This window comes from Camelus bactrianus, chromosome 18 (genome assembly GCF_048773025.1).
Source record: "Camelus bactrianus isolate YW-2024 breed Bactrian camel chromosome 18, ASM4877302v1, whole genome shotgun sequence".
NCBI lineage: Eukaryota > Metazoa > Chordata > Mammalia > Artiodactyla > Camelidae > Camelus > Camelus bactrianus.
Window position 1 is genome coordinate 44,113,405 of NC_133556.1, and position 144,179 is coordinate 44,257,583.

A 144,179-nucleotide genomic window follows, 5' to 3' on the forward strand; every position below is an offset into this window, starting at 1 on the left:
TTGTCGAATCCGAGATACATGAAGCGTGTTCCGAACACAAAATTTCACGGTGAGCAAATCTATGTAAAATACATGTCTCTTGGGTAGAAATCGCTCCAAGAGCTTTTTCTGCGAATTCTGCCTCAATTTCAAAACTGGCATTAAGAAAACTTTTCGAAATATGTGAAAATGGTTCAAAGTGTCAATATGGCTTTTATGGTTGATGAAAGTGCGGTAATCCTTATGCTAAAGACTCTGTAGTGAATATTTGTCGAATCCGTGATGCATGTAGCTTTTTCGGAACACGGAATTTCACGATGACGGGTTCTATGTAAATTGCATGTCTATTGTGTAGAACTCGCTCCAAGAGGATTTTTCTGCGAAAACTGCATGATTTAAAAACTGACATTAGGAGAAATCTACTAAATCAGAAAAAACTTTCTATGTATAAATATGCATTGTAAGGTGGATGAAAGTTCAGTAATACACATGTTCACAACTCATTAAAGAATGTTTGTCAAATCCTTGATACATGTAACGTGTTCAGAACATGGAATGTCACGGTGAGTGAAACTTGGTAAATTACATATCTTTTGGGTAGAACTCGCTCCAAGAGCATTTTCCTGCCAAATCTGCCTCATTTTCAAACCTGGCATTAAAACTAAACTGTGAAATCTGAGAAAATTCTTCAAAGTGTCAGTAAGCAATATATGGTGGATGAAAGTTCTGTAATCCACTTGCTAACAACTCTGTAGTGAATATTTGTCGAATCCGAGATGCATGTAGCGAGTTTGGAACACAGGATTTCACGGTGAGTGAATCCATTTAAATTACATGTCTATTGTTTTGAACCCCCTTCAAGAGGTTTTTGCCGTGAAATCTGCCTCAGTTTCGACACTGGCGTTTGGAAAGCTCTGTGAAATCAGAGAAAATGCTTCTAAGCATCAATATGCCTTTATTGTGATGAAAGTCCTGTAATCCACATGCAAACATCTCTGTAGTGTATTTTTGTCGAAACCTATCTGCATGAAGCATGTTCAAAATATGGAATTTCACAGCGGGAAAATCTATGTAATTTACATATCTTTTGGGTAGAAAACGTTCCAAAAGATTTTTTCCTTAGGAAACTGCCTGATTTTTGAAACTGCTATTAGGAAAATGCTGCAAACCCAGAGTTGATATTTCTAGGTGTAAATATGCCTTGTATGGTGGATGAAAGTTCTGTAATACACATGTACACAACTCATTGAAAATGTTACTCAAATCCGTGATGTATGTAGTGTGTTCGGAACACGGAATGTCACGTTGAAGGAAACTATGTAAATTACATATCAATTGGTGAGAACCCACTCCAGGAGCATTTTACTGTAAAATCTACCTCTGTTTGGAATCTGGTGTTATGAAAACGCTGCAAAATCTGAGCAAATGCTTTAAAGTGACATTATGTCTTCAATGGTTTACTAAAGATGTGTAATTCACATTCTAAAAACTCAGCTGTGAGCATTTGTTGAATCCAATGTGCACATACCTTTTTTGGAACACGGAATGTTACGGTAACGTTATCTATGAAAATGGTATATCTATTGTTTCGCACATGCAGCAAGAGAATTTTTCTGTGAAAACTGCCAGATTTTCGTAACTGACGTTAGGAAATGTCTGTGAAATCTAAGTAAATATTTCTAGGGGTAAATATGCCTTGAATTGTGGTTGAAATTTCGGTTATCCACATGCTCACGGTCATTAAATAATGTTTGTTGAAGCCGTGATTAATGTAACGTTTTCGGAACACGGAATGTCTCGGTGAGTGAACCTCGGAAAATAACAATTCTACTGGATAGAACTCGCTTGAATTGAAATTTTCAGCGAAAATTTCATGATTTTCGAAACTGGGTGTTAGGAAAAAAATGCAAAATCAGATTAAACACTTCTAGTTGTAAATATGCCTTGTATGGTGGATGAAAGTTCGGTAATCCTCATGCTCACACTCATTAAAGAATGTTTGTCGAATTCGTGATGCATGTAACGTGCTCGGATTACGGAATGTCATATTGAAGGAAACAATGTAAATTACATGTCTATAGGGTAGAACTCGCTTGAAGAGAATTTTTCTGCGAAACGTGCCTCATTTTCCTAACTGCCATTAGGAGAACCCTGTGACATCTGAGAAAATGCTTCTAAGGGTCAATATGCCTTGAATGGTGAATGAAAGTCCGGTAATCCACATGTTAATAACAGTGTAGTAATTATTTTTCAAACCGTGATTCATGGAGCGCTTTTGGTAAACGGAATTTCAGCATAATGAAACTATTTAAATTACAATTCTATTGGGTAGAACTAGATAGAATAGGATTTTTCTGCGAAAATTGCATGATTATTGAATCTGAAGTTTGGAGAAAGCTTCAAAATGAGAGTAAATATTTCTAGGTGCAAATAAGCCTTTATGTTGGAAGAAAGTACGGTAATCCACATTTTCACAACATATTAAAGAATCTTTTTCTAATCCGTGATGCATATAACTTGTTCGGAACGTGGACTTTCACGGTGATTGAAATAATGTAAATTACTTCTCTATTGGGTAGAAGTTGCACCAAGAGAATTTTTCTGCGAAAACTGCTTCTTTTTTGAAACTGGGGTTTGGAAAACCCTGCAAAATTTGAAAAAAATAGTTCTAAGTATCAATATTCAATCTATTGTGATGAAAGTTCGGAAATCCACATGCTAACAAATCTGTAGTGAATAATTGTTGAATCCATTATGCATGTAGCATGTTCGGAACACAGGATTTCACGGCCAGGGAGTTTATGTAAATTATATTTCTCTTGGTTAGAAATCACTCCAAGAGTTTTTTCCTGAGAAATCTGCCTGATTTTCAAAACTGGCATTAGGAAAACACTGCGAACTCAGATGAATAGATTCTCGGTGTAAATATGCCTTGTAGGGTGGATGAAAGTTCGGTAATTCGCATGCTAACAACTCTGTAGTGAATATTTTTCAAATCCGAGATACATGAAGCCTGTTCCGAACACAAAATATCACGGTGAGTGAATCTATGTAAAATACATGTCTCTTGGGTAGAAATCGCTCCAAGAGTTTTTTCTGCGAATTCTGCCTCAATTTCAAAACTGGCATTAAGAAAACTTTTCTAAATATGTGAAAATGGTTCAAAGTGTTAATATGGCTTTTATGGTTGATGAAAGTGCGGTAATCCCTATGCTAAAGACTCTGTAGTGAATATTTGTCGAATCCGTGATGCATGTAGCTTTTTCGGAACACGGAATTTCACGATGACGGGTTCTATGTAAATTGCATGTCTATTGTGTAGAACTCGCTCCAAGGGGATTTTTCTGCGAAAACTGCATGATTTAAAAACTGACATTAGGAGAAATCTACTAAATCAGAAAAAACTTTCTATGTATAAATATGCATTGTAAGGTGGATGAAAGTTCAGTAATACACATGTTCACCACTCATTAAAGAATGTTTGTCGTGTCCGTGATACATGTAACGTGTTCAGAACATGGAATGTCACGGTGAGTGAAACTCGGTAAATTACATATCTTTTGGGTAGAACTCGCTCCAAGAGCATTTTCCTGCCAAATCTGCCTCATTTTCAAACCTGGCATTAAAACTAAGCTGTGAAATCTCAGAAAATTCTTCAGTGTCATTAAGCCATGTATGGTGGATGAAAGTTCTGTAATCCACTTGCTAACAAATATGTAGTGAATATATGTCGAATCCGAGATGCATGTAGCGAGTTTGGAACACAGAATTTCACTGTGAGTGAATCCATGTAAATTACGTGTCTATTGTTTGAACCCACTCGAAGAGGTTTTTGCCGTGAAATCTGCCTCAGTTTCGACACTGGCTTTTGGAAAGCTCTGTGAAATCAGAGAAAATGCTTCTAAGCATCAATAAGCTTTTATTGTGATGAAAGTCCTGTAATCCACATGCAAACATCTCTGTAGTGTATTTTTGTCGAATCCTATCTGCATGAAGCATGTTCAAAATATGGAATTTCACAGCGGGAGAATCTATTTAATTTACATATCTTTTGGGTAGAACACACTCCAACAGTTTTTCCTTAGGAAACTGCCTGATTTCTGAAACTGCTATTAGGAAAATGCTGCAAACCGAGAGTTGATATTTCTAGGTTTAAATATGCCTTGTATGGTGGATGAAAGTTCTGTAATACACATGTACACAACTCATTGAAAATGTTACTCAAATCCGTGATGTATGTAGTGTGTTCGGAACACGGAATGTCACGTTGAAGGAAACTATGTAAATTACATATCTATTGGTGAGTACCCGCTCCAGGAGCATTTTACTGTAAAATCTACATCTGTTTGGAAACTGGTGTTATGAAAACGCTGCAAAATCTGAGCAAAGGCTTTAAAGTGACATTATGTCTTCAATGGTTTATTAAAGATGTGTAATTCACATTCTAACAACTCAGCTGTGAGCATTTGTTGAATCCATTGTGCACGTACCTTTTTCGGAACACGGAATGTTACGGTGACGGTATCTATGAAAATGGGATGTCTATTGGATCGAACATGCAGCAAGAGAATTTTTCTGCGAAAACTGCCTGATTTTCGTAACTGACGTTAGGAAAAATCTGCGAAATCTAAGTAAATATTTCTAGGTGTAAATAGGCCTTGTATTGTGGTTGAAACATCGGTAGTCCACATGCTCACGGTCATTAAATAATGTTTGTTGAAGCCGTGATTAATGTAACGTTTCCGGAACACTGATTGTCTCGGTGAGTGAAACTCGGAAAATAAAATTTCTACTGGATAGAACTCGCTTCAATTGAAATTTTCAGCGAAAATTTCATGATTTTTGAAACTGGATGTTAGGGAAAACCTGCGAAATCAGAATAAACACTTCTAGGTGTAAATATGCCTTGTATGATGGATGAAAGTTCAGTAATCCACATGCTCACACTAATTAAAGAATGTTTGTCGAATTCGTGATGCATGTAACATGTTCAGAATACGGAATATCATATTGAAAGAAACAATGTAAATTACATGTCTATTGGGTAGAACTCACTTGAAGAGAATTTTTCTGTGAAACGTGCCTCATTTTCCAAACTGCCATTAGGAGAACACTGTGAAATCTGAGAAAATGCTTCTATGGTCAATATGCCTTGAATGGTGAATGAAATTCCGGTAATCAACATGTTATAACAGTTTAGTAATTATTTTTCAAACCGTGATTCATGGAGCGCTTTTGGAAAACGGAATTTCAGCGTAATGAAACAATTTAAATTACAATTCTATTTGATAGAAATGGCTAGAATAGAATTTTTCTGCAAAAATTGCATGATTATCGAATCTGAAGTTTGGAGAAAGCTTCAAAATGAGAGTAAATATTTCTAGGTGTAAATATGCCTTTATGTTGGAAGAAAGTTCGGTAATCCACATTTTAACAAAATATTAAAGAATGTTTTTCTAATCCGTGATGCATATACTGTGTTCGGAACGTGGAATTTCACGGTTATTGAAACAATGTAAATTACTTCTCTATTGGGTAGAACTGGCTCCAAGAGAATTTTTCTGCCAAAACTGCTTCATTTTTGAAACTGGGGTTTGGAAAACGCTGCAAAATTTGAGAAAATATTTCTAAGTATCAATATTCAATCTATTGTGATGAAAGTTCGTTAATCCACATGCTAACAAATCTGTAGTGAATAATTGTTGAATGAATTATACATGTAGCATGTTTGAAACACGGGATTTCACGGCCAGGGAGTTTATGTAAATTACATTTCTCTTGGTTAGAAATCACTCCAAGAGTTTTTTCCTGAGAAATCTGCTTGATTTTCAAAACTGGAATTAGGAAAACACTGCGAACTCAGATGAATAGATTCTCGGTGTAAATATGCCTTGTAGGGTGGATGAAAGTTCGGTAATCCGCATGCTAACAACTCTGTACTGATTATTTGTCGAATCCGAGATACATGAAGCGTGTTCCGAACACAAAATATCACGGTGAGCAAATCTATGTAAAATACATGTCTCTTGGGTAGAAATCGCTCCAAGAGCTTTTTCTGCGAATTCTGCTCATTTTCAAAACTGGCATTAAGAAAACTTTTCGAAATATGTGAAAATGGTTCAAAGTGTCAATATGGCTTTTATGGTTGATGAAAGTGCGGTAATCCCTATGCTAAAGACTCTGTAGTGAATATTTGTCGAATCCGTGATGCATGTAGCTTTTTCGGAACACGGAATTTCACGATGACGGGTTCTATGTAAATTGCATGTCTATTGTGTAGAACTCGCTCCAAGGTGATTTTTCTGCGAAAACTGCATGATTTAAAAACTGACATTAGGAGAAATCTACTAAATCAGAAAAAACTTTCTATGTATAAATATGCATTGTAAGGTGGATGAAAGTTCAGTAATACACATGTTCACAACTCATTAAAGAATGTTTGTCAAATCCTTGATACATGTAACGTGTTCAGAACATGGAATGTCACGGTGAGTGAAACTCGGTAAATTACATATCTTTTGGGTAGAACTCTCTCCAAGAGCATTTTCCTGCCAAATCTGCCTCATTTTGAAACCTGGCATTAAACTAAACTGTGAAATCTGAGAAAATTCTTCAAAGTGTCAGTAAGCAATGTATGGTGGATGAAAGTTCTGTAATCCACTTGCTAACAACTCTGTAGTGAAAATTTGTCGAATCAGAGATGCATGTAGCGAGTTTGGAACACAGAATTTCACGGTGAGTGAATCCATTTAAATTACATGTCTATTGTTTTCAACCCCCTTCAAGAGGTTATTGCCGTGAAATCTGCCTCAGTTTCGACACTGGCGTTTGGAAAGCTCTGTGAAATCAGAGAAAATGCTTCTAAGCATCAATATGCCTTTATTGTGATGAAAGTCCTGTAATCCACATGCAAACATCTCTGTAGTGTATTTTTGTCGAAACCTATCTGCATGAAGCATGTTCAAAATATGGAATTTCACAGCGGGAGAATCTATGTAATTTACATATCTTTTGGGTAGAACACGCTCCAACAGTTTTTCCTTAGGAAACTGCCTGATTTTTGAAACTGCTATTAGGAAAATGCTGCAAACTCAGAGTTGATATTTCTAGGTGTAAATATGCCTTGTATGTGGATGAAATTCTGTAATACACATGTACACAACTCATTGAAAATGTTACTCAAATCCGTGATGTATGTAGTGTGTTCGGAACACGGAATGTCACGTTCAAGGAAACTATGTAAATTACATATCTATTGGTGAGAAACCGCTCCAGGAGCATTTTACTGTAAAATCTACCTCTGTTTGGAAACTGGTGTTCTGAAAACGCTGCAAAATCTGAGCAAATGCTTTAAAGTGACATTATGTCTTCAATGGTTTATTAAAGAAGTGTAATTCACATTCTAACAACTCAGCTGTGAGCATTTGTTGAATCCAATGTGCACGTACCTTTTTCGGAACACGGAATGTTACGGTGACGGTATCTATGAAAATGGGATGTCTATTGGATCGAACATGCAGCAAGAGGATTTTTCTGCGAAATCTGCCTGATTTTCGTAACTGACGTTAGGAAAAATCTGCGAAATCTAAGTAAATATTTCTAAGTGTAAATATGCCTTGTATTGTGGTTGAAACATCGGTAATCCACATGCTCACGGTCATTAAATAACGTTAGTTGAAGCCGTGATTAATGTAACGTTTTCGGAACACGGAATGTCTCGGTGAGTGAAACTCGGAAAATAAAATTTCTACTGGATAGAACTCGCTTGAATTGAAATTTTCAGCAAAAATTTCATGATTTTTGAAACTGGATGTAAGGAAAAAGCTGTGAAATCTGAATAAAGTCTTCTAGTGTAAATATGCCTTGTATGGTGGATGAAAGTTTGGTAATCCACATGCTCACATAATTAAAGTATGTTTGTCGAATTCGTGATGCATGTAACGTGTTCGGAATACGGAATGTCATATTGAAGGGATCAATGTAAATTACATGTCTATAGGGTAGAACTCGCTTGAAGAGAATTTTTCTGCGAAACGTGCCTCATTTTCCAAACTGCCATTAGGAGAACCCTGTGAAATCTGAGAAAATGCTTCTTAGGGTCAATATGCCTTGAATGGTGAATGAAAGTCCGGTAATCCACATGTTAATAACAGTTTAGTAATTATTTTTCAAAACGTGATTCATGGAGCTCTTTTGGAAAACGGAATTTCAGCGTAATGGAACAATGTAAATTACAATTTTATTGGGTAGAACTAGGTAGAATAGAATTTTTCTGCGAAAATTGCATGATTATCGAATCTGAAGTTTGGAGAAAGCTTCAAAATGAGAGTAAATATTTCTAGGTGTAAATATGCCTTATGTTGGAAGAAAGTTCGGTAATCCACATTTTCAAAACATATTAAAGAATGTTTTTCTAATCCGTGATGCATATACCGTGTTCGGAACGTGGAAATTCACGAAGATTGAAACAATATAAATTACTTCTCTATTGGGTAGAACTTGCTCCAAGAGAATTTTTCTGCGAAAACTGCTTCTTTTTTGAAACTGGGGTTTGGAAATCCCTGCAAAATTTGAAAAAATAGTTCTAAGTATCAATATTCAATCTATTGTGATGAAAGTTCGGAAATCCACATGCTAACAAATCTGTAGTGAATAATTGTTGAATCCATTATGCATGTAGCATGTTAGGAACACAGGATTTCACGGCCAGGGAGTTTATGTAAATTATATTTCTCTTGGTTAGAAATCACTCCAAGAGTTTTTTCCTGAGAAATCTGCCTGATTTTCAAACCTGGCATTAGGAAAACACTGCGAACTCAGATGAATAGATTCTCGGTGTAAATATGCCTTGTAGGGTGGATGAAAGTTCGGTAATTCGCATGCTAACAACTCTGTAGTGAATATTTTTCAAATCCGAGATACATGAAGCCTGTTCCGAACACAAAATATCACGGTGAGTGAATCTATGTAAAATACATGTCTCTTGGGTAGAAATCGCTCCAAGAGATTTTTCTGCGAATTCTGCCTCAATTTCAAAACTGGCATTAAGAAAACTTTTCGAAATATGTGAAAATGGTTCAAAGTGTCAATATGGCTTTTATGGTTGATGAAAGTGCGGTAATCCTTATGCTAAAGACTCTGTAGTGAATATTTGTCGAATCCGTGATGCATGTAGCTTTTTCGGAACACGGAATTTCACGATGACGGGTTCTATGTAAATTGCATGTCTATTGTGTAGAACTCGCTCCAAGAGGATTTTTCTGCGAAAACTGCATGATTTAAAAACTGACATTAGGAGAAATCTACTAAATCAGAAAAAACTTTCTATGTATAAATATGCATTGTAAGGTGGATGAAAGTTCAGTAATACACATGTTCACAACTCATTAAAGAATGTTTGTCGTGTCCGTGATACATGTAACGTGTTCAGAACATGGAATGTCACGGTGAGTGAAACTCGTTAAATTACATATCTTTTGGGTAGAACTCGCTCCAAGAGCATTTTCCTGCCAAATCTGCCTCATTTTCAAACCTGGCATTAAAACTAAGCTGTGAAATCTCAGAAAATTCTTCAGTGTCATTAAGCCATGTATGGTGGATGAAAGTTCTGTAATCCACTTGCTAACAAATATGTAGTGAATATATATCGAATCCGAGATGCATGAAGCATGTTCAAAATATGGAATTTCACAGCGGGAGAATCTATTTAATTTACATATCTTTTGGGTAGAACACGCTCCAACAGTTTTTCCTTAGGAAACTGCCTGAATTTTGAAACTGCTATTAGGAAAATGCTGCAAACCGAGAGTTGATATTTCTAGGTGTAAATATGCCTTGTATGGCGGATGAAAGTTCTGTAATACACATGTACACAACTCATTGAAAATGTTACTCAAATCCGTGATGTATGTAGTGTGTTCGGAACACGGAATGTCACGTTGAAGGAAACTATGTAAATTACATATCTATTGGTGAGTACCCGCTCCAGGAGCATTTTACTGTAAAATCTACCTCTGTTTGGAAACTGGTGTTCTGAAAACGCTGCAAAATCTGAGCAAAGGCTTTAAAGTGACATTATGTCTTCAATGGTTTATTAAAGATGTGTAATTCACATTCTAACAACTCAGCTGGGAGCATTTGTTGAATCCAATGTGCACGTACCTTTTTCGGAACACGGAATGTTACGGTGACGGTATCTATGAAAATGGGATGTCTATTGGATCGAACATGCAGCAAGAGAATTTTTCTGCGAAAACTGCCTGATTTTCGTAACTGACGTTAGGAAAAATCTGCGAAATCTAAGTAAATATTTCTAGGTGTAAATAGGCCTTGTATTGTGGTTGAAACATCGGTAGTCCACATGCTCACGGTCATTAAATAATGTTTGTTGAAGCCGTGATTAATGTAACGTTTCCGGAACACGGATTGTCTCGGTGAGTGAAACTCGGAAAATAACAATTCTACTGGATAGAACTCGCTTGAATTGAATTTTTCAGCGAAAATTTCATGATTTTCGAAACTGGATGTTAGGGAAAACCTGCGAAATCAGAATAAACACTTCTAGGTGTAAATATGCCTTGTATGATGGATGAAAGTTCGGTAATCCACATGCTCACACTAATTAAAGAATGTTTGTCGAATTCGTGGTGCATGTAACGTGCTCGGATTACGGAATGTCATATTGAAGGAAACAATGTAAATTACATGTCTATAGGGTAGAACTCGCTTGAAGAGAATTTTTCTGCGAAACGTGCCTCATTTTCCTAACTGCCATTAGGAGAACCCTGTGACATCTGAGAAAATGCTTCTATGGTCAATATGCCTTGAATGGTGAATGAAAGTCCGGTAATCCACATGTTAATAACAGTGTAGTAATTATTTTTCAAACCGTGATTCATGGAGCGCTTTTGGTAAACGGAATTTCAGCATAATGAAACTATTTAAATTACAATTCTATTGGGTAGAACTAGATAGAATAGGATTTTTCTGCGAAAATTGCATGATTATTGAATCTGAAGTTTGGAGAAAGCTTCAAAATGAGAGTAAATATTTCTAGGTGCAAATAAGCCTTTATGTTGGAAGAAAGTACGGTAATCCACATTTTCACAACATATTAAAGAATCTTTTTCTAATCCGTGATGCATATAACTTGTTCGGAACGTGGACTTTCACGGTGATTGAAACAATGTAAATTACTTCTCTATTGGGTAGAAGTTGCACCAAGAGAATTTTTCTGCGAAAACTGCTTCTTTTTTGAAACTGGGGTTTGGAAAACCCTGCAAAATTTGAAAAAATAGTTCTAAGTATCAATATTCAATCTATTGTGATGAAAGTTCGGAAATCCACATGCTAACAAATCTGTAGTGAATAATTGTTGAATCCATTATGCATGTAGCATGTTCGGAACACAGGATTTCACGGCCAGGGAGTTTATGTAAATTATATTTCTCTTGGTTAGAAATCACTCCAAGAGTTTTTTCCTGAGAAATCTGCCTGATTTTCAAAACTGGCATTAGGAAAACACTGCGAACTCAGATGAATAGATTCTCGGTGTAAATATGCCTTGTAGGGTGGATGAAAGTTCGGTAATTCGCATGCTAACAACTCTGTAGTGAATATTTTTCAAATCCGAGATACATGAAGCCTGTTCCGAACACAAAATATCACGGTGAGTGAATCTATGTAAAATACATGTCTCTTGGGTAGAAATCGCTCCAAGAGATTTTTCTGCGAATTCTGCCTCAATTTCAAAACTGGCATTAAGAAAACTTTTCTAAATATGTGAAAATGGTTCAAAGTGTTAATATGGCTTTTATGGTTGATGAAAGTGCGGTAATCCCTATGCTAAAGACTCTGTAGTGAATATTTGTCGAATCCGTGATGCATGTAGCTTTTTCGGAACACGGAATTTCACGATGACGGGTTCTATGTAAATTGCATGTCTATTGTGTAGAACTCGCTCCAAGGGGATTTTTCTGCGAAAACTGCATGATTTAAAAACTGACATTAGGAGAAATCTACTAAATCAGAAAAAACTTTCTATGTATAAATATGCATTGTAAGGTGGATGAAAGTTCAGTAATACACATGTTCACCACTCATTAAAGAATGTTTGTCGTGTCCGTGATACATGTAACGTGTTCAGAACATGGAATGTCACGGTGACTGAAACTCGGTAAATTACATATCTTTTGGGTAGAACTCGCTCCAAGAGCATTTTCCTGCCAAATCTGCCTCATTTTCAAACCTGGCATTAAAACTAAGCTGTGAAATCTCAGAAAATTCTTCAGTGTCATTAAGCCATGTATGGTGGATGAAAGTTCTGTAATCCACTTGCTAACAAATATGTAGTGAATATATGTCGAATCCGAGATGCATGTAGCGAGTTTGGAACACAGAATTTCACTGTGAGTGAATCCATGTAAATTACGTGTCTATTGTTTGAACCCACTCGAAGAGGTTTTTGCCGTGAAATCTGCCTCAGTTTCGACACTGGCTTTTGGAAAGCTCTGTGAAATCAGAGAAATGCTTCTAAGCATCAATAAGCCTTTATTGTGATGAAAGTCCTGTAATCCACATGCAAACATCTCTGTAGTGTATTTTTGTCGAATCCTATCTGCATGAAGCATGTTCAAAATATGGAATTTCACAGCGGGAGAATCTATTTAATTTACATATCTTTTGGGTAGAACACGCTCCAACAGTTTTTCCTTAGGAAACTGCCTGAATTTTGAAACTGCTATTAGGAAAATGCTGCAAACCGAGAGTTGATATTTCTAGGTGTAAATATGCCTTGTATGGTGGATGAAAGTTCTGTAATACACATGTACACAACTCATTGAAAATGTTACTCAAATCCGTGATGTATGTAGTGTGTTCGGAACACGGAATGTCACGTTGAAGGAAACTATGTAAATTACATATCTATTGGTGAGTACCCGCTCCAGGAGCATTTTACTGTAAAATCTACCTCTGTTTGGAAACTGGTGTTCTGAAAACGCTGCAAAATCTGAGCAAAGGCTTTAAAGTGACATTATGTCTTCAATGGTTTATTAAAGATGTGTAATTCACATTCTAACAACTCAGCTGGGAGCATTTGTTGAATCCAATGTGCACGTACCTTTTTCGGAACACGGAATGTTACGGTGACGGTATCTATGAAAATGGGATGTCTATTGGATCGAACATGCAGCAAGAGAATTTTTCTGCGAAAACTGCCTGATTTTCGTAACTGACGTTAGGAAAAATCTGCGAAATCTAAGTAAATATTTCTAGGTGTAAATAGGCCTTGTATTGTGGTTGAAACATCGGTAGTCCACATGCTCACGGTCATTAAATAATGTTTGTTGAAGCCGTGATTAATGTAACGTTTCCGGAACACGGATTGTCTCGGTGAGTGAAACTCGGAAAATAACAATTCTACTGGATAGAACTCGCTTGAATTGAATTTTTCAGCGAAAATTTCATGATTTTCGAAACTGGATGTTAGGGAAAACCTGCGAAATCAGAATAAACACTTCTAGGTGTAAATATGCCTTGTATGATGGATGAAAGTTCGGTAATCCACATGCTCACACTAATTAAAGAATGTTTGTCGAATTCGTGGTGCATGTAACGTGCTCGGATTACGGAATGTCATATTGAAGGAAACAATGTAAATTACATGTCTATAGGGTAGAACTCGCTTGAAGAGAATTTTTCTGCGAAACGTGCCTCATTTTCCTAACTGCCATTAGGAGAACCCTGTGACATCTGAGAAAATGCTTCTATGGTCAATATGCCTTGAATGGTGAATGAAAGTCCGGTAATCCACATGTTAATAACAGTGTAGTAATTATTTTTCAAACCGTGATTCATGGAGCGCTTTTGGTAAACGGAATTTCAGCATAATGAAACTATTTAAATTACAATTCTATTGGGTAGAACTAGATAGAATAGGATTTTTCTGCGAAAATTGCATGATTATTGAATCTGAAGTTTGGAGAAAGCTTCAAAATGAGAGTAAATATTTCTAGGTGCAAATAAGCCTTTATGTTGGAAGAAAGTACGGTAATCCACATTTTCACAACATATTAAAGAATCTTTTTCTAATCCGTGATGCATATAACTTGTTCGGAACGTGGACTTTCACGGTGATTGAAACAATGTAAATTACTTCTCTATTGGGTAGAAGTTGCACCAAGAGAATTTTTCTGCGAAAACTGCTTCTTTTTTGAAACTGGGGTTTGGAAAACCCTGCAAAATTTGAAAAAATAGTTCTAAGTATCAATATTCAATCTATTGTGATGAAAGTTCGGAAATCCACATGCTAACAAATCTGTAGTGAATAATTGTTGAATCCATTATGCATGTAGCATGTTCGGAACACAGGATTTCACGGCCAGGGAGTTTATGTAAATTATATTTCTCTTGGTTAGAAATCACTCCAAGAGTTTTTTCCTGAGAAATCTGCCTGATTTTCAAAACTGGCATTAGGAAAACACTGCGAACTCAGATGAATAGATTCTCGGTGTAAATATGCCTTGTAGGGTGGATGAAAGTTCGGTAATTCGCATGCTAACAACTCTGTAGTGAATATTTTTCAAATCCGAGATACATGAAGCCTGTTCCGAACACAAAATATCACGGTGAGTGAATCTATGTAAAATACATGTCTCTTGGGTAGAAATCGCTCCAAGAGATTTTTCTGCGAATTCTGCCTCAATTTCAAAACTGGCATTAAGAAAACTTTTCTAAATATGTGAAAATGGTTCAAAGTGTTAATATGGCTTTTATGGTTGATGAAAGTGCGGTAATCCCTATGCTAAAGACTCTGTAGTGAATATTTGTCGAATCCGTGATGCATGTAGCTTTTTCGGAACACGGAATTTCACGATGACGGGTTCTATGTAAATTGCATGTCTATTGTGTAGAACTCGCTCCAAGGGGATTTTTCTGCGAAAACTGCATGATTTAAAAACTGACATTAGGAGAAATCTACTAAATCAGAAAAAACTTTCTATGTATAAATATGCATTGTAAGGTGGATGAAAGTTCAGTAATACACATGTTCACCACTCATTAAAGAATGTTTGTCGTGTCCGTGATACATGTAACGTGTTCAGAACATGGAATGTCACGGTGACTGAAACTCGGTAAATTACATATCTTTTGGGTAGAACTCGCTCCAAGAGCATTTTCCTGCCAAATCTGCCTCATTTTCAAACCTGGCATTAAAACTAAGCTGTGAAATCTCAGAAAATTCTTCAGTGTCATTAAGCCATGTATGGTGGATGAAAGTTCTGTAATCCACTTGCTAACAAATATGTAGTGAATATATGTCGAATCCGAGATGCATGTAGCGAGTTTGGAACACAGAATTTCACTGTGAGTGAATCCATGTAAATTACGTGTCTATTGTTTGAACCCACTCCAAGAGGTTTTTGCCGTGAAATCTGCCTCAGTTTCGACACTGGCTTTTGGAAAGCTCTGTGAAATCAGAGAAATGCTTCTAAGCATCAATAAGCCTTTATTGTGATGAAAGTCCTGTAATCCACATGCAAACATCTCTGTAGTGTATTTTTGTCGAATCCTATCTGCATGAAGCATGTTCAAAATATGGAATTTCACAGCGGGAGAATCTATTTAATTTACATATCTTTTGGGTAGAACACGCTCCAACAGTTTTTCCTTAGGAAACTGCCTGAATTTTGAAACTGCTATTAGGAAAATGCTGCAAACCGAGAGTTGATATTTCTAGGTGTAAATATGCCTTGTATGGTGGATGAAAGTTCTGTAATACACATGTACACAACTCATTGAAAATGTTACTCAAATCCGTGATGTATGTAGTGTGTTCGGAACACGGAATGTCACGTTGAAGGAAACTATGTAAATTACATATCTATTGGTGAGTACCCGCTCCAGGAGCATTTTACTGTAAAATCTACCTCTGTTTGGAAACTGGTGTTATGAAAACGCTGCAAAATCTGAGCAAAGGCTTTAAAGTGACATTATGTCTTCAATGGTTTATTAAAGATGTGTAATTCACATTCTAACAACTCAGCTGTGAGCATTTGTTGAATCCATTGTGCACGTACCTTTTTCGGAACACGGAATGTTACGGTGACGGTATCTATGAAAATGGGATGTCTATTGGATCGAACATGCAGCAAGAGAATTTTTCTGCGAAAACTGCCTGATTTTCGTAACTGACGTTAGGAAAAATCTGCGAAATCTAAGTAAATATTTCTAGGTGTAAATAGGCCTTGTATTGTGGTTGAAACATCGGTAGTCCACATGCTCACGGTCATTAAATAATGTTTGTTGAAGCCGTGATTAATGTAACGTTTCCGGAACACGGATTGTCTCGGTGAGTGAAACTCGGAAAATAACAATTCTACTGGATAGAACTAGCTTGAATTGAAATTTTCAGCGAAAATTCCATGATTTTTGAAACTGGATGTTAGGGAAAACCTGCGAAATCAGAATAAATACTTCTAGGTGTAAATATGCCTTGTATGATGGATGAAAGTTCGGTAATCCACATGCTCACACTAATTAAAGAATGTTTGTCGAATTCGTGATGCATGTAACGTTCTCGGATTACGGAATGTCATATTGAAGGAAACAATGTAAATTACATGTCTATAGGGTAGAACTCGCTTGAAGAGAATTTTTCTGCGAAACGTGCCTCATTTTCCTAACTGCCATTAGGAGAACCCTGTGAAATCTGAGAAAATGCTTCTATGGTCAATATGCCTTGAATGGTGAATGAAATTCCGGTAATCCACATGTTAATAACAGTGTAGTAATTATTTTTCAAACCGTGATTCATGGAGCGCTTTTGGAAAACGGAATTTCAGCGTAATGAAACAATTTAAATTACAATTCTATTTGGTAGAAATGGCTAGAATAGAATTTTTCTGCCAAAATTGCATGATTATCGAATCTGAAGTTTGGGGAAAGCTTCAAAATGAGAGTAAATATTTCTAGGTGTAAATATGCCTTTATGTTGGAAGAAAGTTCGGTAATCCACATTTTAACAAAATATTAAAGAATGTTTTTCTAATCCGTGATGCATATACCGTGTTCGGAACGTGGAATTTCACGGTGATTGAAACAATGTAAATTACTTCTCTATTGGGTAGAACTGGCTCCAAGAGAATTTTTCTGCCAAAAGTGCTTCATTTTTAAAACTGGGGTTTGGAAAACGCTGCAAAATTTGAGAAAATATTTCTAAGTATCAATATTCAATCTATTGTGATGAAAGTTCGTTAATCCACATGCTAACAAATCTGTAGTGAATAATTGTTGAATGAATTATACATGTAGCATGTTTGAAACACGGGATTTCACGGTCAGGGAGTTTATGTAAATTACATTTCTCTTGGTTAGAAATCACTCCAAGAGGTTTTTCCTGAGAAATCTGCCTGATTTTCAAAACTGGAATTAGGAAAACACTGCGAACTCAGATGAATAGATTCTCGGTGTAAATATGCCTTGTAGGGTGGATGAAAGTTCGGTAATCCGCATGCTAACAACTCTGTACTGATTATTTGTCGAATCCGAGATACATGAAGCGTGTTCGGAACACAAAATATCACGGTGAGCAAATCTATGTAAAATACATGTCTCTTGGGTAGAAATCGCTCCAAGAGCTTTTTCTGCGAATTCTGCTCATTTTCAAAACTGGCATTAAGAAAACCTTTCGAAATATGTGAAAATGGTTCAAAGTGTCAATATGGCTTTTATGGTTGATGAAAGTGCGGTAATCCTTATGCTAAAGACTCTGTAGTGAATATTTGTCGAATCCGTGATGCATGTAGCTTTTTCGGAACACGGAATTTCACGATGACGGGTTCTATGTAAATTGCATGTCTATTGTGTAGAACTCGCTCCAAGAGGATTTTTCTGCGAAAACTGCATGATTTAAAAACTGACATTAGGAGAAATCTACTAAATCAGAAAAAACTTTCTATGTATAAATATGCATTGTAAGGTGGATGCAAGTTCAGTAATACACATGTTCACAACTCATTAAAGAATGTTTCTCAAATCCTTGATACATGTAACGTGTTCAGAACATGGAATGTCACGGTGAGTGAAACTCGGTAAATTACATATCTTTTGGGTAGAACTCACTCCAAGAGCATTTTCCTGCCAAATCTGCCTCATTTTGAAACCTGGCATTAAACTAAACTGTGAAATCTGAGAAAATTCTTCAAAGTGTCAGTAAGCAATGTATGGTGGATGAAAGTTCTGTAATCCACTTGCTAACAACTCTGTAGTGAAAATTTGTCGAATCAGAGATGCATGTAGCGAGTTTGGAACACAGAATTTCACGGTGAGTGAATCCATTTAAATTACATGTCTATTGTTTTCAACCCCCTTCAAGAGGTTATTGCCGTGAAATCTGCCTCAGTTTCGACACTGGCGTTTGGAAAGCTCTGTGAAATCAGAGAAAATGCTTCTAAGCATCAATATGCCTTTATTGTGATGAAAGTCCTGTAATCCACATGCAAACATCTCTGTAGTGTATTTTTGTCGAAACTTATCTGCATGAAGCATGTTCAAAATATGGAATTTCACAGCGGGAGAATCTATGTAATTTATATATCTTTTGGGTAGAACACGCTCCAACAGTTTTTCCTTAGGAAACTGCCTGATTTTTGAAACTGCTATTAGGAAAATGCTGCAAACCCAGTGTTGATATTTCTAGGTGTAAATATGCCTTGTATGGTGGATGAAATTCTGTAATACACATGTAGACAACTCATTGAAAATGTTACTCAAATCCGTGATGTATGTAGTGTGTTCGGAACACGGAATGTCACGTTGAAGGAAACTATGTAAATTACATATCTATTGGTGAGAACCCACTCCAGGAGCATTTTACTGTAAAATCTACCTCTGTTTTTAAACTGGTGTTATGAAAACGCTGCAAAATCTGAGCAAATGTTTTAAAGTGACATTATGTCTTCAATGGTTTGTTAAAGAAGTGTAATTCACATTCTAACAACTCAGCGGTGAGCATTTGTTGAATCCAATGTGCACATACCTTTTTAGAAACACAGAATTTTACGGTAACGTTATCTATGAAAATGGGATGTCTATTGGATCGAACATGCAGCAAGAGAATTTTTCTGCGAAAACTGCCTGATTTTCGTAACTGACGTTAGGAAAAGTCTGTGAAATCTAAGTAAATATTTCTATGTGTAAATATGCCTTGAATTGTGGTTGAAATTTCGGGTATCCTCATGCTCACGGTCATTAAATAATGTTTGTTGAAGCCGTGATTAATGTAACGTTTTCGGAACACGGAAAGTCTCGGTGAGTGAAACTCGGAAAATAACATTTCTACTGGATAGAACTCGCTTGAATTGAAATTTTCAGCGAAAATTTCATGATTTTTGAAACTGGATGTAAGGAAAAAGCTGTGAAATCTGAATAAAGTCTTCTAGTGTAAATATGCCTTGTACGGTGGATGAAAGTTTGGTAATCCACATGCTCACACTAATTAAAGTATGTTTGTCGAATTCGTGATGCATGTAACGTGTTCGGAATACGGAATGTCATATTGAAGGGATCAATGTAAATTACATGTCTATAGGGTAGAACTCGCTTGAAGAGAATTTTTCTGCGAAACGTGCCTCATTTTCCAAACTGCCATTAGGAGAACCCTGTGAAATCTGAGAAAATGCTTCTTAGGGTCAATATGCCTTGAATGGTGAATGAAAGTCCGGTAATCCACATGTTAATAACAGTTTAGTAATTATTTTTCAAAACGTGATTCATGAAACTCTTTTGGAAAACGGAATTTCAGCATACTGGAACAATGTAAATTACAATTTTATTGGGTAGAACTAGGTAGAATAGAATTTTTCTGTGAAAATTGCATGATTATCGAATCTGAAGTTTGGAGAAAGCTTCAAAATGAGAGTAAATATTTCTAGGTGTAAATATGCCTTATTTTGGAAGAAAGTTCGGTAATCCACATTTTCAAAACATATTAAAGAATCTTTTTCTAATCCGTGATGCATATAACTTGTTCGGAAGATGGAAATTCACGATGATTGAAACAATATAAATTACTTCTCTATTGGGTAGAACTTGCTCGAAGAGAATTTTTCTGAGAAAACTGCTTCATTTTTGAAACTGGGGTTTGGAAAACGCTTCAAAATTTGAGAAAATACTTTTAAGTATCAATATTCAATCTATTGTGATAAAAGTTCGGTAATCCACATGCTAACAAATCTGTAGTGAATAATTGTTGAATGCATTATGCATGTAGCATGTTCGGAACATGGGATTTCATGGCCAGGGAGTTTATGTAAATTACATTTCTCTTGGTTAGAAATCACTCCAAGAGGTTTTTCCTGAGAAATCTGCCTGATTTTCAAAACTGGCATTAGGAAAACACTGCGAACTCAGATGAATAGATTCTCGGTGTAAATATGCCTTGTAGGGTGGATGAAAGTTCGGTAATCTGCATGCTAACAACTCTGTACTGATTATTTGTCGAATCCGAGATACATGAAGCGTGTTCCGAACACAAAATTTCACGGTGAGCAAATCTATGTAAAATACATGTCTCTTGGGTAGAAATCGCTCCAAGAGCTTTTTCTGCGAATTCTGCTAATTTTCAAAACTGGCATTAAGAAAACTTTTCGAAATATGTGAAAATGGTTCAAAGTGTCAATATGGCTTTTATGGTTGATGAAAGTGCGGTAATCCTTATGCTAAAGACTCTGTAGTGAATATTTGTCGAATCCGTGATGCATGTAGCTTTTTCGGAACACGGAATTTCACGATGACGGGTTCTATGTAAATTGCATGTCTATTGTGTAGAACTCGCTCCAAGAGGATTTTTCTGCGAAAACTGCATGATTTAAAAACTGACATTAGGAGAAATCTACTAAATCAGAAAAAACTTTCTATGTATAAATATGCATTGTAAGGTGGATGAAAGTTCAGTAATACACATGTTCACCACTCATTAAAGAATGTTTGTCGTGTCCGTGATACATGTAACGTGTTCAGAACATGGAATGTCACGGTGAGTGAAACTCGGTAAATTACATATCTTTTGGGTAGAACTCGCTCCAAGAGCATTTTCCTGCCAAATCTGCCTCATTTTCAAACCTGGCATTAAAACTAAGCTGTGAAATCTCAGAAAATTCTTCAGTGTCATTAAGCCATGTATGGTGGATGAAAGTTCTGTAATCCACTTGCTAACAAATATATAGTGAATATATGTCGAATCCGAGATGCATGTAGCGAGTTTGGAACACAGAATTTCACTGTGAGTGAATTCATGTAAATTACGTGTCTATTGTTTGAACCCACTCGAAGAGGTTTTTGCCGTGAAATCTGCCTCAGTTTCGACACTGGCTTTTGGAAAGCTCTGTGAAATCAGAGAAAATGCTTCTAAGCATCAATAAGCTTTTATTGTGATGAAAGTCCTGTAATCCACATGCAAACATCTCTGTAGTGTATTTTTGTCGAATCCTATCTGCATGAAGCATGTTCAAAATATGGAATTTCACAGCGGGAGAATCTATTTAATTTACATATCTTTTGGGTAGAACACGCTCCAACAGTTTTTCCTTAGGAAACTGCCTGAATTTTGAAACTGCTATTAGGAAAATGCTGCAAACTCAGAGTTGATATTTCTAGGTGTAAATATGCCTTGTATGGTGGATGAAAGTTCTGTAATACACATGTACACAACTCATTGAAAATGTTACTCAAATCCGTGATGTATGTAGTGTGTTCGGAACACGGAATGTCACGTTGAAGGAAACTATGTAAATTACATATCTATTGGTGAGAACCCACTCCAGGAGCATTTTACTGTAAAATCTACCTCTGTTTTTAAACTGGTGTTATGAAAACGCTGCAAAATCTGAGCAAATGTTTTAAAGTGACATTATGTCTTCAATGGTTTGTTAAAGAAGTGTAATTCACATTCTAACAACTCAGCGGTGAGCATTTGTTGAATCCAATGTGCACATACCTTTTTAGAAACACAGAATTTTACGGTAACGTTATCTATGAAAATGGGATGTCTATTGGATCGAACATGCAGCAAGAGAATTTTTCTGCGAAAACTGCCTGATTTTCGTAACTGACGTTAGGAAAAGTCTGTGAAATCTAAGTAAATATTTCTATGTGTAAATATGCCTTGAATTGTGGTTGAAATTTCGGGTATCCTCATGCTCACGGTCATTAAATAATGTTTGTTGAAGCCGTGATTAATGTAACGTTTTCGGAACACGGAAAGTCTCGGTGAGTGAAACTCGGAAAATAACATTTCTACTGGATAGAACTCGCTTGAATTGAAATTTTCAGCGAAAATTTCATGATTTTTGAAACTGGATGTAAGGAAAAAGCTGTGAAATCTGAATAAAGTCTTCTAGTGTAAATATGCCTTGTACGGTGGATGAAAGTTTGGTAATCCACATGCTCACACTAATTAAAGTATGTTTGTCGAATTCGTGATGCATGTAACGTGTTCGGAATACGGAATGTCATATTGAAGGGATCAATGTAAATTACATGTCTATAGGGTAGAACTCGCTTGAAGAGAATTTTTCTGCGAAACGTGCCTCATTTTCCAAACTGCCATTAGGAGAACCCTGTGAAATCTGAGAAAATGCTTCTTAGGGTCAATATGCCTTGAATGGTGAATGAAAGTCCGGTAATCCACATGTTAATAACAGTTTAGTAATTATTTTTCAAAACGTGATTCATGAAACTCTTTTGGAAAACGGAATTTCAGCATACTGGAACAATGTAAATTACAATTTTATTGGGTAGAACTAGGTAGAATAGAATTTTTCTGTGAAAATTGCATGATTATCGAATCTGAAGTTTGGAGAAAGCTTCAAAATGAGAGTAAATATTTCTAGGTGTAAATATGCCTTATTTTGGAAGAAAGTTCGGTAATCCACATTTTCAAAACATATTAAAGAATCTTTTTCTAATCCGTGATGCATATAACTTGTTCGGAAGATGGAAATTCACGATGATTGAAACAATATAAATTACTTCTCTATTGGGTAGAACTTGCTCGAAGAGAATTTTTCTGAGAAAACTGCTTCATTTTTGAAACTGGGGTTTGGAAAACGCTTCAAAATTTGAGAAAATACTTTTAAGTATCAATATTCAATCTATTGTGATAAAAGTTCGGTAATCCACATGCTAACAAATCTGTAGTGAATAATTGTTGAATGCATTATGCATGTAGCATGTTCGGAACATGGGATTTCATGGCCAGGGAGTTTATGTAAATTACATTTCTCTTGGTTAGAAATCACTCCAAGAGGTTTTTCCTGAGAAATCTGCCTGATTTTCAAAACTGGCATTAGGAAAACACTGCGAACTCAGATGAATAGATTCTCGGTGTAAATATGCCTTGTAGGGTGGATGAAAGTTCGGTAATCTGCATGCTAACAACTCTGTACTGATTATTTGTCGAATCCGAGATACATGAAGCGTGTTCCGAACACAAAATTTCACGGTGAGCAAATCTATGTAAAATACATGTCTCTTGGGTAGAAATCGCTCCAAGAGCTTTTTCTGCGAATTCTGCTAATTTTCAAAACTGGCATTAAGAAAACTTTTCGAAATATGTGAAAATGGTTCAAAGTGTCAATATGGCTTTTATGGTTGATGAAAGTGCGGTAATCCTTATGCTAAAGACTCTGTAGTGAATATTTGTCGAATCCGTGATGCATGTAGCTTTTTCGGAACACGGAATTTCACGATGACGGGTTCTATGTAAATTGCATGTCTATTGTGTAGAACTCGCTCCAAGAGGATTTTTCTGCGAAAACTGCATGATTTAAAAACTGACATTAGGAGAAATCTACTAAATCAGAAAAAACTTTCTATGTATAAATATGCATTGTAAGGTGGATGAAAGTTCAGTAATACACATGTTCACCACTCATTAAAGAATGTTTGTCGTGTCCGTGATACATGTAACGTGTTCAGAACATGGAATGTCACGGTGAGTGAAACTCGGTAAATTACATATCTTTTGGGTAGAACTCGCTCCAAGAGCATTTTCCTGCCAAATCTGCCTCATTTTCAAACCTGGCATTAAAACTAAGCTGTGAAATCTCAGAAAATTCTTCAGTGTCATTAAGCCATGTATGGTGGATGAAAGTTCTGTAATCCACTTGCTAACAAATATATAGTGAATATATGTCGAATCCGAGATGCATGTAGCGAGTTTGGAACACAGAATTTCACTGTGAGTGAATTCATGTAAATTACGTGTCTATTGTTTGAACCCACTCGAAGAGGTTTTTGCCGTGAAATCTGCCTCAGTTTCGACACTGGCTTTTGGAAAGCTCTGTGAAATCAGAGAAAATGCTTCTAAGCATCAATAAGCTTTTATTGTGATGAAAGTCCTGTAATCCACATGCAAACATCTCTGTAGTGTATTTTTGTCGAATCCTATCTGCATGAAGCATGTTCAAAATATGGAATTTCACAGCGGGAGAATCTATTTAATTTACATATCTTTTGGGTAGAACACGCTCCAACAGTTTTTCCTTAGGAAACTGCCTGAATTTTGAAACTGCTATTAGGAAAATGCTGCAAACTCAGAGTTGATATTTCTAGGTGTAAATATGCCTTGTATGGTGGATGAAAGTTCTGTAATACACATGTACACAACTCATTGAAAATGTTACTCAAATCCGTGATGTATGTAGTGTGTTCGGAACACGGAATGTCACGTTGAAGGAAACTATGTAAATTACATATCTATTGGTGAGAACCCACTCCAGGAGCATTTTACTGTAAAATCTACCTCTGTTTTTAAACTGGTGTTATGAAAACGCTGCAAAATCTGAGCAAATGTTTTAAAGTGACATTATGTCTTCAATGGTTTGTTAAAGAAGTGTAATTCACATTCTAACAACTCAGCGGTGAGCATTTGTTGAATCCAATGTGCACATACCTTTTTAGAAACACAGAATTTTACGGTAACGTTATCTATGAAAATGGGATGTCTATTGGATCGAACATGCAGCAAGAGAATTTTTCTGCGAAAACTGCCTGATTTTCGTAACTGACGTTAGGAAAAGTCTGTGAAATCTAAGTAAATATTTCTATGTGTAAATATGCCTTGAATTGTGGTTGAAATTTCGGGTATCCTCATGCTCACGGTCATTAAATAATGTTTGTTGAAGCCGTGATTAATGTAACGTTTTCGGAACACGGAAAGTCTCGGTGAGTGAAACTCGGAAAATAACATTTCTACTGGATAGAACTCGCTTGAATTGAAATTTTCAGCGAAAATTTCATGATTTTTGAAACTGGATGTAAGGAAAAAGCTGTGAAATCTGAATAAAGTCTTCTAGTGTAAATATGCCTTGTACGGTGGATGAAAGTTTGGTAATCCACATGCTCACACTAATTAAAGTATGTTTGTCGAATTCGTGATGCATGTAACGTGTTCGGAATACGGAATGTCATATTGAAGGGATCAATGTAAATTACATGTCTATAGGGTAGAACTCGCTTGAAGAGAATTTTTCTGCGAAACGTGCCTCATTTTCCAAACTGCCATTAGGAGAACCCTGTGAAATCTGAGAAAATGCTTCTTAGGGTCAATATGCCTTGAATGGTGAATGAAAGTCCGGTAATCCACATGTTAATAACAGTTTAGTAATTATTTTTCAAAACGTGATTCATGAAACTCTTTTGGAAAACGGAATTTCAGCATACTGGAACAATGTAAATTACAATTTTATTGGGTAGAACTAGGTAGAATAGAATTTTTCTGTGAAAATTGCATGATTATCGAATCTGAAGTTTGGAGAAAGCTTCAAAATGAGAGTAAATATTTCTAGGTGTAAATATGCCTTATTTTGGAAGAAAGTTCGGTAATCCACATTTTCAAAACATATTAAAGAATCTTTTTCTAATCCGTGATGCATATAACTTGTTCGGAAGATGGAAATTCACGATGATTGAAACAATATAAATTACTTCTCTATTGGGTAGAACTTGCTCGAAGAGAATTTTTCTGAGAAAACTGCTTCATTTTTGAAACTGGGGTTTGGAAAACGCTTCAAAATTTGAGAAAATACTTTTAAGTATCAATATTCAATCTATTGTGATAAAAGTTCGGTAATCCACATGCTAACAAATCTGTAGTGAATAATTGTTGAATGCATTATGCATGTAGCATGTTCGGAACATGGGATTTCATGGCCAGGGAGTTTATGTAAATTACATTTCTCTTGGTTAGAAATCACTCCAAGAGGTTTTTCCTGAGAAATCTGCCTGATTTTCAAAACTGGCATTAGGAAAACACTGCGAACTCAGATGAATAGATTCTCGGTGTAAATATGCCTTGTAGGGTGGATGAAAGTTCGGTAATCTGCATGCTAACAACTCTGTACTGATTATTTGTCGAATCCGAGATACATGAAGCGTGTTCCGAACACAAAATTTCACGGTGAGCAAATCTATGTAAAATACATGTCTCTTGGGTAGAAATCGCTCCAAGAGCTTTTTCTGCGAATTCTGCTAATTTTCAAAACTGGCATTAAGAAAACTTTTCGAAATATGTGAAAATGGTTCAAAGTGTCAATATGGCTTTTATGGTTGATGAAAGTGCGGTAATCCTTATGCTAAAGACTCTGTAGTGAATATTTGTCGAATCCGTGATGCATGTAGCTTTTTCGGAACACGGAATTTCACGATGACGGGTTCTATGTAAATTGCATGTCTATTGTGTAGAACTCGCTCCAAGAGGATTTTTCTGCGAAAACTGCATGATTTAAAAACTGACATTAGGAGAAATCTACTAAATCAGAAAAAACTTTCTATGTATAAATATGCATTGTAAGGTGGATGAAAGTTCAGTAATACACATGTTCACCACTCATTAAAGAATGTTTGTCGTGTCCGTGATACATGTAACGTGTTCAGAACATGGAATGTCACGGTGAGTGAAACTCGGTAAATTACATATCTTTTGGGTAGAACTCGCTCCAAGAGCATTTTCCTGCCAAATCTGCCTCATTTTCAAACCTGGCATTAAAACTAAGCTGTGAAATCTCAGAAAATTCTTCAGTGTCATTAAGCCATGTATGGTGGATGAAAGTTCTGTAATCCACTTGCTAACAAATATATAGTGAATATATGTCGAATCCGAGATGCATGTAGCGAGTTTGGAACACAGAATTTCACTGTGAGTGAAATCATGTAAATTACGTGTCTATTGTTTGAACCCACTCGAAGAGGTTTTTGCCGTGAAATCTGCCTCAGTTTCGACACTGGCTTTTGGAAAGCTCTGTGAAATCAGAGAAAATGCTTCTAAGCATCAATAAGCTTTTATTGTGATGAAAGTCCTGTAATCCACATGCAAACATCTCTGTAGTGTATTTTTGTCGAATCCTATCTGCATGAAGCATGTACAAAATATGGAATTTCACAGCGGGAGAATCTATTTAATTTACATATCTTTTGGGTAGAACACGCTCCAACAGTTTTTCCTTAGGAAACTGCCTGAATTTTGAAACTGCTATTAGGAAAATGCTGCAAACAGAGAGTTGATATTTCTAGGTGTAAATATGCCTTGTATGGTGGATGAAAGTTCTGTAATACACATGTACACAACTCATTGAAAATGTTACTCAAATCCGTGATGTATGTAGTGTGTTCGGAACACGGAATGTCACGTTGAAGGAAACTATGTAAATTACATATCTATTGGTGAGAACCCGCTCCAGGAGCATTTTACTGTAAAATCTACCTCTGTTTGGAAACTGGTGTTATGAAAACGCTGCAAAATCTGAGCAAAGGATTTAAAGTGACATTATGTCTTCAATGGTTTATTAAAGATGTGTAATTCACATTCTAACAACTCAGCTGTGAGCATTTGTTGAATCCATTGTGCACGTACCTTTTTCGGAACACGGAATGTTACGGTGACGGTATCTATGAAAATGGGATGTCTATTGGATCGAACATGCAGCAAGAGAATTTTTCTGCGAAAACTGCCTGATTTTCGTAACTGACGTTAGGAAAAATCTGCGAAATCTAAGTAAATATTTCTAGGTGTAAATAGGCCTTGTATTGTGGTTGAAACATCGGTAGTCCACATGCTCACGGTCATTAAATAATGTTTGTTGAAGCCGTGATTAATGTAACGTTTCCGGAACACGGATTGTCTCGGTGAGTGAAACTCGGAAAATAACAATTCTACTGGATAGAACTAGCTTGAATTGAAATTTTCAGCGAAAATTCCATGATTTTTGAAACTGGATGTTAGGGAAAACCTGCGAAATCAGAATAAATACTTCTAGGTGTAAATATGCCTTGTATGATGGATGAAAGTTCGGTAATCCACATGCTCACACTAATTAAAGAATGTTTGTCGAATTCGTGATGCATGTAACGTTCTCGGATTACGGAATGTCATATTGAAGGAAACAATGTAAATTACATGTCTATAGGGTAGAACTCGCTTGAAGAGAATTTTTCTGCGAAACGTGCCTCATTTTCCTAACTGCCATTAGGAGAACCCTGTGAAATCTGAGAAAATGCTTCTATGGTCAATATGCCTTGAATGGTGAATGAAATTCCGGTAATCCACATGTTAATAACAGTGTAGTAATTATTTTTCAAACCGTGATTCATGGAACGCTTTTGGAAAACGGAATTTCAGCGTAATGAAACAATTTAAATTACAATTCTATTTGGTAGAAATGGCTAGAATAGAATTTTTCTGCCAAAATTGCATGATTATCGAATCTGAAGTTTGGGGAAAGCTTCAAAATGAGAGTAAATATTTCTAGGTGTAAATATGCCTTTATGTTGGAAGAAAGTTCGGTAATCCACATTTTAACAAAATATTAAAGAATGTTTTTCTAATCCGTGATGCATATACCGTGTTCGGAACGTGGAATTTCACGGTGATTGAAACAATGTAAATTACTTCTCTATTGGGTAGAACTGGCTCCAAGAGAATTTTTCTGCCAAAAGTGCTTCATTTTTAAAACTGGGGTTTGGAAAACGCTGCAAAATTTGAGAAAATATTTCTAAGTATCAATATTCAATCTATTGTGATGAAAGTTCGTTAATCCACATGCTAACAAATCTGTAGTGAATAATTGTTGAATGAATTATACATGTAGCATGTTTGAAACACGGGATTTCACGGCCAGGGAGTTTATGTAAATTACATTTCTCTTGGTTAGAAATCACTCCAAGAGGTTTTTCCTGAGAAATCTGCCTGATTTTCAAAACTGGAATTAGGAAAACACTGCGAACTCAGATGAATAGATTCTCGGTGTAAATATGCCTTGTAGGGTGGATGAAAGTTCGGTAATCCGCATGCTAACAACTCTGTACTGATTATTTGTCGAATCCGAGATACATGAAGCGTGTTCGGAACACAAAATATCACGGTGAGCAAATCTATGTAAAATACATGTCTCTTGGGTAGAAATCGCTCCAAGAGCTTTTTCTGCGAATTCTGCTCATTTTCAAAACTGGCATTAAGAAAACCTTTCGAAATATGTGAAAATGGTTCAAAGTGTCAATATGGCTTTTATGGTTGATGAAAGTGCGGTAATCCTTATGCTAAAGACTCTGTAGTGAATATTTGTCGAATCCGTGATGCATGTAGCTTTTTCGGAACACGGAATTTCACGATGACGGGTTCTATGTAAATTGCATGTCTATTGTGTAGAACTCGCTCCAAGAGGATTTTTCTGCGAAAACTGCATGATTTAAAAACTGACATTAGGAGAAATCTACTAAATCAGAAAAAACTTTCTATGTATAAATATGCATTGTAAGGTGGATGCAAGTTCAGTAATACACATGTTCACAACTCATTAAAGAATGTTTCTCAAATCCTTGATACATGTAACGTGTTCAGAACATGGAATGTCACGGTGAGTGAAACTCGGTAAATTACATATCTTTTGGGTAGAACTCACTCCAAGAGCATTTTCCTGCCAAATCTGCCTCATTTTGAAACCTGGCATTAAACTAAACTGTGAAATCTGAGAAAATTCTTCAAAGTGTCAGTAAGCAATGTATGGTGGATGAAAGTTCTGTAATCCACTTGCTAACAACTCTGTAGTGAAAATTTGTCGAATCAGAGATGCATGTAGCGAGTTTGGAACACAGAATTTCACGGTGAGTGAATCCATTTAAATTACATGTCTATTGTTTTAAACCCCCTTCAAGAGGTTATTGCCGTGAAATCTGCCTCAGTTTCGACACTGGCGTTTGGAAAGCTCTGTGAAATAAGAGAAAATGCTTCTAAGCATCAATATGCCTTTATTGTGATGAAAGTCCTGTAATCCACATGCAAACATCTCTGTAGTGTATTTTTGTCGAAACTTATCTGCATGAAGCATGTTCAAAATATGGAATTTCACAGCGGGAGAATCTATGTAATTTATATATCTTTTGGGTAGAACACGCTCCAACAGTTTTTCCTTAGGAAACTGCCTGATTTTTGAAACTGCTATTAGGAAAATGCTGCAAACTCAGAGTTGATATTTCTAGGTGTAAATATGCCTTGTATGGTGGATGAAATTCTGTAATACACATGTACACAACTCATTGAAAATGTTACTCAAATCCGTGATGTATGTAGTGTGTTCGGAACACGGAATGTCACGTTGAAGGAAACTATGTAAATTACATATCTATTGGTGAGAACCCGCTCCAGGAGCATTGTACTGTAAAATCTACCTCTGTTTGGAAACTGGTGTTATGAAAACGCTGCAAAATCTGAGCAAATGTTTTAAAGTGACATTATGTCTTCAATGGTTTGTTAAAGAAGTGTAATTCACATTCTAACAACTCAGCGGTGAGCATTTGTTGAATCCAATGTGCACATACCTTTTTAGAAACACAGAATTTTACGGTAACGTTATCTATGAAAATGGGATGTCTATTGGATCGAACATGCAGCAAGAGAATTTTTCTGCGAAAACTGCCTGATTTTCGTAACTGACGTTAGGAAAAGTCTGTGAAATCTAAGTAAATATTTCTATGTGTAAATATGCCTTGAATTGTGGTTGAAATTTCGGGTATCCTCATGCTCACGGTCATTAAATAATGTTTGTTGAAGCCGTGATTAATGTAATGTTTTCGGAACACGGAAAGTCTCGGTGAGTGAAACTCGGAAAATAACATTTCTACTGGATAGAACTCGCTTGAATTGAAATTTTCAGCGAAAATTTCATGATTTTTGAAACTGGATGTAAGGAAAAAGCTGTGAAATCTGAATAAAGTCTTCTAGTGTAAATATGCCTTGTACGGTGGATGAAAGTTTGGTAATCCACATGCTCACACTAATTAAAGTATGTTTGTCGAATTCGTGATGCATGTAACGTGTTCGGAATACGGAATGTCATATTGAAGGGATCAATGTAAATTACATGTCTATAGGGTAGAACTCGCTTGAAGAGAATTTTTCTGCGAAACGTGCCTCATTTTCCAAACTGCCATTAGGAGAACCCTGTGAAATCTGAGAAAATGCTTCTTAGGGTCAATATGCCTTGAATGGTGAATGAAAGTCCGGTAATCCACATGTTAATAACAGTTTAGTAATTATTTTTCAAAACGTGATTCATGAAACTCTTTTGGAAAACGGAATTTCAGCATACTGGAACAATGTAAATTACAATTTTATTGGGTAGAACTAGGTAGAATAGAATTTTTCTGTGAAAATTGCATGATTATCGAATCTGAAGTTTGGAGAAAGCTTCAAAATGAGAGTAAATATTTCTAGGTGTAAATATGCCTTATTTTGGAAGAAAGTTCGGTAATCCACATTTTCAAAACATATTAAAGAATCTTTTTCTAATCCGTGATGCATATAACTTGTTCGGAAGATGGAAATTCACGATGATTGAAACAATATAAATTACTTCTCTATTGGGTAGAACTTGCTCGAAGAGAATTTTTCTGAGAAAACTGCTTCATTTTTGAAACTGGGGTTTGGAAAACGCTTCAAAATTTGAGAAAATACTTTTAAGTATCAATATTCAATCTATTGTGATAAAAGTTCGGTAATCCACATGCTAACAAATCTGTAGTGAATAATTGTTGAATGCATTATGCATGTAGCATGTTCGGAACATGGGATTTCATGGCCAGGGAGTTTATGTAAATTACATTTCTCTTGGTTAGAAATCACTCCAAGAGGTTTTTCCTGAGAAATCTGCCTGATTTTCAAAACTGGCATTAGGAAAACACTGCGAACTCAGATGAATAGATTCTCGGTGTAAATATGCCTTGTAGGGTGGATGAAAGTTCGGTAATCTGCATGCTAACAACTCTGTACTGATTATTTGTCGAATCCGAGATACATGAAGCGTGTTCCGAACACAAAATTTCACGGTGAGCAAATCTATGTAAAATACATGTCTCTTGGGTAGAAATCGCTCCAAGAGCTTTTTCTGCGAATTCTGCTAATTTTCAAAACTGGCATTAAGAAAACTTTTCGAAATATGTGAAAATGGTTCAAAGTGTCAATATGGCTTTTATGGTTGATGAAAGTGCGGTAATCCTTATGCTAAAGACTCTGTAGTGAATATTTGTCGAATCCGTGATGCATGTAGCTTTTTCGGAACACGGAATTTCACGATGACGGGTTCTATGTAAATTGCATGTCTATTGTGTAGAACTCGCTCCAAGAGGATTTTTCTGCGAAAACTGCATGATTTAAAAACTGACATTAGGAGAAATCTACTAAATCAGAAAAAACTTTCTATGTATAAATATGCATTGTAAGGTGGATGAAAGTTCGGTAATACACATGTTCACAACTCATTAAAGAATGTTTGTCAAATCCTTGATACATGTAACGTGTTCAGAACATGGAATGTCACGGTGAGTGAAACTTGGTAAATTACATATCTTTTGGGTAGAACTCGCTCCAAGAGCATTTTCCTGCCAAATCTGCCTCATTTTCAAACCTGGCATTAAAACTAAACTGTGAAATCTGAGAAAATTCTTCAAAGTGTCAGTAAGCAATATATGGTGGATGAAAGTTCTGTAATCCACTTGCTAACAACTCTGTAGTGAATATTTGTCGAATCCGAGATGCATGTAGCGAGTTTGGAACACAGGATTTCACGGTGAGTGAATCCATTTAAATTACATGTCTATTGTTTTGAACCCCCTTCAAGAGGTTTTTGCCGTGAAATCTGCCTCAGTTTCGACACTGGCGTTTGGAAAGCTCTGTGAAATCAGAGAAAATGCTTCTAAGCATCAATATGCCTTTATTGTGATGAAAGTCCTGTAATCCACATGCAAACATCTCTGTAGTGTATTTTTGTCGAAACCTATCTGCATGAAGCATGTTCAAAATATGGAATTTCACAGCGGGAAAATCTATGTAATTTACATATCTTTTGGGTAGAAAACGTTCCAAAAGATTTTTTCCTTAGGAAACTGCCTGATTTTTGAAACTGCTATTAGGAAAATGCTGCAAACCCAGAGTTGATATTTCTAGGTGTAAATATGCCTTGTATGGTGGATGAAAGTTCTGTAATACACATGTACACAACTCATTGAAAATGTTACTCAAATCCGTGATGTATGTAGTGTGTTCGGAACACGGAATGTCACGTTGAAGGAAACTATGTAAATTACATATCAATTGGTGAGAACCCACTCCAGGAGCATTTTACTGTAAAATCTACCTCTGTTTGGAATCTGGTGTTATGAAAACGCTGCAAAATCTGAGCAAATGCTTTAAAGTGACATTATGTCTTCAATGGTTTACTAAAGATGTGTAATTCACATTCTAAAAACTCAGCTGTGAGCATTTGTTGAATCCAATGTGCACATACCTTTTTTGGAACACGGAATGTTACGGTAACGTTATCTATGAAAATGGTATATCTATTGTTTCGCACATGCAGCAAGAGAAGTTTTCTGTGAAAACTGCCAGATTTTCGTAACTGACGTTAGGAAATGTCTGTGAAATCTAAGTAAATATTTCTAGGGGTAAATATGCCTTGAATTGTGGTTGAAATTTCGGTTATCCACATGCTCACGGTCATTAAATAATGTTTGTTGAAGCCGTGATTAATGTAACGTTTTCGGAACACGGAATGTCTCGGTGAGTGAACCTCGGAAAATAACAATTCTACTGGATAGAACTCGCTTGAATTGAAATTTTCAGCGAAAATTTCATGATTTTCGAAACTGGGTGTTAGGAAAAAACTGCAAAATCAGATTAAACACTTCTAGTTGTAAATATGCCTTGTATGGTGGATGAAAGTTCGGTAATCCTCATGCTCACACTCATTAAAGAATGTTTGTCGAATTCGTGATGCATGTAACGTGCTCGGATTACGGAATGTCATATTGAAGGAAAGAATGTAAATTACATGTCTATAGGGTAGAACTCGCTTGAAGAGAATTTTTCTGCGAAACGTGCCTCATTTTCCTAACTGCCATTAGGAGAACCCTGTGACATCTGAGAAAATGCTTCTAAGGGTCAATATGCCTTGAATGGTGAATGAAAGTCCGGTAATCCACATGTTAATAACAGTGTAGTAATTATTTTTCAAACCGTGATTCATGGAGCGCTTTTGGTAAACGGAATTTCAGCATAATGAAACTATTTAAATTACAATTCTATTGGGTAGAACTAGATAGAATAGGATTTTTCTGCGAAAATTGCATGATTATTGAATCTGAAGTTTGGAGAAAGCTTCAAAATGAGAGTAAATATTTCTAGGTGCAAATAAGCCTTTATGTTGGAAGAAAGTACGGTAATCCACATTTTCACAACATATTAAAGAATCTTTTTCTAATCCGTGATGCATATAACTTGTTCGGAACGTGGACTTTCACGGTGATTGAAACAATGTAAATTACTTCTCTATTGGGTAGAAGTTGCACCAAGAGAATTTTTCTGCGAAAACTGCTTCTTTTTTGAAACTGGGGTTTGGAAAACCCTGCAAAATTTGAAAAAATAGTTCTAAGTATCAATATTCAATCTATTGTGATGAAAGTTCGGAAATCCACATGCTAACAAATCTGTAGTGAATAATTGTTGAATCCATTATGCATGTAGCATGTTCGGAACACAGGATTTCACGGCCAGGGAGTTTATGTAAATTATATTTCTCTTGGTTAGAAATCACTCCAAGAGTTTTTTCCTGAGAAATCTGCCTGATTTTCAAAACTGGCATTAGGAAAACACTGCGAACTCAGATGAATAGATTCTCGGTGTAAATATGCCTTGTAGGGTGGATGAAAGTTCGGTAATCTGCATGCTAACAACTCTGTAGTGAATATTTTTCAAATCCGAGATACATGAAGCCTGTTCCGAACACAAAATATCACGGTGAGTGAATCTATGTAAAATACATGTCTCTTGGGTAGAAATCGCTCCAAGAGATTTTTCTGCGAATTCTGCCTCAATTTCAAAACTGGCATTAAGAAAACTTTTCTAAATATGTGAAAATGGTTCAAAGTGTTAATATGGCTTTTATGGTTGATGAAAGTGCGGTAATCCCTATGCTAAAGACTCTGTAGTGAATATTTGTCGAATCCGTGATGCATGTAGCTTTTTCGGAACACGGAATTTCACGATGACGGGTTCTATGTAAATTGCATGTCTATTGTGTAGAACTCGCTCCAAGAGGATTTTTCTGCGAAAACTGCATGATTTAAAAACTGACATTAGGAGAAATCTACTAAATCAGAAAAAACTTTCTATGTATAAATATGCATTGTAAGGTGGATGAAAGTTCAGTAATACACATGTTCACCACTCATTAAAGAATGTTTGTCGTGTCCGTGATACATGTAACATGTTCAGAACATGGAATGTCACGGTGAGTGAAACTCGGTAAATTACATATCTTTTGGGTAGAACTCGCTCCAAGAGCATTTTCCTGCCAAATCTGCCTCATTTTCAAACCTGGCATTAAAACTAAGCTGTGAAATCTCAGAAAATTCTTCAGTGTCATTAAGCCATGTATGGTGGATGAAAGTTCTGTAATCCACTTGCTAACAAATATGTAGTGAATATATGTCGAATCCGAGATGCATGTAGCGAGTTTGGAACACAGAATTTCACTGTGAGTGAATCCATGTAAATTACGTGTCTATTGTTTGAACCCACTCCAAGAGGTTTTTGCCGTGAAATCTGCCTCAGTTTCGACACTGGCTTTTGGAAAGCTCTGTGAAATCAGAGAAAATGCTTCTAAGCATCAATAAGCTTTTATTGTGATGAAAGTCCTGTAATCCACATGCAAACATCTCTGTAGTGTACTTTTGTCGAATCCTATCTGCATGAAGCATGTTCAAAATATGGAATTTCACAGCGGGAGAATCTATTTAATTTACATATCTTTTGGGTAGAACACGCTCCAACAGTTTTTCCTTAGGAAACTGCCTGATTTCTGAAACTGCTATTAGGAAAATGCTGCAAACCGAGAGTTGATATTTCTAGGTTTAAATATGCCTTGTATGGTGGATGAAAGTTCTGTAATACACATGTACACAACTCATTGAAAATGTTACTCAAATCCGTGATGTATGTAGTGTGTTCGGAACACGGAATGTCACGTTGAAGGAAACTATGTAAATTACATATCTATTGGTGAGTACCCGCTCCAGGAGCATTTTACTGTAAAATCTACATCTGTTTGTGAACTGGTGTTATGAAAACGCTGCAAAATCTGAGCAAAGGCTTTAAAGTGACATTATGTATTCAATGGTTTATTAAAGATGTGTAATTCACATTCTAACAACTCAGCTGTGAGCATTTGTTGAATCCATTGTGCACGTACCTTTTTCGGAACACGGAATGTTACGGTGACGGTATCTATGAAAATGGGATGTCTATTGGATCGAACATGCAGCAAGAGAATTTTTCTGCGAAAACTGCCTGATTTTCGTAACTGACGTTAGGAAAAATCTGCGAAATCTAAGTAAATATTTCTAGGTGTAAATAGGCCTTGTATTGTGGTTGAAATATCGGTAGTCCACATGCTCACGGTCATTAAATAATGTTTGTTGAAGCCGTGATTAATGTAACGTTTCCGGAACACTGATTGTCTCGGTGAGTGAAACTCGGAAAATAAAATTTCTACTGGATAGAACTCGCTTGAATTGAAATTTTCAGCGAAAATTTCATGATTTTTGAAACTGGATGTTAGGGAAAACCTGCGAAATCAGAATAAACACTTCTAGGTGTAAATATGCCTTGTATGATGGATGAAAGTTCAGTAATCCACATGCTCACACTAATTAAAGAATGTTTGTCGAATTCGTGATGCATGTAACATGTTCAGAATACGGAATATCATATTGAAAGAAACAATGTAAATTACATGTCTATTGGGTAGAACTCACTTGAAGAGAATTTTTCTGTGAAACGTGCCTCATTTTCCAAACTGCCATTAGGAGAACACTGTGAAATCTGAGAAAATGCTTCTATGGTCAATATGCCTTGAATGGTGAATGAAATTCCGGTAATCAACATGTTATAACAGTTTAGTAATTATTTTTCAAACCGTGATTCATGGAGCGCTTTTGGAAAACGGAATTTCAGCGTAATGAAACAATTTAAATTACAATTCTATTTGGTAGAAATGGCTAGAATAGAATTTTTCTGCAAAAATTGCATGATTATCGAATCTGAAGTTTGGAGAAAGCTTCAAAATGAGAGTAAATATTTCTAGGTGTAAATATGCCTTTATGTTGGAAGAAAGTTCGGTAATCCACATTTTAACAAAATATTAAAGAATGTTTTTCTAATCCGTGATGCATATACTGTGTTCGGAACGTGGAATTTCACGGTGATTGAAACAATGTAAATTACTTCTCTATTGGGTAGAACTGGCTCCAAGAGAATTTTTCTGCCAAAACTGCTTCATTTTTGAAACTGGGGTTTGGAAAACGCTTCAAAATTTGAGAAAATACTTTTAAGTATCAATATTCAATCTATTGTGATGAAAGTTCGGTAATCCACATGCTAACAAATCTGTAGTGAATAATTGTTGAATGAATTATACATGTAGCATGTTCGGAACACGGGATTTCACGGCCAGGGAGTTTATGTAAATTACATTTCTCTTGGTTAGAAATCACTCCAAGAGGTTTTTCCTGAGAAATCTGCCTGATTTTCAAAACTGGCATTAGGAAAACACTGCGAACTCAGATGAATAGATTCTCGGTGTAAATATGCCTTGTAGGGTGGATGAAAGTTCGGTAATCCGCATGCTAACAACTCTGTACTGATTATTTGTCGAATCCGAGATACATGAAGCGTGTTCCGAACACAAAATATCACGGTGAGCAAATCTATGTAAAATACATGTCTCTTGGGTAGAAATCGCTCCAAGAGCTTTTTCTGCGAATTCTGCTCATTTTCAAAACTGGCATTAAGAAAACCTTTCGAAATATGTGAAAATGGTTCAAAGTGTCAATATGGCTTTTATGGTTGATGAAAGTGCGGTAATCCCTATGCTAAAGACTCTGTAGTGAATATTTGTCGAATCCGTGATGCATGTAGCTTTTTCGGAACACGGAATTTCACGATGACGGGTTCTATGTAAATTGCATGTCTATTGTGTAGAACTCGCTCCAAGGTGATTTTTCTGCGAAAACTGCATGATTTAAAAACTGACATTAGGAGAAATCTACTAAATCAGAAAAAACTTTCTATGTATAAATATGCATTGTAAGGTGGATGAAAGTTCAGTAATACACATGTTCACAACTCATTAAAGAATGTTTGTCAAATCCTTGATACATGTAACGTGTTCAGAACATGGAATGTCACGGTGAGTGAAACTCGGTAAATTACATATCTTTTGGGTAGAACTCTCTCCAAGAGCATTTTCCTGCCAAATCTGCCTCATTTTCAAACCTGGCATTAAACTAAACTGTGAAATCTGAGAAAATTCTTCAAAGTGTCAGTAAGCAATGTATGGTGGATGAAAGTTCTGTAATCCACTTGCTAACAACTCTGTAGTGAAAATTTGTCGAATCAGAGATGCATGTAGCGAGTTTGGAACACAGAATTTCACGGTGAGTGAATCCATTTAAATTACATGTCTATTGTTTTCAACCCCCTTCAAGAGGTTATTGCCGTGAAATCTGCCTCAGTTTCGACACTGGCGTTTGGAAAGCTCTGTGAAATCAGAGAAAATGCTTCTAAGCATCAATATGCCTTTATTGTGATGAAAGTCCTGTAATCCACATGCAAACATCTCTGTAGTGTATTTTTGTCGAAACCTATCTGCATGAAGCATGTTCAAAATATGGAATTTCACAGCGGGAGAATCTATGTAATTTACATATCTTTTGGGTAGAACACGCTCCAACAGTTTTTCCTTAGGAAACTGCCTGATTTTTGAAACTGCTATTAGGAAAATGCTGCAAACTCAGAGTTGATATTTCTAGGTGTAAATATGCCTTGTATGGTGGATGAAATTCTGTAATACACATGTACACAACTCATTGAAAATGTTACTCAAATCCGTGATGTATGTAGTGTGTTCGGAACACGGAATGTCACGTTCAAGGAAACTATGTAAATTACATATCTATTGGTGAGAACCCGCTCCAGGAGAATTTTACTGTAAAATCTACCTCTGTTTGTAAACTGGTGTTCTGAAAACGCTGCAAAATCTGAGCAAATGCTTTAAAGTGACATTATGTCTTCAATGGTTTATTAAAGAAGTGTAATTCACATTCTAACAACTCAGCTGTGAGCATTTGTTGAATCCAATGTGCACGTACCTTTTTCGGAACACGGAATGTTACGGTGACGGTATCTATGAAAATGGGATGTCTATTGGATCGAACATGCAGCAAGAGGATTTTTCTGCGAAATCTGCCTGATTTTCGTAACTGACGTTAGCAAAAATCTGCGAAATCTAAGTAAATATTTCTAGGTGTAAATATGCCTTGTATTGTGGTTGAAACATCGGTAATCCACATGCTCACGTTCATTAAATAACGTTAGTTGAAGCCGTGATTAATGTAACGTTTTCGGAACACGGAATGTCTCGGTGAGTGAAACTCGGAAAATAAAATTTCTACTGGATAGAACTCGCTTGAATTGAAATTTTCAGCGAAAATTTCATGATTTTTGAAACTGGATGTAAGGAAAAAGCTGTGAAATCTGAATAAAGTCTTCTAGTGTAAATATGCCTTGTATGGTGGATGAAAGTTTGGTAATCCACATGCTCACATAATTAAAGTATGTTTGTCGAATTCGTGATGCATGTAACGTGTTCGGAATACGGAATGTCATATTGAAGGGATCAATGTAAATTACATGTCTATTGGGTAGAACTCGCTTGAAGAGAATTTTTCTGCGAAACGTGCCTCATTTTCCAAACTGCCATTAGGAGAACCCTGTGAAATCTGAGAAAATGCTTCTTAGGGTCAATATGCCTTGAATGGTGAATGAAAGTCCGGTAATCCACATGTTAATAACAGTTTAGTAATTATTTTTCAAAACGTGATTCATGGAGCTCTTTTGGAAAATGGAATTTCAGCGTAATGGAACAATGTAAATTACAATTTTATTGGGTAGAACTAGGTAGAATAGAATTTTTCTGCGAAAATTGCATGATTATCGAATCTGAAGTTTGGAGAAAGCTTCAAAATGAGAGTAAATATTTCTAGGTGTAAATATGCCTTATGTTGGAAGAAAGTTCGGTAATCCACATTTTCAAAACATATTAAATAATCTTTTTCTAATCCGTGATGCATATACCGTGTTCGGAACGTGGAAATTCACGAAGATTGAAACAATATAAATTACTTCTCTATTGGGTAGAACTTGCTCCAAGAGAATTTTTCTGCGAAAACTGCTTCATTTTTGAAACTGGGGTTTGGAAAACCCTGCAAAATTTGAAAAAATAGTTCTAAGTATCAATATTCAATCTATTGTGATGAAAGTTCGGAAATCCACATGCTAACAAATCTGTAGTGAATAATTGTTGAATCCATTATGCATGTAGCATGTTCGGAACACAGGATTTCACGGCCAGGGAGTTTATGTAAATTATATTTCTCTTGGTTAGAAATCACTCCAAGAGTTTTTTCCTGAGAAATCTGCCTGATTTTCAAACCTGGCATTAGGAAAACACTGCGAAATCAGATGAATAGATTCTCGGTGTAAATATGCCTTGTAGGGTGGATGAAAGTTCGGTAATTCGCATGCTAACAACTCTGTAGTGAATATTTTTCAAATCCGAGATACATGAAGCCTGTTCCGAACACAAAATATCACGGTGAGTGAATCTATGTAAAATACATGTCTCTTGGGTAGAAATCGCTCCAAGAGATTTTTCTGCGAATTCTGCCTCAATTTCAAAACTGGCATTAAGAAAACTTTTCGAAATATGTGAAAATGGTTCAAAGTGTCAATATGGCTTTTATGGTTGATGAAAGTGCGGTAATCCTTATGCTAAAGACTCTGTAGAGAATATTTGTCGAATCCGTGATGCATGTAGCTTTTTCGGAACACGGAATTTCACGATGACGGGTTCTATGTAAATTGCATGTCTATTGTGTAGAACTCGCTCCAAGAGGATTTTTCTGCGAAAACTGCATGATTTAAAAACTGACATTAGGAGAAATCTACTAAATCAGAAAAAACTTTCTATGTATAAATATGCATTGTAAGGTGGATGAAAGTTCAGTAATACACATGTTCACAACTCATTAAAGAATGTTTGTCGTGTCCGTGATACATGTAACGTGTTCAGAACATGGAATGTCACGGTGAGTGAAACTCGGTAAATTACATATCTTTTGGGTAGAACTCGCTCCAAGAGCATTTTCCTGCCAAATCTGCCTCATTTTCAAACCTGGCATTAAAACTAAGCTGTGAAATCTCAGAAAATTCTTCAGTGTCATTAAGCCATGTATGGTGGATGAAAGTTCTGTAATCCACTTGCTAACAAATATGTAGTGAATATATGTCGAATCCGAGATGCATGAAGCATGTTCAAAATATGGAATTTCACAGCGGGAGAATCTATTTAATTTACATATCTTTTGGGTAGAACACGCTCCAACAGTTTTTCCTTAGGAAACTGCCTGATTTCTGAAACTGCTATTAGGAAAATGCTGCAAACCGAGAGTTGATATTTCTAGGTGTAAATATGCCTTGTATGGCGGATGAAAGTTCTGTAATACACATGTACACAACTCATTGAAAATGTTACTCAAATCCGTGATGTATGTAGTGTGTTCGGAACACGGAATGTCACGTTGAAGGAAACTATGTAAATTACATATCTATTGGTGATTACCCGCTCCAGGAGCATTTTACTGTAAAATCTAACTCTGTTTGGAAACTGGTGTTATGAAAACGCTGCAAAATCTGAGCAAAGGCTTTAAAGTGACATTATGTATTCAATGGTTTATTAAAGATGTGTAATTCACATTCTAACAACTCAGCTGGGAGCATTTGTTGAATCCAATGTGCACGTACCTTTTTCGGAACACGGAATGTTACGGTGACGGTATCTATGAAAATGGGATGTCTATTGGATCGAACATGCAGCAAGAGAATTTTTCTGCGAAAACTGCCTGATTTTCGTAACTGACGTTAGGAAAAATCTGCGAAATCTAAGTAAATATTTCTAGGTGTAAATAGGCCTTGTATTGTGGTTGAAACATCGGTAGTCCACATGCTCACGGTCATTAAATAATGTTTGTTGAAGCCGTGATTAATGTAACGTTTCCGGAACACGGATTGTCTCGGTGAGTGAAACTCGGAAAATAACAATTCTACTGGATAGAACTCGCTTGAATTGAATTTTTCAGCGAAAATTTCATGATTTTCGAAACTGGATGTTAGGGAAAACCTGCGAAATCAGAATAAACACTTCTAGGTGTAAATATGCCTTGTATGATGGATGAAAGTTCGGTAATCCACATGCTCACACTAATTAAAGAATGTTTGTCGAATTCGTGATGCATGTAACGTGCTCGGATTACGGAATGTCATATTGAAGGAAACAATGTAAATTACATGTCTATAGGGTAGAACTCGCTTGAAGAGAATTTTTCTGCGAAACGTGCCTCATTTTCCTAACTGCCATTAGGAGAACCCTGTGAAATCTGAGAAAATGCTTCTATGGTCAATATGCCTTGAATGGTGAATGAAAGTCCGGTAATCCACATGTTAATAACAGTGTAGTAATTATTTTTCAAACCGTGATTCATGGAGCGCTTTTGGTAAACGGAATTTCAGCATAATGAAACTATTTAAATTACAATTCTATTGGGTAGAACTAGATAGAATAGGATTTTTCTGCGAAAATTGCATGATTATTGAATCTGAAGTTTGGAGAAAGCTTCAAAATGAGAGTAAATATTTCTAGGTGCAAATAAGCCTTTATGTTGGAAGAAAGTACGGTAATCCACATTTTCACAACATATTAAAGAATCTTTTTCTAATCCGTGATGCATATAACTTGTTCGGAACGTGGACTTTCACGGTGATTGAAACAATGTAAATTACTTCTCTATTGGGTAGAAGTTGCACCAAGAGAATTTTTCTGCGAAAACTGCTTCATTTTTGAAACTGGGGTTTGGAAAACCCTGCAAAATTTGAAAAAATAGTTCTAAGTATCAATATTCAATCTATTGTGATGAAAGTTCGGAAATCCACATGCTAACAAATCTGTAGTGAATAATTGTTGAATCCATTATGCATGTAGCATGTTCGGAACACAGGATTTCACGGCCAGGGAGTTTATGTAAATTATATTTCTCTTGGTTAGAAATCACTCCAAGAGTTTTTTCCTGAGAAATCTGCCTGATTTTCAAAACTGGCATTAGGAAAACACTGCGAACTCAGATGAATAGATTCTCGGTGTAAATATGCCTTGTAGGGTGGATGAAAGTTCGGTAATTCGCATGCTAACAACTCTGTAGTGAATATTTTTCAAATCCGAGATACATGAAGCCTGTTCCGAACACAAAATATCACGGTGAGTGAATCTATGTAAAATACATGTCTCTTGGGTAGAAATCGCTCCAAGAGATTTTTCTGCGAATTCTGCCTCAATTTCAAAACTGGCATTGAGAAAACTTTTCTAAATATGTGAAAATGGTTCAAAGTGTTAATATGGCTTTTATGGTTGATGAAAGTGCGGTAATCCCTATGCTAAAGACTCTGTAGTGAATATTTGTCGAATCCGTGATGCATGTAGCTTTTTCGGAACACGGAATTTCACGATGACGGGTTCTATGTAAATTGCATGTCTATTGTGTAGAACTCGCTCCAAGGGGATTTTTCTGCGAAAACTGCATGATTTAAAAACTGACATTAGGAGAAATCTACTAAATCAGAAAAAACTTTCTATGTATAAATATGCATTGTAAGGTGGATGAAAGTTCAGTAATACACATGTTCACCACTCATTAAAGAATGTTTGTCGTGTCCGTGATACATGTAACGTGTTCAGAACATGGAATGTCACGGTGACTGAAACTCGGTAAATTACATATCTTTTGGGTAGAACTCGCTCCAAGAGCATTTTCCTGCCAAATCTGCCTCATTTTCAAACCTGGCATTAAAACTAAGCTGTGAAATCTCAGAAAATTCTTCAGTGTCATTAAGCCATGTATGGTGGATGAAAGTTCTGTAATCCACTTGCTAACAAATATGTAGTGAATATATGTCGAATCCGAGATGCATGTAGCGAGTTTGGAACACAGAATTTCACTGTGAGTGAATCCATGTAAATTACGTGTCTATTGTTTGAACCCACTCCAAGAGGTTTTTGCCGTGAAATCTGCCTCAGTTTCGACACTGGCTTTTGGAAAGCTCTGTGAAATCAGAGAAAATGCTTCTAAGCATCAATAAGCTTTTATTGTGGTGAAAGTCCTGTAATCCACATGCAAACATCTCTGTAGTGTATTTTTGTCGAATCCTATCTGCATGAAGCATGTTCAAAATATGGAATTTCACAGCGGGAGAATCTATGTAATTTACATATCTTTTGGGTAGAACACGCTCCAACAGTTTTTCCTTAGGAAACTGCCTGATTTCTGAAACTGCTATTAGGAAAATGCTGCAAACCGAGAGTTGATATTTCTAGGTGTAAATATGCCTTGTATGGTGGATGAAAGTTCTGTAATACACATGTACACAACTCATTGAAAATGTTACTCAAATCCGTGATGTATGTAGTGTGTTCGGAACACGGAATGTCACGTTGAAGGAAACTATGTAAATTACATATCTATTGGTGAGTACCCGCTCCAGGAGCATTTTACTGTAAAATCTACATCTGTTTGGAAACTGGTGTTATGAAAACGCTGCAAAATCTGAGCAAAGGCTTTAAAGTGACATTATGTATTCAATGGTTTATTAAAGATGTGTAATTCACATTCTAACAACTCAGCTGTGAGCATTTGTTGAATCCATTGTGCACGTACCTTTTTCGGAACACGGAATGTTACGGTGACGGTATCTATGAAAATGGGATGTCTATTGGATCGAACATGCAGCAAGAGAATTTTTCTGCGAAAACTGCCTGATTTTCGTAACTGACGTTAGGAAAAATCTGCGAAATCTAAGTAAATATTTCTAGGTGTGAATAGGCCTTGTATTGTGGTTGAAACATCGGTAGTCCACATGCTCACGGTCATTAAATAATGTTTGTTGAAGCCGTGATTAATGTAACGTTTCCGGAACACTGATTGTCTCGGTGAGTGAAACTCGGAAAATAAAATTTCTACTGGATAGAACTCGCTTGAATTGAAATTTTCAGCGAAAATTTCATGATTTTTGAAACTGGATGTTAGGGAAAACCTGCGAAATCAGAATAAACACTTCTAGGTGTAAATATGCCTTGTATGATGGATGAAAGTTCAGTATTCCACATGCTCACACTAATTAAAGAATGTTTGTCGAATTCGTGATGCATGTAACGTGTTCAGAATACGGAATATCATATTGAAAGAAACAATGTAAATTACATGTCTATTGGGTAGAACTCACTTGAAGAGAATTTTTCTGTGAAACGTGCCTCATTTTCCAAACTGCCATTAGAAGAACACTGTGAAATCTGAGAAAATGCTTCTATGGTCAATATGCCTTGAATGGTGAATGAAATTCCGGTAATCAACATGTTATAACAGTTTAGTAATTATTTTTCAAACCGTGATTCATGGAGCGCTTTTGGAAAACGGAATTTCAGCGTAATGAAACAATTTAAATTACAATTCTATTTGATAGAAATGGCTAGAATAGAATTTTTTTGCAAAAATTGCATGATTATCGAATCTGAAGTTTGGAGAAAGCTTCAAAATGAGAGTAAATATTTCTAGGTGTAAATATGCCTTTATGTTGGAAGAAAGTTCGGTAATCCACATTTTAACAAAATATTAAAGAATGTTTTTCTAATCCGTGATGCATATACTGTGTTCGGAACGTGGAATTTCACGGTGTTTGAAACAATGTAAGTTACTTCTCTATTGGGTAGAACTGGCTCCAAGAGAATTTTTCTGCCAAAACTGCTTCATTTTTGAAACTGGGGTTTGGAAAACACTGCAAAATTTGAGAAAATATTTCTAAGTATCAATATTCAATCTATTGTGATGAAAGTTCGTTAATCCACATGCTAACAAATCTGTAGTGAATAATTGTTGAATGAATTATACATGTAGCATGTTCGAAACACGGGATTTCACGGCCAGGGAGTTTATGTAAATTACATTTCTCTTGGTTAGAAATCACTCCAAGAGGTTTTTCCTGAGAAATCTGCCTGATTTTCAAAACTGGAATTAGGAAAACACTGCGAACTCAGATGAATAGATTCTCGGTGTAAATATGCCTTGTAGGGTGGATGAAAGTTCGGTAATCCGCATGCTAACAACTCTGTACTGATTATTTGTCGAATCCGAGATACATGAAGCGTGTTCCGAACACAAAATATCACGGTGAGCAAATCTATGTAAAATACATGTCTCTTGGGTAGAAACCGCTCCAAGAGCTTTTTCTGCGAATTCTGCTCATTTTCAAAACTGGCATTAAGAAAACCTTTCGAAATATGTGAAAATGGTTCAAAGTGTCAATATGGCTTTTATGGTTGATGAAAGTGCGGTAATCCCTATGCTAAAGACTCTGTAGTGAATATTTGTCGAATCCGTGATGCATGTAGCTTTTTCAGAACACGGAATTTCACGATGACGGGTTCTATGTAAATTGCATGTCTATTGTGTAGAACTCGCTCCAAGGTGATTTTTCTGCGAAAACTGCATGATTTAAAAACTGACATTAGGAGAAATCTACTAAATCAGAAAAAACTTTCTATGTATAAATATGCATTGTAAGGTGGATGAAAGTTCAGTAATACACATGTTCACAACTCATTAAAGAATGTTTGTCAAATCCTTGATACATGTAACGTGTTCAGAACATGGAATGTCACGGTGAGTGAAACTCGGTAAATTACATATCTTTTGGGTAGAACTCTCTCCAAGAGCATTTTCCTGCCAAATCTGCCTCATTTTGAAACCTGGCATTAAACTAAACTGTGAAATCTGAGAAAATTCTTCAAAGTGTCAGTAAGCAATTTATGGTGGATGAAAGTTCTGTAATCCACTTGCTAACAACTCTGTAGTGAAAATTTGTCGAATCAGAGATGCATGTAGCGAGTTTGGAACACAGAATTTCACGGTGAGTGAATCCATTTAAATTACATGTCTATTGTTTTCAACCACCTTCAAGAGGTTATTGCCGTGAAATCTGCCTCAGTTTCGACACTGGCGTTTGGAAAGCTCTGTGAAATCAGAGAAAATGCTTCTAAGCATCAATATGCCTTTATTGTGATGAAAGTCCTGTAATCCACATGCAAACATCTCTGTAGTGTATTTTTGTCGAAACCTATCTGCATGAAGCATGTTCAAAATATGGAATTTCACAGCGGGAGAATCTATGTAATTTACATATCTTTTGGGTAGAACACTCTCCAACAGTTTTTCCATAAGAAACTGCCTGATTTTTGAAACTGCTATTAGGAAAATGCTGCAAACTCAGAGTTGATATTTCTAGGTGTAAATATGCCTTGTATGGTGGATGAAATTCTGTAATACACATGTACACAACTCATTGAAAATGTTACTCAAATCCGTGATGTATGTAGTGTGTTCGGAACACGGAATGTCACGTTCAAGGAAACTATGTAAATTACATATCTATTGGTGAGAAACCGCTCCAGGAGCATTTTACTGTAAAATCTACCTCTGTTTGGAAACTGGTGTTCTGAAAACGCTGCAAAATCTGAGCAAATGCTTTAAAGTGACATTATGTCTTCAATGGTTTATTAAAGAAGTGTAATTCACATTCTAACAACTCAGCTGTGAGCATTTGTTGAATCCAATGTGCACGTACCTTTTTCGGAACACGGAATGTTACGGTGACGGTATCTATGAAAATGGGATGTCTATTGGATCGAACATGCAGCAAGAGGATTTTTCTGCGAAAACTGCCTGATTTTCGTAACTGACGTTAGGAAAAATCTGCGAAATCTAAGTAAATATTTCTAGGTGTAAATATGCCTTGTATTGTGGTTGAAACATCGGTAATCCACATGCTCACGTTCATTAAATAACGTTAGTTGAAGCCGTGATTAATGTAACGTTTTCGGAACACGGAATGTCTCGGTGAGTGAAACTCGGAAAATAAAATTTCTACTGGATAGAACTCGCTTGAATTGAAATTTTCAGCGAAAATTTCATGATTTTTGAAACTGGATGTAAGGAAAAAGCTGTGAAATCTGAATAAAGTCTTCTAGTGTAAATATGCCTTGTATGGTGGATGAAAGTTTGGTAATCCACATGCTCACATAATTAAAGTATGTTTGTCGAATTCGTGATGCATGTAACGTGTTCGGAATACGGAATGTCATATTGAAGGGATCAATGTAAATTACATGTCTATTGGGTAGAACTCGCTTGAAGAGAATTTTTCTGCGAAACGTGCCTCATTTTCCAAACTGCCATTAGGAGAACCCTGTGAAATCTGAGAAAATGCTTCTTAGGGTCAATATGCCTTGAATGGTGAATGAAAGTCCGGTAATCCACATGTTAATAACAGTTTAGTAATTATTTTTCAAAACGTGATTCATGGAGCTCTTTTGGAAAATGGAATTTCAGCGTAATGGAACAATGTAAATTACAATTTTATTGGGTAGAACTAGGTAGAATAGAATTTTTCTGCGAAAATTGCATGATTATCGAATCTGAAGTTTGGAGAAAGCTTCAAAATGAGAGTAAATATTTCTAGGTGTAAATATGCCTTATGTTGGAAGAAAGTTCGGTAATCCACATTTTCAAAACATATTAAATAATCTTTTTCTAATCCGTGATGCATATACCGTGTTCGGAACGTGGAAATTCACGAAGATTGAAACAATATAAATTACTTCTCTATTGGGTAGAACTTGCTCCAAGAGAATTTTTCTGCGAAAACTGCTTCATTTTTGAAACTGGGGTTTGGAAAACCCTGCAAAATTTGAAAAAATAGTTCTAAGTATCAATATTCAATCTATTGTGATGAAAGTTCGGAAATCCACATGCTAACAAATCTGTAGTGAATAATTGTTGAATCCATTATGCATGTAGCATGTTAGGAACACAGGATTTCACGGCCAGGGAGTTTATGTAAATTATATTTTTCTTGGTTAGAAATCACTCCAAGAGTTTTTTCCTGAGAAATCTGCCTGATTTTCAAACCTGGCATTAGGAAAACACTGCGAACTCAGATGAATAGATTCTCGGTGTAAATATGCCTTGTAGGGTGGATGAAAGTTCGGTAATTCGCATGCTAACAACTCTGTAGTGAATATTTTTCAAATCCGAGATACATGAAGCCTGTTCCGAACACAAAATATCACGGTGAGTGAATCTATGTAAAATACATGTCTCTTGGGTAGAAATCGCTCCAAGAGATTTTTCTGCGAATTCTGCCTCAATTTCAAAACTGGCATTAAGAAAACTTTTCGAAATATGTGAAAATGGTTCAAAGTGTCAATATGGCTTTTATGGTTGATGAAAGTGCGGTAATCCTTATGCTAAAGACTCTGTAGTGAATATTTGTCGAATCCGTGATGCATGTAGCTTTTTCGGAACACGGAATTTCACGATGACGGGTTCTATGTAAATTGCATGTCTATTGTGTAGAACTCGCTCCAAGAGGATTTTTCTGCGAAAACTGCATGATTTAAAAACTGACATTAGGAGAAATCTACTAAATCAGAAAAAACTTTCTATGTATAAATATGCATTGTAAGGTGGATGAAAGTTCAGTAATACACATGTTCACAACTCATTAAAGAATGTTTGTCGTGTCCGTGATACATGTAACGTGTTCAGAACATGGAATGTCACGGTGAGTGAAACTCGGTAAATTACATATCTTTTGGGTAGAACTCGCTCCAAGAGCATTTTCCTGCCAAATCTGCCTCATTTTCAAACCTGGCATTAAAACTAAGCTGTGAAATCTCAGAAAATTCTTCAGTGTCATTAAGCCATGTATGGTGGATGAAAGTTCTGTAATCCACTTGCTAACAAATATGTAGTGAATATATGTCGAATCCGAGATGCATGTAGCGAGTTTGGAACACAGAATTTCACTGTGAGTGAATCCATGTAAATTACGTGTCTATTGTTTGAACCCACTCCAAGAGGTTTTTGCCGTGAAATCTGCCTCAGTTTCGACACTGGCTTTTGGAAAGCTCTGTGAAATCAGAGAAAATGCTTCTAAGCATCAATAAGCATTTATTGTGATGAAAGTCCTGTAATCCACATGCAAACATCTCTGTAGTGTATTTTTGTCGAATCCTATCTGCATGAAGCATGTTCAAAATATGGAATTTCACAGTGGGAGAATCTATTTAATTTACATATCTTTTGGGTAGAACACGCTCCAACAGTTTTTCCTTAGGAAACTGCCTGATTTCTGAAACTGCTATTAGGAAAATGCTGCAAACCGAGAGTTGATATTTCTAGGTGTAAATATGCCTTGTATGGCGGATGAAAGTTCTGTAATACACATGTACACAACTCATTGAAAATGTTACTCAAATCCGTGATGTATGTAGTGTGTTCGGAACACGGAATGTCACGTTGAAGGAAACTATGTAAATTACATATCTATTGGTGAGTACCCGCTCCAGGAGCATTTTACTGTAAAATCTACCTCTGTTTGGAAACTGGTGTTATGAAAACGCTGCAAAATCTGAGCAAAGTCTTTAAAGTGACATTATGTATTCAATGGTTTATTAAAGATGTGTAATTCACATTCTAACAACTCAGCTGTGAGCATTTGTTGAATCCAATGTGCACGTACCTTTTTCGGAACACGGAATGTTACGGTGACGGTATCTATGAAAATGGGATGTCTATTGGATCGAACATGCAGCAAGAGAATTTTTCTGCGAAAACTGCCTGATTTTCGTAACTGACGTTAGGAAAAATCTGCGAAATCTAAGTAAATATTTCTAGGTGTAAATAGGCCTTGTATTGTGGTTGAAACATCGGTAGTCCACATGATCACGGTCATTAAATAATGTTTGTTGAAGCCGTGATTAATGTAACGTTTCCGGAACACGGATTGTCTCGGTGAGTGAAACTCGGAAAATAACAATTCTACTGGATAGAACTCGCTTGAATTGAATTTTTCAGCGAAAATTTCATGATTTTCGAAACTGGATGTTAGGGAAAACCTGCGAAATCAGAATAAACACTTCTAGGTGTAAATATGCCTTGTATGATGGATGAAAGTTCGGTAATCCACATGCTCACACTAATTAAAGAATGTTTGTCGAATTCGTGATGCATGTAACGTGCTCGGATTACGGAATGTCATATTGAAGGAAACAATGTAAATTACATGTCTATAGGGTAGAACTCGCTTGAAGAGAATTTTTCTGCGAAACGTGCCTCATTTTCCTAACTGCCATTAGGAGAACCCTGTGAAATCTGAGAAAATGCTTCTATGGTCAATATGCCTTGAATGGTGAATGAAAGTCCGGTAATCCACATGTTAATAACAGTGTAGTAATTATTTTTCAAACCGTGATTCATGGAGCGCTTTTGGTAAACGGAATTTCAGCATAATGAAACTATTTAAATTACAATTCTATTGGGTAGAACTAGATAGAATAGGATTTTTCTGCGAAAATTGCATGATTATTGAATCTGAAGTTTGGAGAAAGCTTCAAAATGAGAGTAAATATTTCTAGGTGCAAATAAGCCTTTATGTTGGAAGAAAGTACGGTAATCCACATTTTCACAACATATTAAAGAATCTTTTTCTAATCCGTGATGCATATAACTTGTTCGGAATGTGGACTTTCACGGTGATTGAAACAATGTAAATTACTTCTCTATTGGGTAGAAGTTGCACCAAGAGAATTTTTCTGCGAAAACTGCTTCTTTTTTGAAACTGGGGTTTGGAAAACCCTGCAAAATTTGAAAAAATAGTTCTAAGTATCAATATTCAATCTATTGTGATGAAAGTTCGGAAATCCACATGCTAACAAATCTGTAGTGAATAATTGTTGAATCCATTATGCATGTAGCATGTTCGGAACACAGGATTTCACGGCCAGGGAGTTTATGTAAATTATATTTCTCTTGGTTAGAAATCACTCCAAGAGTTTTTTCCTGAGATATCTGCCTGATTTTCAAAACTGGCATTAGGAAAACACTGCGAACTCAGATGAATAGATTCTCGGTGTAAATATGCCTTGTAGGGTGGATGAAAGTTCGGTAATTCGCATGCTAACAACTCTGTAGTGAATATTTTTCAAATCCGAGATACATGAAGCCTGTTCCGAACACAAAATATCACGGTGAGTGAATCTATGTAAAATACATGTCTCTTGGGTAGAAATCGCTCCAAGAGATTTTTCTGCGAATTCTGCCTCAATTTCAAAACTGGCATTAAGAAAACTTTTCGAAATATGTGAAAATGGTTCAAAGAGTTAATATGGCTTTTATGGTTGATGAAAGTGCGGTAATCCCTATGCTAAAGACTCTGTAGTGAATATTTGTCGAATCCGTGATGCATGTAGCTTTTTCGGAACACGGAATTTCACGATGACGGGTTCTATGTAAATTGCATGTCTATTGTGTAGAACTCGCTCCAAGAGGATTTTTCTGTGAAAACTGCATGATTTAAAAACTGACATTAGGAGAAATCTACTAAATCAGAAAAAACTTTCTATGTATAAATATGCATGGTAAGGTGGATGAAAGTTCAGTAATACACATGTTCACAACTCATTAAAAAATGTTTGTCAAATCCTTGATACATGTAACGTGTTCAGAACATGGAATGTCACGGTGAGTGAAACTCGGTAAATTACATATCTTTTGGGTAGAACTCGCTCCAAGAGCATTTTCCTGCCAAATCTGCCTCATTTTCAAACCTGGCATTAAAACTAAGCTGTGAAATCTCAGAAAATTCTTCAGTGTCATTAAGCCATGTATGGTGGATGAAAGTTCTGTAATCCACTTGCTAACAAATATGTAGTGAATATATGTCGAATCCGAGATGCATGTAGCGAGTTTGGAACACAGAACTTCACGGTGAGTGAATCCATGTAAATTACGTGTCTATTGTTTGAACCCACTCCAAGAGGTTTTTGCCGTGAAATCTGCCTCAGTTTCGACACTGGCTTTTGGAAAGCTCTGTGAAATCAGAGAAAATGCTTCTAAGCATCAATAAGCTTTTATTGTGATGAAAGTCCTGTAATCCACATGCAAACATCTTTGTAGTGTATTTTTGTCGAATCCTATCTGCATGAAGCATGTTCAAAATATGGAATTTCACAGCGGGAGAATCTATTTAATTTACATATCTTTTGGGTAGAACACGCTCCAACAGTTTTTCCTTAGGAAACTGCCTGATTTCTGAAACTGCTATTAGGAAAATGCTGCAAACCGAGAGTTGATATTTCTAGGTGTAAATATGCCTTGTATGGTGGATGAAAGTTCTGTAATACACATGTACACAACTCATTGAAAATGTTACTCAAATCCGTGATGTATGTAGTGTGTTCGGAACACGGAATGTCACGTTGAAGGAAACTATGTAAATTACATATCTATTGGTGAGTACCCGCTCCAGGAGCATTTTACTGTAAAATCTACATCTGTTTGGAAACTGGTGTTATGAAAACGCTGCAAAATCTGAGCAAAGGCTTTAAAGTGACATTATGTATTCAATGGTTTATTAAAGATGTGTAATTCACATTCTAACAACTCAGCTGTGAGCATTTGTTGAATCCATTGTGCACGTACCTTTTTCGGAACACGGAATGTTACGGTGACGGTATCTATGAAAATGGGATGTCTATTGGATCGAACATGCAGCAAGAGAATTTTTCTGCGAAAACTGCCTGATTTTCGTAACTGACGTTAGGAAAAATCTGCGAAATCTAAGTAAATATTTCTAGGTGTAAATAGGCCTTGTATTGTGGTTGAAACATCGGTAGTCCACATGCTCACGGTCATTAAATAATGTTTGTTGAAGCCGTGATTAATGTAACGTTTCCGGAACACTGATTGTCTCGGTGAGTGAAACTCGGAAAATAAAATTTCTACTGGATAGAACCCGCTTGAATTGAAATTTTCAGCGAAAATTTCATGTTTTTTGAAACTGGATGTTAGGGAAAACCTGCGAAATCAGAATAAACACTTCTAGGTGTAAATATGCCTTGTATGATGGATGAAAGTTCAGTAATCCACATGCTCACACTAATTAAAGAATGTTTGTCGAATTCGTGATGCATGTAACGTGTTCAGAATACGGAATATCATATTGAAAGAAACAATGTAAATTACATGTCTATTGGGTAGAACTCACTTGAAGAGAATTTTTCTGTGAAACGTGCCTCATTTTCCAAACTGCCATTAGGAGAACACTGTGAAATCTGAGAAAATGCTTCTATGGTCAATATGCCTTGAATGGTGAATGAAATTCCGGTAATCAACATGTTATAACAGTTTAGTAATTATTTTTCAAACCGTGATTCATGGAGCGCTTTTGGAAAACGGAATTTCAGCGTAATGAAACAATTTAAATTACAATTGTATTTGATAGAAATGGCTAGAATAGAATTTTTCTGCAAAAATTGCATGATTATCGAATCTGAAGTTTGGAGAAAGCTTCAAAATGAGAGTAAATATTTCTAGGTGTAAATATGCCTTTATGTTGGAAGAAAGTTCGGTAATCCACATTTTAACAAAATATTAAAGAATGTTTTTCTAATCCGTGATGCATATACTGTGTTCGGAACGTGGAATTTCACGGTGATTGAAACAATGTAAATTACTTCTCTATTGGGTAGAACTGGCTCCAAGAGAATTTTTCTGCCAAAACTGCTTCATTTTTGAAACTGGGGTTTGGAAAACGCTGCAAAATTTGAGAAAATATTTCTAAGTATCAATATTCAATCTATTGTGATGAAAGTTCGTTAATCCACATGCTAACAAATCTGTAGTGAATAATTGTTGAATGAATTATACATGTAGCATGTTCGAAACACGGGATTTCACGGCCAGGGAGTTTATGTAAATTACATTTCTCTTGGTTAGAAATCACTCCAAGAGGTTTTTCCTGAGAAATCTGCCTGATTTTCAAAACTGGAATTAGGAAAACACTGCGAACTCAGATGAATAGATTCTCGGTGTAAATATGCCTTGTAGGGTGGATGAAAGTTCGGTAATCCGCATGCTAACAACTCTGTACTGATTATTTGTCGAATCCGAGATACATGAAGCGTGTTCCGAACACAAAATATCACGGTGAGCAAATCTATGTAAAATACATGTCTCTTGGGTAGAAATCGCTCCAAGAGCTTTTTCTGCGAATTCTGCTCATTTTCAAAACTGGCATTAAGAAAACCTTTCGAAATATGTGAAAATGGTTCAAAGTGTCAATATGGCTTTTATGGTTGATGAAAGTGCGGTAATCCCTATGCTAAAGACTCTGTAGTGAATATTTGTCGAATCCGTGATGCATGTAGCTTTTTCGGAACACGGAATTTCACGATGACGGGTTCTATGTAAATTGCATGTCTATTGTGTAGAACTCGCTCCAAGGTGATTTTTCTGCGAAAACTGCATGATTTAAAAACTGACATTAGGAGAAATCTACTAAATCAGAAAAAACTTTCTATGTATAAATATGCATTGTAAGGTGGATGAAAGTTCAGTAATACACATGTTCACAACTCATTAAAGAATGTTTGTCAAATCCTTGATACATGTAACGTGTTCAGAACATGGAATGTCACGGTGAGTGAAACTCGGTAAATTACATATCTTTTGGGTAGAACTCTCTCCAAGAGCATTTTCCTGCCAAATCTGCCTCATTTTGAAACCTGGCATTAAACTAAACTGTGAAATCTGAGAAAATTCTTCAAAGTGTCAGTAAGCAATGTATGGTGGATGAAAGTTCTGTAATCCACTTGCTAACAACTATGTAGTGAAAATTTGTCGAATCAGAGATGCATGTAGCGAGTTTGGAACACAGAATTTCACGGTGAGTGAATCCATTTAAATTACATGTCTATTGTTTTCAACCCCCTTCAAGAGGTTATTGCCGTGAAATCTGCCTCAGTTTCGACACTGGCGTTTGGAAAGCTCTGTGAAATCAGAGAAAATGCTTCTAAGCATCAATATGCCTTTATTGTGATGAAAGTCCTGTAATCCACATGCAAACATCTCTGTAGTGTATTTTTGTCGAAACCTATCTGCATGAAGCATGTTCAAAATATGGAATTTCTCAGCGGGAGAATCTATGTAATTTACATATCTTTTGGGTAGAACACGCTCCAACAGTTTTTCCTTAGGAAACTGCCTGATTTTTGAAACTGCTATTAGGAAAATGCTGCAAACTCAGAGTTGATATTTCTAGGTGTAAATATGCCTTGTATGGTGGATGAAATTCTGTAATACACATGTACACAACTCATTGAAAATGTTACTCAAATCCGTGATGTATGTAGTGTGTTCGGAACACGGAATGTCACGTTCAAGGAAACTATGTAAATTACATATCTATTGGTGAGAAACCGCTCCAGGAGCATTTTACTGTAAAATCTACCTCTGTTTGGAAACTGGTGTTCTGAAAACGCTGCAAAATCTGAGCAAATGCTTTAAAGTGACATTATGTCTTCAATGGTTTATTAAAGAAGTGTAATTCACATTCTAACAACTCAGCTGTGAGCATTTGTTGAATCCAATGTGCACGTACCTTTTTCGGAACACGGAATGTTACGGTGACGGTATCTATGAAAATGGGATGTCTATTGGATCGAACATGCAGCAAGAGGATTTTTCTGCGAAAACTGCCTGATTTTCGTAACTGACGTTAGGAAAAATCTGCGAAATCTAAGTAAATATTTCTAGGTGTAAATATGCCTTGTATTGTGGTTGAAACATCGGTAATCCACATGCTCACGGTCATTAAATAACGTTAGTTGAAGCCGTGATTAATGTAACGTTTTCGGAACACGGAATGTCTCGGTGAGTGAAACTCGGAAAATAAAATTTCTACTGGATAGAACTCGCTTGAATTGAAATTTTCAGCGAAAATTTCATGATTTTTGAAACTGGATGTAAGGAAAAAGCTGTGAAATCTGAATAAAGTCTTCTAGTTCTAAATATGCCTTGTATGGTGGATGAAAGTTTGGTAATCCACATGCTCACATAATTAAAGTATGTTTGTCGAATTCGTGATGCATGTAACGTGTTCGGAATACGGAATGTCATATTGAAGGGATCAATGTAAATTACATGTCTATTGGGTAGAACTCGCTTGAAGAGAATTTTTCTGCGAAACGTGCCTCATTTTCCAAACTGCCATTAGGAGAACCCTGTGAAATCTGAGAAAATGCTTCTTAGGGTCAATATGCCTTGAATGGTGAATGAAAGTCCGGTAATCCACATGTTAATAACAGTTTAGTAATTATTTTTCAAAACGTGATTCATGGAGCTCTTTTGGAAAATGGAATTTCAGCGTAATGGAACAATGTAAATTACAATTTTATTGGGTAGAACTAGGTAGAATAGAATTTTTCTGCGAAAATTGCATGATTATCGAATCTGAAGTTTGGAGAAAGCTTCAAAATGAGAGTAAATATTTCTAGGTGTAAATATGCCTTATTTTGGAAGAAAGTTCGGTAATCCACATTTTCAAAACATATTAAAGAATATTTTTCTAATCCGTGATGCATATACCGTGTTCGGAACGTGGAAATTCACGAAGATTGAAACAATGTAAATTACTTCTCTATTGGGAAGAATTGGCTCCAAGAGAATTTTTCTGCCAAAACTGCTTCATTTTTGAAACTGGGGTTTGGAAAACACTGCAAAATTTGAGAAAATATTTCTAAGTATCAATATTCAATCTATTGTGATGAAAGTTCGTTAATCCACATGCTAACAAATCTGTAGTGAATAATTGTTGAATGAATTATACATGTAGCATGTTCAAAACACGGGATTTCACGGCCAGGGAGTTTATGTAAATTACATTTCTCTTGGTTAGAAATCACTCCAAGAGGTTTTTCCTGAGAAATCTGCCTGATTTTCAAAACTGGAATTAGGAAAACACTGCGAACTCAGATGAATAGATTCTCGGTGTAAATATGCCTTGTAGGGTGGATGAAAGTTCGGTAATCCGCATGCTAACAACTCTGTACTGATTATTTGTCGAATCCGAGATACATGAAGCGTGTTCCGAATACAAAATATCACGGTGAGCAAATCTATGTAAAATACATGTCTCTTGGGTAGAAATCGCTCCAAGAGCTTTTTCTGCGAATTCTGCTCATTTTCAAAACTGGCATTAAGAAAACCTTTCGAAATATGTGAAAATGGTTCAAAGTGTCAATATGGCTATTATGGTTGATGAAAGTGCGGTAATCCTTATGCTAAAGACTCTGTAGTGAATATTTGTCGAATCCGTGATGCATGTAGCTTTTTCGGAACACGGAATTTCACGATGACGGGTTCTATGTAAATTGCATGTCTATTGTGTAGAACTCGCTCCAAGAGGATTTTTCTGCGAAAACTGCATGATTTAAAAACTGACATTAGGAGAAATCTACTAAATCAGAAAAAACTTTCTATGTATAAATATGCATTGTAAGGTGGATGAAAGTTCAGTAATACACATGTTCACAACTCATTAAAGAATGTTTGTCAAATCCTTGATACATGTAACGTGTTCAGAACATGGAATGTCACAGTGAGTGAAACTCGGTAAATTACATATCTTTTGGGTAGAACTCGCTCCAAGAGCATTTTCCTGCCAAATCTGCCTCATTTTCAAACCTGGCATTAAACTAAACTGTGAAATCTGAGAAAATTCTTCAAAGTGTCAGTAAGCAATGTATGGTGGATGAAAGTTCTGTAATCCACTTGCTAACAACTATGTAGTGAAAATTTGTCGAATCCGAGATGCATGTAGCGAGTTTGGAACACAGAACTTCACGGTGAGTGAATCCATTTAAATTACATGTCTATTGTTTTGAACCCCCTTCAAGAGGTTATTGCCGTGAAATCTGCCTCAGTTTCGACACTGGCGTTTGGAAAGCTCTGTGAAATCAGAGAAAATGCTTCTAAGCATCAATATGCCTTTATTGTGATGAAAGTCCTGTAATCCACATGCAAACATCTCTGTAGTGTATTTTTGTCGAAACCTATCTGCATGAAGCATGTTCAAAATATGGAATTTCACAGCGGGAGAATCTATGTAATTTACATATCTTTTGGGTAGAACACGCTCCAACAGTTTTTCCTTAGGAAACTGCCTGATTTTTGAAACTGCTATTAGAAAAATGCTGCAAACCCAGAGTTGATATTTCTAGGTGTAAATATGCATTGTATGGTGGATGAAATTCTGTAATACACATGTAGACAACTCATTGAAAATGTTACTCAAATCCGTGATGTATGTAGTGTGTTCGGAACACGGAATGTCACGTTGAAGGAAACTATGTAAATTACATATCTATTGGTGAGAAACCGCTCCAGGAGCATTTTACTGTAAAATCTACCTCTGTTTGTAAACTGGTGTTATGAAAACGCTGCAAAATCTGAGCAAATGCTTTAAAGTGACATTATGTCTTCAATGGTTTATTAAAGAAGTGTAATTCACATTCTAACAACTCAGCGGTGAGCATTTGTTGAATCAAATGTGCACGTACCTTTTTAGGAACACAGAATGTTACGGTGACGTTATCTATGAAAATTGGATGTCTATTGGGTCGAACATGCAGCAAGAGAATTTTTCTGCGAAAACTGCCTGATTTTCGTAACTGGCGTTAGGAAAAGTCTGTGAAATCTAAGTAAATATTTCTAGGTGTAATTATGCCTTGAATTGTGGTTGAAATTTCGGTTATCCTCATGCTCACGGTCATTAAATAATGTTTGTTGAAGCCGTGATTAATGTAACGTTTTCGGAACACGGAAAGTCTCGGTGAGTGAAACTCGGAAAATAACATTTCTACTGGATAGAACTCGCTTGAATTGAAATTTTCAGCGAAAATTTCATGATTTTTGAAACTGGATGTAAGGAAAAAGCTGTGAAATCTGAATAAATTTTTCTAGTGTAAATATGCCTTGTACGGTGGATGAAAATTTGGTAATCCACATGCTCACACTAATTAAAGTATGTTTGTCGAATTCGTGATGCATGAAACGTGTTCGGAATACGGAATGTCATATTGAAGGGATCAATGTAAATTACATGTCTATTGGGTAGAACTCGCTTGAAGAGAATTTTTCTGCGAAACGTGCCTCATTTTCCAAACTGCCATTAGGAGAACCCTGTGAAATCTGAGAAAATGCTTCTTAGGGTCAATATGCCTTGAATGGTGAATGAAAGTCCGGTAATCCACATGTTAATAACAGTTTAGTAATTATTTTTCAAAACGTGATTCATGGAGCTCTTTTGGAAAACGGAATTTCAGCGTAATGGAACAATGTAAATTACAATTTTATTGGGTAGAACTAGGTAGAATAGAATTTTTCTGCGAAAATTGCATGATTAACGAATCTGAAGTTTGGAGAAAGCTTCAAAATGAGAGTAAATATTTCTAGGTGTAAATATGCCTTATGTTGGAAGAAAGTTCGGTAATCCACATTTTCAAAACATATTAAAAAATCTTTTTCTAATCCGTGATGCATATACCGTGTTCGGAACATGGAAATTCACGAAGATTGAAACAATATAAATTACTTCTCTATTGGGTAGAACTTGCTCCAAGAGAATTTTTCTGCGAAAACTGCTTCATTTTTGAAACTGGGGTTTGGAAAACGCTTCAAAATTTGAGAAAATACTTTTAAGTATCAATATTCAATCTATTGTGATGAAAGTTTGGTAATCCACATGCTAACAAATCTGTAGTGAATAATTGTTGAATGAATTATACATGTAGCATGTTCGGAACACGGGATTTCACGGCCAGGGAGTTTATGTAAATTACATTTCTCTTGGTTAGAAATCACTCCAAGAGGTTTTTCCTGAGAAATCTGCCTGATTTTCAAAACTGGCATTAGGAAAACACTGCGAACTCAGATGAATAGATTCTCGGTGTAAATATGCCTTGTAGGGTGGATGAAAGTTCGGTAATCCGCATGCTAACAACTCTGTACTGATTATTTGTCGAATCCGAGATACATGAAGCGTGTTCCGAACACAAAATATCACGGTGAGCAAATCTATGTAAAATACATGTCTCTTGGGTAGAAATCGCTCCAAGAGCTTTTTCTGCGAATTCTGCTCATTTTCAAAACTGGCATTAAGAAAACCTTTCGAAATATGTGAAAATGGTTCAAAGTGTCAATATGGCTTTTATGGTTGATGAAAGTGCGGTAATCCCTATGCTAAAGACTCTGTAGTGAATATTTGTCGAATCCGTGATGCATGTAGCTTTTTCGGAACACGGAATTTCACGATGACGGGTTCTATGTAAATTGCATGTCTATTGTGTAGAACTCGCTCCAAGGTGATTTTTCTGCGAAAACTGCATGATTTAAAAACTGACATTAGGAGAAATCTACTAAATCAGAAAAAACTTTCTATGTATAAATATGCATTGTAAGGTGGATGAAAGTTCAGTAATACACATGTTCACAACTCATTAAAGAATGTTTGTCAAATCCTTGATACATGTAACGTGTTCAGAACATGGAATGTCACGGTGAGTGAAACTCGGTAAATTACATATCTTTTGGGTAGAACTCTCTCCAAGAGCATTTTCCTGCCAAATCTGCCTCATTTTCAAACCTGGCATTAAACTAAACTGTGAAATCTGAGAAAATTCTTCAAAGTGTCAGTAAGCATTGTATGGTGGATGAAAGTTCTGTAATCCACTTGCTAACAACTCTGTAGTGAAAATTTGTCGAATCAGAGATGCATGTAGCGAGTTTGGAACACAGAATTTCACGGTGAGTGAATCCATTTAAATTACATGTCTATTGTTTTCAACCCCCTTCAAGAGGTTATTGCCGTGAAATCTGCCTCAGTTTCGACACTGGCGTTTGGAAAGCTGTGTGAAATCAGAGAAAATGCTTCTAAGCATCAATATGCCTTTATTGTGATGAAAGTCCTGTAATCCACATGCAAACATCTCTGTAGTGTATATTTGTCGAATCCTATCTGCATGTAGCGTGTTCGAAGCACGGAATTTCACAGCGGGAGAATCTATGTAATTTACATATCTTTTGGGTAGAACACGCTCCAAAAGTTTTTTCCTTAGTAAACTGCCTGATTTTTGAAACTGCTATTAGGAAAATGCTGCAAACTCAGAGTTGATATTTCTAGGTGTAAATATGCCTTGTATGGTGGATGAAATTCTGTAATACACATGTACACAACTCATTGAAATTGTTACGCAAATCCGTGATGTATATAGTGTGTTCGGAACACGGAATGTCACGTTCAAGGAAACTATGTAAATTACATATCTATTGGTGAGAAACCGCTCCAGGAGCATTTTACTGTAAAATCTACCTCTGTTTGGAAACTGGTGTTCTGAAAACGCTGCAAAATCTGAGCAAATGCTTTAAAGTGACATTATGTCTTCAATGGTTTATTAAAGAAGTGTAATTCACATTCTAACAACTCAGCTGTGAGCATTTGTTGAATCCAATGTGCACGTACCTTTTTCGGAACACGGAATGTTACGGTGACGGTATCTATGAAAATGGGATGTCTATTGGATCGAACATGCAGCAAGAGAATTTTTCTGCGAAAACTGCCTGATTTTCGTAACTGACGTTAGGAAAAATCTGCGAAATCTAAGTAAATATATCTAGGTGTAAATATGCCTTGTACTGTGGTTGAAACTTCGGTAATCCTCATGCTCATGGTCATTAAATAATGTTTGTTGAAGCCGTGATTAATGTAACGTTTTCGGAACACGGAATGTCTCGGTGAGTGAAACTCGGAAAATAACAATTCTACTGGATAGAACTCGCTTGAATTGAAATTTTCAGCGAAAATTTCATGATTTTCGAAACTGGATGTAAGGAAAAACCTGCAAAATCACAATAAAAATTTCAAGGTATAAATATGCCTTGTATGATGGATGAAAGTTCGGTAATCCACATGCTTACACTCATTAAATAATGTTTGTCGAATTCGTGATGCATGTAACGTGTTCAGAATACGGAATGTCATATTGAAGGAAACAATGTAAATTACATGTCTATTGGGTAGAACTCGCTTGAAGAGAATTTTTCTGAGAAACGAGCCTCATTTTCAAATCTGCCATTAGGAGAACACTGTGAAATCTGAGTAAATGCTTCTATGTGTCTGTATGCCTTGAATGGTGAATGAAAGTCCGGTAATCCACATGTTAATAACAGTGTAGTAATTATTTTTCAAACCGTGATTCATGGAGCGCTTTTGAAAAACGGAATTTCAGCGTAATGAAAAAATGTAAATTAAATTCTATTGGGTAGAACTAAATAGAATAGGATTTTTCTGCGAAAATTGCATGATTATCGAATCTGAAGTGTGGAGAAAGTTCAAAATGAGATTAAATATTTCTAGGTGCAAATATGCCTTTATGTTGGAAGAAAGTTCGGTAATCCACATTTTCACAACATATTAAAGAATCTTTTTCTAATCCGTGATGCATATACCGTGTCCGGAACGTGGAATTTCATGGTGATTGAAACAATTTTATTTACTTCTCTATTGGTTAGAAGTTGCTCCAAGAGTATTTTTCTGCGAAAACTACTTCATTTTTGAAACTGGGATTTGGAAAACGCTGCAAAATGTGAGAAAACACTTCTAAGTATCAATATTCCATGTATTGTGATGAAAGTTCAGTAATCCAAATGCTAACAAATCTGTAGTGAATATTTGTCGATTCCGTGATGCATGTAGCTTTTTCTTAACACGGAATTTCATGATGACGCGTTCTATGTAAATTGCATGTCTATTGGGTAGCACTCGATCCAATAGGATTTTTCTGCGAAAACTGCATGATTTAAAAACTGACATTAGGAGAAATCTACTAAATCAGAAAAAAAATTTCTTTGAATATTTATGCATTGTAATGTGGATGAATGTTCGGTAATACACATGTTCATCACTCATTAAAAAATGTTTGTCGTGTCCGTGATGCATGTAACGTGTTCAGAACACGGAATGTCACGGTGACTGAAACTAGGTAAATTACATATCTTTTGGGTAGTACTCGCTCCAAGAGCATTTTCCTGCCAAATCTGCCTCATTTTCACACCTGGCATTAAAACTAACCTGTGAAATCTCAGAAAATTCTTCATAGTGTAAGTAATGTATTGTGGATGAAAGTGCTGTAATCCACTTGCTAACAACTCTGTAGTGAATATATATCAAATCTGAGATGCATATAGCATGTTCGGAACACGGAGTTTCACGGTGAGCGAATCCATGTAAATTACATGTCTTTAGATTTGAACTCACTCCAAGAGTTTTTGCCGTGAAATCTGCCTCAGTTTCGAAACTGGCGTTTTGAAATATCTGTGAAATCAGAGAAAATGCTTCTAAGCATCAATATGCCTTGTATTGTGATGAAAGTCCTGTAATCCACATGCAAACAACTCTGTAGAGTATTTTTGTCGAATTTTATCTGCATGTAGCGTGTTCGAAGCACGGAATTTCACAGCGGGAGAATCTATGTAATTTACATATCTTTTGGGTAGAACACGCTCCAACAGATTTTTCCTTAGGAAACTGCCTGATTTTTGAAACTGCTATTAGGAAAATGCTGCTAACAGAGAGTTTATATTTCTAGGTGTAAAAATGCCTTGTATGGTGAATGAAAGTTCTGTAATACACATGTACACAACTCATTAAAAATGTTTCTCAAATCCGTGATGTATGTAGTGTGTTCGGAACACGGAATGTCACGTTGAAGGAAACTATGCAAATTACATATATATTGGTGAGAACCCGCTCCAGGAGCATTTTACTGTAAAATCTACCTCTGTTTGGAAACTGGTGTTATGAAAACGCTGCAAAATCTGAGCAAAGGCTTTAAAGTGACATTATGTCTTCAATGGTTTACTAAAGAAGTGTAATTCATATTCTAACAACTCAGCTGTGAGCATTTGTTGAATCCAATGTGCACGTACATTTTTTGGAACACGGAATGTTACGGTGACGGTATCTATGAAAATGGGATGTCTATTGGATCGAACATGCAGCAAGAGAATTTTTCTGCGAAAACTGCCTGATTTTCGTAACTGACGTTAGGAAAAAGCTGCGAAATCTAAGTAAATATTTCTAGGTGTAAATATGCTTTGTAATGTGGTTGAAACTTTGGTAATCCACATGCTCACGGTCATTAAATAATGTTTGTTGAAGCCGTGAATAATGTAACGTTTTCGGAACACAGAATGTCTCGGTGAGTGAAACACGGAAAATAACAATTCTACTGGATAGAACTCGCTTGAATTGAAATTTTCAGCGAAAATTTCATGATTTTAGAAACTGGATGTTAGGAAAAACTTTCGAAATCAGAATAAAAATTCTAGGGGTAAATATGCTCTGTATGGTTGATGAAAGTTCGGTAATCCACATGCTCACACTCATTAAAGAATGTTTTTCAAATTCGTGATGCATGTAACGTGTTCGGGATATGGAATGTCATATTGAAGGAAACAATGTAAATTATATGTCTATTGGGTAGAACTCGCTTGAAGAGAATTTTTCTGCGAAACGTGCCTCATTTTCAAAACTGCCAATAGGAGAAACCTGTGAAATCTGAGTAAATGCTTCTAAGTGTCTGTATGCCTTGAATGGTGAATGAAAGTCCGGTAATCCACATGTTAATAACAGTGTAGTAATTATTTTTCAAACCGTGATTCATGGAATGCTTTTGGAAAACGGAATTTCAGCGTAATGAAACAATGTAAAATAAATTCTATTGGGTAGAACTAGATAGAATAGGATTTTTCTGCGAAAATTGCATGATTATCGAATCTGAAGTTTGGAGAAAGTTCAAAATGAGATTAAATATTTCTAGGTGCAAATATGCCTTTATGTTGGAAGAAAGTTCGGTAATCCACATTTTCACAACATATTAAAGAATCTTTTTCTAATCCGTGATGCATATACCGTGTCCGGAACGTGGAATTTCATGGTGATTGAAACAATTTTATTTACTTCTCTATTGGGTAGAAGTTGCTCCAAGAGAATTTTTCTGTGAAAACTGCTTCATTTTTGAAACTGGGGTTTGGAAAACGCTGCAAAATTTGAGAAAATATTTCTAAGTATCATTATTCAATCTATTGTGATGAAAGTTCGGTAATCCACATGATAACAAATCTGTAGTGAATATTTGTCGAAACAATTATGCATGTAGCATGTTTGGAACACGGAATTTCATGTCCAAGGAGTTTATGTAAATTACATTTCTCTTGGTTACAAATCACTCCAAGAAGTTTTTCTGAGAAATCTGCCTGATTTTTAAAGCTGGCGTTAGGAAAACCCTGCGAACTCAGATGAATAGATTCTCGGTGTAAATATGCCTTGTAGGGTGGATGAAAGTTCGGTAATCCGCATGCTAACAACTGTGTAGTGAATATTTGTCGAATCCGCGATACATGAAGCGTGTACGGAACACAGAATATCACGGTGAGCGAATCTATGTAAAATACATGTCTCTTGGGTAGAACTCGCTCCAAAAGCTTTTTCTGCGAATTCTGCCTCATTTTCAAAACAGGCATTAGGAAAAGCTTTCGAAATAGAAGAAAATGCTTCAAAGTGTCAATATGGCTTTTATGTTGGATGAAAGTGCGGTAATCCTTATGCTAAAGACTCTGTAGTGAATATTTGTCGAATCCGTGATGCATGTAGCTTTTTCGGAACACGGAATTTCACGATGATGGGTTCTATGTAAATTGCATGTCTATTGGGTAGAACTCGCTCCAAGAGGATTTTTCTGCGAAATCTGCATGATTTAAAAACTGACATTAGAAGAAATCTACTAAATCAGAAAAAAAATTTCTTGGTATATATATGCATTGTAAGCTGGAAGAAAGTTCAGTAATACACATGTTCACCACTCATTAAAATGTTTGTCGTGTCCGTGATGCATGTAACGTGTTCAGAAGACGGAATGTCACGGTGACTGAAATTAGGTAAATTACACATCTTTTGGGTAGAACTCGCTCCAAGAGCATTTTCCTGCCAAATCTGCCTCATTTTCAAACCTGGCATAAAAACTAACCTGTGAAATCTGAGAAAATTCTTCAAAGTGTCTGTAAGTCATTTATGGTGGATGAAAGTGCTGTAATCCACTTGCTAACAACTCTGTAGTGAATGTTTTCGAATCCGAGATGCATGTAGCGTGTTCGGAACACGGAATTTCACGGTGAGCGAATCCATGTAAATTACATGTCTTTAGTTTTGAACCCGCTCCAAGAGATTTTTGCCGTGAAATCTGCCTCAGTTTCGACACTTGTGTTTGGAAAGCTCTGTGAAATCTGAGAAAATGCTTCTAAGCATCAATATGCCTTTATTGTGTTGAAAGTCCTGTAATCCACATGCAAACATATCTTTAGTGTATATTTGTCGAATCCTATCTGCATGTAGCGTGTTCGAAGCACGGAATTTCACAGCGGGAGAATCTATGTAATTTACATATCTTTTGGGTAGAACACGCTCCAACAGATTTTTCCTTAGAAAACTGCCTGATTTTTGAAACTGCTATTAGGAAAATGCTGCAAACTCAGAGTTGATATTTCTAGGTGTAAATATGCCTTGTATGGTGGATGAAATTCTGTAATACACATGTACACAACTCATTGAAATTGTTACGCAAATCCGTGATGTATGTAGTGTGTTCGGAACACGGAATGTCACGTTCAAGGAAACTATGTAAATTACATATCTATTGGTGAGAAACCGCTCCAGGAGCATTTTACTGTAAAATCTACCTCTGTTTGGAAACTGGTGTTCTGAAAACGCTGCAAAATCTGAGCAAATGCTTTAAAGTGACATTATGTCTTCAATGGTTTATTAAAGAAGTGTAATTCACATTCTAACAACTCAGCTGTGAGCATTTGTTGAATCAAATGTGCACGTACCTTTTTCGGAACACGGAATGTTACGGTGACGGTATCTATGAAAATGGGATGTTTATTGGATCGAACATGCAGCAAGAGAATTTTTCTGCGAAAACTGCCTGATTTTCGTAACTGACGTTAGGAAAAATCTGCGAAATCTAAGTAAATATATCTAGGTGTAAATATGCCTTGTACTGTGGTTGAAACTTCGGTAATCCTCATGCTCATGGTCATTAAATAATGTTTGTTGAAGCCGTGATTAATGTAACGTTTTCGGAACACGGAATGTCTCGGTGAGTGAAACTCGGAAAATAACAATTCTACTGGATAGAACTCGCTTGAATTGAAATTTTCAGCGAAAATTTCATGATTTTCGAAACTGGATGTAAGGAAAAACCTGCAAAATCACAATAAAAATTTCAAGGTATAAATATGCCTTGTATGATGGATGAAAGTTCGGTAATCCACATGCTTACACTCATTAAATAATGTTTGTCGAATTCGTGATGCATGTAACGTGTTCGGAATACGGAATGTCATATTGAAGGAAACAATGTAAATTACATGTCTATTGGGTAGAACTCGCTTGAAGAGAATTTTTCTGAGAAACGAGCCTCATTTTCAAATCTGCAATTAGGAGAACACTGTGAAATCTGAGTAAATGCTTCTAAGTGTCTGTATGCCTTGAATGGTGAATGAAAGTCCGGTAATCCACATGTTAATAACAGTGTAGTAATTATTTTTCAAACCGTGATTCATGGAGCGCTTTTGGAAAACGGAATTTCAGCGTAATGAAAAAATGTAAATTAAATTCTATTGGGTAGAACTAAATAGAATAGGATTTTTCTGCGAAAATTGCATGATTATCGAATCTGACGTGTGGAGAAAGTTCAAAATGAGATTAAATATTTCTAGGTGCAAATATGCCTTTATGTTGGAAGAAAGTTCGGTAATCCACATTTTCACAACATATTAAAGAATCTTTTTCTAATCCGTGATGCATATACCGTGTCCGCAACGTGGAATTTCATGGTGATTGAAACAATTTTATTTACTTCTCTATTGGTTAGAAGTTGCTCCAAGAGTATTTTTCTGCGAAAACTGCTTCATTTTTGAAACTGGGTTTTGGAAAACGCTGCAAAAGTTGAGAAAATACTTCTAAGTATCAATATTCCATGTATTGTGATGAAAGTTCAGTAATCCAAATGCTAACAAATCTGTAGTGAATATTTGTCGATTCCGTGATGCATGTAGCTTTTTCTTAACACGGAATTTCACGATGACGCGTTCTATGTAAATTGCATGTCTATTGGGTAGCACTCGATCCAATAGGATTTTTCTGCGAAAACTGCATGATTTAAAAACTGACATTAGGAGAAATCTACTAAATCAGAAAAAAAATTTCTTTGAATATTTATGCATTGTAAGGTGGATGAATGTTCGGTAATACACATGTTCATCACTCATTAAAAATGTTTGTCGTGTCCGTGATGCATGTAACGTGTTCAGAACACGGAATGTCACGGTGACTGAAACTAGGTAAATTACATATCTTTTGGGTAGTACTCGCTCCAAGAGCATTTTCCTGCCAAATCTGCCTCATTTTCACACCTGGCATTAAAACTAACCTGTGAAATCTCAGAAAATTCTTCATAGTGTAAGTAATGTATTGTGGATGAAAGTGCTGTAATCCACTTGCTAACAACTCTGTAGTGAATATATATCAAATCTGAGATGCATATAGCATGTTCGGAACACGGAGTTTCACGGTGAGCGAATCCATGTAAATTACATGTCTTTAGATTTGAACTCACTCCAAGAGTTTTTGCCGTGAAATCTGCCTCAGTTTCGAAACTGGCGTTTTGAAATATCTGTGAAATCAGAGAAAATGCTTCTAAGCATCAATATGCCTTGTATTGTGATGAAAGTCCTGTAATCCACATGCAAACAACTCTGTAGAGTATTTTTGTCGAATTTTATCTGCATGTAGCGTGTTCGAAGCACGGAATTTCACAGCGGGAGAATCTATGTAATTTACATATCTTTTGGGTAGAACACGCTCCAACAGATTTTTCCTTAGGAAACTGCCTGATTTTTGAAACTGCTATTAGGAAAATGCTGCTAACAGAGAGTTTATATTTCTAGGTGTAAAAATGCCTTGTATGGTGAATGAAAGTTCTGTAATACACATGTACACAACTCATTAAAAATGTTTCTCAAATCCGTGATGTATGTAGTGTGTTCGGAACACGGAATGTCACGTTGAAGGAAACTATGCAAATTACATATATATTGGTGAGAACCCGCTCCAGGAGCATTTTACTGTAAAATCTACCTCTGTTTGGAAACTGGTGTTATGAAAACGCTGCAAAATCTGAGCAAAGGCTTTAAAGTGACATTATGTATTCAATGGTTTATTAAAGAAGTGTAATTCATATTCTAACAACTCAGCTGTGAGCATTTGTTGAATCCAATGTGCACGTACCTTTTTTGGAACACGGAATGTTACGGTGACGGTATCTATGAAAATGGGATGTCTATTGGATCGAACATGCAGCAAGAGAATTTTTCTGCGAAAACTGCCTGATTTTCGTAACTGACGTTAGGAAAAAGCTGCGAAATCTAAGTAAATATTTCTAGGTGTAAATATGCTTTGTAATGTGGTTGAAACTTTGGTAATCCACATGCTCACGGTCATTAAATAATGTTTGTTGAAGCCGTGAATAATGTAACGTTTTCGGAACACAGAATGTCTCGGTGAGTGAAACACGGAAAATAACAATTCTACTGGATAGAACTCGCTTGAATTGAAATTTTCAGCGAAAATTTCATGATTTTAGAAACTGGATGTTAGGAAAAACTTTCGAAATCAGAATAAAAATTCTAGGGGTAAATATGCTCTGTATGGTTGATGAAAGTTCGGTAATCCACATGCTCACACTCATTAAAGAATGTTTTTCAAATTCGTGATGCATGTAACGTGTTCGGGATACGGAATGTCATATTGAAGGAAACAATGTAAATTATATGTCTATTGGGTAGAACTCGCTTGAAGAGAATTTTTCTGCGAAACGTGCCTCATTTTCAAAACTGCCAATAGGAGAAACCTGTGAAATCTGAGTAAATGCTTCTAAGTGTCTGTATGCCTTAAATGGTGAATGAAAGTCCGGTAATCCACATGTTAATAACAGTGTAGTAATTATTTTTCAAACCGTGATTCATGGAGTGCTTTTGGAAAACGGAATTTCAGCGTAATGAAACAATGTAAAATAAATTCTATTGGGTAGAACTAGATAGAATAGGATTTTTCTGCGAAAATTGCATGATTATCGAATCTGAAGTTTGGAGAAAGTTCAAAATGAGATTAAATATTTCTAGGTGCAAATATGCCTTTATGTTGGAAGAAAGTTCGGTAATCCACATTTTCACAACATATTAAAGAATCTTTTTCTAATCCGTGATGCATATACCGTGTCCGGAACGTGGAATTTCATGGTGATTGAAACAATTTTATTTACTTCTCTATTGGGTAGAAGTTGCTCCAAGAGAATTTTTCTGCGAAAACTGATTCATTTTTGAAACTGGGGTTTGGAAAACGCTGCAAAATTTGAGAAAATAGTTCTAAGTATCAATATTCAATCTATTGTGATGAAAGTTCGGTAATCCACATGATAACAAATCTGTAGTGAATATTTGTCGAAACCATTATGCATGTAGCATGTTTGGAACACGGAATTTCATGTCCAAGGAGTTTATGTAAATTACATTTCTCTTGGTTACAAATCACTCCAAGAAGTTTTTCTGAGAAATCTGCCTGATTTTTAAAGCTGGCGTTAGGAAAACCCTGCGAACTCAGATGAATAGATTCTCGGTGTAAATATGCCTTGTAGGGTGGATGAAAGTTCGGTAATCCGCATGCTAACAACTGTGTAGTGAATATTTGTCGAATCCGCGATACATGAAGCGTGTACGGAACACAGAATATCACGGTGAGCGAATCTATGTAAAATACATGTCTCTTGGGTAGAACTCGCTCCAAAAGCTTTTTCTGCGAATTCTGCCTCATTTTCAAAACAGGCATTAGGAAAAGCTTTCAAAATAGGAGAAAATGCTTCAAAGTGTCAATATGGCTTTTATGTTGGATGAAAGTGCGGTAATCCTTATGCTAAAGACTGTGTAGTGAATATTTCTCGAATCCGTGATGCATGTAGCTTTTTCGGAACACGGAATTTCACGATGATGGGTTCTATGTAAATTGCATGTCTATAGGGTAGAACTCGCTCCAAGAGGATTTTTCTGCGAAATCTGCATGATTTAAAAACTGACATTAGAAGAAATCTACTAAATCAGAAAAAAAATTTCTTTGTATATATATGCATTGTAAGCTGGAAGAAAGTTCAGTAATACACATGTTCACCACTCATTAAAATGTTTGTCGTGTCCGTGATGCATGTAACGTGTTCAGAACACGGAATGTCACGGTGACTGAAATTAGGTAAATTACACATCTTTTGGGTAGAACTCGCTCCAAGAGCATTTTCCTGCCAAATCTGCCTCATTTTCAAACCTGGCATGAAAACTAACCTGTGAAATCTGAGAAAATTCTTCAAAGTGTCTGTAAGTCATTTATGGTGGATGAAAGTGCTGTAATCCACTTGCTAACAACTCGGTAGTGAATATTTATCAAATCCGAGATGCATGTAGCGTGTTCGGAACACGGAATTTCACGGTGAGCGAATCCATGTAAATTACATGTCTTTAGATTTGAACCCGCTCCAAGAGTTTTTACCGTGAAATCTGCCTCAGTTTCGAAACTGGCGTTTGGAAAGCTCTGTGAAATCAGAGAAATTGCTTCTAAGCATCAATATGCCTTGTATTGTGATGAAAGTCCTGTAATTCACATGCAAACATCTGTGTAGTGTATTTTTGTCGAATCCTATCTGCATGAAGCATATTCAAAATATGGAATTTCACAGCGGGAGAATCTATTTAATTTACATATCTTTTGGGTAGAACACGCTCCAACAGTTTTTTCCTTAGGAAACTGTCTGATATTTGAAACTGCTATTAGGAAAATGCTGCAAACCCAGAGTTGATATTTCTAGGTGTAAATATGCCTTGTATGGCGGATGAAAGTTCTGTAATACACATGTACACAACTCATTGAAAATGTTACTCCAATCCATGATGTATGTAGTGTGTTCGGAACACGGAATGTCACGTTGAAGGAAACTATGTAAATTACATATCTATTGGTGAGTACCCGCTCCAGGAGCATTTTACTGTAAAATCTACCTCTGTTTGGAAACTGGTGTTATGAAAACGCTGCAAAATCTGAGCAAATGCTTTAAAGTGACATTATGTCTTCAATGGTTTATTAAAGATGTGTAATTCACATACTAACAACTCAGCTGTGAGTATTTGTTGAATCCATTGTGCACGTACCTTTTTCGGAACACGGAATGTTACGGTGACGGTATCTATGAAAATGGGATGTCTACTGGATCGAACATGCAGCAAGGGAATTTTTCTGCAAAAACTTCCTGATTTTCGTAAGTGACGTTAGGAAAAATCTGCGAAATCTATGTAAATATTTCTAGGTGTAAATATGCCTTGTATTGTGGTTGAAACATCGGTAATCCACATGCACACGGTCATTAAATAATGTTTGTCGAAGCTGTGATTAATGTAAAGTTTTCGGAACATGGAATGTCTCGGTGATTGAACCTCGGAAAATAACAATTCTACTGGATAGAACTCGCTTGAATTGAATTTTTCAGCGAAAATTTCATGATTTTCGAAACTGGATGTTAGAAAAAAACTGCAAAATCAGAATAAACACTTCTAGGTGTAAATATGTCTTGTATGGTGGATGAAAGTTCGGTAATGCACATGCTCACACTCATTAAAGAAGGTTTGTCGAATTCGTGATGCATGTAACGTGTTCGGAATATGGAATGTCATATTGAAGGAAACAATGTAAATAACAAGTCTATTGGGTAGAACACGCTTGAAGAGAATTTTTCTGCGAAACGTGCCTCATTTTCCAAACTGCCATTAGGAGAACCCAGTGAAATCTGAGAAAATGCTTCTAAGAGTCAATATGCCTTGAATGGTGAATGAAATTCCGGTAATCCACATGTTATAACAGTTTAGTAATTATTTTTCAAACCGTGATTCATGGAGCGCTTTTGGAAAACGGAATTTCAGCGTAATGAAACAATTTAAATTACAATTCTATTTGGTAGAAATGGCTAGAATAGAATTTTTCTGCCAAAATTGCATGATTATCGAATCTGAAGTTTGGAGAAAGCTTCAAAATGAGAGTAAATATTTCTAGGTGTAAATATGCCTTTATGTTGGAAGAAAGTTCGGTAATCCACATTTTAACAAAATATTAAAGAATGTTTTTCTAATCCGTGATGCATATACCGTGTTCGGAACGTGGAATTTCACGGTGATTGAAACAATGTAAATTACTTCTCTATTGGGTAGAACTGGCTCCAAGAGAATTTTTCTGCCAAAACTGCTTCATTTTTGAAACTGGGGTTTGGAAAACGCTGCAAAATTTGAGAAAATATTTCTAAGTATCAATATTCAATCTATTGTGATGAAAGTTCGTTAATCCACATGCTAACAAATCTGTAGTGAATAATTGTTGAATGAATTATACATGTAGCATGTTCGAAACACGGGATTTCACGGCCAGGGAGTTTATGTAAATTACATTTCTCTTGGTTAGAAATCACTCCAAGAGGTTTTTCCTGAGAAATCTGCCTGATTTTCAAAACTGGAATTAGGAAAACACTGCGAACTCAGATGAATAGATTCTCGGTGTAAATATGCCTTGTAGGGTGGATGAAAGTTCGGTAATCCGCATGCTAACAACTCTGTACTGATTATTTGTCGAATCCGAGATACATGAAGCGTGTTCGGAACACAAAATATCACGGTGAGCAAATCTATGTAAAATACATGTCTCTTGGGTAGAAATCGCTCCAAGAGCTTTTTCTGCGAATTCTGCTCATTTTCAAAACTGGCATTAAGAAAACTTTTCGAAATATGTGAAAATGGTTCAAAGTGTCAATATGGCTTTTATGGTTGATGAAAGTGCGGTAATCCTTATGCTAAAGACTCTGTAGTGAATATTTGTCGAATCCGTGATGCATGTAGCTTTTTCAGAACACGGAATTTCACGATGACGGGTTCTATGTAAATTGCATGTCTATTGTGTAGAACTCGCTCCAAGAGGATTTTTCTGCGAAAACTGCATGATTTAAAAACTGACATTAGGAGAAATCTACTAAATCAGAAAAAACTTTCTATGTATAAATATGCATTGTAAGGTGGATGAAAGTTCAGTAATACACATGTTCACAACTCATTAAAAATGTTTGTCAAATCCTTGATACATGTAACGTGTTCAGAACATGGAATGTCACGGTGAGTGAAACTCGGTAAATTACATATCTTTTGGGTAGAACTCGCTCCAAGAGCATTTTCCTGCCAAATCTGCCTCATTTTCAAACCTGGCATTAAAACTAAACTTTGAAATCTGAGAAAATTCTTCAAAGTGTCAGTAAGCAATGTATGGTGGATGAAAGTTCTGTAATCCACTTGCTAACAACTCTGTAGTGAATATTTGTCGAATCCGAGATGCATGTAGTGAGTTTGGAACACAGGATTTCACGGTGAGTGAATCCATTTAAATTACATGTCTACTGTTTTGAACCCGCTCCAAGAGGTTTTTGCCGTGAAATCTGCTTTAGTTTCGACACTGGCGTTTGGAAAGCTCTGTGAAATCAGAGAAAATGCTTCTAAGCATCAATATGCCTTTATTGTGATGAAAGTCCTGTAATCCACATGCAAACATCTCTGTAGTGTATTTTTGTCGAAACCTATCTGCATGAAGCATGTTCAAAATATGGAATTTCACAGCGGGAAAATCTATGTAATTTAAATATTTTTTGGGTAGAACACGCACCAAAAGTTTTTCCTTAGGAAACTGCCTGATTTTTGAAACTGCTATTAGGAAAATGCTGCAAACCCAGAGTTGATATTTCTAGGTGTAAATATGCCTTGTATGGTGGATGAAAGTTCTGTAATACACATGTACACAACTCATTGAAAATGTTACTCAAATCCGTGATGTAAGTAGTGTGTTCGGAACACGGAATGTCACGTTGAAGGAAACTATGTAAATTACATATCAATTGGTGAGAACCCGCTCCAGGAGCATTTTACTGTAAAATCTACCTCTGTTTGGAAACTGGTGTTATGAAAACGCTGCAAAATCTGAGCAAATGCTTTAAAGTGACATTATGTCTTCAATGGTTTACTAAAGATGTGTAATTCACATTCTAAAAACTCAGCTGTGAGCATTTGTTGAATCCAATGTGCACATACATTTTTGGAACACGGAATGTTACGGTAACGTTATGTATGAAAATGGTATATCTATTGTTTCGAACGTGCAGCAAGAGAATTTTTCTGTGAAAACTGCCAGATTTTCGTAACTGACGTTAGGAAATGTCTGTGAAATCTAAGTAAATATTTCTAGGGGTAAATATGCCTTGAATTGTGGTTGAAATTTCGGTTATCCACATGCTCACGGTCATTAAATAATGTTTGTTGAAGCCGTGATTAATGTAACGTTTTCGGAACACGGAATGTCTCGGTGAGTGAACCTCGGAAAATAACAATTCTACTGGATAGAACTCGCTTGAATTGAAATTTTCAGCGAAAATTTCATGATTTTCAAAACTGGGTGTTAGGAAAAAACTGCAAAATCAGATTAAACATTTCTAGTTGTAAATATGCCTTGTATGGTGGATGAAAGTTCGGTAATCCTCATGCTCACACTCATTAAAGAATGTTTGTCGAATTCGTGATGCATGTAACGTGCTCGGATTACGGAATGTCATATTGAAGGAAACAATGTAAATTACATGTCTATAGGGTAGAACTCGCTTGAAGAGAATTTTTCTGCGAAACGTGCCTCATTTTCCTAACTGCCATTAGGAGAACCCTGTGAAATCTGAGAAAATGCTTCTACGGTCAATATGCCTTGAATGGTGAATGAAATTCCGGTATTCCACATGTTAATAACAGTGTAGTAATTATTTTTCAAACCGTGATTCATGGAGCGCTTTTGGTAAACGGAATTTCAGCATAATGAAACTATTTAAATTACAATTCTATTGGGTAGAACTAGATAGAATAGGATTTTTCTGCGAAAATTGCATGATTATTGAATCTGAAGTTTGGAGAAAGCTTCAAAATGAGAGTAAATATTTCTAGGTGCAAATAAGCCTTTATGTTGGAAGAAAGTACGGTAATCCACATTTTCACAACATATTAAAGAATCTTTTTCTAATCCGTGATGCATATAACTTGTTCGGAACGTGGACTTTCACGGTGATTGAAACAATGTAAATTACTTCTCTATTGGGTAGAAGTTGCACCAAGAGAATTTTTCTGCGAAAACTGCTTCATTTTTGAAACTGGGGTTTGGAAAACCCTGCAAAATTTGGAAAAATAGTTCTAAGTATCAATATTCAATCTATTGTGATGAAAGTTCGGAAATCCACATGCTAACAAATCTGTAGTGAATAATTGTTGAATCCATTATGCATGTAGCATGTTCGGAACACAGGATTTCACGGCCAGGGAGTTTATGTAAATTATATTTCTCTTGGTTAGAAATCACTCCAAGAGTTTTTTCCTGAGAAATCTGCCTGATTTTCAAAACTGGCATTAGGAAAACACTGCGAACACAGATGAATAGATTCTCGGTGTAAATATGCCTTGTAGGGTGGATGAAAGTTCGGTAATTCGCATGCTAACAACTCTGTAGTGAATATTTTTCAAATCCGAGATACATGAAGCCTGTTCCGAACACAAAATATCACGGTGAGTGAATCTATGTAAAATACATGTCTCTTGGTTAGAAATCGCTCCAAGAGATTTTTCTGCGAATTCTGCCTCAATTTCAAAACTGGCATTAAGAAAACTTTTCGAAATATGTGAAAATGGTTCAAAGTGTCAATATGGCTTTTATGGTTGATGAAAGTGCGGTAATCCTTATGCTAAAGACTCTGTAGTGAATATTTGTCGAATCCGTGATGCATGTAGCTTTTTCGGAACACGGAATTTCACGATGACGGGTTCTATGTAAATTGCATGTCTATTGTGTAGAACTCGCTCCAAGAGGATTTTTCTGCGAAAACTGCATGATTTAAAAACTGACATTAGGAGAAATCTACTAAATCAGAAAAAAACTTTCTATGTATAAATATGCATTGTAAGGTGGATGAAAGTTCAGTAATACACATGTTCACAACTCATTAAAGAATGTTTGTCGTGTCCGTGATACATGTAACGTGTTCAGAACATGGAATGTCACGGTGAGTGAAACTCGGTAAATTAGATATCTTTTGGGTAGAACTCGCTCCAAGAGCATTTTCCTGCCAAATCTGCCTCATTTTCAAACCTGGCATTAAAACTAAACTGTGAAATCTCAGAAAATTCTTCAGTGTCATTAAGCCATGTATGGTGGATGAAAGTTGTGTTATCCACTTGCTAACAAATATGTAGTGAATATATGTCGAATCCGAGATGCATGTAGCGAGTTTGGAACACAGAATTTCACTGTGAGTGAATCCATGTAAATTACGTGTCTATTGTTTGAACCCACTCCAAGAGGTTTTTGCCGTGAAATCTGCCTCAGTTTCGACACTGGCTTTTGGAAAGCTCTGTGAAATCAGAGAAAATGTTTCTAAGTATCAATAAGCCTTTATTGTGATGAAAGTCCTGTAATCCACATGCAAACATCTGTGTAGTGTATTTTTGTCGAATCCTATCTGCATGAAGCATGTTCAAAATATGGAATTTCACAGCGGGAGAATCTATTTAATTTACATATCTTTTGGGTAGAACACGCTCCAACAGTTTTTCCTTAGGAAACTGCCTGATTTCTGAAACTGCTATTAGGAAAATGCTGCAAACCGAGAGTTGATATTTCTAGGTGTAAATATGCCTTGTATGGCGGATGAAAGTTCTGTAATACACATGTACACAACTCATTGAAAATGTTACTCAAATCCGTGATGTATGTAGTGTGTTCGGAACACGGAATGTCACGTTGAAGGAAACTATGTAAATTACATATCTATTGGTGAGTACCCGCTCCAGGAGCATTTTACTGTAAAATCTACCTCTGTTTGGAAACTGGTGTTATGAAAACGCTGCAAAATCTGAGCAAAGTCTTTAAAGTGACATTATGTATTCAATGGTTTATTAAAGATGTGTAATTCACATTCTAACAACTCAGCTGTGAGCATTTGTTGAATCCAATGTGCACGTACCTTTTTCGGAACACGGAATGTTACGGTGACGGTATCTATGAAAATGGGATGTCTATTTTATCGAACATGCAGCAAGAGAATTTTCTGCGAAAACTGCCTGATTTTCGTAACTGACGTTAGGAAAAAGCTGCGAAATCTAAGTAAATATTTCTAGGTGTAAATAGGCCTTGTATTGTGGTTGAAACATCGGTAGTCCACAAGCTCACGGTCATTAAATAATGTTTGTTGAAGCCGTGATTAATGTAACGTTTCCGGAACACGGATTGTCTCGGTGAGTGAAACTCGGAAAATAACAATTCTACTGGATAGAACTCGCTTGAATTGAATTTTTCAGCGAAAATTTCATGATTTTCGAAACTGGATGTTAGGGAAAACCTGCGAAATCAGAATAAACACTTCTAGGTGTAAATATGCCTTGTATGATGGATGAAAGTTCGGTAATCCACATGCTCACACTAATTAAAGAATGTTTGTCGAATTCGTGATGCATGTAACGTGTTCAGAATACGGAATATCATATTGAAAGAAACAATGTAAATTACATGTTTATTGGGTAGATCTCACTTGAAGAGAATTTTTCTGCGAAACGTGCCTCATTTTCCAAACTGCCATTAGGAGAACACTGTGAAATCTGAGAAAATGCTTCTATGGTCAATATGCCTTGAATGGTGAATGAAATTCCGGTAATCAACATGTTATAACAGTTTAGTAATTATTTTTCAAACCGTGATTCATGGAGCGCTTTTGGAAAACGGAGTTTCAGCGTAATGAAACAATTTAAATTACAATTCTATTTGGTAGAAATGGCTAGAATAGAATTTTTCTGCGAAAATTGCATGATTATCGAATCTGAAGTTTGGAGAAAGCTTCAAAATGAGAGTAAATGTTTCTAGGTGTAAATATGCCTTTATGTTGGAAGAAAGTTCGGTAATCCACATTTTAACAAAATATTAAAGAATGTTTTTCTAATCCGTGATGCATATACCGTGTTCGGAACGTGAAATTAAACGGTGATTGAAACAATATAAATTACTTCTCTATTGGGTAGAACTTGCTCCAAGAGAATTTTTCTGCCAAAACTGCTTCATTTTTGAAACTGGGGTTTGGAAAACGCTTCAAAATTTGAGAAAATACTTTTAAGTATCAATATTCAATCTATTGTGATGAAAGTTCGGTAATCCACATGCTAACAAATCTGTAGTGAATAATTGTTGAATGAATTATACATGTAGCATGTTCGGAACACGGGATTTCACGGCCAGGGAGTTTATGTAAATTATATTTCTCTTGGTTAGAAATCACTCCAAGAGGTTTTCCTGAGAAATCTGCCTGATTTTCAAACTGGCATTAGGAAAACACTGCGAACACAGATGAATAGATTCTCGGTGTAAATATGCCTTGTAGGGTGGATGAAAGTTCGGTAATCCGCATGCTAACAACTCTGTACTGATTATTTGTCGAATCTGAGATACATGAAGCGTGTTCCGAACACAAAATATCACGGTGAGCAAATCTATGTAAAATACATGTCTCTTGGGTAGAAATCGCTCCAAGAGCTTTTTCTGCGAATTCTGCTCATTTTCAAAACTGGCATTAAGAAAACCTTTCGAAATATGTGAAAATGGTTCAAAGTGTCAATATGGCTTTTTTGGTTGATGAAAGTGTGGTAATCCTTATGCTAAAGACTCTGTAGTGAATATTTCTCGAATCCGTGATGCATGTAGCTTTTTCGGAACACGGAATTTCACGATGACGGGTTCTATGTAAATTGCATGTCTATTGTGTAGAACTCGCTCCAAGAGGATTTTTCTGTGAAAACTGCATGATTTAAAAACTGACATTAGGAGAAATCTACTAAATCAGAAAAAACTTTCTATGTATAAATATGCATTGTAAGGTGGATGAAAGTTCAGTAATACACATGTTCACAACTCATTAAAGAATGTTTGTCAAATCCTTGATACATGTAACGTGTTCAGAACACGGAATGTCACGGTGAGTGAAACTCGGTAAATTACATATCTTTTGGGTAGAACTCGCTCCAAGAGCATTTTCCTGCCAAATCTGCCTCATTTTCAAACCTGGCATTAAAACTAAACTGTGAAATCCGAGAAAATTCTTCAAAGTTTCAGTAAGCAATGTATGGTGGATGAAAGTTCGTTATTCGCATGCTAACAACACTGTAGTGAATATTTTTCAAATCCGAGATACATGAAGCGTGTTCCGAACACAAAATACCACGGTGAGCGAATCTATGTAAAATACATGTCTCTTGGGTAGAAATCGCTCCAAGAGCTTTTTCTGCGAATTCTGCCTCATTTTCAAAATTGGTATTAGGAAAACCATTTGAAATATGATAAAATTCTTCAAAGTGTCAATATGGCTTATATGGTGGATGAAAGTGCGGTAATACTTTTGCTAAACTCTCTGTAGTGAAAATTTTTCGAATCCGTGATGCATGTACCTTTTTCGGAACACGGAATTTCACGATGATGGGTTCTATGTAAATTGCATGTCTATTGTGTATAACTCGCTCCAAGAGGATTTTTCAGCGAAAACTGCATGATTTAAACTGACATTAGGAGAAATCTACTAAATCAGAAAAAAAACTTTCTATGTATAAATATGCATTGTAAGGTGGATGAAAGTTCGGTAATACACATGTTCACCACTCATTAAAGAATGATTTTCGAATCCGTCCTGCATGAAACGTGTTCAGAACACGGAATGTCATGGTGAGTGAAACACGGTAAATTACATATCTTTTGGGTAGAACTCACACCAAGAGCATTTTCCTGCCAAATCTGCCTCATTTTCAAACCTGGCATTAAAACTAACTTGTGAAATCTGAGAAAATTCTTCAAAGTGTCAGTAAGTCTAGTATGGTGGATGAAAGTGCTGTAATCCACTTGCTAACAACTCTGTAGTGAATGTTTTCGAATCCGAGATGCATGAAGCATGTTCGGAACAAGGAATTTCACGGTGAGCGAATCCATGTAAATTACATGTCTATTGTTTTGAACCCCCTTCAAGAGGTTTTTGCCGTGAAATCTGCCTCAGTTTCGACACTGGCGTTTGGAAAGCTCTGTGAAATCAGAGAAAATGCTTCTAAGCATCAATATGCCTTTATTGTGATGAAAGTCCTGTAATCCACATGCAAAAATCTCTGTAGTGTATTTTTGTCGAAACCTATCTGCATGAAGCATGTTCAAAATATGGAATTTCACAGCGGGAGAATCTATGTAATTTAAATATTTTTTGGGTAGAACACGCAGCAAAAGTTTTTCCTTAGGAAACTGCCTGATTTTTGAAACTGCTATTAGGAAAATGCTGCAAACCCAGAGTTGATATTTCTAGGTGTAAATATGCCTTGTATGGTGGATGAAATTTCTGTAATACACATGTACACAACTCATTGAAAATGTTACTCAAATCCGTGATGTACGTAGTGTGTTCGGAACACGGAATGTCACGTTGAAGGAAACTATGTAAATTACATATCAATTGATGAGAACCCGCTCCAGGAGCATTTTACTGTAAAATCTACCTCTGTTTGGAAACTGCTGTTATGAAAACGCTGCAAAATCTGAGCAAATGCTTTAAAGTGACATTATGTCTTCAATGGTTTACTAAAGATGTGTAATTCATATTCTAAAAACTCAGCTGTGAGCATTTGTTGAATCCAATGTGCACATACCTTTTTCGGAACACGGAATGTTACGGTAACGTTATCTATGAATATGGTATATCTATTGTTTCGAACATGCAGCAAGAGAATTTTTCTGTGAAAACTGCCAGATTTTCGTAACTGACGTTAGGAAATGTCTGTGAAATTTAAGTAAATATTTCTAAGGGTAAATATGCCTTGAATTGTGGTTGAAATTTCGGTTATCCACATGCTCACGGTCATTAAATAATGTTTGTTGAAGCCGTGATTAATGTAACGTTTTCGGAACATGGAATGTCTCATTGAGTGAACCTCAGAAATTAACAATTCTACTGGATAGAACTCGCTTGAATTGAAATTTTCAGCGAAATTTTCATGATTTTCGAAACTGGGTGTTAGGAAAAAACTGCAAAATCAGATTAAACACTTCTAGTTGTAAATATGCCTTGTATGGTGGATGAAAGTTCGGTAATCCTCATGCTCACACTCATTAAAGAATGTTTGTCGAATTCGTGATGCATGTAACGTGCTCGGATTACGGAATGTCATATTGAAGGAAACAATGTAAATTACATGTCTATAGGGTAGAACTCGCTTGAAGAGAATTTTTCTGCAAAACGTGCCTCATTTTCCTAACTGCCATTAGGAGAACCCTGTGAAATCTGAGAAAATGCTTCTATGGTCAATATGCCTTGAATGGTGAATGAAATTCCGGTAATCCACATGTTAATAACAGTGTAGTAATTATTTTTCAAACCGTGATTCATGGAGCGCTTTTGGTAAACGGAATTTCAGCATAATGAAACTATTTAAATTACAATTCTATTGGGTAGAACTAGATAGAATATGATTTTTCTGCGAAAATTGCATGATTATTGAATCTGAAGTTTGGAGAAAGCTTCAAAATGAGAGTAAATATTTCTAGGTGCAAATAAGCCTTTATGTTGGAAGAAAGTACGGTAATCCACATTTTCACAACATATTAAAGAATCTTTTTCTAATCCGTGATGCATATAACTTGTTCGAAACGTGGACTTTCACGGTGATTGAAACAATGTAAATTACTTCTCTATTGGGTAGAAGTTGCACCAAGAGAATTTTTCTGCGAAAACTGCTTCATTTTTGAAACTGGTGTTTGGAAAACCCTGCAAAATTTGAAAAAATAGTTCTAAGTATCAATATTCAAACTATTGTGATGAAAGTTCGGAAATCCACATGCTAACAAATCTGTAGTGAATAATTGTTGAATCCATTATGCATGTAGCATGTTCGGAACACAGGATTTCACGGCCAGGGAGTTTATGTAAATTATATTTCTCTTGGTTAGAAATCACTCCAAGAGTTTTTTCCTGAGATATCTGCCTGATTTTCAAAACTGGCATTAGGAAAACACTGCGAACTCAGATGAATAGATTCTCGGTGTAAATATGCCTTGTAGGGTGGATGAAAGTTCGGTAATTCGCATGCTAACAACTCTGTAGTGAATATTTTTCAAATCCGAGATACATGAAGCCTGTTCCGAACACAAAATATCACGGTGAGCGAATCTATGTAAAATACATGTCTCTTGGGTAGAAATCGCTCCAAGAGATTTTTCTGCGAATTCTGCCTCAATTTCAAAACTGGCATTAAGAAAACCTTTCGAAATACGTGAAAATGGTTCAAAGTGTCAATATGGCTTTTATGGTTGATGAAAGTGCGGTAATCCTTATGCTAAAGACTCTGTAGTGAATATTTGTCGAATCCGTGATGCATGTAGCTTTTTCGGAACACGGAATTTCACGATGACGGGTTCTATGTAAATTGCATGTCTATTGTGTAGAACTTGCTCCAAGGTGATTTTTCTGCGAAAACTGCATGATTTAAAAACTGAAATTAGGAGAAATCTACTAAATCAGAAAAAACCTTCTATGTATAAATATGCATTGTAAGGTGGATGAAAGTTCAGTAATACACATGTTCACAACTCATTAAAGAATGTTTGTCGTGTCCGTGATACATGTAACGTGTTCAGAACATGGAATGTCACGGTGAGTGAAACTCGGTAAATTACATATCTTTTGGGTAGAACTCGCTCCAAGAGCATTTTCCTGCCAAATCTGCCTCATTTTCAAACCTGGCATTAAAACTAAACTGTGAAATCTGAGAAAATTCTTCAAAGTGTCAGTAAGCAATGTATGGTGGATGAAAGTTCGGTAATTCGCATGCTAACAACTCTGTAGTGAATATTTTTCACATCCGAGATACATGAAGCGTGTTCCGAACACAAAATATCACGGTGAGCGAATCTATGTAAAATACATGTCTCTTGGGTAGAAACCGTTCCAAGAGCTTTTTCTGCGAATTCTGCCTCATTTTCAAAATTGGCATTAGGAAAACCATTTGAAATATGATAAAATTCTTCAAAGTGTCAATATGGCTTATATGGTGGATGATAGTGCGGTAATACTTATGCTAAACTCTCTGTAGTGAATATTTTTCGAATCCGTGATGCATGTACATTTTTCGGAACACGGAATTTCACGATGAATGGTTCTATGTTAATTGCATGTTTATTGGGTAGAACTCGCTCCAAGAGGATTTTTCTGCCAAAACTGCATGATTTAAAACTGACATTAGTAGAAATCTACTAAATCAGAAAAAAACTTTCTATGTATAAATATGCATTGTAAGGTGGATGAAAGTTCGGTAATACATATGTTCACCACTCATTAAAGAATGATTGTCGAATCCGTGATGCATGTAACGTGTTCATAACACGGAATGTCACGGTGAGTGAAACTCGGTAAATTACATATCTTTTGGTTAGAACTCGCTCCAAGAGCATTTTCCTGCCAAATCTGCCTCATTTTCAAACCTGGCATTAAAACTTACCTGTGAAATCTGAGAAAATTCTTCAAAGTGTCAGTAAGTCATGTATGGTGGATGAAAGTGCTGTAATTCACTTGCTAACAACTCTGTAGTGAATATTTGTCGAATCCGAGATGCATGTAGCGTGTTCGGAACACGGAAATTCACGGTGAGCGAATCCATGTAAATTACATGTCTTTAGTTTTGAACCCGCTCCAAGAGATTTTTGCCGTGAAATCTGCCTCAGTTTCGAAACTGGCGTTTGGAAAGCTCTGTGAAATCAGAGAAAATGCTTCTAAGCATCAATATGCATTGTATTGTGATGAAAGTCCTGTAATCCACATGCAAACATCTCTGTAGTGTATTTTTATCGAATCATATCTGCATGTAGCGTGTACGAAGTACGGAATTTCACAGCGGGAGAATCTATGTAATTTACATATCTTTTGGGTAGAACACGCTCCAACAGTTTTTTCCTTAGGAAACTGCCTGATTTTTGAAACTGCTATTAGGAAAATGCTGCAAACTCAGAGTTGATATTTCTAGGTGTAAAAATGCCTTGTAAGGTGGATGAAAGTTCTGTAATACACATGTACATAACTCATTAAAAATGTTTCTCAAATCCGTGATGTATGTAGTGTGTTCGGAACACGGAATGTCACCTTGAAGGAAACTATGTAATTTACATATCTATTGGTGAGAACCCGGGCCAGGAGCATTTTACTGGAAAATCTACCTCTGTTTGGAAACTGGTGTTATGAAAACGCTGCAAAATCTGAGCAAATGCTTTAAAGTGACATTATGTCTTCAATGGTTTATTAAAGATGTGTAATTCACATTCTAACAACTCAGATGTGAGCAATTGTTGAATCCAATGTGCACGTACCTTTTTCGGAACACGGAATGTTACGGTGACGGTATCTATGAAAATGGGATGTCTATTGGTTCGAACATGCAGCAAGAGAATTTTTCTGCGAAAACTGCCTGATTTTCGTAAGTGACGTTAGGAAAAATCTGCGAAATCTAACTAAATATTTCTAGGTGTAAATACGCCTTGTATTGTGGTTGAAACATCGGTAATCCACATGCTCACACTAATTAAAGAATGTTTGTCGAATTCGTGATGCATGTAACGTGTTCGCAATACGGAATGTCATATTGAAGGAAACAATGTAAATTACATGTCTATTGGGTAGAACTCGCTTGAAGAGAATTTTTCTGCGAAACGTGCCTCATTTTCCTAACTGCCATTAGGAGAACCCTGTGAAATCTGAGTAAATGCTTCTTAGTGTCAGTATGCCTTAAATGGTGAATGAAATTCCGGTAATCCACATGTTAATAACAGTGTAGTAATTATTTTTCAAACCGTGATTCATGGAGCGCTTTTGGAAAACGGAATTTCAGCGTAATGAAACAATGTAAATTACAATTCTATTGGGTAGAACTAGATAGAATAGGATTTTTCTGTGAAAATTGCATGATTATCGAATCTGAAGTTTGGAGAAAGCTTCAAAAGGAGATTAAATATTTCTACGTGCAAATATGCCTTTATGTTGGAAGAAAGTCCGGTAATCCACATTTTCACAACATATTAAAGAATCTTTTACTAATCCGTGATGCATATAACGTGTTCGGAACGTGGAATTTCACGGTGATTGAAACAATGTAAATTACTTCTCTATTGGGTAGAAGTTGCTCCAAGAGAATTTTTCTGCGAAAACTGATTCATTTTGGAAACTGGTGTTTGGAAAACGCTGCAAAATTTGAGAAAATATTTCTAAGTATCAATATTCAATCTATTGTGATGAAAGTTCGGTAATCCACATGCTGACAAATCTTTAGTGAATATTTGTCGAATCCGTGATGCATGTACCTTTTTCGGAACACGGAATTTCACAATGACGGATTCTATGTAAATTGCATGTCTATTGGGTAGAACTCGATCCAAGAGGATTTTTCTGCGAAAACTGCATGATTTAAAAACTGACATTAGGAGAAATCTACTAAATCAGAAAAAACTTTCTATGTATAAATATGCATTTTAAGGTGGATGAAAGTTCGGTAATACACATGTTCACCACTCATAAAGACTGTTTGTCGAATCCGTGATGCATGTAACTTGTTCAGAACACGGAATGTCACGGTGAGTGAAACTCGGTAAATTACATACCTTTTGGGTAGAACTCGCTCCAAGAGCATTTTCCTGCCAAATCTGCCTCATTTTCAAACCTGGCATTAAAACTTACCTGTGAAATCTGAGAAAATTCTTCAAAGTGTCAGTAAGTCATGTATGGTGGATGAAAGTGCTGTAATTCACTTGCTAACAACTCTGTAGTGAATATTTGTCGAATCCGAGATGCATGTAGCGTGTTCGGAACACGGAAATACACGGTGAGCGAATCCATGTAAATTACATGTCTTTAGTTTTGAACCCGCTCCAAGAGATTTTTGCCGTGAAATCTGCCTCAGTTTCGAAACTGGCGTTTGGAAAGCTCTGTGAAATCAGAGAAAATGCTTCTAAGCATCAATATGCCTTGTATTGTGATGAAAGTCCTGTAATCCACAGGCAAACAACTCTGTAGTGTATTTTGTCATATCCTATCTGCATGTAGCGTGTACAAAGTACGGAATTTCACAGCGGGAGAATCTATGTAATTTACATATCTTTTGGGTAGAACACGCTCCAAAAGTTTTTTCCTTAGGAAACTGCCTGATTTTTGAAACTGCTATTTGGAAATTGCTGCAAACACAGAGTTGATATTTCTAGGTGTAAAAATGCCTTGTATGGTGGATGAAAGTTCTGTAATACACATGTACACAACTCATTAAAAATGTTTCTCAAATCCGTGATGTATGTAGTGTGTTCGGAACACGGAATGTCACGTTGAAGGAAACTATGTAAATTACATATCTATTGGTGAGAACCCGCTCCAGGAGCATTTTACTGTAAAATCTACCTCTGTTTGGAAACTTGTATGAAAACGCTGCAAAATCTGAGCAAATGCTTTAAAGTGACATTATGTCTTCAATGGTTTATTAAAGATGTGTAATTCACATTCTAACAACTCAGCTGTGAGCAATTGTTGAATCCAATGTGCACGTACCTTTTTCGGAACACGGAATGTTACGGTGACGGTATCTATGAAAATGGGATGTCTATTGGATCGAACATGCAGCAAGAGAATTTTTCTGCGTAAACTGCCTGATTTTCGTATCTGACGTTAGGAAAAATCTGCGAAATCTAAGTAAATATTTCTAGGTGTAAATACGCCTTGTATTGTGGTTGAAACATCGGTAATCCACATGCTCACGGTCATTAAATAATGTTTGTCGAAGCCGTGATTAATGTAACGTTTTTGGAACATGGAATGTCTCGGTGAGTGAACCTCGGAAAATAACAATTCTACTGGATAGAACTCGCTTGAATTGAATTTTTCCGTGAAAATTTCATGATTTTCGAAACTGGATGTTAAGAAAAACCTGAGAAATCAGAATAAACACTTCTAGGTGTAAATATGCTTTGTATGGTGAATGAAAGTTCGGTAATCCACATGCTCACACTCATTAAAGTATGTTTGTCGAATTCGTGATGCATGTAACGTGTTGGGAATACGGAATGTCATATTGAAGGAAACAATGTAAATTACATGTCTATTGGGTAGAACTCGCTTGAAGAGAATTTTTCTGCGAAACGTGCCTCATTTTCCAAACTGCCATTAGGAGAACACTGTGAAATCTGAGAAAATGCTTCTAAGGGTCAATATGCCTTGAAAGTTGAATTAAAGTCCGGAAATCCACATGTTAATAACAGTGTAGTAATTATTTTTCAAACCGTGATTCATGGAGCGCTTTTGGAAAATGGAATTTCAGCGCGTTGAAGCAATATAAATTAAAATTCTATTGGATAGAACTAGATAGAATAGGATTTTTCTGCGAAAATTGCATGATTATCGAATCTGAAGTTTGGAGAAAGCTTCAAAATGAGAGTAAATATTTCTTGGTGTAAATATGCCTTTATGTTGGAAAAAAGTTCGGTAATCCATATTTTCACAACATATTAAAAAATCTTTTTCTAATCCGTGATGCATATACCGTGTTCGGAACGTGGAATTTCACGGTGATTGAAACAATGTAAATTAATACTCTTTTGGGTAGAACTTGCTCCAAGAGAATTTTTCTGCGAAAACTGCTTCATTTTTGAAACTGGGATTTGGAAAACGCTGCAAAATGTGAGAAAATACTTCTAAGTATCAATATTCAATCTATTGTGATGAAAGTTCGTTAATCCACATGCTAACAAATCTGTAGTGAATATTTGTCCAATCCGTGATGCATGTAGCTTTTTCGGAACACGGAATTTCACGATGACGGGTTCTATGTTAATTGCATGTTTATTGGGTAGAACTCGCTCCAAGAGGATTTTTCTGCCAAAACTGCATGATTTAAAACTGACATTAGGACAAATCTACTAAATCAGAAAAAAACTTTCTATGTATAAATATGCATTGTAAGGTGGATGAAAGTTCGGTAATACATATGTTCACCACTCATTAAAGAATGATTGTCGAATCCGTGATGCATGTAACGTGTTCATAACACGGAATGTCACGGTGAGTGAAACTCGGTAAATTACATATCTTTTGGTTAGAACTCGCTCCAAGAGCATTTTCCTGCCAAATCTGCCTCATTTTCAAACCTGACATTAAAACTTACCTGTGAAATCTGAGAAAATTCTTCAAAGTGTCAGTAAGTCATGTATGGTGGATGAAAGTGCTGTAATTCACTTGCTAACAACTCTGTAGTGAATATTTTTCGAATCCGAGATGCATGTAGCGTGTTCGGAACACGGAAATTCACGGTGAGCGAATCCATGTAAATTACATGTCTTTAGTTTTGAACCTGCTCCAAGAGATTTTTGCCGTGAAATCTGCCTCAGTTTCGAAACTGGCGTTTGGAAAGCTCTGTGAAATCAGAGAAAATGCTTCTAAGCATCAATATGCCTTGTATTGTGATGAAAGTCCTGTAATCCACATGCAAAAAACTCTGTAGTGTATTTTGTCATATCCTATCTGCATGTAGCGTGTACGAAGTACTGAATTTCACAGCGGGAGAATCTATGTAATTTACATATCTTTTGGGTAGAACACGCTCCAACAGTTTTTTCCTTAGGAAACTGCCTGATTTTTGAAACTGCTATTAGGAAAATGCTGCAAACTCAGAGTTGATATTTCTAGGTGTAAAAATGCCTTGTAAGGTGGATGAAAGTTCTGTAATACACATGTACATAACTCATTAAAAATGTTTCTCAAATCCGTGATGTATGTAGTGTGTTCGGAACACGGAATGTCACCTTGAAGGAAACTATGTAATTTACATATCTATTGGTGAGAACCCGGGCCAGGAGCATTTTACTGGAAAATCTACCTCTGTTTGGAAACTGGTGTTATGAAAACGCTGCAAAATCTGAGCAAATGCTTTAAAGTGACATTATGTCTTCAATGGTTTATTAAAGATGTGTAATTCACATTCTAACAACTCAGATGTGAGCAATTGTTGAATCCAATGTGCACGTACCTTTTTCGGAACACGGAATGTTACGGTGACGGTATCTATGAAAATGGGATATCTATTGGTTCGAACATGCAGCAAGAGAATTTTTCTGCGAAAACTGCCTGATTTTCGTAAGTGACGTTAGGAAAAATCTGCGAAATCTAACTAAATATTTCTAGGTGTAAATACGCCTTGTATTGTGGTTGAAACATCGGTAATCCACATGCTCACACTAATTAAAGAATGTTTGTCGAATTCGTGATGCATGTAACGTGTTTGCAATACGGAATGTCATATTGAAGGAAACAATGTAAATTACATGTCTATTGGGTAGAACTCGCTTGAAGAGAATTTTTCTGCGAAACGTGCCTCATTTTCCAAACTGCCATTAGGAGAACACTGTGAAATCTGAGAAAATGCTTCTAAGGGTCAATATGCCTTGAAAGTTGAATTAAAGTCCGGAAATCCACATGTTAATAACAGTGTAGTAATTATTTTTCAAACCGTGATTCATGGAGCGCTTTTGGAAAATGGAATTTCAGCGCGTTGAAGCAATATAAATTAAAATTCTATTGGATAGAACTAGATAGAATAGGATTTTTCTGCGAAAATTGCATGATTATCGAATCTGAAGTTTGGAGAAAGCTTCAAAATGAGAGTAAATATTTCTTGGTGTAAATATGCCTTTATGTTGGAAGAAAGTTCGGTAATCCATATTTTCACAACATATTAAAAAATCTTTTTCTAATCCGTGATGCATATACCGTGTTCGGAACGTGGAATTTCACGGTGATTGAAACAATGTAAATTAATACTCTTTTGGGTAGAACTTGCTCCAAGAGAATTTTTCTGCGAAAACTGCTTCATTTTTGAAACTGGGATTTGGAAAACGCTGCAAAATGTGAGAAAATACTTCTAAGTATCAATATTCAATCTATTGTGATGAAAGTTCGTTAATCCACATGCTAACAAATCTGTAGTGAATATTTGTCCAATCCGTGATGCATGTAGCTATTTCGGAACACGGAAATTCACGATGACGGGTTCTATGTTAATTGCATGTTTATTGGGTAGAACTCGCTCCAAGAGGATTTTTCTGCCAAAACTGCATGATTTAAAACTGACATTAGGAGAAATCTACTAAATCAGAAAAAAACTTTCTATGTATAAATATGCATTGTAAGGTGGATGAAAGTTCGGTAATACATATGTTCACCACTCATTAAAGAATGATTGTCGAATCCGTGATGCATGTAACGTGTTCATAACACGGAATGTCACGGTGAGTGAAACTCGGTAAATTACATATCTTTTGGTTAGAACTCGCTCCAAGAGCATTTTCCTGCCAAATCTGCCTCATTTTCAAACCTGGCATTAAAACTTACCTGTGAAATCTGAGAAAATTCTTCAAAGTGTCAGTAAGTCATGTATGGTGGATGAAAGTGCTGTAATTCACTTGCTAACAACTCTGTAGTGAATATTTGTCGAATCCGAGATGCATGTAGCGTGTTCGGAACACGGAAATTCACGGTGAGCGAATCCATGTAAATTACATGTCTTTAGTTTTGAACCTGCTCCAAGAGATTTTTGCCGTGAAATCTGCCTCAGTTTCGAAACTGGCGTTTGGAAAGCTATGTGAAATCAGAGAAAATGCTTCTAAGCATCAATATGCCTTGTATTGTTATGAAAGTCCTGTAATCCACATGCAAACAACTCTGTAGTGTATTTTGTCATATTCTATCTGCATGTAGCGTGTACGAAGTACTGAATTTCACAGCGGGAGAATCTATGTAATTTACATATCTTTTGGGTAGAACACGCTCCAACAGTTTTTTCCTTAGGAAACTGCCTGATTTTTGAAACTGCTATTAGGAAAATGCTGCAAACTCAGAGTTGATATTTCTAGGTGTAAAAATGCCTTGTAAGGTGGATGAAAGTTCTGTAATACACATGTACATAACTCATTAAAAATGTTTCTCAAATCCGTGATGTATGTAGTGTGTTCGGAACACGGAATGTCACCTTGAAGGAAACTATGTAATTTACATATCTATTGGTGAGAACCCGGGCCAGGAGCATTTTACTGGAAAATCTACATCTGTTTGGAAACTGGTGTTATGAAAACGCTGCAAAATCTGAGCAAATGCTTTAAAGTGACATTATGTCTTCAATGGTTTATTAAAGATGTGTAATTCACATTCTAACAACTCAGATGTGAGCAATTGTTGAATCCAATGTGCACGTACCTTTTTCGGAACACGGAATGTTACGGTGACGGTATCTATGAAAATGGGATGTCTATTGGTTTGAACATGCAGCAAGAGAATTTTTCTGCGAAAACTGCCTGATTTTCGTAAGTGACGTTAGGAAAAATCTGCGAAATCTAACTAAATATTTCTAGGTGTAAATACGCCTTGTATTGTGGTTGAAACATCGGTAATCCACATGCTCACACTAATTAAAGAATGTTTGTCGAATTCATGATGCATGTAACGTGTTCGCAATACGGAATGTCATATTGAAGGAAACAATGTAAATTACATGTCTATTGGGTAGAACTCGCTTGAAGAGAATTTTTCTGCGAAACGTGCCTCATTTTCCTAACTGCCATTAGGAGAACCCTGTGAAATCTGAGTAAATGCTTCTTAGTGTCAGTATGCCTTAAATGGTGAATGAAATTCCGGTAATCCACATGTTAATAACAGTGTAGTAATTATTTTTCAAACCGTGATTCATGGAGCGCTTTTGGAAAACGGAATTTCAGCGTAATGAAACAATGTAAATTACAATTCTATTGGGTAGAACTAGATAGAATAGGATTTTTCTGCGAAAATTGCATGATTATCGAATCTGAAGTTTGGAGAAAGCTTCAAAAGGAGATTAAATATTTCTACGTGCAAATATGCCTTTATGTTGGAAGAAAGTCCGGTAATCCACATTTTCACAACATATTAAAGAATCTTTTACTAATCCGTGATGCATATACCGTGTTCGGAACGTGGAATTTCACGGTGATTGAAACAATGTAAATTACTTCTCTATTGGGTAGAAGTTGCTCCAAGAGAATTTTTCTGCGAAAAATGATTCATTTTGGAAACTGGTGTTTGGAAAACGCTGCAAAATTTGAGAAAATATTTCTAAGTATCAATATTCAATCTATTGTGATGAAAGTTCGGTAATCCACATGCTGACAAATCTTTAGTGAATATTTGTCGAATCCGTGATGCATGTACCTTTTTCGGAACACGGAATTTCACAATGACGGATTCTATGTAAATTGCATGTCTATTGGGTAGAACTCGATCCAAGAGGCTTTTTCTGCGAAAACTGCATGATTTAAAAACTGACATTAGGAGAAATCTACTAAATCAGAAAAAACTTTCTATGTATAAATATGCATTTTAAGGTGGATGAAAGTTCGGTAATACACATGTTCACCACTCATAAAGACTGTTTGTCGAATCCGTGATGCATGTAACTTGTTCAGAACACGGAATGTCACGGTGAGTGAAACTCGGTAAATTACATACCTTTTGGGTAGAACTCGCTCCAAGAGCATTTTCCTGCCAAATCTGCCTCATTTTCAAACCTGGCATTAAAACTTACCTGTGAAATCTGAGAAAATTCTTCAAAGTGTCAGTAAGTCATGTATGGTGGATGAAAGTGCTGTAATTCACTTGCTAACAACTCTGTAGTGAATATTTGTCGAATCCGAGATGCATGTAGCGTGTTCGGAACACGGAAATTCACGGTGAGCGAATCCATGTAAATTACATGTCTTTAGTTTTGAACCCGCTCCAAGAGATTTTTGCCGTGAAATCTGCCTCAGTTTCGAAACTGGCGTTTGGAAAGCTCTGTGAAATCAGAGAAAATGCTTCTAAGCATCAATATGCCTTGTATTGTGATGAAAGTCCTGTAATCCACAGGCAAACAACTCTGTAGTGTATTTTGTCATATCCTATCTGCATGTAGCATGTACAAAGTACGGAATTTCACAGCGGGAGAATCTATGTAATTTACATATCTTTTGGGTAGAACACGCTCCAAAAGTTTTTTCCTTAGGAAACTGCCTGATTTTTGAAACTGCTATAAGGAAAATGCTGCAAACTCAGAGTTGATATTTCTAGGTGTAAAAATGCCTTGTAAGGTGGATGAAAGTTCTGTAATACACATGTACATAACTCATTAAAAATGTTTCTCAAATCCGTGATGTATGTAGTGTGTTCGGAACACGGAATGTCACCTTGAAGGAAACTATGTAATTTACATATCTATTGGTGAGAACCCGGGCCAGGAGCATTTTACTGGAAAATCTACCTCTGTTTGGAAACTGGTGTTATGAAAACGCTGCAAAATCTGAGCAAATGCTTTAAAGTGACATTATGTCTTCAATGGTTTATTAAAGATGTGTAATTCACATTCTAACAACTCAGATGTGAGCAATTGTTGAATCCAATGTGCACGTACCTTTTTCGGAACACGGAATGTTACGGTGACGGTATCTATGAAAATGGGATGTCTATTGGTTCGAACATGCAGCAAGAGAATTTTTCTGCGAAAACTGCCTGATTTTCGTAAGTGACGTTAGGAAAAATCTGCGAAATCTAACTAAATATTTCTAGGTGTAAATACGCCTTGTATTGTGGTTGAAACATCGGTAATCCACATGCTCACACTAATTAAAGAATGTTTGTCGAATTCGTGATGCATGTAACGTGTTCGCAATACGGAATGTCATATTGAAGGAAACAATGTAAATTACATGTCTATTGGGTAGAACTCGCTTGAAGAGAATTTTTCTGCGAAACGTGCCTCATTTTCCAAACTGCCATTAGGAGAACACTGTGAAATCTGAGAAAATGCTTCTAAGGGTCAATATGCCTTGAAAGTTGAATTAAAGTCCGGAAATCCACATGTTAATAACAGTGTAGTAATTATTTTTCAAACCGTGATTCATGGAGCGCTTTTGGAAAATGGAATTTCAGCGCGTTGAAGCAATATAAATTAAAATTCTATTGGATAGAACTAGATAGAATAGGATTTTTCTGCGAAAATTGCATGATTATCGAATCTGAAGTTTGGAGAAAGCTTCAAAATGAGAGTAAATATTTCTTGGTGTAAATATGCCTTTATGTTGGAAGAAAGTTCGGTAATCCATATTTTCACAACATATTAAAAAATCTTTTTCTAATCCGTGATGCATATACCGTGTTCGGAACGTGGAATTTCACGGTGATTGAAACAATGTAAATTAATACTCTTTTGGGTAGAACTTGCTCCAAGAGAATTTTTCTGCGAAAACTGCTTCATTTTTGAAACTGGGATTTGGAAAACGCTGCAAAATGTGAGAAAATACTTCTAAGTATCAATATTCAATCTATTGTGATGAAAGTTCGTTAATCCACATGCTAACAAATCTGTAGTGAATATTTGTCCAATCCGTGATGCATGTAGCTTTTTCGGAACACGGAATTTCACGATGACGGGTTCTATGTTAATTGCATGTTTATTGGGTAGAACTCGCTCCAAGAGGATTTTTCTGCCAAAACTGCATGATTTAAAACTGACATTAGGAGAAATCTACTAAATCAGAAAAAAACTTTCTATGTATAAATATGCATTGTAAGGTGGATGAAAGTTCGGTAATACATATGTTCACCACTCATTAAAGAATGATTGTCGAATCCGTGATGCATGTAACGTGTTCATAACACGGAATGTCACGGTGAGTGAAACTCGGTAAATTACATATCTTTTGGTTAGAACTCGCTCCAAGAGCATTTTCCTGCCAAATCTGCCTCATTTTCAAACCTGGCATTAAAACTTACCTGTGAAATCTGAGAAAATTCTTCAAAGTGTCAGTAAGTAATGTATGGTGGATGAAAGTGCTGTAATTCACTTGCTAACAACTCTGTAGTGAATATTTGTCGAATCCGAGATGCATGTAGCGTGTTCGGAACACGGAAATTCACGGTGAGCGAATCCATGTAAATTACATGTCTTTAGTTTTGAACCTGCTCCAAGAGATTTTTGCCGTGAAATCTGCCTCAGTTTCGAAACTGGCGTTTGGAAAGCTATGTGAAATCAGAGAAAATGCTTCTAAGCATCAATATGCCTTGTATTGTTATGAAAGTCCTGTAATCCACATGCAAACAACTCTGTAGTGTATTTTGTCATATCCTATCTGCATGTAGCGTGTACGAAGTACTGAATTTCACAGCGGGAGAATCTATGTAATTTACATATCTTTTGGGTAGAACACGCTCCAACAGTTTTTTCCTTAGGAAACTGCCTGATTTTTGAAACTGCTATTAGGAAAATGCTGCAAACTCAGAGTTGATATTTCTAGGTGTAAAAATGCCTTGTAAGGTGGATGAAAGTTCTGTAATACACATGTACATAACTCATTAAAAATGTTTCTCAAATCCGTGATGTATGTAGTGTGTTCGGAACACGGAATGTCACCTTGAAGGAAACTATGTAATTTACATATCTATTGGTGAGAACCCGGGCCAGGAGCATTTTACTGGAAAATCTACATCTGTTTGGAAACTGGTGTTATGAAAACGCTGCAAAATCTGAGCAAATGCTTTAAAGTGACATTATGTCTTCAATGGTTTATTAAAGATGTGTAATTCACATTCTAACAACTCAGATGTGAGCAATTGTTGAATCCAATGTGCACGTACCTTTTTCGGAACACGGAATGTTACGGTGACGGTATCTATGAAAATGGGATGTCTATTGGTTTGAACATGCAGCAAGAGAATTTTTCTGCGAAAACTGCCTGATTTTCGTAAGTGACGTTAGGAAAAATCTGCGAAATCTAACTAAATATTTCTAGGTGTAAATACGCCTTGTATTGTGGTTGAAACATCGGTAATCCACATGCTCACACTAATTAAAGAATGTTTGTCGAATTCATGATGCATGTAACGTGTTCGCAATACGGAATGTCATATTGAAGGAAACAATGTAAATTACATGTCTATTGGGTAGAACTCGCTTGAAGAGAATTTTTCTGCGAAACGTGCCTCATTTTCCTAACTGCCATTAGGAGAACCCTGTGAAATCTGAGTAAATGCTTCTTAGTGTCAGTATGCCTTAAATGGTGAATGAAATTCCGGTAATCCACATGTTAATAACAGTGTAGTAATTATTTTTCAAACCGTGATTCATGGAGCGCTTTTGGAAAAAGGAATTTCAGCGTAATGAAACAATGTAAATTACAATTCTATTGGGTAGAACTAGATAGAATAGGATTTTTCTGCGAAAATTGCATGATTATCGAATCTGAAGTTTGGAGAAAGCTTCAAAAGGAGATTAAATATTTCTACGTGCAAATATGCCTTTATGTTGGAAGAAAGTCTGGTAATCCACATTTTCACAACATATTAAAAAATCTTTTTCTAATCCGTGATGCATATACCGTGTTCGGAACGTGGAATTTCATGGTGATTGAAACAATGTAAATTAATACTCTTTTGGGTAGAACTTGCTCCAAGAGAATTTTTCTGCGAAAACTGCTTTATTTTTGAAACTGGGATTTGGAAAACGCTGCAAAATGTGAGAAAATACTTCTAAGTATCAATATTCAATCTATTGTGATGAAAGTTCGTTAATCCACATGCTAACAAATCTGTAGTGAATATTTGTCCAATCCGTGATGCATGTAGCTTTTTTGGAACACGGAATTTCACGATGACGGGTTCTATGTTAATTGCATGTTTATTGGGTAGAACTCGCTCCAAGAGGATTTTTCTGCCAAAACTGCATGATTTAAAACTGACATTAGGAGAAATCTACTAAATCAGAAAAAAACTTTCTATGTATAAATATGCATTGTAAGGTGGATGAAAGTTCGATAATACATATGTTCACCACTCATTAAAGAATGATTGTCGAATCCGTGATGCATGTAACGTGTTCATAACACGGAATGTCACGGTGAGTGAAACTCGGTAAATTACATATCTTTTGGTTAGAACTCGCTCCAAGAGCATTTTCCTGCCAAATCTGCCTCATTTTCAAACCTGGCATTAAAACTTACCTGTGAAATCTGAGAAAATTCTTCAAAGTGTCAGTAAGTAATGTATGGTGGATGAAAGTGCTGTAATTCACTTGCTAACAACTCTGTAGTGAATATTTGTCGAATCCGTGATGCATGTAGCGTGTTCGGAACACGGAAATTCACGGTGAGCGAATCCATGTAAATTACATGTCTTTAGTTTTGAACCCGCTCCAAGAGATTTTTGCCGTGAAATCTGCCTCAGTTTCGTAACTGGCGTTTGGAAAGCTCTGTGAAATCAGAGAAAATGCTTCTAAGCATCAATATGCGTTGTATTGTGATGAAAGTCCTGTAATCCACATGCAAACATCTCTGTAGTGTATTTTTATCGAATCATATCTGCATGTAGCGTGTACGAAGTACGGAATTTCACAGCGGGAGAATCTATGTAATTTACATATCTTTTGGGTAGAACACGCTCCAAAAGTTTTTTCCTTAGGAAACTGCCTGATTTTTGAAACTGCTATTAGGAAAATGCTGCAAACTCAGAGTTGATATTTCTAGGTGTAAAAATGCCTTGTAAGGTGGATGAAAGTTCTGTAATACACATGTACATAACTCATTAAAAATGTTTCTCAAATCCGTGATGTATGTAGTGTGTTCAGAACACGGAATGTCACCTTGAAGGAAACTACGTAATTTACATATCTATTGGTGAGAACCCGGGCCAGGAGCATTTTACTGGAAAATCTACCTCTGTTTTGAAACTGGTGTTATGAAAATGCTGCAAAATCTGAGCAAATGCTTTAAAGTGACATTATGTCTTCAATGGTTTATTAAAGATGTGTAATTCACATTCTAACAACTCAGATGTGAGCAATTGTTGAATCCAATGTGCACGTACCTTTTTCGGAACACGGAATGTTACGGTGACGGTATCTATGAAAATGGGATGTCTATTGGTTCGAACATGCAGCAAGAGAATTTTTCTGCGAAAACTGCCTGATTTTCGTAAGTGACGTTAGGAAAAATCTGCGAAATCTAACTAAATATTTCTAGGTGTAAATACGCCTTGTATTGTGGTTGAAACATCGGTAATCCACATGCTCACACTAATTAAAGAATGTTTGTCGAATTCGTGATGCATGTAACGTGTTCGCAATACGGAATGTCATATTGAAGGAAACAATGTAAATTACATGTCTATTGGGTAGAACTCGCTTGAAGAAAATTTTTCTGCGAAACGTGCCTCATTTTCCTAACTGCCATTAGGAGAACCCTGTGAAATCTGAGTAAATGCTTCTTAGTGTCAGTATGCGTTAAATGGTGAATGAAATTCCGGTAATCCACATGTTAATAACAGTGTAGTAATTATTTTTCAAACCGTGATTCATGGAGCGCTTTTGGAAAACGGAATTTCAGCGTAATGAAACAATGTAAATTACAATTCTATTGGGTAGAACTAGATAGAATAGGATTTTTCTGTGAAAATTGCATGATTATCGAATCTGAAGTTTGGAGAAAGCTTCAAAAGGAGATTAAATATTTCTACGTGCAAATATGCCTTTATGTTGGAAGAAAGTCCGGTAATCCACATTTTCACAACATATTAAAGAATCTTTTACTAATCCGTGATGCATATACCGTGTTCGGAACGTGGAATTTCACGGTGATTGAAACAATGTAAATTACTTCTCTATTGGGTAGAAGTTGCTCCAAGAGAATTTTTCTGCGAAAACTGATTCATTTTGGAAACTGGTGTTTGGAAAACGCTGCAAAATTTGAGAAAATATTTCTAAGTATCAATATTCAATCTATTGTGATGAAAGTTCGGTAATCCACATGCTGACAAATCTTTAGTGAATATTTGTCGAATCCGTGGTGCATGTAGCTTTTTCGGAACACGGAATTTCACAATGACGGATTCTATGTAAATTGCATGTCTATTGGGTAGAACTCGATCCAAGAGGATTTTTCTGCGAAAACTGCATGATTTAAAAACTGACATTAGGAGAAATCTACTAAATCAGAAAAAACTTTCTATGTATAAATATGCATTTTAAGGTGGATGAAAGTTCGGTAATACACATGTTCACCACTCATAAAGACTGTTTGTCGAATCCGTGATGCATGTAACTTGTTCAGAACACGGAATGTCACGGTGAGTGAAACTCGGTAAATTACATACCTTTTGGGTAGAACTCGCTCCAAGAGCATTTTCCTGCCAAATCTGCCTCATTTTCAAACCTGGCATTAAAACTTACCTGTGAAATCTGAGAAAATTCTTCAAAGTGTCAGTAAGTCATGTATGGTGGATGAAAGTGCTGTAATTCACTTGCTAACAACTCTGTAGTGAATATTTGTCGAATCCGAGATGCATGTAGCGTGTTCGGAACACGGAAATTCACGGTGAGCGAATCCATGTAAATTACATGTCTTTAGTTTTGAACCCGCTCCAAGAGATTTTTGCCGTGAAATCTGCCTCAGTTTCGAAACTGGCATTTGGAAAGCTCTGTGAAATCAGAGAAAATGCTTCTAAGCATCAATATGCCTTGTATTGTGATGAAAGTCCTGTAATCCACAGGCAAACAACTCTGTAGTGTATTTTGTCATATCCTATCTGCATGTAGCGTGTACAAAGTACGGAATTTCACAGCGGGAGAATCTATGTAATTTACATATCTTTTGGGTAGAACACGCTCCAAAAGTTTTTTCCTTAGGAAACTGCCTGATTTTTGAAACTGCTATTAGGAAATTGCTGCAAACACAGAGTTGATATTTCTAGGTGTAAAAATGCCTTGTATGGTGGATGAAAGTTCTGTAATACACATGTACACAACTCATTAAAAATGTTTCTCAAATCCGTGATGTATGTAGTGTGTTCGGAACACGGAATGTCACGTTGAAGGAAACTATGTAAATTACATATCTATTGGTGAGAACCCGCTCCAGGAGCATTTTACTGTAAAATCTACCTCTGTTTGGAAACTGGTATGAAAACGCTGCAAAATCTGAGCAAATGCTTTAAAGTGACATTATGTCTTCAATGGTTTATTAAAGATGTGTAATTCACATTCTAACAACTCAGCTGTGAGCAATTGTTGAATCCAATGTGCACGTACCTTTTTCGGAACACGGAATGTTACGGTGACGGTATCTATGAAAATGGGATGTCTATTGGATCGAACATGCAGCAAGAGAATTTTTCTGCGTAAACTGCCTGATTTTCGTATCTGACGTTAGGAAAAATCTGCGAAATCTAAGTAAATATTTCTAGGTGTAAATACGCCTTGTATTGTGGTTGAAACATCGGTAATCCACATGCTCACGGTCATTAAATAATGTTTGTCGAAGCCGTGATTAATGTAACGTTTTTGGAACATGGAATGTCTCGGTGAGTGAACCTCGGAAAATAACAATTCTACTGGATAGAACTCGCTTGAATTGAATTTTTCAGTGAAAATTTCATTATTTTCGAAACTGGATGTTAAGAAAAACCTGAGAAATCAGAATAAACACTTCTAGGTGTAAATATGCTTTTTATGGTGAATGAAAGTTCGGTAATCCACATGCTCACACTCATTAAAGTATGTTTGTCGAATTCGTGATGCATGTAACGTGTTGGGAATACGGAATGTCATATTGAAGGAAACAATGTAAATTACATGTCTATTGGGTAGAACTCGCTTGAAGAGAATTTTTCTGCGAAACGTGCTTCATTTTCCAAACTGCCATTAAGAGAACACTGTGAAATCTGAGAAAATGCTTCTAAGGGTCAATATGCCTTGAAAGTTGAATTAAAGTCCGGAAATCCACATGTTAATAACAGTGTAGTAATTATTTTTCAAACCGTGATTCATGGAGCGCTTTTGGAAAATGGAATTTCAGCGCGTTGAAGCAATATAAATTAAAATTCTATTGGATAGAACTAGATAGAATAGGATTTTTCTGCGAAAATTGCATGATTATCGAATCTGAAGTTTGGAGAAAGCTTCAAAATGAGAGTAAATATTTCTTGGTGTAAATATGCCTTTATGTTGGAAGAAAGTTCGGTAATCCATATTTTCACAACATATTAAAAAATCTTTTTCTAATCCGTGATGCATATACCGTGTTCGGAACGTGGAATTTCACGGTGATTGAAACAATGTAAATTAATACTCTTTTGGGTAGAACTTGCTCCAAGAGAATTTTTCTGCGAAAACTGCTTCATTTTTGAAACTGGGATTTGGAAAACACGGCAAAATTTGAGAAAATACTTCTAAGTATCAATATTCAATCTATTGTGATGAAAGTTCGTTAATCCACATGCTAACAAATCTGTAGTGAATATTTGTCCAATCCGTGATGCATGTAGCTTTTTCGGAAAACGGAATTTCACGATGACGGGTTCTATGTTAATTGCATGTTTATTGGGTAGAACTCGCTCCAAGAGGATTTTTCTGCCAAAACTGCATGATTTAAAACTGACATTAGGAGAAATCTACTAAATCAGAAAAAAACTTTCTATGTATAAATATGCATTGTAAGGTGGATGAAAGTTCGGTAATACATATGTTCACCACTCATTAAAGAATGATTGTCGAATCCGTGATGCATGTAACGTGTTCATAACACGGAATGTCACGGTGAGTGAAACTCGGTAAATTACATATCTTTTGGTTAGAACTCGCTCCAAGAGCATTTTCCTGCCAAATCTGCCTCATTTTCAAACCTGGCATTAAAACTTACCTGTGAAATCTGAGAAAATTTTTCATAGTGTCAGTAAGTCATGTATGGTGGATGAAAGTGCTGTAATTCACTTGCTAACAACTCTGTAGTGAATATTTGTCGAATCCGAGATGCATGTAGCGTGTTCGGAACACGGAAATTCACGGTGAGCGAATCCATGTAAATTACATGTCTTTAGTTTTGAACCTGCTCCAAGAGATTTTTGCCGTGAAATCTGCCTCAGTTTCGAAACTGGCGTTTGGAAAGCTATGTGAAATCAGAGAAAATGCTTCTAAGCATCAATATGCCTTGTATTGTTATGAAAGTCCTGTAATCCACATGCAAACAACTCTGTAGTGTATTTTGTCATATTCTATCTGCATGTAGCGTGTACGAAGTACTGAATTTCACAGCGGGAGAATCTATGTAATTTACATATCTTTTGGGTAGAACACGCTCCAACAGTTTTTTCCTTAGGAAACTGCCTGATTTTTGAAACTGCTATTAGGAAAATGCTGCAAACTCAGAGTTGATATTTCTAGGTGTAAAAATGCCTTGTAAGGTGGATGAAAGTTCTGTAATACACATGTACATAACTCATTAAAAATGTTTCTCAAATCCGTGATGTATGTAGTGTGTTCGGAACACGGAATGTCACCTTGAAGGAAACTATGTAATTTACATATCTATTGGTGAGAACCCGGGCCAGGAGCATTTTACTGGAAAATCTACATCTGTTTGGAAACTGGTGTTATGAAAACGCTGCAAAATCTGAGCAAATGCTTTAAAGTGACATTATGTCTTCAATGGTTTATTAAAGATGTGTAATTCACATTCTAACAACTCAGATGTGAGCAATTGTTGAATCCAATGTGCACGTACCTTTTTCGGAACACGGAATGTTACGGTGACGGTATCTATGAAAATGGGATGTCTATTGGTTCGAACATGCAGCAAGAGAATTTTTCTGCGAAAACTGCCTGATTTTCGTAAGTGACGTTAGGAAAAATCTGCGAAATCTAACTAAATATTTCTAGGTGTAAATACGCCTTGTATTGTGGTTGAAACATCGGTAATCCACATGCTCACACTAATTAAAGAATGTTTGTCGAATTCATGATGCATGTAACGTGTTCGCAATACGGAATGTCATATTGAAGGAAACAATGTAAATTACATGTCTATTGGGTAGAACTCGCTTGAAGAGAATTTTTCTGCGAAACGTGCCTCATTTTCCTAACTGCCATTAGGAGAACCCTGTGAAATCTGAGTAAATGCTTCTTAGTGTCAGTATGCCTTAAATGGTGAATGAAATTCCGGTAATCCACATGTTAATAACAGTGTAGTAATTATTTTTCAAACCGTGATTCATGGAGCACTTTTGGAAAACGGAATTTCAGCGTAATGAAACAATGTAAATTACAATTCTATTGGGTAGAACTAGATAGAATAGGATTTTTCTGCGAAAATTGCATGATTATCGAATCTGAAGTTTGGAGAAAGCTTCAAAAGGAGATTAAATATTTCTACGTGCAAATATGCCTTTATGTTGGAAGAAAGTCCGGTAATCCACATTTTCACAACATATTAAAGAATCTTTTACTAATCCGTGATGCATATACCGTGTTCGGAACGTGGAATTTCACGGTGATTGAAACAATGTAAATTACTTCTCTATTGGGTAGAAGTTGCTCCAAGAGAATTTTTCTGCGAAAAATGATTCATTTTGGAAACTGGTGTTTGGAAAACGCTGCAAAATTTGAGAAAATATTTCTAAGTATCAATATTCAATCTATTGTGATGAAAGTTCGGTAATCCACATGCTGACAAATCTTTAGTGAATATTTGTCGAATCCGTGATGCATGTACCTTTTTCGGAACACGGAATTTCACAATGACGGATTCTATGTAAATTGCATGTCTATTGGGTAGAACTCGATCCAAGAGGATTTTTCTGCGAAAACTGCATGATTTAAAAACTGACATTAGGAGAAATCTACTAAATCAGAAAAAACTTTCTATGTATAAATATGCATTTTAAGGTGGATGAAAGTTCGGTAATACACATGTTCACCACTCATAAAGACTGTTTGTCGAATCCGTGATGCATGTAACTTGTTCAGAACACGGAATGTCACGGTGAGTGAAACTCGGTAAATTACATACCTTTTGGGTAGAACTCGCTCCAAGAGCATTTTCCTGCCAAATCTGCCTCATTTTCAAACCTGGCATTAAAACTTACCTGTGAAATCTGAGAAAATTCTTCAAAGTGTCAGTAAGTCATGTATGGTGGATGAAAGTGCTGTAATTCACTTGCTAACAACTCTGTAGTGAATATTTGTCGAATCCGAGATGCATGTAGCGTGTTCGGAACACGGAAATTCACGGTGAGCGAATCCATGTAAATTACATGTGTTTAGTTTTGAACCCGCTCCAAGAGATTTTTGCCGTGAAATCTGCCTCAGTTTCGAAACTGGCGTTTGGAAAGCTCTGTGAAATCAGAGAAAATGCTTCTAAGCATCAATATGCCTTGTATTGTGATGAAAGTCCTGTAATCCACAGGCAAACAACTCTGTAGTGTATTTTGTCATATCCTATCTGCATGTAGCATGTACAAAGTACGGAATTTCACAGCGGGAGAATCTATGTAATTTACATATCTTTTGGGTAGAACACGCTCCAACAGTTTTTTCCTTAGGAAACTGCCTGATTTTTGAAACTGCTATTAGGAAAATGCTGCAAACTCAGAGTTGATATTTCTAGGTGTAAAAATGCCTTGTAAGGTGGATGAAAGTTCTGTAATACACATGTACATAACTCATTAAAAATGTTTCTCAAATCCGTGATGTATGTAGTGTGTTCGGAACACGGAATGTCACCTTGAAGGAAACTATGTAATTTACATATCTATTGGTGAGAACCCGGGCCAGGAGCATTTTACTGGAAAATCTACCTCTGTTTGGAAACTGGTGTTATGAAAACGCTGCAAAATCTGAGCAAATGCTTTAAAGTGACATTATGTCTTCAATGGTTTATTAAAGATGTGTAATTCACATTCTAACAACTCAGATGTGAGCAATTGTTGAATCCAATGTGCACGTACCTTTTTCGGAACACGGAATGTTACGGTGACGGTATCTATGAAAATGGGATGTCTATTGGTTCGAACATGCAGCAAGAGAATTTTTCTGCGAAAACTGCCTGATTTTCGTAAGTGACGTTAGGAAAAATCTGCGAAATCTAACTAAATATTTCTAGGTGTAAATACGCCTTGTATTGTGGTTGAAACATCGGTAATCCACATGCTCACACTAATTAAAGAATGTTTGTCGAATTCGTGATGCATGTAACGTGTTCGCAATACGGAATGTCATATTGAAGGAAACAATGTAAATTACATGTCTATTGGGTAGAACTCGCTTGAAGAGAATTTTTCTGCGAAACGTGCCTCATTTTCCAAACTGCCATTAGGAGAACACTGTGAAATCTGAGAAAATGCTTCTAAGGGTCAATATGCCTTGAAAGTTGAATTAAAGTCCGGAAATCCACATGTTAATAACAGTGTAGTAATTATTTTTCAAACCGTGATTCATGGAGCGCTTTTGGAAAATGGAATTTCAGCGCGTTGAAGCAATATAAATTAAAATTCTATTGGATAGAACTAGATAGAATAGGATTTTTCTGCGAAAATTGCATGATTATCGAATCTGAAGTTTGGAGAAAGCTTCAAAATGAGAGTAAATATTTCTTGGTGTAAATATGCCTTTATGTTGGAAGAAAGTTCGGTAATCCATATTTTCACAACATATTAAAAAATCTTTTTCTAATCCGTGATGCATATACCGTGTTCGGAACGTGGAATTTCACGGTGATTGAAACAATGTAAATTAATACTCTTTTGGGTAGAACTTGCTCCAAGAGAATTTTTCTGCGAAAACTGCTTCATTTTTGAAACTGGGATTTGGAAAACGCTGCAAAATGTGAGAAAATACTTCTAAGTATCAATATTCAATCTATTGTGATGAAAGTTCGTTAATCCACATGCTAACAAATCTGTAGTGAATATTTGTCCAATCCGTGATGCATGTAGCTTTTTCGGAACACGGAATTTCACGATGACGGGTTCTATGTTAATTGCATGTTTATTGGGTAGAACTCGCTCCAAGAGGATTTTTCTGCCAAAACTGCATGATTTAAAACTGACATTAGGAGAAATCTACTAAATCAGAAAAAAACTTTCTATGTATAAATATGCATTGTAAGGTGGATGAAAGTTCGGTAATACATATGTTCACCACTCATTAAAGAATGATTGTCGAATCCGTGATGCATGTAACGTGTTCATAACACGGAATGTCACGGTGAGTGAAACTCGGTAAATTACATATCTTTTGGTTAGAACTCGCTCCAAGAGCATTTTCCTGCCAAATCTGCCTCATTTTCAAACCTGGCATTAAAACTTACCTGTAAAATCTGAGAAAATTCTTCAAAGTGTCAGTAAGTCATGTATGGTGGAAGACAGTGCTGTAATTCACTTGCTAACAACTCTGTAGTGAATATTTGTCGAATCCGAGATGCATGTAGCGTGTTCGGAACACGGAAATTCACGGTGAGCGAATCCATGTAAATTACATGTCTTTAGTTTTGAACCTGCTCCAAGAGATTTTTGCCGTGAAATCTGCCTCAGTTTCGAAACTGGCGTTTGGAAAGCTATGTGAAATCAGAGAAAATGCTTCTAAGCATCAATATGCCTTGTATTGTTATGAAAGTCCTGTAATCCACATGCAAACAACTCTGTAGTGTATTTTGTCATATCCTATCTGCATGTAGCGTGTACGAAGTACTGAATTTCACAGCGGGAGAATCTATGTAATTTACATATCTTTTGGGTAGAACACGCTCCAACAGTTTTTTCCTTAGGAAACTGCCTGATTTTTGAAACTGCTATTAGGAAAATGCTGCAAACTCAGAGTTGATATTTCTAGGTGTAAAAATGCCTTGTAAGGTGGATGAAAGTTCTGTAATACACATGTACATAACTCATTAAAAATGTTTCTCAAATCCGTGATGTATGTAGTGTGTTCGGAACACGGAATGTCACCTTGAAGGAAACTATGTAATTTACATATCTATTGGTGAGAACCCGGGCCAGGAGCATTTTACTGGAAAATCTACATCTGTTTGGAAACTGGTGTTATGAAAACGCTGCAAAATCTGAGCAAATGCTTTAAAGTGACATTATGTCTTCAATGGTTTATTAAAGATGTGTAATTCACATTCTAACAACTCAGATGTGAGCAATTGTTGAATCCAATGTGCACGTACCTTTTTCGGAACACGGAATGTTACGGTGACGGTATCTATGAAAATGGGATGTCTATTGGTTTGAACATGCAGCAAGAGAATTTTTCTGCGAAAACTGCCTGATTTTTGTAAGTGACGTTAGGAAAAATCTGCGAAATCTAACTAAATATTTCTAGGTGTAAATACGCCTTGTATTGTGGTTGAAACATCGGTAATCCACATGCTCACACTAATTAAAGAATGTTTGTCGAATTCATGATGCATGTAACGTGTTCGCAATACGGAATGTCATATTGAAGGAAACAATGTAAATTACATGTCTATTGGGTAGAACTCGCTTGAAGAGAATTTTTCTGCGAAACGTGCCTCATTTTCCTAACTGCCATTAGGAGAACCCTGTGAAATCTGAGTAAATGCTTCTTAGTGTCAGTATGCCTTAAATGGTGAATGAAATTCCGGTAATCCACATGTTAATAACAGTGTAGTAATTATTTTTCAAACCGTGATTCATGGAGCGCTTTTGGAAAACGGAATTTCAGCGTAATGAAACAATGTAAATTACAATTCTATTGGGTAGAACTAGATAGAATAGGATTTTTCTGCGAAAATTGCATGATTATCGAATCTGAAGTTTGGAGAAAGCTTCAAAAGGAGATTAAATATTTCTACGTGCAAATATGCCTTTATGTTGGAAGAAAGTCTGGTAATCCACATTTTCACAACATATTAAAAAATCTTTTTCTAATCCGTGATGCATATACCGTGTTCGGAACGTGGAATTTCACGGTGATTGAAACAATGTAAATTAATACTCTTTTGGGTAGAACTTGCTCCAAGAGAATTTTTCTGCGAAAACTGCTTCATTTTTGAAACTGGGATTTGGAAAACGCTGCAAAATGTGAGAAAATACTTCTAAGTATCAATATTCAATCTATTGTGATGAAAGTTCGTTAATCCACATGCTAACAAATCTGTAGTGAATATTTGTCCAATCCGTGATGCATGTAGCTTTTTTGGAACACGGAATTTCACGATGACGGGTTCTATGTTAATTGCATGTTTATTGGGTAGAACTCGCTCCAAGAGGATTTTTCTGCCAAAACTGCATGATTTAAAACTGACATTAGTAGAAATCTACTAAATCAGAAAAAAACTTTCTATGTATAAATATGCATTGTAAGGTGGATGAAAGTTCGGTAATACATATGTTCACCACTCATTAAAGAATGATTGTCGAATCCGTGATGCATGTAACGTGTTCATAACACGGAATGTCACGGTGAGTGAAACTCGGTAAATTACATATCTTTTGGTTAGAACTCGCTCCAAGAGCATTTTCCTGCCAAATCTGCCTCATTTTCAAACCTGGCATTAAAACTTACCTGTGAAATCTGAGAAAATTCTTCAAAGTGTCAGTAAGTAATGTATGGTGGATGAAAGTGCTGTAATTCACTTGCTAACAACTCTGTAGTGAATATTTGTCGAATCCGAGATGCATGTAGCGTGTTCGGAACACGGAAATTCACGGTGAGCGAATCCATGTAAATTACATGTCTTTAGTTTTGAACCCGCTCCAAGAGATTTTTGCCGTGAAATCTGCCTCAGTTTCGTAACTGGCGTTTGGAAAGCTCTGTGAAATCAGAGAAAATGCTTCTAAGCATCAATATGCGTTGTATTGTGATGAAAGTCCTGTAATCCACATGCAAACATCTCTGTAGTGTATTTTTATCGAATCATATCTGCATGTAGCGTGTACGAAGTACGGAATTTCACAGCGGGAGAATCTATGTAATTTACATATCTTTTGGGTAGAACACGCTCCAAAAGTTTTTTCCTTAGGAAACTGCCTGATTTTTGAAACTGCTATTAGGAAAATGCTGCAAACTCAGAGTTGATATTTCTAGGTGTAAAAATGCCTTGTAAGGTGGATGAAAGTTCTGTAATACACATGTACATAACTCATTAAAAATGTTTCTCAAATCCGTGATGTATGTAGTGTGTTCGGAACACGGAATGTCACCTTGAAGGAAACTACGTAATTTACATATCTATTGGTGAGAACCCGGGCCAGGAGCATTTTACTGGAAAATCTACCTCTGTTTTGAAACTGGTGTTATGAAAATGCTGCAAAATCTGAGCAAATGCTTTAAAGTGACATTATGTCTTCAATGGTTTATTAAAGATGTGTAATTCACATTCTAACAACTCAGATGTGAGCAATTGTTGAATCCAATGTGCACGTACCTTTTTCGGAACACGGAATGTTACGGTGACGGTATCTATGAAAATGGGATGTCTATTGGTTCGAACATGCAGCAAGAGAATTTTTCTGCGAAAACTGCCTGATTTTCGTAAGTGACGTTAGGAAAAATCTGCGAAATCTAACTAAATATTTCTAGGTGTAAATACGCCTTGTATTGTGGTTGAAACATCGGTAATCCACATGCTCACACTAATTAAAGAATGTTTGTCGAATTCGTGATGCATGTAACGTGTTCGCAATACGGAATGTCATATTGAAGGAAACAATGTAAATTACATGTCTATTGGGTAGAACTCGCTTGAAGAAAATTTTTCTGCGAAACGTGCCTCATTTTCCTAACTGCCATTAGGAGAACCCTGTGAAATCTGAGTAAATGCTTCTTAGTGTCAGTATGCGTTAAATGGTGAATGAAATTCCGGTAATCCACATGTTAATAACAGTGTAGTAATTATTTTTCAAACCGTGATTCATGGAGCGCTTTTGGAAAACGGAATTTCAGCGTAATGAAACAATGTAAATTACAATTCTATTGGGTAGAACTAGATAGAATAGGATTTTTCTGCGAAAATTGCATGATTATCGAATCTGAAGTTTGGAGAAAGCTTCAAAAGGAGATTAAATATTTCTACGTGCAAATATGCCTTTATGTTGGAAGAAAGTCCGGTAATCCACATTTTCACAACATATTAAAGAATCTTTTACTAATCCGTGATGCATATACCGTGTTCGGAACGTGGAATTTCACGGTGATTGAAACAATGTAAATTACTTCTCTACTGGGTAGAAGTTGCTCCAAGAGAATTTTTCTGCGAAAACTGATTCATTTTGGAAACTGGTGTTTGGAAAACGCTGCAAAATTTGAGAAAATATTTCTAAGTATCAATATTCAATCTATTGTGATGAAAGTTCGGTAATCCACATGCTGACAAATATTTAGTGAATATTTGTCGAATCCGTGGTGCATGTAGCTTTTTCGGAACACGGAATTTCACAATGACGGATTCTATGTAAATTGCATGTCTATTGGGTAGAACTCGATCCAAGAGGATTTTTCTGCGAAAACTGCATGATTTAAAAACTGACATTAGGAGAAATCTACTAAATCAGAAAAAACATTCTATGTATAAATATGCATTTTAAGGTGGATGAAAGTTCGGTAATACACATGTTCACCACTCATAAAGACTGTTTGTCGAATCCGTGATGCATGTAACTTGTTCAGAACACGGAATGTCACGGTGAGTGAAACTCGGTAAATTACATACCTTTTGGGTAGAACTCGCTCCAAGAGCATTTTCCTGCCAAATCTGCCTCATTTTCAAACCTGGCATTAAAACTTACCTGTGAAATCTGAGAAAATTCTTCAAAGTGTCAGTAAGTCATGTATGGTGGATGAAAGTGCTGTAATTCACTTGCTAACAACTCTGTAGTGAATATTTGTCGAATCCGAGATGCATGTAGCGTGTTCGGAACACGGAAATTCACGGTGAGCGAATCCATGTAAATTACATGTCTTTAGTTTTGAACCCGCTCCAAGAGATTTTTGCCGTGAAATCTGCCTCAGTTTCGAAACTGGCGTTTGGAAAGCTCTGTGAAATCAGAGAAAATGCTTCTAAGCATCAATATGCCTTGTATTGTGATGAAAGTCCTGTAATCCACAGGCAAACAACTCTGTAGTGTATTTTGTCATATCCTATCTGCATGTAGCGTGTACAAAGTACGGAATTTCACAGCGGGAGAATCTATGTAATTTACATATCTTTTGGGTAGAACACGCTCCAAAAGTTTTTTCCTTAGGAAACTGCCTGATTTTTGAAACTGCTATTAGGAAATTGCTGCAAACACAGAGTTGATATTTCTAGGTGTAAAAATGCCTTGTATGGTGGATGAAAGTTCTGTAATACACATGTACACAACTCATTAAAAATGTTTCTCAAATCCGTGATGTATGTAGTGTGTTCGGAACACGGAATGTCACGTTGAAGGAAACTATGTAAATTACATATCTATTGGTGAGAACCCGCTCCAGGAGCATTTTACTGTAAAATCTACCTCTGTTTGGAAACTGGTATGAAAACGCTGCAAAATCTGAGCAAATGCTTTAAAGTGACATTATGTCTTCAATGGTTTATTAAAGATGTGTAATTCACATTCTAACAACTCAGCTGTGAGCAATTGTTGAATCCAATGTGCACGTACCTTTTTCGGAACACGGAATGTTACGGTGACGGTATCTATGAAAATGGGATGTCTATTGGATCGAACATGCAGCAAGAGAATTTTTCTGCGTAAACTGCCTGATTTTCGTATCTGACGTTAGGAAAAATCTGCGAAATCTAAGTAAATATTTCTAGGTGTAAATACGCCTTGTATTGTGGTTGAAACATCGGTAATCCACATGCTCACGGTCATTAAATAATGTTTGTCGAAGCCGTGATTAATGTAACGTTTTTGGAACATGGAATGTCTCGGTGAGTGAACCTCGGAAAATAACAATTCTACTGGATAGAACTCGCTTGAATTGAATTTTTCAGTGAAAATTTCATGATTTTCGAAACTGGATGTTAAGAAAAACCTGAGAAATCAGAATAAACACTTCTAGGTGTAAATATGCTTTTTATGGTGAATGAAAGTTCGGTAATCCACATGCTCACACTCATTAAAGTATGTTTGTCGAATTCGTGATGCATGTAACGTGTTGGGAATACGGAATGTCATATTGAAGGAAACAATGTAAATTACATGTCTATTGGGTAGAACTCGCTTGAAGAGAATTTTTCTGCGAAACGTGCTTCATTTTCCAAACTGCCATTAAGAGAACACTGTGAAATCTGAGAAAATGCTTCTAAGGGTCAATATGCCTTGAAAGTTGAATTAAAGTCCGGAAATCCACATGTTAATAACAGTGTAGTAATTATTTTTCAAACCGTGATTCATGGAGCGCTTTTGGAAAATGGAATTTCAGCGCGTTGAAGCAATATAAATTAAAATTCTATTGGATAGAACTAGATAGAATAGGATTTTTCTGCGAAAATTGCATGATTATCGAATCTGAAGTTTGGAGAAAGCTTCAAAATGAGAGTAAATATTTCTTGGTGTAAATATGCCTTTATGTTGGAAGAAAGTTCGGTAATCCATATTTTCACAACATATTAAAAAATCTTTTTCTAATCCGTGATGCATATACCGTGTTCGGAACGTGGAATTTCACGGTGATTGAAACAATGTAAATTAATACTCTTTTGGGTAGAACTTGCTCCAAGAGAATTTTTCTGCGAAAACTGCTTCATTTTTGAAACTGGGATTTGGAAAACACGGCAAAATTTGAGAAAATACTTCTAAGTATCAATATTCAATCTATTGTGATGAAAGTTCGTTAATCCACATGCTAACAAATCTGTAGTGAATATTTGTCCAATCCGTGATGCATGTAGCTTTTTCGGAAAACGGAATTTCACGATGACGGGTTCTATGTTAATTGCATGTTTATTGGGTAGAACTCGCTCCAAGAGGATTTTTCTGCCAAAACTGCATGATTTAAAACTGACATTAGGAGAAATCTACTAAATCAGAAAAAAACTTTCTATGTATAAATATGCATTGTAAGGTGGATGAAAGTTCGGTAATACATATGTTCACCACTCATTAAAGAATGATTGTCGAATCCGTGATGCATGTAACGTGTTCATAACACGGAATGTCACGGTGAGTGAAACTCGGTAAATTACATATCTTTTGGTTAGAACTCGCTCCAAGAGCATTTTCCTGCCAAATCTGCCTCATTTTCAAACCTGGCATTAAAACTTACCTGTGAAATCTGAGAAAATTTTTCATAGTGTCAGTAAGTCATGTATGGTGGATGAAAGTGCTGTAATTCACTTGCTAACAACTCTGTAGTGAATATTTGTCGAATCCGAGATGCATGTAGCGTGTTCGGAACACGGAAATTCACGGTGAGCGAATCCATGTAAATTACATGTCTTTAGTTTTGAACCTGCTCCAAGAGATTTTTGCCGTGAAATCTGCCTCAGTTTCGAAACTGGCGTTTGGAAAGCTCTGTGAAATCAGAGAAAATGCTTCTAAGCATCAATATGCCTTGTATTGTGATGAAAGTCCTGTAATCCACATGCAAACAACTCTGTAGTGTATTTTGTCATATCCTATCTGCATGTAGCGTGTACGAAGTACTGAATTTCACAGCGGGAGAATCTATGTAATTTACATATCTTTTGGGTAGAACACGCTCCAACAGTTTTTTCCTTAGGAAACTGCCTGATTTTTGAAACTGCTATTAGGAAAATGCTGCAAACTCAGAGTTGATATTTCTAGGTGTAAAAATGCCTTGTAAGGTGGATGAAAGTTCTGTAATACACATGTACATAACTCATTAAAAATGTTTCTCAAATCCGTGATGTATGTAGTGTGTTCGGAACACGGAATGTCACCTTGAAGGAAACTATGTAATTTACATATCTATTGGTGAGAACCCGGGCCAGGAGCATTTTACTGGAAAATCTACCTCTGTTTGGAAACTGGTGTTATGAAAACGCTGCAAAATCTGAGCAAATGCTTTAAAGTGACATTATGTCTTCAATGGTTTATTAAAGATGTGTAATTCACATTCTAACAACTCAGATGTGAGCAATTGTTGAATCCAATGTGCACGTACCTTTTTCGGAACACGGAATGTTACGGTGACGGTATCTATGAAAATGGGATGTCTATTGGTTCGAACATGCAGCAAGAGAATTTTTCTGCGAAAACTGCCTGATTTTCGTAAGTGACGTTAGGAAAAATCTGCGAAATCTAACTAAATATTTCTAGGTGTAAATACGCCTTGTATTGTGGTTGAAACATCGGTAATCCACATGCTCACACTAATTAAAGAATGTTTGTCGAATTCGTGATGCATGTAACGTGTTCGCAATACGGAATGTCATATTGAAGGAAACAATGTAAATTACATGTCTATTGGGTAGAACTCGCTTGAAGAGAATTTTTCTGCGAAACGTGCCTCATTTTCCAAACTGCCATTAGGAGAACACTGTGAAATCTGAGAAAATGCTTCTAAGGGTCAATATGCCTTGAAAGTTGAATTAAAGTCCGGAAATCCACATGTTAATAACAGTGTAGTAATTATTTTTCAAACCGTGATTCATGGAGCGCTTTTGGAAAATGGAATTTCAGCACGTTGAAGCAATATAAATTAAAATTCTATTGGATAGAACTAGATAGAATAGGATTTTTCTGCGAAAATTGCATGATTATCGAATCTGAAGTTTGGAGAAAGCTTCAAAATGAGAGTAAATATTTCTTGGTGTAAATATGCCTTTATGTTGGAAGAAAGTTCGGTAATCCATATTTTCACAACATATTAAAAAATCTTTTTCTAATCCGTGATGCATATACCGTGTTCGGAACGTGGAATTTCACGGTGATTGAAACAATGTAAATTAATACTCTTTTGGGTAGAACTTGCTCCAAGAGAATTTTTCTGCGAAAACTGCTTCATTTTTGAAACTGGGATTTGGAAAACGCTGCAAAATGTGAGAAAATACTTCTAAGTATCAATATTCAATCTATTGTGATGAAAGTTCGTTAATCCACATGCTAACAAATCTGTAGTGAATATTTGTCCAATCCGTGATGCATGTAGCTTTTTCGGAACACGGAATTTCACGATGACGGGTTCTATGTTAATTGCATGTTTATTGGGTAGAACTCGCTCCAAGAGGATTTTTCTGCCAAAACTGCATGATTTAAAACTGACATTAGGAGAAATCTACTAAATCAGAAAAAAACTTTCTATGTATAAATATGCATTGTAAGGTGGATGAAAGTTCGGTAATACATATGTTCACCACTCATTAAAGAATGATTGTCGAATCCGTGATGCATGTAACGTGTTCATAACACGGAATGTCACGGTGAGTGAAACTCGGTAAATTACATATCTTTTGGTTAGAACTCACACCAAGAGCATTTTCCTGCCAAATCTGCCTCATTTTCAAACCTGGCATTAAAACTTACCTGTGAAATCTGAGAAAATTCTTCAAAGTGTCAGTAAGCCATGTATGGTGGATGAAAGTGCTGTAATTCACTTGCTAACAACTCTGTAGTGAATATTTGTCGAATCCGAGATGCATGTAGCGTGTTCGGAACACGGAAATTCACGGTGAGCGAATCCATGTAAATTACATGTCTTTAGTTTTGAACCTGCTCCAAGAGATTTTTGCCGTGAAATCTGCCTCAGTTTCGAAACTGGCGTTTGGAAAGCTATGTGAAATCAGAGAAAATGCTTCTAAGCATCAATATGCCTTGTATTGTTATGAAAGTCCTGTAATCCACATGCAAACAACTCTGTAGTGTATTTTGTCATATTCTATCTGCATGTAGCGTGTACGAAGTACTGAATTTTACAGCGGGAGAATCTATGTAATTTACATATCTTTTGGGTAGAACACGCTCCAACAGTTTTCTCCTTAGGAAACTGCCTGATTTTTGAAACTGCTATTAGGAAAATGCTACAAAATCAGAGTTGATATTTCTAGGTGTAAAAATGCCTTGTAAGGTGGATGAAAGTTCTGTAATACACATGTACATAACTCATTAAAAATGTTTCTCAAATCCGTGATGTATGTAGTGTGTTCGGAACACGGAATGTCACCTTGAAGGAAACTATGTAATTTACATATCTATTGGTGAGAACCCGGGCCAGGAGCATTTTACTGGAAAATCTACATCTGTTTGGAAACTGGTGTTATGAAAACGCTGCAAAATCTGAGCAAATGCTTTAAAGTGGCATTATGTCTTCAATGGTTTATTAAAGATGTGTAATTCACATTCTAACAACTCAGATGTGAGCAATTGTTGAATCCAATGTGCACGTACCTTTTTCGGAACACGGAATGTTACGGTGACGGTATCTATGAAAATGGGATGTCTATTGGTTTGAATATGCAGCAAGAGAATTTTTCTGCGAAAACTGCCTGATTTTCGTAAGTGACGTTAGGAAAAATCTGCGAAATCTAACTAAATATTTCTAGGTGTAAATACGCCTTGTATTGTGGTTGAAACATCGGTAATCCACATGCTCACACTAATTAAAGAATGTTTGTCGAATTCATGATGCATGTAACGTGTTCGCAATACGGAATGTCATATTGAAGGAAACAATGTAAATTACATGTCTATTGGGTAGAACTCGCTTGAAGAGAATTTTTCTGCGAAACGTGCCTCATTTTCCTAACTGCCATTAGGAGAACCCTGTGAAATCTGAGTAAATGCTTCTTAGTGTCAGTATGCCTTAAATGGTGAATGAAATTCCGGTAATCCACATGTTAATAACAGTGTAGTAATTATTTTTCAAACCGTGATTCATGGAGCGCTTTTGGAAAACGGAATTTCAGCGTAATGAAACAATGTAAATTACAATTCTATTGGGTAGAACTAGATAGAATAGGATTTTTCTGCGAAAATTGCATGATTATCGAATCTGAAGTTTGGAGAAAGCTTCAAAAGGAGATTAAATATTTCTACGTGCAAATATGCCTTTATGTTGTAAGAAAGTCCGGTAATCCACATTTTCACAACATATTAAAGAATCTTTTACTAATCCGTGATGCATATACCGTGTTCGGAACGTGGAATTTCACGGTGATTGAAACAATGTAAATTACTTCTCTATTGGGTAGAAGTTGCTCCAAGAGAATTTTTCTGCGAAAACTGATTCATTTTGGAAACTGGTGTTTGGAAAACGCTGCAAAATTTGAGAAAATATTTCTAAGTATCAATATTCAATCTATTGTGATGAAAGTTCGGTAATCCACATGCTGACAAATCTTTAGTGAATATTTGTCGAATCCGTGATGCATGTACCTTTTTCGGAACACGGAATTTCACAATGACGGATTCTATGTAAATTGCATGTCTATTGGGTAGAACTCGATCCAAGAGGATTTTTCTGCGAAAACTGCATGATTTAAAAACTGACATTAGGAGAAATCTACTAAATCAGAAAAAACTTTCTATGTATAAATATGCATTTTAAGGTGGATGAAAGTTCGGTAATACACATGTTCACCACTCATAAAGACTGTTTGTCGAATCCGTGATGCATGTAACTTGTTCAGAACACGGAATGTCACGGTGAGTGAAACTCGGTAAATTACATACCTTTTGGGTAGAACTCGCTCCAAGAGCATTTTCCTGCCAAATCTGCCTCATTTTCAAACCTGGCATTAAAACTTACCTGTGAAATCTGAGAAAATTCTTCAAAGTGTCAGTAAGTCATGTATGGTGGATGAAAGTGCTGTAATTCACTTGCTAACAACTCTGTAGTGAATATTTGTCGAATCCGAGATGCATGTAGCGTGTTCGGAACACGGAAATTCACGGTGAGCGAATCCATGTAAATTACATGTGTTTAGTTTTGAACCCGCTCCAAGAGATTTTTGCCGTGAAATCTGCCTCAGTTTCGAAACTGGCGTTTGGAAAGCTCTGTGAAATCAGAGAAAATGCTTCTAAGCATCAATATGCCTTGTATTGTGATGAAAGTCCTGTAATCCACAGGCAAACAACTCTGTGGTGTATTTTGTCATATCCTATCTGCATGTAGCGTGTACAAAGTACGGAATTTCACAGCGGGAGAATCTATGTAATTTACATATCTTTTGGGTAGAACACGCTCCAAAAGTTTTTTCCTTAGGAAACTGCCTGATTTTTTAAACTGCTATTAGGAAATTGCTGCAAACACAGAGTTGATATTTCTAGGTGTAAAAATGCCTTGTATGGTGGATGAAAGTTCTGTAATACACATGTACACAACTCATTAAAAATGTTTCTCAAATCCGTGATGTATGTAGTGTGTTCGGAACATGGAATGTCACGTTGAAGGAAACTATGTAAATTACATATCTATTGGTGAGAAACCGCTCCAGGAGCATTTTACTGTAAAATCTACCTCTGTTTGGAAACTGGTATGAAAACGCTGCAAAATCTGAGCAAATGCTTTAAAGTGACATTATGTCTTCAATGGTTTATTAAAGATGTGTAATTCACATTCTAACAACTCAGCTGTGAGCAATTGTTGAATCCAATGTGCACGTACCTTTTTCGGAACACGGAATGTTACGGTGACGGTATCTATGAAAATGGGATGTCTATTGGATCGAACATGCAGCAAGAGAATTTTTCTGCGTAAACTGCCTGATTTTCGTATCTGACGTTAGGAAAAATCTGCGAAATCTAAGTAAATATTTCTAGGTGTAAATACGCCTTGTATTGTGGTTGAAACATCGGTAATCCACATGCTCACGCTCATTAAATAATGTTTGTCGAAGCCGTGATTAATGTAACGTTTTCGGAACATGGAATGTCTCGGTGAGTGAACCTCGGAAAATAAAAATTCTACTGGATAGAACTCGCTTGAATTGAATTTTTCCGTGAAAATTTCATGATTTTCGAAACTGGATGTTAAGAAAAACCTGAGAAATCAGAATAAACACTTCTAGGTGTAAATATGCTTTGTATGGTGAATGAAAGTTCGGTAATCCACATGCTCACACTCATTAAAGTATGTTTGTCGAATTCGTGATGCATGTAACGTGTTCGCAATACGGAATGTCATATTGAAGGAAACAATGTAAATTACATATCTATTGGGTAGAACTCGCTTGAAGAGAATTTTTCTGCGAAACGTGCCTCATTTTCCAAACTGCCATTAGGAGAACCCTGTGAAATCTGAGAAAATGCTTCTAAGGGTCAATATGCCTTGAAAGTTGAATTAAAGTCCGGAAATCCACATGTTAATAACAGTGTAGTAATTATTTTTCAAACCGTGATTCATGGAGCGCTTTTGGAAAATGGAATTTCAGCGCGTTGAAGCAATATAAATTAAAATTCTATTGGATAGAACTAGATAGAATCGGATTTTTCTGCGAAAATTGCATGATTATCGAATCTGAAGTTTGGAGAAAGCTTCAAAATGAGAGTTAATATTTCTTGGTGTAAATATGCCTTTATGTTGGAAGAAAGTTCGGTAATCCATATTTTCACAACATATTAAAAAATCTTTTTCTAATCCGTGATGCATATACCGTGTTCGGAACGTGGAATTTCACGGTGATTGAAACAATGTAAATTAATACTCTTTTGGGTAGAACTTGCTCCAAGAGAATTTTTCTGCGAAAACTGCTTCATTTTTGAAACTGGGATTTGGAAAACGCTGCAAAATGTGAGAAAATACTTCTAAGTATCAATATTCAATCTATTGTGATGAAAGTTCGTTAATCCACATGCTAACAAATCTGTAGTGAATATTTGTCCAATCCGTGATGCATGTAGCTTTTTCGGAACACGGAATTTCACGATGACGGGTTCTATGTTAATTGCATGTTTATTGGGTAGAACTCGCTCCAAGAGGATTTTTCTGCCAAAACTGCATGATTTAAAACTGACATTAGGAGAAATCTACTAAATCAGAAAAAAACTTTCTATGTATAGATATGCATTGTAAGGTGGATGAAAGTTCGGTAATACATATGTTCACCACTCATTAAAGAATGATTGTCGAATCCGTGATGCATGTAACGTGTTCATAACACGGAATGTCACGGTGAGTGAAACTCGGTAAATTACATATCTTTTGGTTAGAACTCGCTCCAAGAGCATTTTCCTGCCAAATCTGCCTCATTTTCAAACCTGGCATTAAAACTAACCTGTGAAATCTGAGAAAATTCTTCAAAGTGTCATTAAGCCATGTATGGTGGATGAAAGTGCTGTAATTCACTTGCTAACAACTCTGTAGTGAATATTTGTCGAATCCGAGATGCATGTAGCGTGTTCGGAACATGGAAATTCACGGTGAGCGAATCCATGTAAATTACATGTCTTTAGTTTTGAACCAGCTCCAAGAGATTTTTGCCGTTAAATCTGCCTCAGTTTCAAAACTGGCGTTTGGAAAGCTATGTGAAATCAGAGAAAATGCTTCTAAGCATCAATATGCCTTGTATTGTGATGAAAGTCCTGTAATCCACATGCAAACAACTCTGTAGTGTATTTTGTCATATCCTATCTGCATGTAGCGAGTACGAAGTACGGAATTTCACAGCGGGAGTATCTATGTAATTTACATATCTTTTGGGTAGAACACGCTCCAACAGATTTTTCCGTAGGAAACTGCCTGATTTTTGAAACTGCTATTAGGAAAATGCTGCAAACTCAGCGTTGATATTTCTAGGTGTAAAAATGCCTTGTAAGGTGGATGAAAGTTCTGTAATACACATGTACATAACTCATTAAAAATGTTTCTCAAATCCGTGATGTATGTAGTGTGTTCAGAACACGGAATGTCACCTTGAAGGAAACTATGTAATTTACATATCTATTGGTGAGAACCCGCTCCAGGAGCATTTTACTGGAAAATCTACCTCTGTTTGGAAACTGGTGTTATGAAAACGCTGCAAAATCTGAGTAAAGGATTTAAAGTGACATTATTTCTTCAATGGTTTATTAAAGATGTGTAATTGACATTCTAACAACTCAGCTGTGAGCAATTGTTGAATCCAATGTGCACGTACATTTTTCGGAACACGGAATGTTACGGTGACGGTATCTATGAAAATGGGATGTCTATTGGATCGAACATGCAGCAAGAGAATTTTTCTGCGAAAACTGCCTGATTTTCGTAAGTGACTTTAGGAAAAATCTGCGAAATCTAACTAAATATTTCTAGGTGTAAATACGCCTTGTATTGTGGTTGAAACATCGGTAATCCACATGCTCACACTAATTAAAGAATGTTTGTCGAATTCGTGATGCATGTAACGTGTTCGCAATACGGAATGTCATATTGAAGGAAACAATGTAAATTACATGTCTATTGGGTAGAACTCACTTGAAGAGAATTTTTCTGCGAAACGTGCCTCATTTTCCTAACTGCCATTAGGAGAACCCTGTGAAATCTGAGTAAATGTTTCTTAGTGTCAGTATGCCTTGAATGGTGAATGAAATTCCGGTAATCCACATGTTAATAACAGTGTAGTAATAATTTTTCAAACCGTGATTCATGGAGCGCTTTTGGAAAACGGAATTTCAGCGTAATGAAACAATGTAAATTACAATTCTATTGGGTAGAACTAGATAGAATAGGATTTTTCTGCGAAAATTGCATGATTATCAAATCTGAAGTTTGGAGAAAGCTTCAAAAGGAGATTAAATATTTCTACGTGCAAATATGCGTTTATGTTGGAAGAAAGTCCGGTAATCCACATTTTCACAACATATTAAAGAATCTTTTACTAATCCGTGATGCATATACCGTGTTCGGAACGTGGAATTTCACGGTGATTGAAACAATGTAAATTACTTCTCTATTGGGTAGAAGTTGCTCCAAGAGAATTTTTCTGCGAAAACTGATTCATTTTGGAAACTGGTGTTTGGAAAACGCTGCAAAATTTGAGAAAATATTTCTAAGTATCAATATTCAATCTATTGTGATGAAAGTTCGGTAATCCACATGCTGACAAATCTTTAGTGAATATTTGTCGAATCCGTGATGCATGTACCTTTTTCGGAACACGGAATTTCACAATGACGGATTCTATGTAAATTGCATGTCTATTGGGTAGAACTCGATCCAAGAGGATTTTTCTGCGAAAACTGCATGATTTAAAAACTGACATTAGGAGAAATCTACTAAATCAGAAAAAACTTTCTATGTATAAATATGCATTTTAAGGTGGATGAAAGTTCGGTAATACACATGTTCACCACTCATAAAGACTGTTTGTCGAATCCGTGATGCATGTAACTTGTTCAGAACACGGAATGTCACGGTGAGTGAAACTCGGTAAATTACATACCTTTTGGGTAGAACTCGCTCCAAGAGCATTTTCCTGCCAAATCTGCCTCATTTTCAAACCTGACATTAAAACTAACCTGTGAAATCTGAGAAAATTTTTCAAAGTGTCAGTAAGTCATGTATGGTGGATGAAAGTTCTGTAATTCACTTGCTAACAACTCTGTAGTGAATATTTGTCGAATCTAAGATGCATGTAGCGTGTTCGGAACATGGAAATTCACGGTGAGCGAATCCATGTAAATTACATGTGTTTAGTTTTGAACCCGCTCCAACAAATTTTTGCCGTTAAATCTGCCTCAGTTTCAAAACTGGCGTTTGGAAAGCTATGTGAAATCAGAGAAAATGCTTCTAAGCATCAATATGCCTTGTATTGTGATGAAAGCCCTGTAATCCACATGCAAACAACTCTGTAGTGTATTTTGTCATATCCTATCTGCATGTAGCGTGTACGAAGTACGGAATTTCACAGCGGGAGAATCTATGTAATTTACATATCTTTTGGGTAGAACACGCTCCAACAGATTTTTCCTTAGGAAACTGCCTGATTTTTGAAACTGCTATTAGGAAAATGCTGCAAACTCAGAGTTGATATTTCTAGGTGTAAAAATGCCTTGTAAGGTGGATGAAAGTTCTGTAATACACATGTACATAACTCATTAAAAATGTTTCTCAAATCCGTGATGTATGTAGTGTGTTCGGAACACGGAATGTCACCTTGAAGGAAACTATGTAATTTACATATCTATTGGTGAGAACCCGGGCCAGGAGCATTTTACTGGAAAATCTACCTCTGTTTGGAAACTGGTGTTATGAAAACGCTGCAAAATCTGAGTAAAGGATTTAAAGTGACATTATTTCTTCAATGGTTTATTAAAGATGTGTAATTCACATTCTAACAACTCAGCTGTGAGCAATTGTTGAATCCAATGTGCACGTACCTTTTTCAGAACACGGAATGTTACGGTGACGGTATCTATGAAAATGGGATGTCTATTGGTTCGAACATGCAGCAAGAGAATTTTTCTGCGAAAACTGCCTGATTTTCGTAAGTGACGTTAGGAAAAATCTGCGAAATCTAACTAAATATTTCTAGGTGTAAATACGCCTTGTATTGTGGTTGAAACATCGGTAATCCACATGCTCACACTAATTAAAGAATGTTTGTCGAATTCGTGATGCATGTAACGTGTTCGCAATACGGAATGTCATATTGAAGGAAACAATGTAAATTACATGTCTATTGGGTAGAACTCACTTGAAGAGAATTTTTCTGCGAAACGTGCCACATTTTCCTAACTGCCATTAGGAGAACCCTGTGAAATCTGAGTAAATGTTTCTTAGTGTCAGTATGCCTTGAATGGTGAATGAAATTCCAGTAATCCACATGTTAATAACAGTGTAGTAATAATTTTTCAAACCGTGATTCATGGAGCGCTTTTGGAAAACGGAATTTCAGCGTAATGAAACAATGTAAATTACAATTCTATTGGGTAGAACTAGATAGAATAGGATTTTTCTGCGAAAATTGCATGATTATCGAATCTGAAGTTTGGAGAAAGCTTCAAAAGGAGATTAAATATTTCTACGTGCAAATATGCGTTTATGTTGGAAGAAAGTCCGGTAATCCACATTTTCACAACATATTAAAGAATCTTTTACTAATCCGTGATGCATATACCGTGTTCGGAACGTGGAATTTCACGGTGATTGAAACAATGTAAATTACTTCTCTATTGGGTAGAAGTTGCTCCAAGAGAATTTTTCTGCGAAAACTGATTCATTTTGGAAACTGGTGTTTGGAAAACGCTGCAAAATTTGAGAAAATATTTCTAAGTATCAATATTCAATCTATTGTGATGAAAGTTCGGTAATCCACATGCTGACAAATCTTTAGTGAATATTTGTCGAATCCGTGATGCATGAACCTTTTTCGGAACACGGAATTTCACAATGACGGATTCTACGTAAATTGCATGTCTATTGGGTAGAACTCAATCCAAGAGTATTTTTCTGCGAAAACTGCATGATTTAAAAACTGACATTAGGAGAAATCTACTAAATCAGAAAAAACTTTCTATGTATAAATATGCATTGTAAGGTGGATGAAAGTTCGGTAATACACATGTTCACCACTCATAAAGACTGTTTGTCGAATCCGTGATGCATGTAACTTGTTCAGAACACGGAATGTCACGGTGAGTGAAACTCGGTAAATTACATACCTTTTGGGTAGAACTCGCTCCAAGAGCATTTTCCTGCCAAATCTGCCTCATTTTCAAACCTGGCATTAAAACTAACCTGTGAAATCTGAGAAAATTCTTCAAAGTGTCAGTAAGTCATGTATGGTGGATGAAAGTGCTGTAATTCACTTGCTAACAACTCTGTAGTGAATATTTGTCGAATCCGAGATGCATGTAGCGTGTTCGGAACACGGAAATTCACGGTGAGCGAATCCATGTAAATTACATGTCTTTAGTTTTGAACCCGCTCCAAGAGATTTTTGCCGTTAAATCTGCCTCAGTTTCGAAACTGGCGTTTGGAAAGCTCTGTGAAATCAGAGAAAATGCTTCTAAGCATCAATATGCCTTGTATTGTGATGAAAGTCCTGTAATCCACATGCAAACAACTCTGTAGTGTATTTTGTCATATCCTATCTGCATGTAGCGTGTACGAATTACTGAATTTCACAGCGGGAGAATCTATGTAATTTACATATCTTTTGGGTAGAACACGCTCCAAAAGTTTTTTCCTTAGGAAACTGCCTGATTTTTGAAACTGCTATTAGGAAATTGCTGCAAACACAGAGTTGATATTTCTAGGTGTAAAAATGCTTTGTATGGTGGATGAAAGTTCTGTAATACACATGTACACAACTCATTAAAAATGTTTCTCAAATCCGTGATGTATGTAGTGTGTTCGGAACACAGAATGTCACGTTGAAGGAAATTATGTAAATTACATATCTATTGGTGAGAACCCGCTCCAGGAGCATTTTACTGTAAAATCTACCTCTGTTTGGAAACTGGTGTTCTGAAAACGCTGCAAAATCTGAGTAAAGGATTTAAAGTGACATTATTTCTTCAATGGTTTATTAAAGATGTGTAATTCACATTCTAACAACTCAGCTGTGAGCAATTGTTGAATCCAATGTGCACGTACCTTTTTCAGAACACGGAATGTTACGGTGACGGTATCTATGAAAATGGGATGTCTATTGGTTCGAACATGCAGCAAGAGAATTTTTCTGCGAAAACTGCCTGATTTTCGTAAGTGACGTTAGGAAAAATCTGCGAAATCTAACTAAATATTTCTAGGTGTAAATACGCCTTGTATTGTGGTTGAAACATCGGTAATCCACATGCTCACACTAATTAAAGAATGTTTGTCGAATTCGTGATGCATGTAACGTGTTCGCAATACGGAATGTCATATTGAAGGAAACAATGTAAATTACATGTCTATTGGGTAGAACTCACTTGAAGAGAATTTTTCTGCGAAACGTGCCACATTTTCCTAACTGCCATTAGGAGAACCCTGTGAAATCTGAGTAAATGTTTCTTAGTGTCAGTATGCCTTGAATGGTGAATGAAATTCCAGTAATCCACATGTTAATAACAGTGTAGTAATAATTTTTCAAACCGTGATTCATGGAGCGCTTTTGGAAAACGGAATTTCAGCGTAATGAAACAATGTAAATTACAATTCTATTGGGTAGAACTAGATAGAATAGGATTTTTCTGCGAAAATTGCATGATTATCGAATCTGAAGTTTGGAGAAAGCTTCAAAAGGAGATTAAATATTTCTACGTGCAAATATGCGTTTATGTTGGAAGAAAGTCCGGTAATCCACATTTTCACAACATATTAAAGAATCTTTTACTAATCCGTGATGCATATACCGTGTTCGGAACGTGGAATTTCACGGTGATTGAAACAATGTAAATTACTTCTCTATTGGGTAGAAGTTGCTCCAAGAGAATTTTTCTGCGAAAACTGATTCATTTTGGAAACTGGTGTTTGGAAAACGCTGCAAAATTTGAGAAAATATTTCTAAGTATCAATATTCAATCTATTGTGATGAAAGTTCGGTAATCCACATGCTGACAAATCTTTAGTGAATATTTGTCGAATCCGTGATGCATGAACCTTTTTCGGAACACGGAATTTCACAATGACGGATTCTACGTAAATTGCATGTCTATTGGGTAGAACTCAATCCAAGAGTATTTTTCTGCGAAAACTGCATGATTTAAAAACTGACATTAGGAGAAATCTACTAAATCAGAAAAAACTTTCTATGTATAAATATGCATTGTAAGGTGGATGAAAGTTCGGTAATACACATGTTCACCACTCATAAAGACTGTTTGTCGAATCCGTGATGCATGTAACTTGTTCAGAACACGGAATGTCACGGTGAGTGAAACTCGGTAAATTACATACCTTTTGGGTAGAACTCGCTCCAAGAGCATTTTCCTGCCAAATCTGCCTCATTTTCAAACCTGGCATTAAAACTAACCTGTGAAATCTGAGAAAATTCTTCAAAGTGTCAGTAAGTCATGTATGGTGGATGAAAGTGCTGTAATTCACTTGCTAACAACTCTGTAGTGAATATTTGTCGAATCCGAGATGCATGTAGCGTGTTCGGAACACGGAAATTCACGGTGAGCGAATCCATGTAAATTACATGTCTTTAGTTTTGAACCCGCTCCAAGAGATTTTTGCCGTTAAATCTGCCTCAGTTTCGAAACTGGCGTTTGGAAAGCTCTGTGAAATCAGAGAAAATGCTTCTAAGCATCAATATGCCTTGTATTGTGATGAAAGTCCTGTAATCCACATGCAAACAACTCTGTAGTGTATTTTGTCATATCCTATCTGCATGTAGCGTGTACGAATTACTGAATTTCACAGCGGGAGAATCTATGTAATTTACATATCTTTTGGGTAGAACACGCTCCAAAAGTTTTTTCCTTAGGAAACTGCCTGATTTTTGAAACTGCTATTAGGAAATTGCTGCAAACACAGAGTTGATATTTCTAGGTGTAAAAATGCTTTGTATGGTGGATGAAAGTTCTGTAATACACATGTACACAACTCATTAAAAATGTTTCTCAAATCCGTGATGTATGTAGTGTGTTCGGAACACAGAATGTCACGTTGAAGGAAACTATGTAAATTACATATCTATTGGTGAGAACCCGCTCCAGGAGCATTTTACTGTAAAATCTACCTCTGTTTGGAAACTGGTGTTCTGAAAACGCTGCAAAATCTGAGCAAATGCTTTAAAGTGACATTATGTCTTCAATGGTTTATTAAAGATGTGTAATTCACATTCTAACAACTCAGCTGTGAGCAATTGTTGAATCCAATGTGCACGTACCTTTTTCGGAACACGGAATGTTACGGTGACGGTATCTATGAAAATGGGTTGTCTATTGGATCGAACATGCAGCAAGAGAATTTTTCTGCGTAAACTGCCTGATTTTCGTATCTGACGTTAGGAAAAATCTGCGAAATCTAAGTAAATATTTCTAGGTGTAAATACGCCTTGTATTGTGGTTGAAACATCGGTAATCCACATGCTCACGGTCATTAAATAATGTTTGTCGAAGCCGTGATTAATGTAACGTTTTCGGAACATGGAATGTCTCGGTGAGTGAACCTCGGAAAATAACAATTCTACTGGATAGAACTCGCTTGAATTGAATTTTTCCGTGAAAATTTCATGATTTTCGAAACTGGATGTTAAGAAAAACCTGAGAAATCAGAATAAACACTTCTAGGTGTAAATATGCTTTGTATGGTGAATGAAAGTTCGGTAATCCACATGCTCACACTCATTAAAGTATGTTTGTCGAATTCGTGATGCATGTAACGTGTTGGGAATACGGAATGTCATATTGAAGGAAACAATGTAAATTACATGTCTATTGGGTAGAACTCGCTTGAAGAGAATTTTTCTGCGAAACGTGCCTCATTTTCCAAACTGCCATTAGGAGAACACTGTGAAATCTGAGAAAATGCTTCTAAGGGTCAATATGCCTTGAAAGTTGAATTAAAGTCCGGAAATCCACATGTTAATAACAGTGTAGTAATTATTTTTCAAACCGTGTTTCATGGAGCGCTTTTGGAAAATGGAATTTCAGCACGTTGAAGCAATATAAATTAAAATTCTATTGGATAGAACTAGATAGAATAGGATTTTTCTGCGAAAATTGCATGATTATCGAATCTGAAGTTTGGAGAAAGCTTCAAAATGAGAGTTAATATTTCTTGGTGTAAATATGCCTTTATGTTGGAAGAAAGTTCGGTAATCCATATTTTCACAACATATTAAAAAATCTTTTTCTAATCCGTGATGCATATACCGTGTTCGGAACGTGGAATTTCATGGTGATTGAAACAATGTAAATTAATACTCTTTTGGGTAGAACTTGCTCCAAGAGAATTTTTCTGCGAAAACTGCTTCATTTTTGAAACTGGGATTTGGAAAACGCTGCAAAATGTGAGAAAATACTTCTAAGTATCAATATTCAATCTATTGTGATGAAAGTTCGTTAATCCACATGCTAACAAATCTGTAGTGAATATTTGTCCAATCCGTGATGCATGTAGCTATTTCGGAACACGGAAATTCACGATGACGGTTTCTATGTTAATTGCATGTTTATTGGGTAGAACTCGCTCCAAGAGGATTTTTCTGCCAAAACTGCATGATTTAATACTGACATTAGGAGAAATCTAGTAAATCAGAAAAAAACTTTCTATGTATAAATATGCATTGTAAGGTGGATGAAAGTTCGGTAATACACATGTTCACCACTCATTAAAGAATGATTGTCGAATCCGTGATGCATGTAACGTGTTCATAACACGGAATGTCACGGTGAGTGAAACTCGGTAAATTACATATCTTTTGGTTAGAACTCGCTCCAAGAGCATTTTCCTGCCAAATCTGCCTCATTTTCAAACCTGGCATTAAAACTTACCTGTGAAATCTGAGAAAATTTTTCAAAGTGTCATTAAGTCATGTATAGTGGATGAAAGTGCTGTAATTCACTTGCTAACAACTCTGTAGTGAATATTTGTCGAATCCGAGATGCATGTAGCGTGTTCGGAACACGGAAATTCACGGTGAGCGAATCCATGTAAATTACATGTCTTTAGTTTTGAACCCGCTCCAAGAGATTTTTGCAATGAAATCTGCCTCAGTTTCGAAACTGGCGTTTGGAAAGCTCTGTGAAATCAGAGAAAATGCTTCTAAGCATCAATATGCCTTGTATTGTGATGAAAGTCCTGTAATCCACATGCAAACAACTCTGTAGTGTATTTTGTCATATCCTATCTGCATGTAGCGTGTACGAAGTACGGAATTTCACAGCGGGAGAATCTATGTAATTTACATATCTTTTGGGTAGAACACGCTCCAACAGTTTTTTCCTTAGGAAACTGCCTGATTTTTGAAACTGCTATTAGGAAAATGCTGCAAACTCAGAGTTGATATTTCTAGGTGTAAAAATGCCTTGTAAGGTGGATGAAAGTTCTGTAATACACATGTACATAACTCATTAAAAATGTTTCTCAAATCCGTGATGTATGTAGTGTGTTCGGAACACGGAATGTCACCTTGAAGGAAACTATGTAATTTACATATCTATTGGTGAGAACCCGGGCCAGGAGCATTTTACTGGAAAATCTACCTCTGTTTGGAAACTGGTGTTATGAAAACGCTGCAAAATCTGAGCAAATGATTTAAAGTGACATTATGTCTTCAATGGTTTATTAAAGATGTGTAATTCACATTCTAACAACTCAGATGTGAGCAATTGTTGAATCCAATGTGCACGTACCTTTTTCGGAACACGCAATGTTACGGTGACGGTATCTATGAAAATGGGATGTCTATTGGTTCGAACATGCAGCAAGAGAATTTTTCTGCGAAAACTGCCTGATTTTCGTAAGTGACGTTAGGAAAAATCTGCGAAATCTAACTAAATATTTCTAGGTGTAAATACGCCTTGTATTGTGGTTGAAACATCGGTAATCCACATGCTCACACTAATTAAAGAATGTTTGTCGAATTCGTGATGCATGTAACGTGTTCGCAATACGGAATGTCATATTGAAGGAAACAATGTAAATTACATGTCTATTGGGTAGAACTCGCTTGAAGAGAATTTTTCTGCGAAACGTGCCTCATTTTCCTAACTGCCATTAGGAGAACCCTGTGAAATCTGAGTAAATGCTTCTTAGTGTCAGTATGCCTTGAATGGTGAATGAAATTCCGGTAATCCACATGTTAATAACAGTGTAGTAATTATTTTTCAAACCGTGATTCATGGAGCGCTTTTGGAAAACGGAATTTCAGCGTAATGAAACAATGTAAATTACAATTCTATTGGGTAGAACTAGATAGAATAGGATTTTTCTGCAAAAATTGCATGATTATCGAATCTGAAGTTTGGAGAAAGCTTCAAAAGGAGATTAAATATTTCTACGTGCAAATATGCGTTTATGTTGGAAGAAAGTCCGGTAATCCACATTTTCACAACATATTAAAGAATCTTTTTCTAATCCGTGATGCATATACCGTGTTCGGAACGTGGAATTTCACGGTGATTGAAACAATGTAAATTACTTCTCTATTGGGTAGAAGTTGCTCCAAGAGAATTTTTCTGCGAAAACTGATTCATTTTGGAAACTGGTGTTTGGAAAACGCTGCAAAATTTGAGAAAATATTTCTAAGTATCAATATTCAATCTATTGTGATGAAAGTTCGGTAATCCACATGCTGACAAATCTTTAGTGAATATTTGTCGAATCCGTGATGCATGTAGCTTTTTCGGAACACGGAATTTCACGATGACGGGTTCTATGTAAATTGCATGTCTATTGTGTAGAACTCGCTCCAAGAGGATTTTTCTGCGAAAACTGCATGATTTAAAAACTGACATTAGGAGAAATCTACTAAATCAGAAAAAACTTTCTATGTATAAATATGCATTGTAAGGTGGATGAAAGTTCAGTAATACACATGTTCACAACTCATTAAAGAATGTTTGTCAAATCCTTGATACATGTAACGTGTTCAGAACATGGAATATCACGGTGAGTGAAACTCGGTAAATTACATATCTTTTGGGTAGAACTCGCTCCAAGAGCATTTTCCTGCCAAATCTGCCTCATTTTCAAACCTGGCATTAAAACTAAACTGTGAAATCTGAGAAAATTCTTCAAAGTGTCAGTAAGCAATGTATGGTGGATGAAAGTTCGGTAATTCGCATGCTAACAACTCTGTAGTGAATATTTTTCAAATCCGAGATACATGAAGCGTGTTCCGAACACAAAATATCACGGTGAGCGAATCTATGTAAAATACATGTCTCTTGGGTAGAAATCGCTCCAAGAGCTTTTTCTGCGAATTCTGCCTCATTTTCAAAATTGGCATTAGGAAAACCATTTGAAATATGATAAAAATCTTCAAAGTGTCAATATGGCTTATATGGTGGATGAAAGTGCGGTAATACTTATGCTAAACTCTTTGTAGTGAATATTTTTCGAATCCGTGATGCATGTACCTTTTTCGGAACACGGAATTTCACGATGATGGGTTCTATGTAAATTGCATGTCTATTGTGTAAAACTCGCTCCAAGAGGATTTTTCTGCGAAAACTGCATGATTTAAACTGACATTAGGAGAAATCTACTAAATCAGAAAAAAAACTTTCTATGTATATATATGCATTGTAAGGTGGATGAAAGTTCGGTAATACACATGTTCACCACTCATTAAAGAATGATTTTCGAATCCGTCCTGCATGAAACGTGTTCAGAACACGGAATGTCATGGTGAGTGAAACTCGGTAAATTACATATCTTTTGGGTAGAACTCACACCAAGAGCATTTTCCTGCCAAATCTGCCTCATTTTCAAACCTGGCATTAAAACTAACTTGTGAAATCTGAGAAAATTCTTCAAAGTGTCAGTAAGTCAAGTATGGTGGATGAAAGTGCTGTAATCCACTTGCTAAAACTCTGTAGTGAATGTTTTCGAATCCGAGATGCATGTAGCGTGTTCGGAACACGGAATTTCACGGTGAGCGAATCCATGTAAATTACATGTGTTTAGTTTTGAACCCGCTCCAAGAGATTTTTGCCGTGAAATCTGCCTCAGTTTCGACACTGGTGTTTGGAAAGCTCTGTGAAATCTGAGAAAATGCTTCTAAGCATCAATATGCCTTTATTGTGTTGAAAGTCCTGTAATCCACATGCAAACATATCTTCAGTGTATATTTGTCGAATCCTATCTGCATGAAGCGTGTTCAAAATATGGAATTTCACAGCGGGAGAATCTATGTAATTTACATATCTTTTGGGTAGAACACGCTCCAAAAGTTTTTTCCTTAGTAAACTGCCTGATTTTTGAAACTGCTATTAGGAAAATGCTGCAAACTCAGAGTTGATATTTCTAGGTGTAAATATGCCTTGTATGGTGGATGAAATTCTGTAATACACATGTAAACAACTCATTGAAATTGTTACGCAAATCCGTGATGTATGTAGTGTGTTCGGAACACGGAATGTCACGTTCAAGGAAACTATGTAAATTACATATCTATTGGTGAGAAACCGCTCCAGGAGCATTTTACTGTAAAATCTACCTCTGTTTGGAAACTGGTGTTATGAAAACGCTGCAAAATCTGAGCAAATGCTTTAAAGTGACATTATGTCTTCAATGGTTTATTAAAGAAGTGTAATTCACATTCTAACAACTCAGCTGTGAGCATTTGTTCAATCAAATGTGCACGTACCTTTTTCAGAACACGGAATGTTACGGTGATGGTATCTATGAAAATGGGATGTCTATTGGATCGAACATGCAGCAAGAGAATTTTTCTGCGAAAACTGCCTGATTTTCGTAACTGACGTTAGGAAAAATCTGCGAAATCTAAGTAAATATTTCTAGGTGTAAATATGCCTTGTATTGTGGTTGAAACATCGGTAATCCACATGCTCACGGTCATTAAATAACGTTAGTTGAAGCCGTGATTAATGTAACGTTTTCGGAACACGGAATGTCTCGGTGAGTGAAACTCGGAAAATAAAATTTCTACTGGATAGAACTCGCTTGAATTGAAATTTTCAGCGAAAATTTCATGATTTTTGAAACTGGATGTAAGGAAAAAGCTGTGAAATCTGAATAAAGTCTTCTAGTGTAAATATGCCTTGTATGGTGGATGAAAGTTTGGTAATCCACATGCTCACACTAATTAAAGTATGTTTGTCGAATTCGTGATGCATGTAACGTGTTCGGAATACGGAATGTCATATTGAAGGGATCAATGTAAATTACATGTCTATTGGGTAGAACTCGCTTGAAGAGAATTTTTCTGCGAAACGTGCCTCATTTTCCAAACTGCCATTAGGAGAACCCTGTGAAATCTGAGAAAATGCTTCTTAGGGTCAATATGCCTTGAATGGTGAATGAAAGTCCGGTAATCCACATGTTAATAACAGTTTAGTAATTATTTTTCAAAACGTGATTCATGGAGCTCTTTTGGAAAACGGAATTTCAGCGTAATGGAACAATGTAAATTACAATTTTATTGGGTAGAACTAGGTAGAATAGAATTTTTCTGCGAAAATTGCATGATTATCGAATCTGAAGTTTGGAGAAAGCTTCAAAATGAGAGTAAATATTTCTAGGTGTAAATATGCCTTATGTTGGAAGAAAGTTCAGTAATCCATATTTTCAAAACATATTAAAGAATCTTTTTCTAATCCGTGATGCATATACCGTGTTCGGAACGTGGAAATTCACGAAGATTGAAACAATAAAAATTACTTCTCTATTGGGTAGAACTTGCTCCAAGAGAATTTTTCTGCAAAAACTGCTTCAATTTTGAAACTGGGGTTTGGAAAACGCTTCAAAATTTGAGAAAATACTTTTAAGTATCAATATTCAATCTATTGTGATGAAAGTTCGGTAATCCACATGCTGACAAATCTGTAGTGAATAATTGTTGAATGAATTATACATGTAGCATGTTCGGAACATGGGATTTCATGGCCAGGTAGTTTATGTAAATTACATTTCTCTTGGTTAGAATTCACTCCAAGAGGTTTTTCCTGAGAAATCTGCCTGATTTTCAAAACTGGCATTAGGAAAACACTGCGAACTCAGATGAATAGATTCTCGGTGTAAATATGCCTTGTAGGGTGGATGAAAGTTCGATAATCCGCATGCTAACAACTCTGTACTGATTATTTGTCGAATCCGAGATACCTGAAGCGTGTTCCGTACACAAAATATCACGGTGAGCAAATCTATGTAAAATACATGTCTCTTGGGTAGAAATCGCTCCAAGAGCTTTTTCTGCGAATTCTGCTCATTTTCAAAACTGGCATTAAGAAAACCTTTCGAAATATGTGAAAATGGTTCAAAGTGTCAATCTGGCTTTTATGGTTGATGAAAGTGCGGTAATCCTTATGCTAAAGACTCTGTAGTGAATATTTGTCGAATCCGTGATGCATGTAGCTTTTACGGAACACGGAATTTCACGATGACGGGTTCTATGTAAATTGCATGTCTATTGTGTAGAACTCGCTCCAAGAGGATTTTTCTGCGAAAACTGCATGATTTAAAAACTGACATTAGGAGAAATCTACTAAATCAGAAAAAACTTTCTATGTATAAATATGCATTGTAAGGTGGATGAAAGTTCAGTAATACACATGTTCACAACTCATTAAAGAATGTTTGTCAAATCCTTGATACATGTAACGTGTTCAGAACATGGAATGTCACGGTGAGTGAAACTCGGTAAATTACATATCTTTTGGGTAGAACTCGCTCCAAGAGCATTTTCCTGCCAAATCTGCCTCATTATCAAACCTGGCATTAAAACTAAACTGTGAAATCTGAGAAAATTCTTCAAACTGTCAGTAAGCAATGTATGGTGGATGAAAGTTCGGTAATTCGCATGCTAACAACTCTGTAGTGAATATTTTTCAAATCCGAGATACATGAAGCGTGTTCCGAACACAAAATATCACGGTGAGCGAATCTATGTAAAATACATGTCTCTTGGGTAGAAATCGCTCCAAGAGCTTTTTCTGCGAATTCTGCCTCATTTTCAAAATTGGCATTAGGAAAACCATTTGAAATATGATAAAATTCTTCAAAGTGTCAATATGGCTTATATGGTGGATGAAAGTGCGGTAATACTTATGCTAAACTCTCTGTAGTGAATATTTTTCGAATCCGTGATGCATGTACCTTTTTCGGAACACGGAATTTCACGATGATGAGTTCTATGTAAATTACATGTCTATTGTGTATAACTCGCTCCAAGAGGATTTTTCTGCGAAAACTGCATGATTTAAACTGACATTAGGAGAAATCTACTAAATCAGAAAAAAAACTTTCTATGTATAAATATGCATTGTAAGGTGGATGAAAGTTCGGTAATACACATGTTCACCACTCATTAAAGAATGATTTTCGAATCCGTCCTGCATGAAACGTGTTCAGAACACGGAATGTCATGGTGAGTGAAACTCGGTAAATTACATATCTTTTGGGTAGAACTCACACCAAGAGCATTTTCCTGCCAAATCTGCCTCATTTTCAAACCTGGCATTAAAACTAACTTGTGAAATCTGAGAAAATTCTTCAAAGTGTCAGTAAGTCAAGTATGGTGGATGAAAGTGCTGTAATCCACTTGCTAACAACTCTGTAGTGAATGTTTTCGAATCCGAGATGCATGTAGCGTGTTCGGAACACGGAATTTCACGGTGAGCGAATCCATGTAAATTACATGTGTTTAGTTTTGAACCCGCTCCAAGAGATTTTTGCCGTGAAATCTGCCTCAGTTTCGACACTGGTGTTTGGAAAGCTCTGTGAAATCTGAGAAAATGCTTCTAAGCATCAATATGCCTTTATTGTGTTGAAAGTCCTGTAATCCACATGCAAACATATCTTTAGTGTATATTTGTCGAAACCTATCTGCATGAAGCGTGTTCAAAATATGGAATTTCACAGCGGGAGAATCTATGTAATTTACATATCTTTTGGGTAGAACACGCTCCAAAAGTTTTTTCCTTAGTAAACTGCCTGATTTTTGAAACTGCTATTAGGAAAATGCTGCAAACTCAGAGTTGATATTTCTAGGTGTAAATATGCCTTGTATGGTGGATGAAATTCTGTAATACACATGTACACAACTCATTGAAATTGTTACGCAAATATGTGATGTATGTAGTGTGTTCGGATCACGGAATGTCACGTTCAAGGAAACTATGTAAATTACATATCTATTGGTGAGAAACCGCTCCAGGAGCATTTTACTGTAAAATCTACCTCTGTTTGGAAACTGGTGTTATGAAAACGCTGCAAAATCTGAGCAAATGCTTTAAAGTGACATTATGTCTTCAATGGTTTATTAAAGAAGTGTAATTCACATTCTAACAACTCAGCTGTGAGCATTTGTTGAATCAAATGTGCATGTACCTTTTTCGGAACACGGAATGTTACGGTGACGGTATCTATTAAAATGGGATGTCTATTGGATCGAACATGCAGCAAGAGAATTTTTCTGCGAAAACTGCCTGATTTTCGTAACTGACGTTAGGAAAAATCTGCGAAATCTAAGTAAATATTTCTAGGTGTAAATATGCCTTGTATTGTGGTTGAAACATCGGTAATCCACATGCTCATGGTCATTAAATAACGTTAGTTGAAGCCGTGATTAATGTAACGTTTTCGGAACACGGAATGTCTCGGTGAGTGAAACTCGGAAAATAAAAATTCTACTGGATAGAACTCGCTTGAATTGAAATTTTCAGCGAAAATTTCATGATTTTTGAAACTGGATGTAAGGAAAAAGCTGTGAAATCTGAATAAAGACTTCTAGAGTAAATATGCCTTGTATGGTTGATGAAAGTTTGGTAATCCACATGCTCACATAATTAAAGTATGTTTGTCGAATTCGTGATGCATGTAACGTGTTCGGAATACGGAATGTCATATTGAAGGGATCAATGTAAATTACATGTCTATTGGGTAGAACTCGCTTGAAGAGAATTTTTCTGCGAAACGTGCCTCATTTTCCAAACTGCCATTAGGAGAACCCTGTGAAATCTGAGAAAATGCTTCTTAGGGTCAATATGCCTTGAATGGTGAATGAAAGTCCGGTAATCCACATGTTAATAACAGTTTAGTAATTATTTTTCAAAACGTGATTCATGGAGCTCTTTTGGAAAACGGAATTTCAGCGTAATGGAACAATGTAAATTACAATTTTATTGGGTAGAACTAGGTAGAATAGAATTTTTCTGTGAAAATTGCATGATTATCAAATCTGAAGTTTGGAGAAAGCTTCAAAATGAGAGTAAATATTTCTAGGTGTAAATATGCCTTATGTTGGAAGAAAGTTCGGTAATCCACATTTTCAAAACATATTAAAGAATCTTTTTCTAATCCGTGATGCATATACCGTGTTCGGAACGTGGAAATTCACGAAGATTGAAACAATAAAAATTACTTCTCTATTGGGTAGAACTTGCTCCAAGAGAATTTTTCTGCAAAAACTGCTTCATTTTTGAAACTGGGGTTTGGAAAACGCTTCAAAATTTGAGAAAATACTTTTAAGTATCAATATTCAATGTATTGTGATGAAAGTTCGGTAATCAACATGCTAACAAATCTGTAGTGAATAATTGTTGAATGAATTATACATGTAGCATGTTCGGAACACGGGATTTCACGGCCAGGGAGTTTATGTAAATTACATTTCTCTTGGTTAGAAATCACTCCAAGAGGTTTTTCCTGAGAAATCTGCCTGATTTTCAAAACTGGAATTAGGAAAACACTGCGAACTCAGATGAATAGATTCTCGGTGTAAATATGCCTTGTAGGGTGGATGAAAGTTCGATAATCCGCATGCTAACAACTCTGTACTGATTATTTGTCGAATCCGAGATACCTGAAGCGTGTTCCGTACACAAAATATCACGGTGAGCAAATCTATGTAAAATACATGTCTCTTGGGTAGAAATCGCTCCAAGAGCTTTTTCTGCGAATTCTGCTCATTTTCAAAACTGGCATTAAGAAAACCTTTCGAAATATGTGAAAATGGTTCAAAGTGTCAATCTGGCTTTTATGGTTGATGAAAGTGCGGTAATCCTTATGCTAAAGACTCTGTAGTGAATATTTGTCGAATCCGTGATGCATGTAGCTTTTACGGAACACGGAATTTCACGATGACGGGTTCTATGTAAATTGCATGTCTATTGTGTAGAACTCGCTCCAAGAGGATTTTTCTGCGAAAACTGCATGATTTAAAAACTGACATTAGGAGAAATCTACTAAATCAGAAAAAACTTTCTATGTATAAATATGCATTGTAAGGTGGATGAAAGTTCAGTAATACACATGTTCACAACTCATTAAAGAATGTTTGTCAAATCCTTGATACATGTAACGTGTTCAGAACATGGAATGTCACGGTGAGTGAAACTCGGTAAATTACATATCTTTTGGGTAGAACTCGCTCCAAGAGCATTTTCCTGCCAAATCTGCCTCATTATCAAACCTGGCATTAAAACTAAACTGTGAAATCTGAGAAAATTCTTCAAACTGTCAGTAAGCAATGTATGGTGGATGAAAGTTCGGTAATTCGCATGCTAACAACTCTGTAGTGAATATTTTTCAAATCCGAGATACATGAAGCGTGTTCCGAACACAAAATATCACGGTGAGCGAATCTATGTAAAATACATGTCTCTTGGGTAGAAATCGCTCCAAGAGCTTTTTCTGCGAATTCTGCCTCATTTTCAAAATTGGCATTAGGAAAACCATTTGAAATATGATAAAATTCTTCAAAGTGTCAATATGGCTTATATGGTGGATGAAAGTGCGGTAATACTTATGCTAAACTCTCTGTAGTGAATATTTTTCGAATCCGTGATGCATGTACCTTTTTCGGAACACGGAATTTCACGATGATGAGTTCTATGTAAATTACATGTCTATTGTGTATAACTCGCTCCAAGAGGATTTTTCTGCGAAAACTGCATGATTTAAACTGACATTAGGAGAAATCTACTAAATCAGAAAAAAAACTTTCTATGTATAAATATGCATTGTAAGGTGGATGAAAGTTCGGTAATACACATGTTCACCACTCATTAAAGAATGATTTTCGAATCCGTCCTGCATGAAACGTGTTCAGAACACGGAATGTCATGGTGAGTGAAACTCGGTAAATTACATATCTTTTGGGTAGAACTCACACCAAGAGCATTTTCCTGCCAAATCTGCCTCATTTTCAAACCTGGCATTAAAACTAACTTGTGAAATCTGAGAAAATTCTTCAAAGTGTCAGTAAGTCAAGTATGGTGGATGAAAGTGCTGTAATCCACTTGCTAACAACTCTGTAGTGAATGTTTTCGAATCCGAGATGCATGTAGCGTGTTCGGAACACGGAATTTCACGGTGAGCGAATCCATGTAAATTACATGTGTTTAGTTTTGAACCCGCTCCAAGAGATTTTTGCCGTGAAATCTGCCTCAGTTTCGACACTGGTGTTTGGAAAGCTCTGTGAAATCTGAGAAAATGCTTCTAAGCATCAATATGCCTTTATTGTGTTGAAAGTCCTGTAATCCACATGCAAACATATCTTTAGTGTATATTTGTCGAAACCTATCTGCATGAAGCGTGTTCAAAATATGGAATTTCACAGCGGGAGAATCTATGTAATTTACATATCTTTTGGGTAGAACACGCTCCAAAAGTTTTTTCCTTAGTAAACTGCCTGATTTTTGAAACTGCTATTAGGAAAATGCTGCAAACTCAGAGTTGATATTTCTAGGTGTAAATATGCCTTGTATGGTGGATGAAATTCTGTAATACACATGTACACAACTCATTGAAATTGTTACGCAAATATGTGATGTATGTAGTGTGTTCGGATCACGGAATGTCACGTTCAAGGAAACTATGTAAATTACATATCTATTGGTGAGAAACCGCTCCAGGAGCATTTTACTGTAAAATCTACCTCTGTTTGGAAACTGGTGTTATGAAAACGCTGCAAAATCTGAGCAAATGCTTTAAAGTGACATTATGTCTTCAATGGTTTATTAAAGAAGTGTAATTCACATTCTAACAACTCAGCTGTGAGCATTTGTTGAATCAAATGTGCATGTACCTTTTTCGGAACACGGAATGTTACGGTGACGGTATCTATTAAAATGGGATGTCTATTGGATCGAACATGCAGCAAGAGAATTTTTCTGCGAAAACTGCCTGATTTTCGTAACTGACGTTAGGAAAAATCTGCGAAATCTAAGTAAATATTTCTAGGTGTAAATATGCCTTGTATTGTGGTTGAAACATCGGTAATCCACATGCTCATGGTCATTAAATAACGTTAGTTGAAGCCGTGATTAATGTAACGTTTTCGGAACACGGAATGTCTCGGTGAGTGAAACTCGGAAAATAAAAATTCTACTGGATAGAACTCGCTTGAATTGAAATTTTCAGCGAAAATTTCATGATTTTTGAAACTGGATGTAAGGAAAAAGCTGTGAAATCTGAATAAAGACTTCTAGAGTAAATATGCCTTGTATGGTTGATGAAAGTTTGGTAATCCACATGCTCACATAATTAAAGTATGTTTGTCGAATTCGTGATGCATGTAACGTGTTCGGAATACGGAATGTCATATTGAAGGGATCAATGTAAATTACATGTCTATTGGGTAGAACTCGCTTGAAGAGAATTTTTCTGCGAAACGTGCCTCATTTTCCAAACTGCCATTAGGAGAACCCTGTGAAATCTGAGAAAATGCTTCTTAGGGTCAATATGCCTTGAATGGTGAATGAAAGTCCGGTAATCCACATGTTAATAACAGTTTAGTAATTATTTTTCAAAACGTGATTCATGGAGCTCTTTTGGAAAACGGAATTTCAGCGTAATGGAACAATGTAAATTACAATTTTATTGGGTAGAACTAGGTAGAATAGAATTTT